Below are 144,179 nucleotides of genomic sequence, written 5' to 3' on the forward strand. Positions count from 1 at the left end.
CAATGTGAAGTGTGTGTGATATCCAATTTCTCCATAGTGGTGGCCCCGAAAGGAAAAAGGGGCTGAGGATCTAAAGCTCTGATACCATGAAAATCAACAAACAAATAAAAATGACAGACTACCATTTGTATTACAAGGTTCCACAAACCTTCTTTACTCAATTTAAATGAAAACAAGACTAAAAAAAAAATGATGAGAAATCATCCCAAATATAAAAACAACCCCCCTTTAACAGGGAGAAGAAATAAAATTTTAAAACAATAATAATAATGAGCCGCCCTACAAGAAGCATTCCAATCGCATTGGGTTTTGAAGGTTGAATCCCCTCTAAATTCAGGATTACACATGACACATCACTTAGGGAGCCAATACTTGGTATGATACAAAGGTGATTTAAAAAAAAATTATAAAATGATATTGCCAGAACAGTAAAAGTGTAACATGGTTCTTCACATCTCTACAGGCTCTAGAGGCATGTCGCATGGCCCAAAATTAGATTGGTCTATGCATTAGGTGGTATACAAGCATGAAAAGAAAACTGGTGGATAAAAATAAAATAAAATTACAATAGTTTGTATTTTCGTCCACCCCCCAATGGCAATAACTCATTAAAAAGGCTTTGAAAGGCTCTAAAACAAGCAGCAACTCATCAAAATTCAAATACTATCAATGGCACAAAAAAGGCTTTGAAAGGAACCTTAAACCTTGTACAACAAGGAAAAAGCTACAACTTTGCATAAATACGCAGATTTGAGGCCGAGGCAAACATGTCATCAGAGATCACTGCATAATATGTCTCTCTAACAACATCCAACCTAATAATTTGAAACAAATACCAGCATGCTAGCATACTAGGTGAAACCAAGTGACCATACTAAAATGCAGGCAGTTATAAAGAGTGTCCACCAGGCATGAAGTGTCCCATGCAGGGAAGCGGACAGTGATGTGCGGAGGCTGACAGGGAACCTGCACTCTCCAACTGAAGGATCAATAGTGGTGATCAGAACTAACCCACCAAAGTCACAGCTTTGCTCTGTAGATGGCTCATTAGGCCTTTCATGAAGGTCTGAGCAACAACAGATGAAGCATTCATTGCTCCATCTGTGGGCCATCCTATCTGCCCGACAATGATATCCATGTCAGCAAATCTAACCCTTGACAAAGCTACAATTAGGTGTCTGTAACGCCCTGAAATTCGGGGGTCGAGCATAACTCAGCTCTCGAGTTCCAAAACATCACTTATGCAACATATTTAATGATAGATGTATGTTGACTGTATTAGTGCATAAAACATGGAATAGATTAAGCCATAACACAGATATGATTCAGGGATAAGTGAATAAAGCAAGCGGAAGACTTATAGAAAAATATGTGTACAAGTGTAAATCCCTGAAGTACATATACAAGCCAGATCGTATGAAAATGTTATTTAACAAAATTATAAATATCAAGTTACATCATTTAAGTTCCCAAAAATAATCCCATGAACCCGCACATCAGACCGAGGCTCGCTAGAACCCGTTTGAAAACTGCATATAAGAGAAGGCAGCCTCATCATCATCCAGCTCCCGCTCTGCCTCAGAAGTCGCATTCACATCTGTAACATCAGAGCCTAAGACAGTCTGGTGGGTGTTTAACACCGCCCCAGAAACGCAGGAGTGAGTGATCAACTCAGTGGAACAATAAGGCACTAGTTAATATGTTGTCAGTTCAGTCAAACAGTAATGATAAAGCAGGACAATTAAATAAATCCTAAGTACTCTTGTTAATGCAAGGACGTATGAAATATGATGCGTGCCCTCACGCGTACACCCTCAGCGTCTTCATCTTACGTTACGCATGACATCGCCTCAAAGTGCGCCACAACTACAAAGCACATGCAAATGCGGTGCATGGATATGATTACCAAGTTGTTATTAGTCCATTTCACACAGCAGGATTGGGAAGCTAAGATACCTTCCTCATATCACCATCCAAACAGTGATCCATACTAGGGTCGTCAATCCTAGACATCTCATACGATCATATGTTTGAGGTCGTAGCAAAGGGCTCGTCACCAATCAATGCACGCCTTTCATGCCTTTACTACCACAGTTCGGCTCGTCACCTCCTTGCGGTATCCAGGTATGCTCGAGGTCACTACAAGGGGCTCGTCACCAATCAATGTAGGCCGACAGCACGAATATAGTGTCCCATACCACCATAATCGACTCACGAGTTTAGTTGCTCACTGGTCACTACGGGGAGGCTCGTCACCCCAGCGTAGGCCGACAGCTCGACCACGGTGTCCCATACCACCATGTCCGGCTCATGAGTCTTAGCGGATCAAGTACCATGGTTAATAGGATTTCACTGGTAAGTTCGGTACCCTAGATTCAAACAGTAGCGTCCATACATGGTGAACACACAATGGACAATCGGGTTACTTGACGAACTCGACTAGCACGAGCGCACGTTGAGTTGAGCGACATAGAGTGCGCAAACACTCCACGTGGCCAAACCACTGCCGACAACTCTAATACGGCTCAGGTTCGTCTAATACATCTTACATGGTAAAAGCAATCTCAACCATGAATATAGGGTCAATTACTGATTTCTTGGACTAATGCATAGTCCCACACACCTTACACTACAACAGATATTCATATGGAATGTAAAACAGTAATGGAACAACAACTTAAATCATGGTACATAAGCACTTGAGGAATATCAACTTAACATAAATGTAAGCATAGGTAATGCTTGAATTTAAATAACATGGAATGTAACTTGCATAAAGGAAATCATGCGCATCAATATGAGTGTTGAGAATCACTTCTCAACGCCCGCAATTAGTGTAATAAGTTACACTTAGATCATTCATGCATTTCTACAAACACTTAGCATACATGGAACAACATACATGACGTATGTTGAAATACATGCATTTAGACAATTCCTTTTTCCAAGGAGTTGTCATACATGCATCTAACATACATACATGACAAATAATCATGGCAAACACAAGTGCATATTTTATACGTATACGGTACTTTATACATACACATAGAATACACAAATCTCAATATAGCACATGCATATCAGGAAAGCAACATAAACACAACATTTGGCATGCAGAATCTCATCCATAACAAGAATAAATCACTAACTGGTGTTGAAAGCCTTGAAAACCATAACCTATACACTTAAAGTCCACACCTTAAGTAAAGAAAGAACCACAGAACTGATTTAGATGAGTTGTCTTCCTCAACGGCGATAGAATACCCTAAAACAAGGATAGAAATGAGATACAACAACACCAAGACTAATCTAAGCTCTAACACAGGTTAGGGTTAGGTTAACTTACCCCAAAAGAACTCAGAACTGTCAGAAGAACGATTCAAAGTGAAGGTTCAAAGATGAAGAAGAACAAAGAAGAATCCAAGATGATTCACCAACTTATCTCTCTCACTTTCTCTCTCTTTTCCACTCTCTTTCCAAGCTAGGGTTAGAGAAAATTCGTATGGAAAAGAGGGCTAGGGTTTAAGGACTATAAATAGGCCTATTATTGATGAAAATAACCCCAGGGACAAGGCACACTTAGGTTATAACCAAAGCATGCCTTTCTCGATCCAACGAAGCACTTCTGGTGGGCCTATAACCACGAAAGGTCGGACTTAAGCTCATTGACCATGGATCTAGGTCAGGCTGAGTTTTCGTACTGACCGGCTCTTCAGATCAGCCGTGGCGGACCACACTCAATTCAACGGTCACGAGATCTCGATCAGGTCCACAAGCACTAGGATATGCCTGGGCCAACTATCCTGATCAGAGGGTGAAATTGGGTCAGAATCCAACGGTCAGATAGCTTAAATTCGTCGCGCAAGCGACGCGACTCAGATTTCATAAAAACTTATTAAATTCCAACCGTTCTCACACTCTTCACTCCGAGCTCAAACAAATCGACCCAGAACATTACATGGACTTGATTTTTGAGGTGAAGGTCAAGCCCAACTCGGTGACCGCAACAGCCTAAGATCATCGCTATCGGACTTTCGACGCGTGGTCCAGGTCCGATCCAGATCTTGTAAAAATTCCCCAGAACAACTGGATTTAGCGATGGATCCCAGATTTCAGAGTAACGTAGCGCTAACTAATCTACAAGTTTAGAGCCATGCAGATACAATTTAAAGTGATTGATGCGAATTTCACAAGCAATCGAGTATAACGCTAATTACCCCAAAAACAACTACTAAGGAAAGATTAGCACAAAAATTCCAAGGTCGTTACAGTGTCAATGCTTGCGTCAAAGCTATTTTTGTTTTGTGTTATGACCATCTGTCAGTGGATGTGCAGTAGGGCGGAAGAGGGCTGGAGAAGTTCTTATTACAGTGAAGACTCAAGAAAGGATAAATATTGATAACGAAAGGGGATCCGTGCTTGCTGAGGAATGAGAGGAGCAGGGTCATGGTTTTATTGAGATCGGGCTTGAAGTGCCCTTTCAATGGCAGGGTAGAATTTGAAAGGTAAATGTCGAAATTGCAAGGGATGACCACTTTCACCTTGTTTGATAATTTGGCTCCAATCAAAGCCAACTGGATATTTGTTGCTGTGCCAACGATAAAGGGCTTGAACTGTTCCTCATAGCTTTGGAGTAATGGTTCATCTCCAATGGCAATATACCTGTAAATTGTCCTGTTAGTAGAAGATACATATATTTCAAAATATAATAGCTATTATCATTTATTAACATGGAAAATGAATCGAACATTAGCATCCATTTCTTGTGTGAAGGAAAAGAAAAACTATGTATCGAAGAGATAGTCTAAAGTCCAAACAGTTGGACAATAAGTTATGGTTCACCCAGAGGGGATAACTTTAGCCTTTCATGTGTGTGAGACATCCAACCTGTTCAATAGGTTGGACTTATAATGAAGAAGCCATATCAACTAACTAAGTGGACCACTTTGCATGATGCTATTTATCATGGCCAGGCATTGTTTTCTATGGTGTGGCCCATCTGATGGATAGGACTAATTTTTTCAGGTGATCCTTCTGGTGACAGGTTGGAATTCACATTCGCTTTTATTATTATTATTATTATTATTATTATTATTATTATTTAAGGATGACAATTTATTTCACATGCACTTAATGTTGGAAGTTATCTAGTGGGTGGACCATTCCTTGTGGTCCAACCAGTTCAACTTGACGACTATATCTAATACAATTGAGTGATTCCTTCTTCTACTTTCAAGGAATAATCAAGCTCTGATGCATCAGGACATGTATAATGTTCTCAAGAGATCAACCAAAATGCCATAAAAGTGGGGCTTGGGGTTCATTTATTCAAACAATTGATATGATGAGGCCCACCACTATAGGCGGATACCCCAAAATATCTCTCACATTGGAAGCTAACCCTTCGATCAATTTGTGTCCTAAAGTTGACAGTTAAGAAAAGTAAAAATAAACCAAGTGCGAAAAACAAAAAAACAAAAGAGAGTTTTGGGTAATCTCCTGTTCATAGCGGTCCATCAGGTCAATGCATTGGATCACCTAACAACTGGCCCCACTAGTATGAATAATACTGATGTGTCAGGGATCTGTAACTTCTATCTGGTTTTTAGTTATGTCCTTAATTCAAGCTTATTCCATAACCAATACATCTAACTTGATGAAAATATAATAACAGAAAGAGATGCCTGACGTGTTGAGTCTATGGTTTGGTGATCAGACCATCGACAGACCCCATCATGAATGGGCGATGCACAAGCACCACCTTGATTGGAGGATCCTAGCCTCTATCCCTGTAGCCTATGAATAGAAAGCAAAGAAACAATACAGTAACAATCCACATCCACTGGAGAAAAGGCCAAAGATTGATGGGATAGGAACTTCCAATCTAGTAATTTTTTTGGGGGATCCCCAATCCAAGGTGGGTCCATCATATCAATGTTCTCATTGCCAAACTAAGGGCTCAACATGTTTGAAATTGGGCGCCTCGGCAAATTGTAAATTAGATAATGTTCAGGACCTAACAATTTCTCTGAATGGAAAGGGATATCACAGCTTCCAACCACACAATGTCTGGCTGGACTGGGAGAAAAGGCCAAAGATTGAAGGGATAGGAACTTCCAATCTAGTATTTATTTATTTATTTATTTATTTTATTATTTTTTTGGGGGATCCCCAATCCAAGGTGGGTTCATCAGATCAATGTTCTCATCGCCAAACTATGGGTTCAACATGTTTGAAATTGGGAACCTTAGCAAACTATAAATTAGATACTGTTTAAGACCCTATGATTACTTTGAATGGAAATGGATATCACAACTACCAACCACACAATGTTTGGCTAGACTAGGGGAAAAAGCAGGGTTCCACTTCGCATGTGGTTGTATGCGCATGTGTTGCATGCAAGAATGCAACCCATGTTATATGTCCATTTTCTGTTAGTTCCATCCATTTTATGTTAGTTTTGTCACTTAAGGGTTAGGATTCATACAAATAGTGTCACGCCCTGAAATTTGGTACCCGAGTTGGCCAGACTTAACTTCAAATTTTAGGTCATGATTAAATTTCAATCATTTACAATCATAATTTAATAAAAATTTCACTACAAACCAAACATTCATTTAACACAAAGTTTAATTACAACAATCTGAACTTACTTATGAGTTTTCCACTATACATTTTTTCCATTGGGTACAAATAAAAAGGTAACTAAAGCTAGAGGGACGACTAGATCTTCGCTCCACCACCCTTGCCTAAACTCTGAGCCCGGAAACACTATTAATGTAGGTGTGAGCATAACAGCTCGTGAGATCATATTTAACCCAAATATGAGATTCTAGAATTATATTAAATGTGCAAATGATGAAAATACTTTGTTTAAAGTTGAAACTATGAATTAAAATATTGTATGTTAAAGATGACATGAATGCAATGTTGGAATTGTAAAGATGCTCTGAATGTCAAACTTTCCATTAATTTCATAAATAACAAAATTAAATAACCAACATGTCTTATAAAAACATATCGAAGTAGGTAGTCACGGTGCATTAATGCCCTCACACCGATACCTCACGATGAGGGGATTTATACGTTAGCTGGTTAGACTACTGCTCTAGTTGTACCCCCTGACGTTTGTCCACAATTATACTCATACAGCATATACAAAGGAGACTTCGAAGGATTCGATGAGTTCTAGGATATTTCACTTAAGGGACACAATTTCCATATAATAATGCAGGTTCTATACAAAATTTGAAGAAATTCACTGTGGTTAAAATTCAATTCATGAAATTTGCTAAAATATCAAGTTGTTTTCCGTAATAGTGCTGGAGCTTTTCATAGAAACTCTTTGACAGTACTGAAATACCATTCTTGTCCCAAAAATCTGATTTTTAAATTTATTTAATTATTCATGGATATAAATTGATTATTTTATTCTAAATTCCAATTTCCATTTAATAATTTATAGAAAATGCTTTTCTTCACTTTATCTTTAACTAATTTTATTTATTTATTTTTACTAGAGTTGCATTAGTGTAAAATTTAAATGTTTTAATTTAATATCATATTTAAAATTCCAATCTAAATACTTTAATTAACTTCTAAATCAAAGTTTATACTAATCATTAAGCCAGCAAGTAGGCAATCGTGTCCATTGGATGAAAGACTCTAAAACCCGTTAGATCCTTTGAAGTCTTCTTTGTGTATGGCGTATGAGTATAATCGTATCTGCGGACATACCTCATGGATTCAACAAGAGCAGTAGTTTGACCAACTAACGTATAAATGGGTACCTCACAATGAGGTACCGGTGCATGGGCGTTAATGCAACGTGGCCATCCATTTACGTACAGTGTTGTAAGAGACGATGGTTATTTAATTTTGTTATTTATGAAATTCATGGAATTTTAACATGTTGGGGGCCTTGTACAAAACCTTAGGTTCTAGCCTCCTGAGACAAACCAAAATTATGGAATAATAAAGCAATGAAATAAATCAAAGCATAAACCACACCACACAAGAGATTTTTATGTGGAAAACCCTCAAAGAGGTAAAAACCACGGGACCTCGTCCAGATCAACAATCCACTATGAAGTAGAACATTACAACCTTCTTCACTCACGCAGGAGTGGATAAACAATGAGAGAATAAAAGAAAAATAGGGAGATCTCACCGATTACGAGGACGTAAAAGCGCTGAGATATAAGTTGCACAGTAGATAGCCTCCACGAGCATAATCTCCCTTCTACAAGCTTCCTCTCTCTCTTTCTCTCTTTCTCTCACACCTTTAATAGCCCTCTTGTGTTTTTCATATATCTAAGAAAACCCTGGGGATCCCTATTTATAGTTTTAGGAAACTCCCTTCCGCATCCTTGTTGCGAAAGGACTCAAAATTCACTATCCGCACAAAATTGTGGAACGAATCTGCGTAACCACGACCGGTCGAGACGAAGCCACTACCGTTTGAGCGTCATCCACGATCGGTCGAGCGCCACCCTTGATCGGTCGAGCACCCCTAGAAAAATAGTCCAAAGTCACTGCACTTTGAGTCTAGTCAGGACTCAACTCCACGATTGGTCATGCACTAGCCCTCGACCGGTCGTGTAATGCTCACGATCGGTCGAGCACAGGGAAAAAATCCCATCAAATCTCTCCCTTTTTGACCTAGGAGGGATTTATCTTCTTCAAGACAGCTTGGTTTCTGCAAACCTGAAACTTGCCCTTGAGCAAATCCTTGGTCATCATGTTTAACCCATTATCGTCCGTGTGGACCTTCTCAAGCTGTAACTTCTTCTGTTCCAAAGTATCCCTGATCCAGTGATACCAAATCTCTATGTGCTTTGACTTAGAATGCTACCTGGATTCTTACTCAAGTGTATAGCACTCTGACTATTGCAATAGACCACGTCCTCCTCCTGCTTCAGGCTAAGTTCCTGTAAGAACCTCTTCATCCAAAGCATCTCTTTACATGCTTCTGTGACTACAATATACTCGGCCTCTGTCGTCGACAATGCTACGACCTTTTGTAGCTTTCTCTGCCAAGAAACCGCTCCCCCTGTAAACGTGAACATGAACCCCGATGTAGACTTCTTAATGTCGCCTGCCATATCTGCATTTGTGTAGCCCTCTAACATAGGTTTACCGTCACCATAGCATAGGCTCAACCTGGATAAGCCTCTTAGATACAATGGTATCTATTTCACTGCTGCCCAATGCTCTTTACCAGGATTGGTAAGATATCGGCTGACAACACCAACCGCATCTGCTATGTCTGGGCATGTACAGACCATAACATATATCAAACTTCCTACAGCTGACGCATAGGGTATCTTCTGCATCTCTTCCACCTCTGCCTTTATCTTAGGACACTGCCTGTCCCTCAATTTGAAGTGACATCTAGTGGAGTACTGACTGGCTTTGCTGCATTCTTATTGAACTGCTTTAGGACTTTCTCAATATATCGCTCTTGTGACAGCCAAAGCTTCCTGTTGCTTCTGTCACGAGTTATCTCCATTCCTAGATCTGTTTAGCTGGGCCCAAATCTTTCATCATAAAAGACTTGCCCAACTCTTGTTTCAGCCTGTTGATCTTCTTGATGTCTTTTTCCATGATGAGCATATCATCAACGTATAACAGTAGAACTAAGAAATCACCATCTGAGAACTTGCGCGTGAACACACAGTGGTCTGACTCCGTTTTGTCATACCCATGTTATAACATGAACAAGTCAAACTTCTTATACCATTGCTGTGGAGCTTATTTCAGCTCATACAAGCTCTTCCTCAGCTTACACACCATATGCTCTTTGCCCTTGACTTCGAACCCCTCTGGTTGGTGCATGTAGATCTCTTCTTTCAGGTCACCATGGAGGAAGACAGTTTTAACATCTAACTGCTCTATCTCCAAATCTATGCTAGCCACCAACCCAAGCAACACCCGTATGAATGTCATCTTCACCACTGGTGAGAATATCTCCTCAAAGTTTATGCCTTTCCTCTAACCAAACCCTTTCACTACAAGTCTGGCCTTGAACCTCTTTGTGAATTCTTCTGCTCAACCTTCTTTCTGAACACCCCCTTATTGCTCAAAGCTTTCTTACCCTTGGACAATTTCACCATGTCATAGGTGTGGTTCTTATGCAAGGATTCCATCTCCTCTTACATAGCTTTCAACCACTCCCTCTTATGCTTGTCGGTTAGGGCCTCAGAATAATCTTCTGGCTCTCCCCCATTAGTCAACATAATATACTCATGTGGTGAGTACCTCTTGGACGGTTGTCTGTCCCTAGATAACCTCCTCACCTGTGGCTCAATAGGTGGATCAAGTGGGGGCTGCTCCCTTGGTCCATCTTCTAAAGGAACTCTCTCATCCTCTGCACCTTGCTGTACTCCCCCGTCATCAGGCACCACGGGAGGAATAATCAGATCCATGTCTTCTAGCTCACTTGAACTAGGCTGGTTCTTATTTGGCTTACCAATGTCTTCTATACACTGATCTTCAAAGAAAACCACATCTCTGCTCCTGACGAGCTTCTTCTCGTTCGGATCCCATAATCTATAACCGAACTTTTCATCACCATACCCCAAGAACACACACTGCCTGATCTTCATATCTAGCTTGGACCTCTTGTCCTTTGGTACGTGAACGGATGCCCTGCATCCAAATACCCTGAGATGACTGTATGATGGATACTGTCTAGTCCACACCTTCTCAGACACTTCTCCATTCAACGGGGCTGATGGAGACTTGTTTATCAAATACACCACCGTGTGATTGCTTCTTCCCAAAATGTCTTAGGCAACTTCGCATGGATAACATGCATCTGATTCTCTCAACAATGGTGCGATTCATTGCTCAGCTACACCATTATGCTGGGGGGTCTTGGGAACCGTCTATTCATGCCGTATACCCAGGGACTTACAGTACTCATGAAAGTCGTCAATGTATTCACCACCATTATCAGTACGGATGCGCTTTAATGATCTACCTGTCTCTTTCTCAACCATATCATGAAATAATTTAAACACACCAAAGACTTTGTCCTTGGATTTCAAAGCATAAACCCAAACCTTCCTAGATGTATCATCTATAAAAGTGATAAAATACAATGCCCCACTCAAGGTTTTTGTCCTCAAAGGACCACAGACATCAGAATAAACCAAATCAAATGCATGCACTTTATTAACATGAGAAGCAGATTTAATAAATGAAACTCTATGTTGTTTCCTTGATAAACAATCAAGACAGGTTTTGAGAGGTGTACTTGTCACGTCTGGAAGGAGCTGCTTCCTTGCTAGTAGGTGAAGCCCTTTTTCACTTATGTGGCCTAGACGCCTGTGCCATATGTCAATAGCTGAATCTTGCGTTGCGTTCAACCCACCCTTGCATATACTGACACTTGTCTTGTAAAGGGTGCAACACTTCTTTCCTCTGGCCACGATCAATGAACCCTTGATGAACTTTCAACGCCCACCAACAAATCAGCTTTCATAGCCATCATCATCCAACCTTCCCGTCGACATCAAGTTGAGGCGAAAGTCTAGGATATGCCTCACATCCCTGTGAACCAATGTGCAGCCCACATCGGTCTTCACACAAATATCACCGACCCCTACGATCTTTGATACGCCAGAATTTTTCATCTTCACGGTCCCATAGTCACCAGACTTGTAGCTTGTGAAGAAGTCCCTGCGTGGAGTTGCATGAAAAGAAGCTCCTGAGTCAATCACCCAGTCGGTGTCCTGACTCGTAGCCATGAGATATACATCATGATCTGCTGAAAGAATAACTACAACGTCGCCATCTAAAACGACCGCAGTGGAATCTGTTTCATCTTCTTTTTCCTTTCCTTTTCCTTTCTTGTCGTTCTTCTTACCACGACATTCATGCTTGTAGTGGCCCTTCTTGTCACAATTCTAGCAATTAACATCCTTTCTGTTACTTGACTTGCCTCCTGGTTTATCTTGGGCTTTTCCACCCTTCCTCTTCTTTCCTCTTCCCCGTTCTTGTGTCACAAGGGCATCTTACTAAGTATACCCTTGAGACTTCCTCATTGTCTCCTCATTGAAGAGACAACTAGTAACCTGTTCCATGGAAATCTTTTCGTCTGGTGCGGAGTTACTTAGAGACACCACCAATGTCTCCTAATTGTCAGGCAATGAACTAAGTAATAACAAAGCCTACAATTCATCATCTAAGACCATCTTCATAGAGGAGAGTTGGTTCACTATATTACTGACCTCATTCATGTGCTCAGCCACAGAACCACCATCCTTGAACTTGAGATTCACAAGTCACCTTATCAGAAAATTTTTACTACCGACTGTCTTCCTCTCATACAGCCCTTCCAATTTTTGCTATAGGCTAGCGGCTGAGGTCTCCATAGACACATGGTGGAATACAGAATCGTCCAACCATTGTCTAATAAACCCCATCGCCTTTCGATCCATCTTCTTCCAATCATCATCAGACATATCCTTGGATTTTGCTGATATGCCTAAAATTGGAGAATATAGGTTCTTGCAATAAAGCAAGTCCTCCATCTTAGCCTTCCATATGGTCTAGTTAGAACCATTGAGGCTGATAATCCTTGATGAGCCACCTTCCATAATTCAAAAAACCGATCCTACCCATTCAATAAACCTGGCTTTGATACCACTTTATTGGGGGCCTTGCATAAAAACTTAGGATCTAGCCTCCCGAAACAAACCAGAATTATGGAATAATAAAGCAATGAAATAAATCAAAGCATAAACCACACCACACAAGAGATTTTTACGTGAAAAACCCTCAAAGAGGTAAAAAACCACAGGACCTCGTCTAGATCAACAATCCACTATGAAGTAGAACGTTACAACCTTCTTCACTCATGCAAGAGTGGATAAATAATGAGAGAATAAAAGAAAAATGGAGAGATCTCACCAATTACGAGGACGTAGAAGCGCTGAAATATAAGTTGCACAGTAGATAACCTCCACGAGTATAATCTCCCTTCTACAAGCTTCCTCTTTCTCTTTCTCTCTTTCTCTCACACCTTTAATAGCCCTCTTGTGTTTTTCATATATCCTAGAAAATCCTAGGGACCCCTATTTATAGTTTTAGGAAACTCCCTTCCGCATCCTTGTTGTGAAAGGACTCAAAATCTGCAATCCGCACAAAATCGCGGAACGAATCTGCGTAACCACGACCGATCAAGACGAAGCCATGACCGGTCGAGGGCCATCCACGACTGGTCGAGCACCACCCTCGACCGGTCTAGCACCCCCAGAAAAAATAGTCCAATGTCGCTGGACTTTGAGTCGAGTCAGGACTCGACTCCATGATTGGTCGTGCACCAGCCCTCGACCGGTTGTGTAAGGCTCATGACCGGTCGAGCACGAGGAAAAAACCACATCATAACATTCAGAGCATCTTTACGATTCTAGCATTACATTAATGTGATCTTTAAGATACGGTATTTTAATTCGTATTCTGAGCTTTAAACAAAGTATTTTCATCCTAGATTACTATTCAATATTTAAGACCCTGTGGTAGGAGCATGGGTCACTAGTGTGTGCCATCATTTCCAATGCATCCTTACTTGATGCAAGAAATGAAAGGAAGGAAAGAAGTAAAATGTATGGCACACGTATAAATATGGTAACAAAATACAATAACCAACATGTACACAAATTATGTGTCCTTTTCCCACACACGACACACCAAACTGCAAACAAAGCACCACACCGTTGATGTAAAAGCGCAATGTATGAATAAGTGATCCACAGACCCACCATTCTTTAAACACATGCATCAACCATTTATAATGATTTTCTCTGTTATGGGGTGATTGAGGGATGGAGCTTATCTCATCCGGTGGGCACAAACCTTACATGCTCTCCTTTCTTTCCCTCCTTCCTAAATCATAAAATGATTTGACAAAGAAGCTTTTGGTTCCTTCAAGATGCTCTAATAGGTCAATCTAGTTTGTTGTATCTTACTCTCTTAGGCTCCTTTTTTTTTAAACAAAATTTTATTAAAAGAACCCACCAAAGCAAAAGTTAGGCGGGGAAAGAATACAACCCAAAGAAAGACAAAAGATTCCAAGCATCCACAGCCTTCAAGCTGGACACCCATCAGGATGTCCCATATCTGTTATGATACGGCCGTATCGGCCGATATGTAACGGTAACGGCCGACACCGTTATGCGATACAGGGTCGAAACGGGCACCCCCCCAATTCTGTGATCGTAACGGCCGTTACGTCCCCATAACGACTGTTACGGGCCTAAAGAAAATAGGAAAAAAAGAAAAAAGGAAAAAAATACCCTTTTCTTCTTCTTCTTCTTCTTCTTCTTCTCGGGCTGCTGCGACTGTGGCCCTGCTGCGGGCATGCGGCCCTTCTTCTTCTCCTCTCTCTCTCTCTCTCTCTCTCCTTTCCCTCTTTTCTTTTTGGTTTCCCTTTCTCTTTCTTTTCATTTCGTTCTTGAAAAATGAATGGACTGCATGGCTGCATTTCAAATTTCTTTTTAAAATGTACCTGCAGTGCACGCTGCACAGTGCACTTGCGAAAATCGGATTGTGCCCATAGTGAATGTATGTGGTTTATCCACACCGTCCATTGGCTTTTTCAGCTCATTTTAGGGGTTGAGTCCAAAATTGAAGCTTATCCAAAGCTCAAGTGGACCATACCACATGAAATAGTGGAAATAATGATTTCCACAGTTGAAACCTTGTTAGGCCCCACAGTGATGTTTATTTGTCATCCAACCTTCTCATAAGATCATACAAACATGGATGAATGGAAAATATAAATATAAGCTTGATCCAAAACTTCTATGGCCCCTAAGAAATTTTCAACGGTAGACATTTAATTCACACTGTTTCCTGTGGTGTGGTCCATTTTAGCTTTTTATAAGCTTCATTTTTTAGATAGGGCCCTAAAATCATCTGGTAAAATGTATGGACGGATCGGATAAAATACATAAATTATAGTGGACCCCACAGAGTTTACTCATTACGCTTAGCGTACTGAGTTACTCAGTACGCAATCTGCCTCTACACTTGCCATTGTATTGTTAAGTGGCCCCACCTTGATTTATGTGTAGAATATCCATGCAGTCCACTATAATGTTTATTTTCCATTGAACCTGTTCATAAGGTCACATAGCCTAATCCACTAGTGGTCCACCTGAGATCTGGATTTACCTTATTTTTTTCCAGTGCCCTTAAATGAGTTGACAAAATGGATGGATGACATGGATATATAATACATAATCGAGTGGACCCTAGTACATGGCCCTAAAAATTTATACATGATGTATATATTAACTCAAAATTAACCAATTAAAATTTGAGACCATTGTTGCTAAGTCACAATCCCAGAATTAAATAACTCATACAATTTTACCATTAGTTTGTATACACTTGTTTTTTAAAATAGGACCATTAGATATTTTTCATTTTTCACTGTCCAATAAATGTCCACCAATCCATTAGTGGCATAAGTGGCAATAGATTACATTAATTTGAGGCTAGTTTGGGGCATCAAATGGTCCCCAAACCAGCCCCGTATCGACAACACAATTTACCTCAATTTAATTTATTTTTTTAAAAGATTTATGTGGGAAAATGATATTAAATTATTAGGTATATGAATTACATAATATTCTTGACTTGAGAATGACACTTCATAGGACATGAATCACAGTCACAGCCATAGGTATGTTAAATTGTTAATAACTTAATATAGAATAAATTATGAAAAATAATTGTAAACACCTATACATGCAAGATATTTTCATATTACATTCATTCTAATATATCTATCATTGGTAGTAGATATTTAGAAAATTAAATATATGAGTTTTGCAGTCAAATCCAGGTTGTTTGATTCATAAATTCATTAGATAGTTTAATACAACTTCTCACCAAAGAGTGGACCGTTACACCACCATAAACATGTTCCAATTTATAAATGAATACATATTTAGAATGCTTAGAATATTCTAGATTTAATCCAGATTTTTTCATATATTTTGGCAAAAAAAATAAAAAATTGCACCGTTACGAGCCGTTATGCCCCCGTATCGCCGTTACACCCCGGTATCCGTATCAGTATTGGAGGGCACCATTACACCAACCGATACCGATATGGGATACCTTGACACCCATCCTACCTATTCCACCTTAACATTCCACACCACCTCTTTGACAGATCCACTTATATTATGAAAACAACAACTTTTCTGTTTCCCCCACATCACCCATAACACTGCCACTAAGACGAGCTGCCATATTGCCTTTCCTTCCTATCTCTCCACCATGCCAAGCCCAAAGGGACCCCATATTCTCACCTTCTTTCCCTCCTTCCTAAATATGAGATATGAACATAAAATGACTTGACAGAGAAGCTTCTACTTTTTTGCACATTTCTAAATCCTTTTATCATGCAACTCTTGGATAATATTGGTTCCTTCAAGATGCTCTAATAGGTCAATCTAGTCTACCATCTCTAATGCTCTTAGGCTCCCTTTTTTTGTGAAAGGTAATGAAATTTTATTAAAAGAACCTGCCAATGCATAGGCTAGTCGGGAAAAGAATACAATCCAAAGAAAGATAAAAGATTACAAACATCCATAACCTTCAAGCTGGATGCCCATCCTACCACTTTCACCTTAATCTTCTACACCACCTCTTCCACAGACTCCTATTATGAAAACAACAATTATTTTGTTCCCCACACATAACCCATAACACTGCAATTAAGACGAGCCGCCATATTGCCTTTCTTTCCTATCCCTCCACCATGCTAAGCCCAAAGGAGGACTTCGACATCACCCACAAAATGTTGAAGATTTCAAGGAAGCTTCCCACACCTTCTAAGCGAAAGCGCAATGGATGAAAACATGATTAATCTACTTAGCGTTGTTCATGCACGTAAGACAAATGTTGGGGAGGATCATGGATTTCTTTTGGAGGTTATCTATGGTCAACACCATTTTCCTACCCACCAACCAAACAAATGCTGCAACTTAATGGGGGCGTCATAGAACCATGAGTAGAAATGGTGATTCGATTTCGCTTCCAAAGGTACCTCTTGAGTCAAACTGTAGAAATATAGAACAACGAAATGACTCAAACTATGCATATGCCACACCAAGTCCTCACCCAAGGAGGGGTAATAACCCTGCAATTGGTCCAAAAGCCTAACAAAATTACCCACTTCCTCGTTTGGCAGATTCTTAGGGCAAGGTGGAGACCAAACCAAAGAACCTCTACAAGTGGAAAAATAATGAGATACTATAATGTTCCTCTTTGGGAAAAAGCAAGCCAACCTTAGAAACTCTTCTAATAGTGATCTACCTCCACACCACACATCCTCCCAAAAGCAAACATGCCTTCAATCTCTCAGCGAGAAGGAAACCCCCTCGCTGAACTTAGGGGATATCAATGTAATCACCTTCCACATACCTAAAGCCCGATATAGCAAAGGTTTCTTAACACCCAAACCCCTCCTAGATGTCATATTTGCTAGCTATGACCTTTCTCCACAATCTCCCCTCTCCTATACTAAATCTCCACAGCCATTTACTTGATAATGCTAGGTTCATGGATCCCAACACTCTAATGCCCACTCTATTTTCTGTAATAGGCTTGCAAACCTTTTTCCCACTTGATAAGATGAAACTTTTACTTTCCCCCTACCCCTCTCCACAAAATTCATGCCTCAGCATTTCTAGTCTATCCAGAATAGCTTGAGGGCACCTAAAAAGGGACAAAGTACAATGGTGTATTTGAGAAGGCAGGTTTGATTAGAGTTAAGTGCCCTTCCATTGAAAGATGTCAACATTTCCAGCTTAAGAGCTTCCCCTCGGTCCTCTCAATCACCTTATCCCATAAGTGCTTAGCTGACTTCCCAATACACAGAGAAAGCCAAGATAAGTTAAAGGAAAAGACCTAACACTGCACCTAAAAAACATCCGCTAACCTCAACACCTCATTCATGTCCATGAGAATACCCAGCATCTTACTTTTAGTCATTGTTTTCACGTGCGATCGCATATGCCATTCATTTCAGAAGGAGGCATATGCGATTCAGGATAGCGTGCGATGGCATACTTTTTTGTGCGATAAGTACGCGATTGCATATGCGAGTATACCATACTATGGCATACTTTTTTACGCGATAAGTATGCGATCGCGTATGGAGTATGCCATATGCAAGTATGCAATGGCATACTCCATATGCAATCGCATATAGGTCCAATGGTTAAAAAAATGATTGTCGAATTCTTGTATTCAAACATCATATATGTTTATAGTAGCCTATGTTGGTATGTTTATTATATATATATATATTAAATTTATAAGTCAATAAGTTGAAATTTGTAACTTCACAAGTTGTGTGTGTGTGTTTTCTTTTATTTATTATTTTTTTTGTAAATTATAAATTGTATTTGTAAATTAAGTTGTAACTTGCAACTTATAAGTTGTTCAAGTTATCAAGTTACCAATAAAAATTTTATGTTCGAAGTTTTTAATACCTAATTTTCACTTAATGTAACATGTTGTTTGTTTTGTTAAATTTCATGTAAATAATAATATAAGTAATTAAATATATAGCTTAATTTATAGAGGGTCTAATAGTCTCAAACAATCAAACTACAATAAAATAGGTAAAAGAACCCAATCCAATCACTTGTAATAATTAGTCATAGTTTTTCCTATTTTTTTTAAGAATTTTTTTTTTCAATTTTTCACCTTCTTTTTAACATATTTTTTAAATTTTTTCAAAAAAAAAAAAAAAGCTAGACCAATATGCGATAGCACATGTGAATATGTGATGGCATATGCAACAACAGCATATGCCAGTCGCATACAATGGCAATGTAATTTGACAACATTGCTTTTAGTAATATTTACCTTCAACCCTGATGCCACCTCAAAGCACCTTACCATCTTTTGCAAATTATCCAACCATAATTGTGTTGACATCACAAACTAGAATGGTATTGATGGCATATTAGAGATGAGTTACTGGCTATCCACATTTACCTCCTAAAAGCCATTAATTAAACCAACCTCTTAATGTTTGTGTAACATTTTGCTAAGGGTTTCCGCAACTACCATGAACAAGAAAGGAGATAGGGGTTGCTTTGCTTAACACCCCTTGATGCCATAAAGAATCCATTCAGTGACCCGTTGACCAAGACAAAAGAAGCAGTCGATCAAACACATTCTTGAATCCAACCCCTCCATTTATACGTACACCCCATCTCATCGTAGAAATCCACAACCTTTACCTTAGGCTCTTTTTATACGTTGGAGTCCACAGAATTTAATCACCAATTATGTCATAGCAATCTGCAACCTTCACCTTAGGCCGAGATGCCAAATTGTGGAGAAGGCAAACCTTCTCTAAACCACTCATCTTCCTAAAATCTAATGACTGACTCATTGCCGCCTTCTATAGGTCAATCAAGTCTACCATCTCCTACTCTCTTAAGCTCCTTTTATACATAGAATCCTATGGAATTTGGTCACCAATTTCATAATAACAATCTACAACCTTTGCTTGAGGCCGAGATGCCAAACTATGGAGGAGCCAAAATTCTTTAATGAGGACCTTCTCCAAACCACTCATCTTCCTCACATTCTTTCCTTCTTTCCCTCCTTACTAAGTATGAGATATGAACGTAAAATGATTTGACAGAGAAGCTTCAACTCTTTGTCCATTTCCAGATCTTTCTATCTTGTAACTCTTAAACAATATTGTTCCCTCAAGATGCTCTAATAGGTCGATCAAGTCTACCATCTACTCTCTTAGGCTACTTTTATTGGTCACTACTTCCATCATGCCTTTAAAACCTTTGCTTGAAGTCGAGATGCAAAATGGTAGAGGTAAACCTTCTCTAAAGAGGGCCTTGTCCAAACCACTCATCTTCCCAAAATCCAAGGTATTCAAAATCGGATACATAATGGCTGTTATGTAACGGTAATGGTCATAACTATTACGCGTTATGGGGTCGAAACCGCTGTAACGACCATTATAGAAAAAACAGGCCGTAACGGTCCTGTAACAATTTTTTTAGAAAAATAAAAAAGGGTCATAATGGCCTGTATCATAACGGTAATGGTGGTGACCGTTTTGGAACACCTTGCTCTCATCTCCTACTCTCTTAGGCTCCTTTTATACATAGGAGTCCACGGAATTTAGTCACCAATTCCATCATAGCAATCTAGAACCTTTGCTTGGAGCTGAGATGCCAAACAAATAGAGGAGGCAAACCTTTTCTACAAAGGGCCTTCTCTAAACCACCCATCTTCACAAAATCTAAGGACTTTCTCATCACCACCTTCTATAAGTCACAATCAAGCATGCCATCTCCTACTCTCTTCGGCTCCTTTTATATATAGGAGTCCACAAAATTTGGTCATAATTCCCTCATAGCAATCTACAACCTTTACCTAAGGTCAACATGCAAAATTTTAAAGGAGGCAAACCTTATCTAAAGAGAGGGCCTTCTCCAAACCACTCATCTTCCCAATCTAATGATTTGTTTGTTACCACTTTCGAAACTCACTCCCTTCAAGAAGGATGGCTCCATATCCAACATAACATTCTAGATCCCCAAGCTTCTATAACCGGAAGATGAATTTGTACACCAACCATTATCTCGCAAACCATATTGCACCCCAATCACCCTTCTCCATCAAGAATATTCTTCATGCCCAAATCACTAAAGCTATCTTCCAAGTAAAGCTCAATTCATCAACCTAAGGGATTTTAACTTCTTTCTAATTCCATAAGGAGGTATTTCCAATTCTCTTCTAAAATGTGCCAACGAAAGTCTCTTTTCAACCTCTCCAATTCGTCAAGCATTGCATAATACCTCAAAAGAAGAAAAAACACATTCAGTCTGATGAATGCTAATTGCACTCACCTTGCGCACATGCAAGATCAGGGATGCTGCTCATGCAACAATCCCCAGCAGGTAGACGCCATGTCTAACAAACCAGGATGACTTGATTATAAAGTGGTCCATACGTATACGAAATAAACAAATGCTATTGAGAGAAACTACACTTACCAAATAAAATAATAGGGTTAGGTGTCCTATGGATGTGTCTTTTTACTTAAGTTTGAAAGGTTGCATCCTTTTATATTTTATTTTGAAAAGTTGTGTCTTTTGAAGCCTAAGGGTCGCACCAATTGGGTTTAAACCCAATAGTCACAACCCTTTTTGAAAGGGTGTCTCCACACCCTTAAGGGTGTCTTCACAAAGGCTATAAATAGACTTCTGATTTTAAGTTTTGGAATGGATTAGAAAATCAAGTTTCTTCTTAAAAATGTGTTTAAGTATTTTCTAGTTCGGGTTAAGACTACAAGTGGTTTGAGCCCGTGTACAGTGAGTGCACCGCTGAGACCGGGTCATAGTCATTGTATCTTGGAGGTTGATTGCTCTGGAAACCTGTTGTACTTGGGACGCTGTCCAAGGGGAGTAAATTCGATTTCAAGCCAAGTGACTCACATCACGCCTCGACTTCTATAAACCGATAAGTTTTCTATTTTCTCAATTTAAATTTATTTTATTTAAATAGCTTTTCAAACTCCATATCCCAACAATCTTGAAATCGAATATGTTTGAAAAACTATTTAAGAATTATGGTTGTATCTATCTGGTTGGAATAGCCCAAAATGAAACCACATGAACCCAATTTGTGAGCCATGGCCCATATAATCTAGAGTTGTCATATCCCACCGAATGGTTAAGTTCTTGTAGATACTTGTTATGTAAGTTTTTTGGACCACATGTACAAAAGTGAACATATGCACCGACTGAGAATGGTTAGAGTACTTTAGATCTTGATATCTATAAATGAGAATGGTTAGACTATAATCAAACATATGAGGGGCTTGGATTCCTGAACAATTGGCCGGGTTCGTTGTAACCCTCGTTAGCACAAAGTATGATCCTCAAGTTGTCAGATGGGTCGGGCTAAGGCTATCTTGGGTACTAGAGCTATAACTTACATATGGTCTTTATGTCCCAAACACATGTCATTCTATCACACACGTAAAATTTAAAAAATCTATAGTGCGTACCTCTTGGATAATGTCAGGCCCTGTTCACTCATAAGAAAGCTTGCATTTAGTAGATTTTCTCAAAATCATGATATGACATTAATAAGCCTTTTTTTTAGATGTCAAAATTGTAATTTATTTTTTCATAGCTTGAGCTAAACGTAACCTTCACATAAAAATAAATCAAACTGTTAAACCATACTGAGTAGGATATACACTAATCTCAACATCCATTTACAATAAAGATCAACCCAAAATGCATTTTAAAATGAGATTTTATGTTGAGATTCCCACTATATTAGGAATTCTTTTTTGTAAACCACCATGCATGGTTAAAAAGAAAACTTTGAAAAGAAAAATGTGAAAGAAACTCGAGAATGCAAGATTTTAAAGTATCTTCCAAAATGGGCCTGATAGGTCTCCCATAAGCCTACTAGTTGCTCACATGCGGATAGGTAATATTCCTTATACAGTCAACCGAATGAAGGATCTAAATCCGTCATGTATGTGCCAAAAATAGAATTCTTGGTATTAGGAATCGTAGTTGTTAATTAGGTGTCTTCCCATCATTTTCAAGTTGGTGCAACCCTTAAGAAGAGTTCTAACAAGGACTATCTGGTGGTTATAACCATTCTATCTGAACTTGATATGTTGCATGTGAGCAAACAGCATTCCAATGGCCCTTGATCTAGTCCATTGATTTGATGGACCTCACATGGAAACAAAATTGCCAAATATGGAGGAGTTGAATGTCCCAATAACGAGATTTCTTAGACAATTTCATTAAATAAATAAATAAATAAGGTGGAGATGGCTCAAATCCAAAGCGGTGTAAATGAAAAAAAAAGTAATAATGAACCGATAATCTAACCACTTGTTTAGTGGGAATGAAGTGGATAGTTAGAATCATCTATCCTAATTACTCGTGGGTTTATTCTCTTGTGAGTTTGCTCTCCCAGGCAACCTTTTAATACTTTAACAGAGCACCATGGTTCATATACATGCAATCTATAATTCTATATGATATATGTCTTTGGATAATCTAATCTGGCCCAATTTTGATGATCAAGACTATTCAACTAATATGCCAGACCATGTATAATGTGTGTCACCAAAATATTCTTCCATTAGACAAGCTTACATGTCCAACTTATGAACTACAAGTGGATGATTTACTGTTTACTTTAAGATGAGAGATTTTAGAAAGATATTTGATGGCGACTAACTGTGAGTGGTACAAAAGTGCATGGTCTAAATCGTGAAAAGATGGGGCCTATATATTATTGGTGCTAGAACAAATATAACATGTTATTTTGATCAAGTGCATGTTAAGGAGTTGATTTTTGTGTGATTGATGTGCATAGAATGAATAGTTATATTGATGTTAATCTTTAGAAATGTGGTAGAATGCACGGTTATACACTAAAGCGTCACTGCACACATTTTGTAACACGAGTAGTTCATTAGTGGGTCCTTCTTTGTATTTATAGTGACCTAAAAATTAAGTTATAATGTAGACCAACCATTGGTATGAATGACCTTTATGATAATGAGTGCACACAATGAATAAATGAGTATGCTATATTTAACTTGATCAAATTAATGGCCACCATGAGCTCACTTATCATTGTGTATCTATATATAACACACATTATTCCTTTTGTATCATTGCATGTATTTTATGGCCTTTGATCCATCCTATGTGGATTTATGATTGATATGTTTGAATCTTGTATCCATGCATCACATGTAGAAAATATAGTCTTGCTATTGTACAATGAAATATTAGAAAATGTATGACACTTGATACGTAAATACTTAGAAATTGTATATATGTGGAAAATATCCCATTTATAAAGATTTGAAATTATGGGGGTTATGTATTTAGATGCACTACAATGTTCTAAAGTTATAAATCCATACAAATATTATATTGGCCCATATGGAATGACTGGGCTAGTGTATTTTTAAAATATTACCTTTTATAGGTTCAATAGATGACAGGTCTAGATCTTACATGTGTATTACTTTTATGAATATTAAGTACTTGATAACTCACATTATATGAATGCTTGTCTCTCTGGAGTTTCACTTACCATGAAGCAAATGGTGACTTGAGTTTCTCAAGTGGATTAGTAGTGAATGTGCTTTAATTCAATATTAATTCTAACTTACATTTTATTATGTAGAAAGTGATATTATAGAATATTGGGTCCAATGAAAGACAGACCATCGACACATATCACTTAACTGTTTAACACACTTATCGTTGCTTTTCTATAAACGGTTCATATTATTGATCTTAAACATATAGTTGTTGATAGGTGACAAGTACGCATGCCTAATTTATGAGATAAGTTATATTAACTTTTGACATCGTTCACAATACTTTCTAGACAATATTACCTGCTTAGAAAGGTGGAGGAAATATTATTTTCATCCGATCAGGTGCTAGAACACTTATTAGATCCATCATATGATAGTTCCTACGAAAGATTTTTCTAAACTCTTGGTTAATTAATAGATTTATCAGGTGAGCCATAGATATATCAAGGCTAAATTTGAAATTATGGGGGTGCTCTCAGATACCTAAATCACTTAACACATGGAATCCAAATTTAGTTAATATGTATTTGATAAATGGGTTGACATATATATAATTGAAGATTTGCACTAAAGAAATTATATGTTGAATGTTATGGATCAATATGCACATGTTTTATGTTTATATGTATATCTTTGAGATAAGGTGTCTGGAATTAAATATATTGCATGTTTTAATAATCAAATTAGTAGCCATCAAATGAATGGTTAGAAAGAATATTGTTAGCAGTCTGAATTCATAAGATGATTGTTGGATCAATGAGATTTTTATGCTATAAGCTATTCTCATTGGAGGCTAGATTTGAACATTTGAGATTGATATTCATATGAGACTAAGTTTATGTAATAAGCTGTGTTGTTTTATCATCAACAAATGTATCTAATGGGCAAACTTATGCACCTATAGAGCCCATTGCTCAATCTGTCGATCAAGATATTTGATTATGAACTTGGACATTTCTTCTCTATATTCAGTTGTCAAATATCCTATGATTGTATTGAATTCTAATCACTAATTGATAAATTAGTCAACCTTTCATGTGTTAGGAAACATGTGATAACATGATAATGTTACAATATGATTACATGAAAGTTATACTCTATTTTAGTTGTCATATGTCTATGCATGACAGATTACTATAGCCTCTTTGTATGTAGATACAATAAGTTCAATTGAATTTATCACCAGTTGGTTGAATGGTGGGCTAGTAAAGTTAGTTGAATAGTAAGAGCACATTCAAGGATAAGAAAGTTGGTTGTATTCAGAGCCGGTGATACGACAATTATTATAATAAAAGTGATGCTCAGTATCTGTTACTTGATGGGGTCATAATTATTGACTCTGTGAGGTTAGAAATGAGTTTGGTATGTGTTGGCTTGATATATGAATAGTCAAAGAGGATGCGGCTGACTGCTGAAGATTTGACTAAGGAGCAAAAGGAGGAATCTGCCTAAATAGAGACTCATTTTTGCGTAGCTAGTTGGTGAAGCAATAACTTATCAAGGTGATGATCCGTAGCTAGTCCGAAAGGATGATCAGCCACATTGGGAGTAAGACATGGCTTAACTCCTATGGAAGGTAATAATAGTTAATTTTCTATAATAAGTGAAAGCCTGATGAATAAATGACGGGTGGAGGTAAAAGGCCTACGGGTCATAAATCCTCTGACCAAATGACTATCTAAAAAATTAGTCAATGATACATCGAAGAGAATGGGGCTGAGCCTAATATATGAGCTACCAGTGTTGACAACCCAACCTATATGAGTAGAGATCCTATTGGATAAGTTTAATGGGTAAACAATAAGACATGAGGTAGGCGATTACACTGACATAAATGAGCCCCTTCTATGGTATACAGTGCAAGCAGCAATGAAGAAGGATGAGTTTTTGAACTCTTAATGAACCTATTGCCATATATTTGATGGTGTACCCAATTGCTGCATACACTTGATGGAATTCACTTATATGGGTGTGGAGGTAGAGGCTGCTTCGTATGAGAATATAGGCGAATTCTCTAAAGCACTCATGAAATTCAGGTAATGGTGTATGGCAGAAATGCACCGAACCGCAGAATCACTTGTAGCGGAAAAGTTGTGTGAGTGGCATGTACTTGCGATCTACATCAAAAGGAATCCGGTTCAAGACTATGGTGTCACCTGGTTCCTTTAGACCCGTCATGCTTACTCTAATGTCAGTTCAAGTCTATGATGACACCGGCACTATTGAACAACTCTTCCATCTTTACCTGAAATGTCAAAAATTTTGAAACATGTGGGGGATTGTTGTATTTTAAATTATTTAAAAATAATTTAGTGTTTCAAAATATCCATTGGGACGGGCTATGACTATGGCCATAGGTGCCCTATGGATGTGTCTTTTCACTTAAGTCTGAAAGGTTGCATCCTTTTATATTTTATTTTGAAAAGTTACGTCTTTTGAAGCCTAAGGGTCGCACCAATTGGGTTTAAACTCAATAGTCACAACCCTTTTGGAAAGGGTGTCTCCACACCCTTAAGGGTGTCTTCACAAAGTCTATAAATAGACTTCTGATTTTAAGTTTTAGAATGGATTAGAAAATTAAGTTTCTTCTTAAAAATGTGTTCAAGTATTTTCTAGTTTGGGTTAAGACTACAAGTGGTTTGAGCCCGTGTACAGTGAGTGCACCGCTGGGATCGGGTCATAGTCGTTGTATCCTGGAGGTCGATTGCTCTGAAAACTTGTTGCACTTAGGACATTGTCCAAGGGGAGCAAATTCGATTTCAAGCTGAGTGACTCACGTCACGCTTCGACTTCTATAAATCGATAAGTTTTCTCTTTTCTTAATTTAAATTTATTTTATTTAAATAGTTTTTCAAACTCCATATCCCAACAGGGTTTACAAGAAATTAGTTAATGGTAACATGTGTGTCCCACCTGATGATAACACCAGCCTCGTTCGTAAGACATGGCATGCATATTGTTAGAATCTCCTAATGAGCGGCTCCGATCTCACTCACATGAGCCCCCATTGACACGTGAGAGCATAGAGCTCCTTCACCATTCCTCCATAGAACACCCCACAATCTAGTAATACAGCAAATGCAATGAAAATACAAAGCAAAAAGAAGCCGTTTAAAGAGGGAGAGCATACTCGATCCACACAGCTGCGCCACCACCATTCAAGAAGTAGTAAGAGATGTTGTCGTGGACCTTGCTCTCAGCGACCTTCTTGGAAGAACTTAAGGGCCTGAGCATTGTGTTGGGGATGCCAACGATGATGTTGATTCTGGAGCCAGAAAGGGACTCCAAAATGAGAGGATCGACGTCGAAGAGCTTGACTTTGGAAATGTTGTTAGATTGGAGGAGTGCCACGACCTTAGGTGGGGGAAGAGGGTAGGAAGATAAAGTCCCCCAGTTCACACCAATACCTCCACCCATCAATGTAGCGGGCAAGAAGAAGAAGAGTAAGGTTAGGAGATGGATTGTCGTTGCCATTTTTTTTTTTTGTATTCTTCTTCTTCTTCTTCTCATTCTCCTTCTCCTCGTTCATGCAATTCATCGAACAGGTGGAAGACATGAGAAAGAGAGAATGAGTGTGTGAAAATAGCTGGGTGAGGGAAGCGGATTGGCTGGTGTACCTCACACTAGCTATACAACTGATATAGGTATGTGTCATGCAAAGACGAGCACTTACGCTCCTCGAGCTCCGAGTTGTACGAACGGTTCAAAGGAGACCAAAGTTACATGGGCTCCACACTGATGTATTCATTATATCTACACTGTTCAGCTATTTTTAGAGTTCATTTTAGAGCATTATTTAAAAAATGAATCATATCGAAAGATTATCTGGACCAAACCATAAATAGCATCAGAGATTATGATTTTTACCGTTAAACAATTTTTAGGGCCCACCATAACGTTTATTTTACATCCAATTTGTTCATAACGTTAAAAATACCAGAATGAAGGGGAAAAAAAATTCAAATTTTTTTTCATATTAATCCAAAACTTTTGTGACCCCAATAAGGGTTTCAATGGTAGACGTTCAATCCTCCACTGGTTTTTTCTGTGTGGTCCACTTGATAGTTAGATCTGTCTTATTTTTCATCTTAAGCCTTAAGGGCCTGTTTGATTTTCCAGTGCACTGGTAAATACCAGGTAAAAGAGTAATAATTATTTCCCTGTATATTTACAAGGCACCTGATTTGACTACTTACTTTTTTGACATGGTAACTAAAAACATTACAAAATATATATGGGTCCCATTGTGATGCATTTTGCTTATCCAAACCATTCATCCATTATGCCTTTTAAATTTATCGTATGAGCAAAAAAATGAGATATATCCAAAAGTCAAGTGGACCACACCATACGAAAACAGGAATCGAATACTTACAGTTAAAAACTTTGTGAGGCCATTGTTTCTTTTGGTGTGGGCCACCTGAGTGTTGGATCATCTTCATTTTTTGGCTCATGCCTCAAAATATTGTGGTAAAACATATGGATAGAATTGATATATCATATACATTACCTTGAGGTTCAAAAATTTTAAATAGCTATTTGAACCGGTTACCAATGCAGAAGTTTCCCTGGATTTTTAAACGGATGAAATGGTAATAATTACCCATTTCTTAGGTATTTACCCAAGCTCTTGGAAATCAAACAAGCCCTAAGAAAATTTCAAAAAATGGAGGGATGGTTTGTATATAACACATGTCTCATTATCAGACCCCACAGAACTTTACAGCAGGTAGTGTACCTCACACCAGCTATATAGGCACGCGTCATGCAAAGACGGTCCCCGAGCTCCGAGTTGCACGAGATCAAAGTTACATGGGCTCACAATGATGTACTTATTATATTTACGCCGTTCATCTATTTTTAAAGTTCATTTTAGAGCATTATTCAAAAAATAATCCCATCGGAAGCTCATCTAGACCACACCATAAATAACAGCGGAGATAATGAATTTTACCGTTAAACAATTTTTAGGGCCCACCATAACATTTATTTTACATCCAATCTGTTCATAAGGTCAAAAATACTTGAATAAAGAGGAAAAAAATCATATTGATCCAAAAATTTTGTGACCCCAAAAAGGGTTTTAATGGTAGATATTTAATCCCCCACTGGTTTTTTCAGTGTGGTCTACTTGATAGTTAGATCTATCTTATTTTTCGTCTCAAGCCTTAAGACAATCTCGCAAAATGGATGGACAGTTTGGATATAACGCATATCTCATGATCAGACCCACATAACTTACTGATGTCAATACAACAACTATATAGCTAATGTGAGGTACATTGGCCAATCGGCTTCCCTAGTTGAGACCAGGGACTGGAATCCCGTCTAACACCTAAGAAATGGATAGGCTACTCTCCCTGCCACTGGACAATGGTGATGGTCGGTGCCCTGTGGGCCTCAACATGATGTATATTTTTCATCCATGCCGTCTATCTATTTTTCTAGATCATTTTATGGTATAAGACCAAAAATGAGGTATATCCCAATTTCAAGTAGACCACATTAAAGGAAACAATGTTGAATGAACGTTGACCATTAAAAACTTTTTGGGGGCTATAAAAGTTTTGGATCAATTTGATCTTTGTTTTTTCCCTTCATCTAGGCCTGTATGACCTAATTAACAGATTGGATGTCAAATAAACAATACAGTGGGCCTTAGGAGGATTTTAATGGTGGATATCCAATCACTACTGTTTTCTTATGGTATGGTCCACCTGAGATTTATATTCCTGTCAATTTTGGTATTAAGCTCTAAAATTATCTATAAAAATGTATGAACGGAATGGATGAAACACATACATCATGGTGGGGCCCACAGAGTGCCAACCACCAGCCACGAGATGGTGGCAGGGGGAGTAGCCAATCCGTTCTCTAGGGTAAAATAGACAAGACTGTGGATCCCACCATTTTGTATATGTTAAATCCACACCGTCTGTTAGGTTGACAGGCCTTAAGACCAAAAATCGTCCGGATCACGATTTGTATGGAAGCGGTTTGGCTGGTGACCCTGACACCAGCTAGCTAGGTGATGTCAAAGCTTTTGTGGGACCCACTATGATGCATGTGTTATATCTACACTGTCCGTACATTTTCTAGCCTATTTTATTGTGTGAACTAAAAAATGAGGTAGATCCAATCTTAAGTGGACTATATCCAACAAAAGAAATGGATTGAATGCCCACCATTGAAAACATCTTGGGGCACAAAAGTTTTGGATCAAGGGTGTTTTCCCTCCAGAAATGTTTGTGTATGTGACCTTATGAATTGGTTCAATGGCAAATTCATATTGTGCTATGCCCAAGAAGCTTTCAAGGGTAAGCATTCATTCTCGTTGTTTCCTTTGATGCTTATGTTTTAAAATTAGTTAGAAAAATGAATGGATAGCATAGATAAAATATATACACCATGGTGCAGCGCATGGAGCTTTGACACCACTTAGATGGCTGGTGGGTCACTAACCCAATCACACTGCTGTGATTGATATTCTATGGGGCCTACCATAATGCATGTGTTTCCACCTAAGTTGCCCATCGTCCTATGGCATGAGCCCAAAATGAGATAGGTCATTTTATGGAATGAGCCCAAGTGGAGTACTTAACCTGAAACAATGTTAATTGAATGCCCACCACCAAAATTTCTTGGGGCTACGAAAGTTTTAGATCAAGTTGATATTTGTTTTTTCCCTTCATCCAAGTTTGTACAACTTAATCAATAGGTTGTGTTGATGCAGAAATTTGGTTAGCCCTCCTTGGACTCGTGAACTTGCACAAAGAACAAATAAAGAAAATCTTAGCTCGTGCCGGGGACCCTCCGATGCCTAAGTCAAGAATCTGGGTCTAGTTGAGTGTCAAGGGTTTAGAACTAGAAATTGTGTGTACCTTTCACCATTAGAAATCATCCTATGTATAGGTGAGGAGAGGTGGTGTCGTAAAGGGCACATAGCCCTGTTTAGTAGGAACCAATTATAGTGGGATTCAGACTCCTTGTGCGGCGGATCTTTCTAGATACTTGGGTAGAATCTCGGAGTGGTCCATGTGGATGTCGGTTTTCCGTGATCTTCAGCCGAGAATGCAGACCGACCTAATTAAGGTCAGGTCAGTCCTCACAGAGGGTGGGTTTAGCTGATCTGAAGTAGTCCGGGCTTCGCCTAGGCCGACCTGAGATGAGTTCGCCTTGTATTGCTGTTTGATTAGTAAATGTTCCGACCTTGCGATCAGAGGTCGAGCTTGGCCTTCTTTCACGCTTGATTGAGGAGATCGAGCTTGGCCTTTCCCCATTTTTGGTCGAGGGCGTCGAGCTTGACCTCTCTCCATACTTGGCCAAGTAGATGGGGGTCTGGTCACTAGACCACACCAGTTGCTGTTTAAATTGTTGACCTGGTCTGTCGATGGGAGGTTGGCCTATTTTTCCCATAACAGGTTGGATGTTAAAGAAAAAATACAATGGGCTCTAGGAGGTTTTTAAGGTGACATTTAATCACTATTATTTTTATGTGATGTACCTATTTCCATGCCGTGTGGTACATGGGAGATTTAGATCTCCCTCAATTTCAGGATCAAACCCTTTATTTGTGACGAGTAGGAATTTCATATTTGATGCCGAAATGGCCAAGCTATAAGTCCTAGAAGGGGGGCAGGGGAGTGAATAGGACTATGCCAAATTAAAAATAAATACTGCGAAATATGAAACAAAGGAATAGATAGCACTATACATCAATCATAGTATAGGAATGGAAAGCAACCTAAAATAGAGAAATTGAAACAAAAATTGTTCTAAGGACAACCTTACACCAAAAACCAAAGTTTATGGTAAGACAACCTTATTTCTAGAACAAATAGAGAAACTGAAACTCAAACTAATAAACTAATAAATTGCAGAAATATAAATCTTAACTATTACAACATTCACCACTGAGCTTGAAATGAAATGATTACAACATTCACATTCACATATACATCCCACACATGAATAATTAAAGATATGAAATATAAACCACACAACCACAAAACACAAGGGATTATAGTGGTTCGCCTGTGTGTACACCAACTGTTCAACAACAGCCACACAACTACTCCACTCCTAATATCCTCACACAGGGGATATTAGCATTCACTATCAAAAATAGTTTTTCCCAAGTTTTCCTAAAAACCTTCACAATTGTGTCTTTTTCTGTGGGCTTATACAATTAAAAAAAACCCTTCCTTTGAGTTTTCCTGGCTCTCCTCAGATAACCAATACAATGAGATTTTTCTGGTAAATCTCAAAAGAAAACCAAATGAAAGTAAATTACACAAATGTAAAATACCTAAATTTCTCCTTCGTTGTAGCAGCCCAAAAGAATCAAGTTGGAGTAGAGATTTAAATATTCAAGATCAATGTCCAATACTCACTTTATAATGGTTCTAGTTTCTAATAGATTTTAAATTCAAACAGAAGGGTTAGCTTTAATTGATTTTGATTCCAGAAAAAGGAAAACAACAATTCCTCTTTTCAGATTAGATTGGAATGCAAGAAACAAAATCAATTAACAAAGCTAAAGGAAGAGAATACTAAATATGCGCACTTATCTTAAATGGAGCACAAACTTATCTCTCAGAAGGCCGAATTAAATTAACTTGAATTGCTTAATTTATTTTAAGATTCGTGCTATTTATAGGTGAGCAAATCACGACTTCGACTGGTCTAAGGACCTCTATGACTGGTCATAGAACCAACAGATATTTGAAAATTTGGGTGCGATAAGATTTGACAGTTTCACGACTGGTCGTAGGTCTCCTTCGACTGGTTGTAGGTCTCTCACGACTCGAATTTCAATGCTGGATTTTGAGTCGTAGGTCTACGACTGGTCGAAGAAGCAGTCAACACTGTTCCTACGACTAGTCGAACAGTCCCCAGGACTAGTCGTAGCCTAACAGAAAAATATCTGAATTTTGCAACAAACTTACGACTGATCCAGGAATTTCTTAGATAGGTCGAAGCAGTGCTAAGACTAGTCGAACAAAGTCCAGGACTAGTCTTAGAACTGTCCAAACTCACTTATATAAAACATATGAGTTATGTATCCAGAATGACCTACTCTAAAGGTCAACCTAAGGTCAGTCATACCTCAATAGTGAAGTAAGGAAATTGAACATAGGAGACAAGTGACCTTTGAAAGTAGTGAAGCTTGAAGTCTTGATGGAGCTCAAACTTGAAAGCTTCTTTAGATCTTGAGGTTGAACTTGAAAACTTCTTGAGATTTTTGACTTGTGAACAGTGCTTGTCAAATAAAGTTGATCTTGAGTAGAGCATTGTTCTTCACAGATGCAAGCTTCATAACAATGTCTTTGCAACAACAAATTTGACAACAAAAAGTGCTTTAAACTATAGCACTTACAATCTCCCCCTTTATCAAATTAGTGACAAAACACACTTCCAAGATATGTTACATAACATAGAATATTTGATTAAAGAATCATGCACCAGTTGTTATATCATGTACCAGTTGTTATCAACCAGCATACATGATCCTGCAAACCTGTAAATCTATATTCAACATAACATACATGATCTTGCAAACCTGTAAATCAATATTCAACATAACATAAATGATCCTACAGACCCATAACTCAATATTCAATACAGTCCACTTCTGTACATACTCCCCCTGAGTAACATATAATGCAACTCCCTCCTCATAATCATTCATTAGACAAACATCACATCCATATCCATTCTCCCCCTTTTTGTCACAATAGGACAAAGGAAGCATATAACAAATGGCTGAGGAGTAATAAGGAAAGAGATATATGAGTGAAAGCAAGATAAGATATGAATAACCACCATAAACAGCCCACATAATTCATATACAGAGCTAAGTCAAAAATAGCTACAGTCTCAGAACCAGATGAAGGTGCAGGGATGGAAGGATCAAGTTGATGCAAGCCCTTGTTCAAGCGCCTAAGATATTTGTGCATATACTTGAATTGTAAATCATGGGCAACAGACATGTTTTCCATCTTAACATTCATATTCTCAACTTTATCTTCCAATGCACGCAGACGTGCATCAAACTCAGAAGGCTCATAATCTGGATCATCTCTAGAATTAGATTCAAGTTCTTCAAATATATCATCCATGTTGATATCATCAAGAGGAAGATTACTAGCTTCTTCCTCATGTTTAGCTTCAGCATTGCCACCACCAACACCTTGACTAAGAAGGAAGTCAAGTTTCATCTTATTGATATTAGAATTGTTAAATATCAGATGATGGATAGCCAACACAGTCATCAAATAACCAAAAGGAATGTCACTTTGACCAGGATGGAGTTGAAACTGAATAATAGAGTAACAAATTAAGGATGGTAGACAAACATGAGCACCGCTAGCAACAACATGAAGAATACAGACCATGAATGAAGTCAATTCAGATTTATTACTCGAACGAGGATACAAGTTAGACACAAAGATTTTGTGAAGAACTCTGTATTTGGGTAACAAATATTTTGAAGGAAGCGTATTCCCTTTATGAGTCCATTGAACATCCAAATTGCATAAATCTTTAGTGAGCATACATTTTTCAGATATAGAGGGTTTTTCAGATAAGTTATGGATAGGAATGCCCTCATCATTCACAGGAATTTCCATAAGAGCTGAAATCAAATGACGATCAACGTCAAATGGTCCTTCTCTTGTGGCTATTTTAAAAGATAAATTTTTCAATAAAAAATCACATATGCAAGCAAACATGGACTGGGCAATGGACCGGTATGCTGGCCCACCCCAATATAATAAGTTATCCCAACCTACAACTTAGAGTAAAGGAAGGATCTCAAATGGAGCAACATGATTAATGTCAATAGGATGTTCAACAATAACATTACGTAATTTGATGTCTCGAACATAGGATGGATCATCCTCTGGAGCCCGAAGATGACGCTTAGTAATAGGGGCTGATCTAGAGGAAGAAGAAGGACCACGGGATGTTGTTTTTCTACCTCTAGAAGCTATTTGCAACAAGGATTTCAAGGAAATAGAGAGTTACAAAGGATTGAGAAGTGGGTTTTCTCGAATAAGATTTTACCCAAGAAAAACCCCAAATCTCAACGAAATTTGAAAATAGAAAACTTCAAGAGTCAAATAGAAGAAATCTAGACTCAAATCTACAAGAAAAATGCAAAAGGAGCACTAACCTTGAAGATTTTAAAGGATGGGTTCGACTGGTCGTGCGTCGGCCCGTTGGAGAGTGAAAAAGAAATGAAGAAGAAAAAGCATTTTCCTGAAATTATAAGAGATTCACGCGATTCACGACTGGTCATGGATGTACACGACCGGTCGTAGTACGACTGGTCATGTAGATTCACGACTGGTCGAGTACCGGCCAGAAAAACTGATTTCCAGCATTATATTCAAAAATTTGAAAACAAATCAAGTAATTATATACACTATGATACAAATAGACATAAATAATCACTTTAAAATGCACATGCCAAGATCAAATTTTATTTTGTTAAACCTCCTTTTGTCGAGCGGTTTAGTGAAAATATCAGCACGTTGATTCTCGATAGGAATATATTTCAAGGATAGAACTTTTTCTTCTACTAATTCCCAAATATAATGAAATCTAATGTCAATGTGCTTAGTACAAGAATGCTGAATTGGATTTTTTAAAATATTTATGGCACTGAAATTATCACAATATAATAACATAGAATCTTATTTAATTTCGTAATCACTTAGCATACGTTTCATCCAAACTAGCTGTGTACACGCATTACCAGCTACAATATATTCAGCTTCAGCTGTTGAAAGTGATATAGAACTTCGTTTCTTACTAAACCAAGAAACTAAACAGTTTCCAATATAGAAGCAACCACCACTGGCTGATTTTTTATCATCAAGATTACTAGCCCAGTCAGCATTCGAGTACCTAGTTAATTGAACACTAGTCTTATGAGGATACCAAAGACCGAAATTAACAGTACTTGTGACATATCGTATAATCCGCTTGACAACAGTCAAGTGCGATTCTTTAGGATCAAACTGATATCTAGCGCAAATATCAACACTTAGAGCGATATCAGGTCTATTAGCAGTTAAATACAGTAAACTACCAATCATACTACGATATAATTTTGGATCCACATTTTTACCTTTAGAATCTTTTGAGAGTTTCAAAGTTGTACTCATAGGAGTATCAAATTTCTTACCATTCTCAAATCCAAATCGCTTAATCAAATTCATAGCATATTTAAATTGAGGAATAAACATTCCGTCAGGTTTTTGCTTTACTTGCAACCCAAGGAAATAATTCAATTCCCCAACCATGCTCATTTCAAACTGAGATTTCATCAAATTTGTAAACTCAATAGTCATGTCAGTATAGGTAGATTCGTAAATGATATCATCAACATAGATTTGTACTAATAAGATGTGATCATTATTTTTTTTAATAAACAGAGTTTTATTAACACATCCCATTTGAAAATTATGGCTTAATAAAAACTTTGTTAGTTTCTCGTACCATGCCCTAGGAGCTTGTTTTAAGCCGTAAAGTACCTTTTTAGGGAGATAAACATGATCGGCATTCTTGGGGTCTTCAAAACCCATCGGTTGTTCAACATAGACTTCTTCATGCAGATCGCCATTTAAGAACGCACTTTTCACATCCATTTGGTAAATCTTAAACTTTCTGAAACACGCAATGGATATAAAGAGTCCAATTGATTCAAGACGCGCTACTGGTGCAAAGGTTTCATCATAGTCAATACCTTCAATTTGAGTGTAACCTTATATCTCTAGCCTAGCCTTGTTTCTAATTATATTGCCAAGTTCGTTAGACTTATTTTTAAAAATTCATTTGGTTCCAATGATGTGTTTATCTTTAGGTCTAGGTACGAGATACCAAACATCATTTCTCACAAATTAGTTAAGTTTTTCTTGCATCGCAACAATCTAGTTTTCATCAGCAAGAGCTTCTTTTACGTTAGATGGTTCTATCTGGGATGTAAAACATACATAATTACATATATTCTCAAGTTTTCTACGGGTACGAACTCCAGTGAGAGGGTTTCCAAGAATCTGTGTGGTTGGATGATCTTTAATAGTCCTTAGTTCAGAATCAATCTGATTAGATGAAGTATTGGTTTATCAATTACAAGAACTTCATCATTATCTGAACTTGAGACAAGTGTGTTTAAGTGATCATCAATGACCACATTGATGGACTCTTGAATCACACCGGTCCTTTTGTTCAGAACCCTATAAGCTCGACTGTTTAAAGAATATCCTAGAAAGATCCCTTCATCACTCTTCGTATCAAAATTTTCCATATTTTCACGATCTCGTAAAATATAGCACTTGCTGCCAAAAAACTTGAAAGTATTTGACAATAGGCTTTCTATCGAACCACATTTCATAAGCCATTTTATTATTACTTTTACTAGTGTGAACTCGGTTAATAATATAGCAAGCTGTATTGACTGCTTCAGCCCAAAGATTCTTAAAGAGCTTCATACTATTCAACATAACATTAGCCATTTCTTGAAGCACTCTATTTTTCCTTTCAACTATTCCATTTTGTTGTGGAGTTTTGGGTGATAAGAATTCATGTTAACATTCCCTGGTCGCTACAGAACTTCTCAAAACTGCTATTCTCAAATTCAGATCGATGATCACTACGAATCTTACTGACTTGAGAACCTTTTTCAGTTTGAATCCTTTTAAGAACCTTTTTCACTTCTTCAAAGGTTTCTGATTTGTCCCTTAAGAAGACTACCCAAGTATATCTGGTAAAGTCATCTACAATTACCATGATATATCTTTTACCACCTCGACTTTCTGTCCTGGTAGGTCCTACAAGATCCATATGGAGAAGCTTGAGTGGTCTTGATGTGGTATTGGAATTCACCTTTTTGTGTGAGTTCATTCAATCTGGCATTCACCACATATTTTATCTAATTTTTATAGTTTGGGTAAACCTCTTATAAGTTCCCGTTTGCTCAATCTATATAGATTTTGGTACTGTACATGTCCAAGATGTTTGTGCCATAAGTCAGTCTCGTCTGTATGGACCATGTAACACGATTGATTAGATGAGCTGGATTTGCTAACAATATAGCAGTTTTTAGACGTTCTATGTCCAGTTAGTATTACTGAACCCTTGTTATTTAGAATCTCACAGCTTTGATTAAAAAACCGTACACTATGGTTATTGTCGCATATTTGAGATATGCTAAGCAAGTAATGTTTTAGACCTTCAACATATAAAATATTTTTAAATAAAGGAAGGCTATAGAGTTGAATAGTACCTTGGCCCATAATCTTGTAGTTGCTACCATCATCAAATGTGACTGAACCATGAGTCATGTCTTTGAGATCGGTGAATAAACCTTTATCACCAGTCATATGCCTTGAGCATCCACTGTCTAGGTACCACTTTGAATGGCTTGTTGCTTTGAAAGGGGTGTGAGCAACCAAGCAGATAACTTTTGGAACCCATTTCAGAACTGTTTTGGGTTTAGGAGTATAGTTGGTCTTCTTCTGTCTGATGTTGTAAGAATGACCTACTGAGTTAGATTTTAAGAGATCCTTAAGTAAATCTACTATCTTTTCACCAAGAGGATTTCGGTTCTGATTTTTAAAGTTGACATGGCTGCTTTTAGGTTTTTGAAAAGTTTTTGTATTTTTAGAGAAACCTTGATAAGTACTTTTCCCTTTTGAGTTTGAGGACTCTCCTTTCACAAACTTGGGAGGAGTATACTTTTGTCTAGGAGGTATATTCTTATCATAGCCCAATCCGAATCGATCGCCACTTTTTCTTGATCCGGATAATAGTTTTTCTAACTTTGGATCGCCTTGGGCATACCTCCATGCATCCTTTAAACTCACAAGAGAAGATACTTCATTTTTAAGTATCTCATTTTCAGATTTTAGATTTCCAATCAGCGAGGTTTTGAATTTAAATCGCATTTTGATTTTTTAAAATAATCTAAAATTTGAGATTTTTCTAAAATAAGTGATTCAAAACATTCTTTGAGTTTAAAAAACTTTTCTTTTTGAAGTTTAAGTTTGACAAGAATTTTGCAACTTTCCTTATATAGGGCATTATAAGCATCTTGAAGATCATCTTCATTTTCATAATCACTATTTAGATTTTCTTCACTAGTTGAATCATCATGATTTGAAAAAGTGAATTTGGCTAGAGTCATAAGGGCTTTAATTTCATTACCCGTCTCAGTTTCAGAATTTTCTGATACAGAAGAAGCTTTAGAATCAGATGATTCATCCCATGTAGTCAACATACCCTTTCTTTTTGTTTTGTCCTTTTTAGGGCATTTGTTTGCTAAGTGCCCATACTCTTTGCAGTTGTAACATTGACTATCTTTCAAAGACTTCCAACTTTTAGATCTAGGTTTAGATCTTTTCTTATCATTTGATTTTTGAAAATCTACCCATTTCTTACTTTTGAAAATCTTGTAAATTTTTTTTTGTTAAAAGAGCCATATCATCTTCAGAATTTTATAAATCCGATTTTTCTTGAGAAATACCTTTAGAAGATTTGAGAGCAATGGATTTACTTTTAGGAGCTTTAAAGTTTAACTCATAGGTTTGTAAAGAGCCAACTAGTTCTTCTACCCTCATATTATCTGTATCACGAAGTTCCTAGATTGTGGTTACCTTAGAGTTGAACCGTTCAGGAAGTGAGCGTAGTATCTTTGCACACACTTTACTTTCTGGGATTTTATCGCCAAGACCCCACATTGAGTTCACAATGTCATTTAATCTAGTGTAAAAGTCCATACACATTTCATTTTCCTCCATATGAATTTCTTCAAAATTGGTTGTGAGGAGTTGGACTTTAGATTTTTTGATAATTGTAGTACCCTCCTGTGTCATTTCTAATATATCCCAGGCTTGCTTTGCAGTATCACAGGATATGATTCGTTTGAACTCATCTGGTGATAGTGCGCAAGTGATTGCATTTAGTGCTTTTGCATTGGCACTACTCTCATTTTTCTGAAGGGTGGTCCATGAGAAATATGGTGTTACTCTCATTGATTTTGAACCATCAATACCAGTCACTTCAGTGGTAGGTGGGTTCCATTTAGTCACTGCTTGCCACACACTCTCATCCATAGATTTGAGGAAGATCCTTATCCTGGCTTTCCAATAGGCATAGTTGGAGCCATCAAAGGGTGGAGGCCTAGTGACTGATAGGCTATCAAAATTTGACATCTTATATATAGCTTAGATCGTTAGCTCAGGAATTAAATCCAGATAAAAAGCAATAAGAGCGAGCTATTAGGCTTTGATACCACTTAAAATGGCCAAGCTATATGTCCTAGAGGGGGAGGGGGGTGAATAGGACTATGCCAAATTAAAAATAAATACTATGGAATATGAAATAAAGAATAGATAACACTATACACCAATCATAGTATAGGAATGGAAAGCAACCTAAAATAGAGAAATTGAAACAAAAATTGTTCTAAGGACAACTTTACACCAAAAACCAAAGTTTATGGTAGGACAACCTTATTTCTAGAACAAATAGAGGAACTGAAGCTCAAACTAATAAACTAATAAATTACAGAAATATAAATCTTAACTATTACAACATTCACCACTGAGCTTGAAATGAAATGATTATAACATTCACATTCATATATACATCCCACACATGAATAATTAAAGATATGAAATATAAACCACACAACCACAAAACACAAGGGATTATAGTGGTTCGCCTGTGTGTACACCAACTGTTCAACAATAGCCACATAGCTACTCCACTCCTAATATCCTCACACAGGGGATATTAGCGTTCACTATCAAAAATAGGTTTTCCCAGGTTCACCTAAAACCCTTCACAATTGTGTCTTTCTCTGTGGGCTTACACGATTAAAAAAATCCCTTCCTCTGAGTTTTCCTGGCTCTCCTCAGATAACCAATACAATGAGATTTTTTTGGCAAATCCCAAAAGAAAACCATACAAAAGTAAATTACACAAATGTAAAATACCCGAATTTCTCCTTCATTGTAGTACCCCAAAAGAACCAAGTTGGAGTAGAGATTTGAATGTTCAAGATCAATGTCCAATACTCACTTTATAATGGTTATAGTTTCTAATAGATTTTAAATTCAAATAGAAGGGCTAGCTTTAATTGATTTTGATTCCAAAAAAAAGAAAACAACAATTCCTCTTTTCAGATTAGATTGGAATGCAAGAAATAAAATCAATTAACAAAGCTAAAGAAAAAGAATACTAAATATGCACACTTAGCTTAAATGGAGCATAGACTTATCTCTCAGAAGGCCGAATTAAATTAACTTGAATTGCTTAATTTATTCTGAGATTTGTGCTCTATTTATAGGTGAGCAAATCATGTCTTCGACTGGTCTAAGGACCTCTACGACTGGTCGTAGAACCAACGGATATTTGAAAATTCAGGCACGATAAGATTTGGTAGTTTCACGACTGGTTGTAGGTCTCCTTCGACTGGTCGTAGGTCTCTCATGACTAGTCGAAGCTGGCCGAATTTCAACGCTGGACTTTGAGTCGTAGGTCTACGACTAGTTGAAGAAGTGGTCGATGCTGTTCCTACGATTAGTCGAACAGTCCCCAGGACTAGTCGTAGCCTAACAGAAAAATATCCAAACTTTGCAACAAACTTGTGACTGATTCAGGAATTTCTTAGACAGGTCAAATCAGTGTTAGGACTAGTTGAACAAAGTCCAAGACTAGTCTTAGAACTGTCCAAACTCACTTATATAAAACATATGAGTTATGTATCCAGAATGACCTACTCCAAAGGTTAACCTAAGGTCAGTCATACCTCAATAGTGAAGTAAGGACATTGAACATAGGAGACAAGTGACCTTTGAAAGTAGTGAAGCTTGAAGTCTTGATGGAGCTGAAACTTGAAAGCTTCTCGAGATCTTGAGGTTGAACTTGAAAACTTCTTGAGATTCTTGACTTGTGAACAGTGCTTGTCAAACAAAGTTGATCTTGAGTAGAGCATTGTTCTTCACAGATGCAAGCTTCACAACAATGTCTTTGGCACCACAAATTTGACAACAAAAGGGCTATAAACTATAGCACTTACAGATGCACTGTGTTTGGGCCACATCATCATTATCTACATTTAATGTAGCATACAGTGATCCATTTGTTGTAAACAATGGAGTTGAATTCAACCTTAAAATGATGGATGCATATTAGCTACAGGTTGATGTCATTAATTTCTTTCGGCCCCATTATGATGTATGTGTTGTATCCACACCGTTAATTCATTTGGAGAGATTATTTTAGGGCATGATATAAAGAATGAGGCAATCTAAAGCTCAAGTGAACCCCACCATAGAAAACAATATGGATTAAACGCCTACCCTTAAAAACATCTTAAAGCCACAAGAGTTTTTCATCAAGCTGATATTTGTGTTTTCCCTTATTCGATATGTGTGTTAACTTATAAATAGGTTGGATCTCAAATAAACATCATGGTGGGCGCTATGAAAGTTTCAATGGTGGGCGTCATTGTCCCCACTGTTTTTTATGGTAGGGTCCACTTGAGCTTTGGATCTACCTCATTCTTTATCTCATGCCCTAAAATGATCTCTCCAAATGGAGAAAGATATAACACATACATCATGGTGGGGCTCATACAACGTGGTGACATTACTTCGATAGTGAAACTCGCGACTATCGGGTTAAGTAGCTAATCCGTGTCCCAAAATGATATGGAAAATGGATAAACAGCATGGATAAAACACATGCATCATAATGGCCCACAGTGTACCAACGTAGTCACCTAGTCACTAGCGCATCTAACTTGAATGGTCGATGGACCCAGTTGATGGGCTTCCGGGCCTGACAAGTCCATGGGTTGGGTTTGGGCTTCAAGCAGAGTTGGGCTTAGACTTAACTAACCAAAAACCCATTAGCCTGGCTCAGCCCCACCTTTGACTATTTCAAAATTTAAAATTTAAATAAAACATTTTCTCTCTTTCCAAAATTTAAAAATTGAATTTTCCACCCTCTTTCCCCTGAAGAGGAAGGGTAGACCTACAGTGGATGAGATCTGTTGGGTGACTTCTTTTACCAATAGCAGAAACAAGAAAAAAAAAACTACCAAGTCTTCATTCTTTGTGATGCTGAGGTGGCTATCATCATCTTCTCCAAATAAAGTAAAAAATCTACAAGTTTTACAACGACTCCAAGTAAAGAAATTCCAAAAGGAAGAGAGGGTTGAGGCAGTTTCCTCTCTTTCTCTCTCTCTCTCTCTCTCTCTCTCTCTCTCTCTCTCTCCCCTTGCCGAGAATGATGGGTTCGGGCTCGGGCTAGGCACTACATGTGTGTTTTGGGCCGGGCTCGGGGTAGACTATTTTGCACTTGGCTAGGCTTGGGCATATGTGGAAGAAGACGGGCTGAGTTTGGGCTATCCATAACCCGGCCCGTTGACACCCGTGCTTGGATGAATAATACCAAATAGGGATGCAATGCCAGCCATAGGTTAGGGGTCATTTGGCATCTCAAGTTTATTTCCTTATTTCTAAATAATAAGTGTTTTTTTAATAGATTATTTGATGATAATATATTTTTACATCTACAAACTTTAAAGATAAGAAATTTACATAAGAAAAGTCTACTTTTTTTTTTTTTTAATTTTTTTTTTAAATTTTTATAATACTTATTATGTTAAAGTTAATGAATATTTTTGAGCTAAATTTGAAGCAAATTTGTCCACTTTTTAAGCAATTCCCATCTTAGTGGGCCCACATAATGAATTGTAGATATTGGAAATGAGTGACCCATATCAATATGGGCCCCACATAATGCACGGTTCATGTCAAAGGTGGGCCCCACATGGCAGATGACCTGCATAAGTGTGGCCACGGCATGATGGACGATGCACATCAAATAGGACACATCTGATGTATAGTCCACATCAAAGGTGGGACACATATAATGGATGATGGACAATGAGGGTGGGCCCACATAATGCACAACCCATGTTGAAGATGGGGTTCACATGATTGTGATGCACATCAAGATGGGCCCCAATATGCATGGTTTGCATCAAAGGTGGGCCCCACATGATGGAAGACCTGCGTAAAATTGTGGCCTCGTGTGACAGATGATCCAAATCAAGTGGGCCTCACAAGATGGATGGTCTACATCATAGGTAAGACCCACAAGATGGATGGTGGACATTAAAGGTGGGCCCACGTGATGGAAGGTTGTCATTAAAGGTGGGCAAGCCCACATGATGAACGACCCACATTGAATGTGAGACCCCACATGATGAATGGTCCACATCAAAGTGGGCCCATATAATGGACAGAGTGGGCTTCACATGATGGATGGTCAACATCAAAGCGCGGCCGAGTGATGGATTCACCCACATGCAAGATCTTGTATGATGGATGACCCACATCTACAGTGGCCCAACTTGATGGATGATGCATATGGAAGGTGCACCTAACGCAATAGATAGTGTACATCAAAAGTTGGCCCCACATGATAGATGGCCCACATCAATGGTAGGCCCCACATGATGGATGACCCGCATCAAAGTATGACCCCATATGATGGACGACCCACGTCAAGTGGGCCCCACTTAATAGATGACTCACCTCAAGGTGGGCACCACATAATAGACCGTCCACATCAAAGGTCAGCCTCTCATGATGAATGGCCCAAAGCCAAGGCGGGCCCTACATGACGGACAACCCACTTCTAAGGTGGGGCCCATACAATGGACATATCAAATGTGGGCTCCATATGATCGGTAGTGGACATTGAAGGGTTCTACATGAAGGACAATTAATATTAATGGTGTGCCCCACATGATGGATAACCTACATTGAGGCGGGCGACAATCCACATCAATGGTTGGCTCATAATGATGAATGCATCACATCCAAGGTGGGCCTTGCATGATGGACACCCCACTTTGAAGGTTTGGCCTATATGATGGATGATCCACATTAAGGGAAAGCTCATGATGGACGACCCACATCAAATGTTTGACCTGATTGATGACCCACATCCAAGGTGAGATGCATGAAGGGGAATGCTTGTTTGATATTGAGTTATTTCAATATTTAAAAATGACAATAACTACCCTTAAAAAATACTCTTATTTGTATGCTTTATCTCAAATATTTCTATCTTACAACAAAAAATATAAATAATGAAACATAAAGAGTATATCCAGTAATGACATAGTAGTCCTCTTGATAAGTAGGATTATTTATTACCATAATGAATAAATGTTCATCTTTATGCCTATAATTTATCATAATGATAATACATTATTTGGTCTATTCATCTAATTGTTATTATTACAAATATCAATAATACTTCTATTATTTTATGAAAAATGAAGACTAAGAGTGGAGCTTTTGTTGGAATATTTGGTTGAATTAAATAGACTATTAAAATTGAGAACCAAAAAAGAAAAAAAAATTTGAGAAAGAGGACTAATTGAATTGAATCGAGGCGTGACGTGAGTCACTCAGCTTGAAATCGAATTTGCTCCCCTTGGACAGCGTCTTAAGTACAACAGGTTTCTAGAGCAATCGACCTACAGGATACAATGACTATGACCTGGTCCCAGTGGTGCACTCACTGTACACTGGCTCGAACCACTTGTAGTTTAACCCAAAAGTGCTGAGTTGACTCAGCGACGAGCCCAGTAATCAAAATTCTTAAAATAGAATATCAGAAAGTGTTTTATAAGAGAGAAGGATTTTTGTATATTTGAAATGTGAATCGGAAGTCTTTATATAGACTTCGAACTGGTGTATAAGCAACATTTACAAAGGGTTAGGTCTGTTGGGTTTAAACCCAACAGATGCGACCAACCGGAATGGTCACACTTCTTTGGTTTAAAACAAAAAGGCACAAGTGCGAGTACACTCTCACAAATAAAGTCCCGCGAGTACCCCAACACACACACACACACACTCATGTGAGTACACTCACATTGCACCCGCACCCGCACTCGCACCCCCGCCCACACCCAGCCCGTCCCGTCCCGTCGCATTGTGTCGTGCACACGGACACGGACCAGACTTGGCTTGGCACGACACAGCTTGGCTCAATGTGTGCGCGTGTGGTCAATGACATAAATTAGAGCTATTGACATGGCCCCCTCCACCGGACCAAATTCACATGCCCCCTGAATGGGGCTCAAGCCTCAAGGCAAAAAGCCTATCTTACATATAAGAAGATTTTCTTTAGGAAATTTGATGTGGGATAAAACCCGCAACCTAAAAGCACCAAAAATTTCAAATGTGGAGGGAAACCAAAAAATTTAAAAACTAAAATTTTAATATTTATTTTGAAATAAAATACAACAATCCCCCACATGTTTCAAAATAAAAATCTTTCGGGTTAAAGCGTAATAGTTGTGCAATGGTGCCGGTGTCACCATAGATTTGAACTGACATTAGAGTAAGTAAGATAGGTCTACAGGAATCAGGTGACACCATAGTCTTGAACTTGAATCCTTTTAATGTAAATTGCAAGTACATGCCACTCGTACAACTCTTCCTCTGCAAGTGATCCTACGGTTCAGTGCATTTCAGCCATACACCATTACCTAGATTTCATGAGTTGTCTAGAGAATTTGCCTATATTCTCATAAGAAGTGGCCTCCACCTCCACACCTATATAGGTGAATTCCATCAAGTGTATGCAATAACTGTATATACCACCAAATATTTGACTATGGATTCATTAAGAGTTCAAAAAAACTCATCCTTTTGCGTTGCTGCTCGCATTATACACTATAGAAGGGGCTCATATAACTCAGTGCAATCGTCTACCTCGTGTCTTGTTGTTTATCCACACTACCAAAAAAATGACCAAAGGCTATGGACTATTCAGGTTTTTAGCTACGGTTATAAACCGTAACTAGTTTGCTACGGCTTAAAACCGTAGCTAATACTGTCCAAACCGTAGCTAAAGGCCAACTCTGTCATACCTACATACAACCTTGGATACCCCATAAGGGACTCTATAAGGCCCATTAAAATGTGTGTTCTCCATCTAATAGGTCTATCCGTTTTTTAAGAGTATTTTAGGGCAAGAACCCAAAAAAGGAAGTAGATCGAAGGCTCAAGTAGACCACACGGTAGGAAAGAGTGGAGATTAATCCATTGATCAATGGTGTGGTTCAATTAGACCTTCGATTTGCTTAGATGTTAGGTTCACTCCCTATAAAAAAATTACAAAATTAATGGACGGAGTGGATATATTGATTGCATCAAGATGGACCCCATAAAGCCCATGACAAGGCTGTCTGTCCAGATCCCGTGAAATGTGAATGGTGGAGTGGCTATTACGGATTGTACAATGGCTACGGTCATATGGGCTTTTAGCTACGGTTAAAAACCGTAGCAGAACCGTAGCAGGCGAAAATGCAAAAAACTGCGCTGCCTTTTTCTTTTCCCCCTCTCACGAAATGTACATTTCCCTCCACTCAACCCTATTCCCTCTCACGTCCGTCCCTCTCTCTCTCTCTCTCCATCTCCCTCGCTGCTCTTCTCTATCTCTCTCAATCTCAATCTCACACCCGTCAAAACCCCTTTCTCATTCCCTCACTCTTCCCCTCCCTTTCTCATTCCCTTGCTCTCCGGGTTTGCATGTGATGATTCCAATAGAGGAGGCAGTGGCAGAGGTTCAAGGGGGTTCTAATGGTGGACGCGGAAAGGATTTTAGGGGCTGTCAGATTTGGGCGATGACCTGACCTGATGGGTTTGTGGGGACTACAATGAGGGTGGATTCAGCCTGATTAGATTGCTATGGGCGACATCTATGGTCGAAGGTTGGATGAGGATAGAGGTTTTCAGCGATTGAGACTAAGGAGAGATGGGTTTTCAGTTTTCAATGAGGGGACGGTGGTGGGTTTCGATGAGCGGAGATGATAGGTCTGAGTTGATGCCGAATCTGTAACCCAGGCGGATCAGAGATGGTGACAGATTTGAGCAGATGTCGGATTTGGTGAGTGAAGGTGGAGAACTGAGCTCGAGCAGTGCCATTACTTCAGAAGGTGATGTCAGTGGCTATCAACATGCTGCTATATCTACATGGTATTTGGTCCATCAAGTTCGTCCATAGTTCCACAAGGCATTTGTCCACTGTGGGTACATGTCTTTCCTTCTTCTCTTAGTCTTTTGCCTGTGTGATTCCTAGAGATCATGCTTTTGTTAGATTCTTGCAAGAAGTTTTCATTTATTTGATGCTTTCTTAAATGTAGATGTCCTCCATTCAGGTGAGGATCTGCAGGTTTCTTTGCTATAAAAAGAGTTTTAGGGGACTTGCTCTTGAAGAGGACAGTTCATTTCATTTGTTGCGACCATGAAGAAAGTATTTGATCAGATTATTAGGGACCTGTTAGAAGTGCTCTTTGATCTTTGTTTATAAATTGTGTAATTTTCATTGGTTTGGTGATAAATTGTTCCTGAAGTGCTTAGGATGTTTTAGTACTTACATATTAGAATTAATCAAACCAATGAAGACTTTCTGGTTGCATCTGGTTGCAGCCTAGATAAAGGAGAGGGGTTGCATCTGGTTGGCAGCCGCCATCAAGCTTATGCCATTACTTCGATCATGAATCCTAACAATATGACATGCCAAACAAAATATTATAATAAGAATAACAACAATAACAACAACATTAACAACAAGTCCTGCTTATACTCCAGTCTAAATACAAAAACTCCAGTCCTGTTTAATACTCCAGTCTAAATATATAAAAGAAAACCAGGATTGAAATTGAGAAGAATATATAACTTGATATCCCCACTGAAACCCAGGTTAACGAATCTATTGTTGTCAGGTTTGCAGTTGGGAATGATGATGAGATTTTTTTTTCCCAGAAAGGAATATATAGACCATAAAGTTTATTTATGAGCACAACTCACTTTGTTTTTTTAAAAAAAGATGGTCAGAGTTCCTGTCTGCCTACAAATTTTGTTAATTTTCCTTGCTTTACTTTTAGCTTCTGACAGGTAAAATTTCAATGAATGAGTGATTTCGATCAAAATGAAGGCTTAAAACTATTGTACATTTGTAGTGGTTCAGATTTTGTCAGGTTGTGGTCAAATATGTAAATTGCTGAAACACACATACATGGATGTCTCATGAACCCGTAAAGCAACACTTTTGATTTTATGTATGTGTATTGTGTAGTGAGTATGTATGTGCATGCACATATGTATTAATGTAGGTTGTTTGTGGTTGATCTCAAACATTAGAAAGAAGCTTTGTATATGCATTTAAATGCTCCTTTTTGTAACCATATTTGTTAGTTGAATGTTAACCACTGTCCATTTGTGCTATAGAGGAAACTTCTTGTACTATATAGAACCACAACCCATTTTAAACATGTGTACAAGAAACCCCAACATGACCAATTTTGTTTGTTCCCAAACTGAGTTGGGTGTATTTTTCTCTTTTCTTTTTGCAGGATGCATTTGTGCTCTGTAAAATTTTTAAAAATAGTGGACCAGGCCCGAAAAATGGTGAACAGCATGGAGCACCATTTAGAGAAGAAGATTGGGATGATGATGCGGCAAACAATTATTCGTTATCTGTTCCTCTTGCTGGCTCTAGTTCTCCTTCACCTGGTCCGACAGATGGCCAAAATATGGTCATGACAAACTGCGCAACTGAGGCTGAGATAGGGTGTGATTCATTGTTGGAACCACATCCTTGACTGTGTCCTGTTGTTGGCGAGGAGGATCCTTCTTTACTTGAGTATTTTAATATCAACGAGCTACTGTTGAAATTGTCTGACAAGGACATTGAGGCTTCAGCTTCCCATGGAAGTCATACTACTGAGGTAACAACCTAGTCTTGTGGCTCTTTTGGCAGAATAATATTTTGCTATAGCACTACTCGGTGCATTTATACCAGGTTGTACTCATTAGCAATTTCCTACAAAGGTCTAAGCTTCTCATTTCCCAGTAGTTACACAGTAGTGCTTGATGCAACAGTAGTGCTTGTTTCATGTTAATTACACAGTAGTGCTTGATTCAACATATCTGGGTTGCCACTTTTGGGCTAGTGAATTGGAATTTCTGTTTCATCATTTCAATTTTTTTTTTCTTTTTAACCATTCTAATATCATGGCTCATGGATCTCTCTCCAGCACAACCTTTCATCTTTTGACTTCCACGTTGGTTTAACTATGCTTTTTTATGTCTTGAGAACTTATGGAATATTTTCATTGATGGAAATGAAGTTCCTATTAAAAGCTGCATTTTCATTGATGTTGGCACTCTGTTTTTGAAAATTCTGTTTGGTCATTTTAATGGTTTTGAGAAATCGAAACCCATGTAAATAGAATAAATATGAAATCTAATGTTCAACATGGTTTTTTAATAAGATACCACAAACTTTAAAGAGTGTTTGTTACTCAAAAGATTGCATTACAGCAAAGTCAAATGGTTGCAGAATTTTAGTGATGTTACCTCTAAAGATTGCTTATAGCAAAGTCAAGTGTTTGTAGAATTTTAGTACCTTTGTCCTTCCACCTTTACTGATACCTGCTGGACAGTCAGGGTTAGGAAGTCCATGGTCAGTTTTTGAAGACCAGGTCAGTGTGCTTTTCCTGACCAGGTTAAAATTGAAAATGCAGACTCCATACCAAATATGCATTCTATCATTTCTGCATCTAATGGGGTAATCAACTTAATCATTCCATTGCCAATCTTAAAAAATGCTGCTAAGTTCAACTTGTTGATTTATCTTTGCACATCTCTGAGACTTGAAATGTTTTGACACTGCTGTTTAGTTCAGCACATTGATTTAACTTCTTAACGGTTGAACCTCTTTATCATATTTTATAATTCTTAACTACTGTAGCTTGCATCTAATATGTCTCATTTCCTATTCTGCTTCCTTTTAAAGAGTCAACTTCAGCTCTCTTTATTGGCCAATACCCAAGTGTTGGCAAAATTTTCTTTATTTTCTCTGATAGCTAAGAGTCAACTTTCTTGAAATATACACAAATATTACACCCTTATCGACATATCTGTGGATCAAAATTCTTTACCTATCCAAAGATTGTGCATTCGATGGTACATTAATATCTGTTTGAGTCAATGTGTGCTGCATGTAGATTTTCGGAGTATGAAGCGTCATACGCACCCTGAGTATATCTCCTCAAAAGTGAAATAGAGAAATGATCCACTGCTATCAAAGCAAATTGTGCATTCGATGGTACATTAATATCTGTTAAAAGCATGGACTTTTTTCTCTCATTCGAAAGCATTATTCCCTTTGTCACCCAAAACCTTATTCCCTCTTTCGAAAGCTCTCTTTCGGTTCTCTCAATCCACACTGTGATTGAATACAAAATTTTAGAGAATCGAATGGCCCCATGAGAATATCTCTCAATCCAGCTTGAAGGATCTAACTTGTTCTTATCCAAGTATCCATCTTAAGCAACAAATTCTTCTACTTCTTTAACAGTGTATAAACTTCAAATTTTAGAAAATTTCAAAGAAATTCCCATTTCCTGACTTTAATTGCTAGTTTGCTACTGGTTTAAAGGAATTTCCATTTTCTGACTTTAATTGTTGCTGGTGCTCTCTTGTTTTCAGAATGGCGTAGTGCCAGTGTTTTCTGAAATCTCCATTTTCTGACTTTAGTTGCGACTGGTGCTCTCTTGTTTTCAGAATAGGGTAGTGCCAGTGTTTTGGAATTGTTTCTTCTGCTTTTCCTTTTGTTCTCTTTCTTTTTATGCTTTGGGGGATGTATGTTCCCTTGATGCTGCTCTTTATCCATGGATATACTCTCATCTTCCTTTTTTGGTAGGTTAGTTGGTTTAATATAAGTTCTGTTGCTTTTCAAAAGAAATAAAAAATAAAATCTAGAAGATTTGATACCATTCCAAGAATGACTTGCTGGAGAAAATGGAAGGAAAAGCCATCTCTACTTGCAGATTTGGTTTCAGAGAAAGGTAGAAAACCCTCCCCTATGCGTAAAGAGAGAATTCCATCCTGTTTTAATCCTTGTTGAATGGTTGAGGTGGATGGGGAGTGTTATTTACCTGAAATGCCCCTAAATGCATATGAAAGTTCTTGCTCTGAGAACGGGAATCAACCAAAAAAAGTCAACAGCAAAAATTTTTGTTGGTTCTAGCCAAAATGTTTGAAAATAATATTGGAATAGGAGCTTTTGAATTTTAGTTCCACTTTAGGTTCGGGCACAAAAAGTTTTGCTGGAACTGGCTGAAATAAAACAAAAACTATTATGTTAATTTAAAGTTTTAAATAACATTTTGGGTGCATCATCTGGGTTTTAAGTCTTCAAAGATCTCTTTTCATGGCAATGAAGGAACTTCTGCCTTGGGTAACTTGTTATGCTCGTATGGATGCTAATAGATGATCTTTTTTCATTGTGCATTGATAACAATAATGAACAATTTCTGACTAGCATTTTAGCTGAGTATTTCAAAACTCTTTGATGTTTTAGCTTCTTTGAAATCTCACTTATTTTTTTTTTATTTTTTTCTTCTCTCAAGTCACTACACTTTCTCTATTCTTTCTGTCCATACTCTATTCTTTCTCTTGAATTTACAATGCATTCAACTTTCCACTTGCAGTCACCTGATGTTTATATGGTTGCATGTAATCTGTTGAAGGTGAGCTTGTTTCTGGTGCCTGCATTTAGAAATTAGCATTTCACTCTTGAAATGTGTTGTTCTGGTATTGATGGTGAGCCTGTTGATGCTTATGTTATCTTTATAGGACCCAATTGAGAAAATTGGCATTGATAACTTCATGGTACAACAACTTGATGGAACAGTTAATGAGTGGGGATGGTGCAAGCAGAAGGTATCATGGTTGTTCCTCATTTATTTTTATTTTATAGGAGTTTATGATCCTTCCTGTTGGGGCATCCACTTTCAAGGAAGCCATGAAGATGGGTGTCGAAGTATATCACCATTTGAAGGCAAGCTTTTATTTTGCTTAACAACTTCAAAAATTGTCCATTTAGGTCTCAGCTACAAACTTTGATTCCCACTTCTCCTTCAGGCTGTGATTAAGAAAAAATATGGCCAAGATGCAATGAATGTTGGTGATGAAGGTGGCTTTGCACCTAATATTTAGGTTTGTTGCTAATTTAGCTTTTCCACCCCGAGAGAGCAAAAAGGAAAGACGAGAATCCTTGAACACTGTCATGATTTGCATCCATATACGTGTAATTACCAATATCATGACATGAGATTACCTTATAGGTGCATGTTGATGGGAAATGGATGATTGATGAGCTTTTAATTTTCCATTTATATATTTTTTAGATTTTTTTTTTTGTTTGGTAATTTAAGAAAATCAGAAATCTTACAATTGGTGTAGGGAAATTGGTGAAGCCAAGCATGTTATGTGTTGAACCAACAAACATTTGCTGGAACTCCAATCATATCATAATGCTTTCTTTGAGTCCCAACTGTAGTGATTGCAACATGGTTTGAGGAAATGCTCGTATCTTTCCCTTAAAAGACCCTTTTATTTTGTATTGATATAAAATGTTTCATTTTAAATTAATCCATTATACTTTATTTTCATCAAACAGAATGTAAGTATAGATTTGGGGCTTTGCAGGGGACCTGTATCCTGTTTGTTCTTGAATTTAGGGGTACATAATTAAGCATTCATGCACACTATGGCAGTGGAAGTACATGGTAGTATTTTGCTCGTGTCCCAAGACTAGAAATATAAAATACCCTTTATCCACACATTAGAAATCCTGAATCTGTTTGATTGGAGACCTTTTCCTCCTTCAAACCATCTCTATTGTATGCATTGGTAATCTCACTGCATGAATCATCTTTTTCCATTTGAGTTTTGAAGTTTCTTTCCTTTACTGTGATGTACACATTTTTATAGAGTTTGGGTTGTGGATCTCACACAGATTGGTTTGGTTGAAATGCAGGCCATCTCCTTAGAAGAAATCAAGGAATCTACGTCTAATATGTAGCCATTGTCCTCTGCGAATTCTCTCATGTAATCATGTCTACTTTATAATTGAATGTGTATAATGAGAGAAGCACTTGGTCGTTTGTGAAATTTTCATAAAGGATTGTTCCATTGTTCCATTGTTGTATAGCTGACAATCCTTTTGCCGAATGTTAGCTACCATAGTTCCTTCAAAAATCCTTTTCCACACAACAATGGTGTTAGATTTTCTATACATTAAATACCATTGAAAATCCTTTTGCAGATTTTCTAAGGAACAATGGAACAATGGAAGTTGCTGTTCCAAACTGACAGTTGTTGTTTAAATATATCTTAATGTTGTTGTTGTATAGAACAATGGTAGCAGATTTTTGAAGTGTGTGGAACAGTTGTTGGGGTATGAAGGGTTTAGTTGAGCAGTTGCTGTTGTATAGAACAGTTGGTGAAGGGTTTTGCACATTTTCAGAGAGGGTTACAAACTGACAGTATGAAGAAAATGTTTTGTCTAGCTTTATCTTGCTTAAAACCATCTTTCTTACTTTGCTGATTTTTTCCTTCTATTTTCTTCTTCTTTCTATTGAAACTTGACACCTATGGAGAGAACAATGTTTGCTAAGATTGTTTACACAATGAAGGTATTCTTGCTTCATCATGGAAAATAATGAATTTCTGGGTTCATCAAAGCAGGATTCCCCTAAAGAACTTTCATCTCTTTTCCAGAATAAGAACATCCCATTCAGTGCTCAGCTTCGATAATATTGGAAATAGTGGTGGCTTGAATTTTTCATATCAGCCAACTGTGACTCCAACAAACAATCCTTCACCCAATCATACATCGGTTAAAGTAAGCCAATTTTTTAAAGATTAATACAATTATCAGATCTTAAATGAATTTTATATGATAATGATACTATGTGGAAAAGGATATTGGTTCTTAAATTTGTTACTGTCTGCATAACATGTTGGCAGTAGTGCACATGCTTGTTTTGATGTGTTTGCTACCGATGCATGGCTAAGAATGACTTTGGTGTTAGGCTTATCTTTATTTAAATTTGTTGTTGTTCCTTTTGTTCTCATGTATTTATTTATTTATTTATGTCATTTACAACAGGTAACAGAAGCATCAGCCTATCCAAGCGGTGCATATTCATCAACGGACTCGGATTGGGGTTGGAATTGGAATTACATTACTATCAAGCATAATTCAAAAGCCTGTAAGCTCAACTTGACTTCATGATTTAATATTTAAGTTAGATAATTGGAAAATATTTGGGGTAACATGTGTAGATCCTGGTTGAAGGCATTACTCTCCCCACTAGAGGTGGGAGTTTTGAAGCGCCCTAACTTTTACTAATGGAAACCTTGACCACGTGAATGACTCTACCCAATTCATTGGCTGAGTTTAGCTGAAATGGTTGATCTATTCTGTTTTTTCATAGCTTTTTCATATGACTACATTGTTTGTATGATGAAATTGATTTTCAGCCATGTGTAGTAAGCTTTCGGATCAAAGCAAAGCTGAGAATAGGGTGTTAGTTGATGTCAAATTGATAACCAGTAGAGGCACATCCATGGAGTTTTTGCTTACGATTGTTGAGAAGCTATTTGGCTGCAAGAAGGCATTGGATCTTGTGGTTAATGAGAACTTTAAATAGACATATAACTATTATGTTGGCATTGTACTTTGTGAATGGATCGATTAAAATGAATGATTGTATTTGATTGAATGAGTGATTGTATATGATTGAATGAATGAATGATTTAGCCATGAAGTATTTATCTATATTAGCTTATATGAGTTGATCTATCAGGACATGTACTATAATGGTAAGAGATGCCATTATCAAATTTTATTTAATAGTTTTAAAAAATAGGCATTAGCTACAGCTATTAACCATAGCCCTTTTATGTGAAAACCGTAGCTATTGCTAATTTCAGCCTATTGTTACGATTTTCTCTCTACTTTTAACTACAGATATAATCCGTAGCTATAGATACTTTAAAGCTACGGAGGCTATGGCTATGGATTTAATCCGTATCTATTATTTTTATGGCTAGGAATGCAATCCGTAGCCATAGCTTTTAGACCTATGGCTACGGTACCAATGGCTACGGTCGTGCTACGGACTTGAACCGTAGCCATAGACCTTTAGCTACGGCTTTTATCCGTAGCCTTTATCCAGTTTTCTGGTAGTGCCATTATATCTATCTCATGGGATCTCCACTTGTATAGGTTGGGTTGCCGACATTGGAAGCTCATATATTAGGCTTAGCCCCATTTCTTTTGATGTATTATTGACTAACCTTTTAGATAGTCCTTTAGTCAGAGGATTTGCCTGATTCTTTTCTGACCTTACAAAGTTAATAGAAATGACTCCATCACACAACATGTGTTTCATTATGTTGTATCTGAGTCTAATATGCCTACTCTTTGCATTATATATTTTACTCTTTGCTTTTACTATAGCCGCTTGACAATCACAATGAATAGACACGACTGATATGGGCTTTGACCACAATAGTATACCAGCTAAGAGATTTCTAAGCTACTCAGATTCTGATCCAGCCTTTTCTAAGGTAATACACTCTGATTCCATAGTTGACCGAGCGATACATGTCTGCTTGGTAGACTTCTAAGAAACTGCTCCTCCACCCAAAGTGAAAATATATCCACTAGTGGATTTTGTCTTATCTAAATCACTGATCCAGTTAGCAACACTGTATCCTTCTAATACAGCAGGATAACTATTATAATGTAAACCATAAGCCATATTTTCTTTTAGGTGTCTCAGAATCCTAAACAAGACATTCCAATGTTCTTTTTTCAGGGTTATGTGTATATCTACTTAGCCTTCCCACTGCAAAAGCTATGTCTGATCTAGTGCAATTTGTTAGATACATGAGGCTACCAATTATTCTGGAATACTCTAATTGAGACATACTACTTTCTGTATTCTTCATGAGAGTCACACTGTAATCATAATGAGTATTGATAGGCAAACAATTAAAATGGTTAAACTTCCACAGTAACTTCTCAATGTAATATGATTGTGATAATACAATAACACCATCTTTCCTGGTTACTTTAATACACGAGATTACACTAGCCTCTCCTAATAATAACATAATCATTTCTAAAAATTTTACTATATACACATCTATCTATATCATTTATATGATAACCATTTGATTTTAAAAGACTATTAAATTTTTCATGCCATTATTTAGGAGCCTGTTTTGGACCATATAGTGATTTAATTAGTATATATACTTTATTTTCTTTACCTGATATCTTATAACCCTCAGTTTGCTCCATACATATTTCTTATTCTAAATTTCCATTTAGAAAAGCCGTCTTAACGTCCATTTGGTGTACCACCAGTTTATATATGAATGCTATTGCTATTAAAACCCTAATAGTTGTAATCTTAATTACAAGGGAATATGTATCAAAATAATCTATTCATTCCTTTTGTTTAAAGCCCTTCGCCACCAACTTATCCTTAAACTTACCAATAGTCCTATTTGGTTTTAGTTTCTTTCTAAACACCCATTTACAACTTATTGGTTTGTTTCTAGGTGGTAGGTCTACAAGTTCCCAAGTATTATTAGATATAATAGATTTCAACTCATCATTTATTGCATCATTTGAAAAGGTTGCATCTGAAGAGTTAATCACTTCTGTATAAGTTGTAGGATCGTCTTCTACTAAGAAGGTGAAAAAACCATCTCCTAGGTTAGTTTCTCTTCTAACCTTAGTACTTTTTCTTAGTTGTATATCTTCTACTACTTTCTTGTAAGAACTTTTACTTATAGACGCGATATCTGATTCATTAACTTCCTCTATTCTTATAGATTTAGATTTCATAGGGAATACGTTCTCAAAGAACTCTGCATACCTGATTTCTATAATTGTATTAGCATCTAGAATATTATCCTTAGTTTTTAAAACTAGAAACCTGTAAGCTGCACTGTTTTATGCATAACCTATAAATACACAGTCAGTCGTTTTAGGACCTAACTTTCTTTTCTTAGTTTTAGGTAATCCTACTTTAGCAAGATACCTCCACACTTTAATATATTTATAACTAAGAATATGATTCTTCCAAAGTTCATAAGGTGTTTGTTCAAAAGATTTAGAAAGAATCCTATTTAAGATATAACAAGCATATAAAATTGCTTCTCCTCACATATTTGAGGGTAAGCCTGAACTGTTTAACATAACATTTATCATCTCCTTAAGAGTTCTATTCTTACGTTTTTTTATTCCGTTTTATTCTGGTGTATAAGGACTTATAGTTTCATGAACTACTCTATTATTTTCACATAATTCTCTAAATCGAGAAGATTCATATTCACCTCCTCTATCTATTCTTAGTCTTTTAATTTTCATATTTAACTGATTTTCAACTTCAAATTTGTACTTAGAAAAAACATCTAAAGCTTCATCTTTGTTCCTTAACAGATATACTCTAGTAAACCTGGAGTAGTCATATACAAAAGTTATGTAATATCTTTTTTCATCTCTAGACATGTGATTTCTAAAATCACCTAAGTCACTGTGTATCAACTCTAATAAAGTAAAGAATCGTTCTATTCGTTTAAAATGTTTTCTAATGAATTTTGATTCTACACATGTTTCACATTTATCGAATTCCTCATTAGATATATTAGGTAATAAACCTAATCTTTTCATTTTCTTCAAAAATACTACATTCACATAACCTAATTTATTATGCTATAGATAAAAAGGTTCAACGATATAAACAGAATTGGATGTCTTATTATTGTTATCATTGGATACATTTACAATGAATAAATCATTACTATAATATCCCTTGTCAACAAAAGTTCCATTCTTAGTCATTACAAGCTTATTTGAATCAAATACCACTACAAGAAAAATAGGCATTACCGGCATCCAGAACCGCCCTTAAAAGTCCTAAAAACTGCTGGTATAAGAATTACCGGTGGTCGGACGCGTGCCGCTAAAGGGGGGCATCACCGTATCTTTTACTGGTGGTTGCCTTTTTTTACCGGCATTTTGATGGCCGCCGCTAAAATTTGAACTTTTACTGGCGCTTATTATCCTTTATCGGCTCTTCTGCAGGCTGCCAGTAAAAACTATAAAAGAGCCAATAAAGCTACAAAAGCGCCGCTAAAAATTGTATGAAACGCGGCTAAAAACTGTACGAAACGCTGGTAAAAACTTAAAAAAGCTGGTAAAACATATGAGAAACCTAATTAAAAGCTATGAGAAATGCTACTAAAAACTGTAAAAATGCCGGTAAAAAATATGAGAAATGCAGTTAAATTTTGTAACAAACGCCAGGAAAAAGTTACAACAAACGCTAGTAAAAGCTGTAACAAGTGCCACTGAGAGATTAAAAAATGCCGATAAAAGCTGTAAAAAACGTCGGCAAATCATTTATAGTGTAAAAGAAAAAATAAAAGAAACAATTAAAAATTCTGCTAGGTTGAATCTTCTAAATCAAAAGACCTTTACGGGCTTAAATTAACATTCAAACACAACCTGTAAATCGTTTACAACCAGCCTCATTTATAGGGGGCCTGAGAATGAAAGGTTACATAATGGACAGAAAATTTACAGATTGAGACACAAGGAATAGCAGGAGGAAAAAAAAAAGCAACTGATTTTGGCGACGCCTGAGGCGAGACTTCTCAAATGCACCCCAAGAACCAGAACTCATGCCATATAGAGGACTTTTGTCAGCAGCACCCTACCATGCATAGAGGTCAGCTAATAAAATAGTATGTACACTCATAATCTGAGTTACATTATCTAAAATTAAATTTTCAGTCATAAATATTTCCTTCAAAAACAACCATATCGAATGAAGTCCATAGCCATCCCCATATGAAGCGGTAAAGTCCCCCTCTGGGCTACCACGTTTCGCCCCAAATGCTCCACCTTCAGTTAGCAAAGATAAAAGCTTACAAAACAAAATAAAATAACCAAAAAACAAATTTGATATAAAATAAAAGGAACCAATAAATACCTGTAACTAGCAGATGGAGGAGAATAGCTATGGAATTTTTTTTTATAAATATGTGGAAAAATTTTTCTTTCCTTTTTCTTCGAGGATAAAACTGCATCGTAAGCATCATAGCATGCAACTCAATATAAGCCTTTTTTCAGAAGCATTAACTAGCATGTAACTATCAATGATTAAGTATGCCTATCAATGTACTGAATTTCGAGGTAGGGCCTTTGGGCGTTGAAAGGTCAGAGAGAGAGAGAGAGAGAGAGAGAGAGAGAGAGAGAGAGAGAGAGAGATTTCTCAATGTACTGAATTTCTTAGGAAAATCCATTACGATAGATGAAAAAAATGGTTCTTAGCTAATCAGAAGATCAGCTAACACCATCAAGGGTTGGGCCAATTATTAGATTACAAGGCCAGGCTCGAGCCTATCCATTTTGGCTGGTCACAGACCCAGGTCGGTCTTAGATTGACCTTGGTTCGGTTTAAATCTAATCATGGAGTAAATAGTAGTAAGTTCCTTCTATGTTGGGTTGAAGTGTTGAGAAAGATGTTACAACTTACAAGTGGGGCTAGTAGTTGTGAGACACAAACTTTTATTTGATAAGCTCTGCCATAGATGAAAGATGCTCTAAAAACCTTATAGAATGAAACTTCTAATCTGATGGTCAATGTCCTACAAAAGATAGGAAAAGAATATAAATATCACTTGTCTAAGAAAAAAGATGGCCCAAGATTTGATGGGAAGGAACTTATTAGATTTGGTTGGGTCATAACAAAAAGAGAACTCTTAAAATTGTAAAAATATGACAAACACAATCAAATTTAAGATTGGGATGTGAAATTACTAATCTCATCTGATATGGTTTTCAAAGCATGGATTGACTACAAGCAAATCCAAACATACTTGCTGCTAGCTAGAAGAGTTTCCTATTGATGACAAAAATTACATTACTGCGGTTAAGAGTTACACATTGTAAAGGAAAATATCATATACAAGGACCAAACAAATCAATACCACATTAAGTAAACATGAAACAGATGTTTGCTAAGCCTACATGCATATGGAGTTGTCCCCGTTCACTTGTAGCCGCACATGCCAATATGGAAGATGTGTATGAGGTCCCAGCATTCCATAATTACATTGGATGAAATTGATTGGATGTTCTTGCACAAAAATTAGGCAATTTTGGTGCTCAGGTTGGAGACAATATATAAAAGAAATGGATGGCTGATACAGGTTTATTCATAGACACTGAGGTAGACTGAGTGAATACAGGTTTATCCATAGACACCATGATCCATAGCTCAAGTGGTAGACTGAGTGAAAGAAACCTCGTTTCAGCATTGAGGTCTTGGTATCGATTCCCTATTGGGGGTGGCTAACAGTGATGTGTGATTTGACAGTGGGGTGTATTAACAAGCTAATAAGGAAAAAAAAGAAAAAAGAAAAAAAAATTAAAAAAAAAAACAGATGCAGGTTTATTCTAGACATCCATTTGTTTTACACACAATGGTCAATTTGATGGAAGGCTCTTACCTCACACCTGTATGCTATTTTGGTGCATGTGGTTGGCAAGGCTCCACAAATGTGTGATCTTCACGAATGTCACCCAATTTTATTTTATTTTATTTTTTAAAAAAGTTAACCTCACACAAAACTTATGCCTTGGATCCAAGAATCAAGTCAATCACAGATCTGGTGAGCCAAACATTTGCAGAAGAAATGGACAATCGACATTTAATATAAATGTTTGGCCCTTCAGATGAGTGGATGGACCTGAATTCAGCACAAGGAAAGCCATATAGTGGCTTGTACCTGATGAGCAGCTTTGATCATGCACCCATGTAAGCATTGTGGACCCCTGAGCCTACACTCTATATAGTTACTTCCACTTTGAATAAGCATCTTACAACCAAAGACAAATACATAATACAAGTCAAACATTATGGAAACCCTTCATTATATTGAAGCAATGAAGATTTGTAAGAAAAATAAAAAAATAATAAAAATTCAAGGGTGTGGGGCCCTTGCTTTTGGTGATCCTTACATGGAGTGGACTTGCCTGATTTTTGGACTGTGGCATCAAGAAGTGGGGAACTACCTGATGGAAAGCTTGGATATTACACATATTATATCTAGGCCTGTGTTGGATTGTAAGAGAGTTGGGTTGCACAAGCTTGAGGCTTTCTGACCTCAATGCATCTGTGTAAGCATTCGATATAAGGATAATTAGTGGTTGAGGTCCATTTCTTGGCTCAAGCAATTATGGACAAGCCAAGCACACATGATTTTAAATTTTGATGATCTGAAACATCCCTTTGATGGATCCTTATGTATCTGGACAGATTGAAAATTACTTTGGCAATTGCATTTTTATCATCGGAATGGTATACCTCAAACAGGGCTAAAAGTAAAAATGGTTAAAGTTCATCAACTCTATAAGGTGTAAAAACACATAATGATGAAAGAAAAGTTTAAATGGTCAGATCAGCTCCAATTTTATCCAAAGGGGCATCAATGTATAGTCTTCAACCATTGTAATGTCTCAGAAAAATCCGTACAAAGACCCGAGTACCACCTCAGGCAGAAATCACACAGGACTAAATCCTTTAGAAATTAGGTGGGAATTAAATAGTGCTTATCTGTGAAATTAGCACTAATCACTTTAAATGTGATCTGCAAGACCCAAACTATGCAAAATCATTACCGCCACATTACCTTAAAACTTAAGATCAATCTCAAGTCCCGATTGCTCTTGGGAGCGCTTTGAAACTCCGCATCAGACCTGGACCGCACGTTGAAAGTTCTATAACTACGAAACTATACGAATGTGACTGCCTTATTGGACTTGACAACCATCCCATAAATCAAGTCCTAATAGTATCCAGAAATGCACAACTGGAGCCTGGAGCAAAGTGTGTGAGAAACACAAATACCTTTAAGAAATAAATCCAAACTTAAGTAAACTGAGTCGTTCACTTGCAGGTCCAAATATAAGGATTCAGACCATCAGAATCTGACCCAATTACACCCTCGAATCAGGGAAAATGTCCAACACATGTCAGTGCACTGGTGACTCTGATCGAGTACCGGTGAGCGTCGAACTGAAACTGGTCCGCCACGATCGATCTGTAAATCCGATTGGATCAAAAACTCAGCTTGACCTAGATCCAATGTCAAGGAGCTTAAGTCTGAACGCACATAGAAAAGGGGCCTCCAGAAGTGCTCCGTTGGACTGAAACAGACACCCTTTGGATATAACCTAAGTATACCTTGGCCCTGGGGCCATTTCCATCAGACCTGGGCCTATATAAAGGCCTAAACCCACTTCTCTCTCACCACATACGAATTTGCAAACCCTAGGAAGAAAAGAGAGAGAAAAGAGAAGGAGAAAGTGAGGAGAAATGAATGAGAGTGGGAGTTAGTTGTCAAGATCTTTCCCTGACGCTCCACGTGCTTAACCATGATTTTTGTATCACTATTCCAACGAGTTTGACGCCGTTCATAGGTAAGAAAAACCTAACCCTAGCCTGTTTTAGGGTTTCAAATTGTGTAAGTGATGAAATATCTAACCTATTTCGTACTGTAGGTTGCCGTTGTGCCGTAGACAAAGACTTGGTATATAAACTGAGTTCGATACTTGTTTACCGGCGTAAGGTGCGGTCTATAAATGTTTAGGTTATGGTTTTCAAGGCTTTCAATGTTAGTAATGATTTATGACTGACTTGATTGCAATCTCATATGCTTAGATACGGTGTTTCCCGTATATTACACATATAAGTGAACTATGTTGATTGTAATGCATTCTAAGTGTTTGTTGAAATGACTGAATGAATATGGATTCATGATTTGTGCCTGCCATGTGTATGGAATATAAGAACATGATTGATGTGTATTAGACAACTCCTTGGTGAATGGATTTGTCCTAATATATGTTGTAACCGACATGCATCATGTATGTTAAAAGGTGTAATCTAAGTGTTTGATAAAAAAAATGTCTGAAGGAGTAAGCGTTTGTTGAATTGTATTTTTTATGGGTGTTGAGATGAGATTCTCAACTACTTTGGTTATATATATAAATTCCCTCATGTGACTAAAATCTGATTGCGTGATTTATGTATGAAATACATGCCTAGGATAACATGTGCAATATGTGTCCTTATAAATGCTCAAATGATTGTAGTATTTGAATTATTTGTTCATTACTATTTTGACTATCTCATGTGATTACTTGTTAGAATTGAGTGTGATTGGGACTATTATATAGTTTAGACAATCGGTAACAGGTCCTGAGTTGGTGGCTGAGGTTGTTTCGCCACACCGGACGTGTTTGATGAATCCGAGTCGTACTTGGGTTGTCGATAGTGGTTAGGCCACACGGAATGCTTACGCACTCCATGTCGATCAAGTCAACGTGCGCTCATACCAGTCGAGTTCGTCAAGTAACCCGATGGACTAGATGTATGTTCACCATGTATGGACGCTACTGCTTGAATTTAAGGTACCAAACTCACCAGTGAAAACCTCTTTAACCTTGGTACCTCGATCCGCTAAGACTCATGAGCCGGGTATGGTGGTATGGGACGCCGTGGTCAAGCTGTCGGCCTACGCTAGGGTGACGAGCATCCTCGTAGTGTCTAGTGAGTAACCCGGACTCGTGAGCCGAATACGGTGGTATGGGACACTATATTCGAGTTGTCGGCCTACGTCTAGGTGATGAGCCATTCTTAGTGACTCGAGCATACTCTAAGACTGCGCAGAGGCAGCGAGTCTTTCCGTAGAAACTAAAGTATAAACTAGGCCTACACTGATCAGGTGACGAGCCCTTTGTAGTGACCTAGAACCGTAACATCGTATGAGACTGGCTAGGACTGACGACCCTAGAATGGATCATCGTTTGGGAAATGATATAAGGGAGGTACCTTAGCTTCCCAATCCTGCTGTATGAAAAGGACTAATAATAACTTGGTAATCATGCTCATGCACCGCATTACGTGTGCGTTTGGCGTAGCAGGTCTAGCACTGAGGAAGTGTTTCATGCACGATCGTGAGATGAAGTCACTGAGGGAGCGTAGGTGAGGACATGCATCATTATTTCATATCATTCTTGCATTAACAAGAGTACTTAGGACCTGATTGTTGTATTGCGTTATCATTACTGCTTGACTGAATTGATAACATGTTAACCTTTGCTTTATTGTTCCACTGAGTTGATCACTCACTCTCACGTTATGGGATGATGTCTTAAACACCAACCAGACCTTTTTGTAGTTTCAGATGATGCTGCAGCCTATGAGGCAGAGCCAGACTTTGAGGATGATGAGGAGGCATTCTCATATATGCAGTATTCAGGCGGGTTTCTATAAACCGTTCTGATCGGCGGGGCTTCAGGGCTTATGCTTGTAGTTGACCATCACTTTTGATATTTTATATTTTGAAACAATACTTGTAACTAATTAACCTGGCAATGCGCTCATACTTTAGGGACCTATAATGATTTATATATTTTATACACTGATCACAGTCTTTCGCTTGCGTAAATTTAACTATCCCTGGAGTATGATTTGCTGATTTAGCTTAATCTCATTCATGTTTTATGCACTTGGATAACATCAAATCATCATTATTTATGTTGCATAAGTGATGCGTTGGAACTCAGGAGTTGGGTACCTACTCGACCCCCGATTTTCAGGGCGTTACAACCATACATCCATGTGTGCCCATTCATCGATAGAGAAAGATGGTCCCAAAAGTGTGATCCACACAAAACGTTCTTTATTGAGGTAATTCATCCAACAGTTAGTATGCATGATGTACAACATGCATTATACATTGTTTTGTCTGAAGGATTACAGAGTACTATTTCGATTTTCAGTTTGTACAAGTGAGCTCATTGGTCAGTGACCCAAAATGTCACTAGCAAGATTTGGTATAACAGACAAATTACCAACAAACAAAAAGGATAAAAAGGACAAAAGAAATTTGGACCATGCACGTGTGCCAACTCTACACATGTGGATGACCATGGATGCGAGTCCAATAGTAGCATTCCTTCAGATAAAGTTGTTTAACACCCCTAGTGAAGTACTCCCAAGTACAAAACCTACTACAAGCACATGCATACACTCATAAAGGTAAAGGATTTATAGAACTTCACCTAATCCACATCATGATATTTGTCAAAACCCCATACAAATAAATAAATTATTGCTTTGTATCTGTTCTTACGTTAACGCTTCTAGGTCTCTATAAGTAGACAATGGCTAAAGGACGAGCTGGACTTAAACTTCACTGATGATTCCTTGTTTCCTCCTGCTTCCCTGTCAGTTTTAGCCTGCATTTTCAAAACAATAGGTTTATGATGCATCTAATATCCAGTATACTTCTAAACAGTTGGAGTATCTAGCTTTGTGTGATGCCTAAAACTAAAAAGAAATAGGGAAAAAGAGAGAAAAAGAAAGAGAAGGAAAAGAAAAGATTCACACAACCTGCATGTATTCAATAACATGAACCCACATAACAAAAACCCTAATCATCAAACACCATTTCCATTTCATGTCAAACAAACACATTAGAACTTCATACATGGGTGGTTACACTTCTACATAAGTTTGTAGGAGGCAGGGTATATAACTGAAGGCGGTGGTTGTATAACCATTTGATGTGATCCCTGAGATGCAAAGACTTACATTTAATAAAAACATGTAAAGGCGCTTTTACAATTAGAAGGAAAAAAACATACATTGCATATAAACAAAGACACAGAAATTTAAAATACAAAGCACTAAATATAGATCAATCCCTATGGGCTAGCTTTGAGGACTTTTTACTGGGTCATGTCTATACTAATGCCTATGGGTGATATGAGATTTATATGGACTATTCGATGCATGATTGACTGGAACTGGAATTGCAATTTTTTTCATCAAACTTAGGACTAAAATAACTTAAAATTCCTATTTTAGTTTAAGCAATGTCTCCATTTTATTTTCACACATGCTTGGTATGTGCAGGTGGTAATGGGTTGGCCGTGCTGGTCATGGGCACATTAACTATCATATAAGTTGGTCATGGACAATGCTTTGGATATTTTTATGAACATGGACCAAGCTTGGGCTAGCTTTGAGGACTTTTTATTGGGATTTGGCAATATGAAGCCTGGTCCCTTGACAGCCTATCCAATAGATCACCACTAGGCCATTCCTTATAGCCCATAGTTCTAACTATGAATGCAAGTGGAAACACCAGCCCACCATGATGGATGGGTGGGAGCTGTAGGTCTGTAGTTTTCTTTCTAGCAATGGCAATGCAAATTTCTTTGTAAGCATATAATAAAGAGCAGTCCTAAAGCAGAAAATGCTGCTAAAGCTATATGCACCATTGCCCAAACCTCATTTACATATGAAAGATCCTAACCTCATTCTATCAACAAACAGACAGACTCGGATCTCCCTTTGTGAGTAGGAGGAACTATGTCTTGGGTTCTATCGTGCTAATTGTCACATCATTTATCGAGTTATCCATAGATGGATCAGCAGACGTTGGACTCTTCCAGGTCGAAAATGCAGGTTGCTTGGGTGATGGTGGTCTTGCACTTTTACCTAACATAAGAACAATAGAAGGCATGGTTGGCCGATCAGTTGGGTCCTCTTGGACACACAAGAGCCCCACATGGATGCATCTGTCTACTTCGTGGGCCACCTTCGAGTCACTTATTGACGGATCCATGATCTCCAATCCCCTACCTTCATTCCATAGTTTTCATGCCTACAAGAATCCAAAATCGGATGTCTTTCTCAAGAAAAATTAAAATTTACATGAAACGAAAAGATGGCCCGATTGCCCATTCATGATGAGAGGGAATCTATATGCACAACCAAAATGGAATTGGATAGAAGTCCCACTTTGAATTAGCATAGAGATTTGTGTTGAACATGAACGGATGGGTAGGGACTGTTGGTACATAATGTCGTGTGTAACAACAAGAAAATAGAAGTTGGGACTCAACTAAGGAAATATAAGTCTTGGATGGTACTTACACATCCTAGAAGATTTGACCACTGTTCGTTAGGCAAAAATCCAGTGTTCCGCTTCCCGCTTATGATTTCTAATAATAATAATACTCTAAAGCGAAATACATCAGATTTCTCTAAGAAAAGGCCCTGCACGGCGTACTCTGGTGACAAATAGCCCCTATAATCAATCATTCAATTGTAAAATAAAAATAAAGAATAAAAAAGCTAGCAGTGTTAGAAATTAGTTTCTTCGAACAAAAATTCATCCACATTGCTGTCCATAAATAGTACTTACAATTTCCCCACTACTCTAGCAGTGTTTCCTTGGGTTTGATTTCCACTGAAAATCCTCGCCAAACCAAAGTTTGATATTTTTGGGTTCATTTCACTGTCTAAAAGAATGTTGTTAGCCTTTAGATCTCTATGATTGACTCTTAATCTCCAGTACCGGTGAAGATAAAGAAGCCCTTGAGTGATCCCTTCAACAATGCGGAAGCGCTAACCCCAATCTAGTTGTGGTTGTCTACTTGGATCTGATGAATATTTTCACTAGAATATAAAAGAACATTAAAAAATGTAGATGGATGATGTATCAGCACAAAAATATTTTCCATGTCTAGAGAATTACAGAAATTTTTACGATGAGAGGGATAGGAGCAAACCAAATAGATGTTTATCTAGGCTATTGTTTGGCATGTACTCATATATCAATATCTTTTCTTCACTGTGGATGCACCAACCCAAAAGCTTCACAAGAGTCCTGTGTTGAAGCTTACTTCATTCTTGAACTCCTCTAGGCCTTGTCCTGAGCTTGAAAATTAGTCAAGTGACTTGAAAATTAGTCGAGTGACCTGAAGATTAACGTTGTATGTAAAATAAAATTGAAGAAAATGACACAACTCACCTTGATGCCCTTTTCCCTCCACCTTTGCCTGGGCTTGGGACCGGCAATGCAAGAAGTTGCATTGGCGGAGTTAAAAAAGAGCTTAAGCTCCATTTGGTTTGAGAAAAAAATTATATTCATAAAGATTGATGTGATGACCAAATGGAGCCTAAGACTTATATGCAAATTTACTAAAAGGTATGGTAGGAACTCTTACACTACAAATATGATGACCAAGTGACCACATGTAAAAAGAAAAGAAACAGAAGAGATTAAATTAAAGACATCCAAATGCAGAATTCAAATCACAAATCATAATCTTATAAAACTAAGATTAAATTAAAGAGATTAGATGAGTTTAGATGTGCCCTCTATAATTAACCTAAGATAAAAATAAACTGTTTAGATGTGTCTAACTTAATCCAAAAGTCTGAAACCACGGATCCCTACTACCCCCACTTACAAAAGATGTTTATAGTTCCAAATACTTAATAAAAACTTCTCCATGTAGTCATCATCCATTTTTGCCTACAACCTATAAAAAATAACAAAAATAAATCAATTACTATTCACAATCTCATATAATAAGTTCCATTACTTAATTTTTTTTTTTTTACCATACATAAAGTTGTGGGCCAAGCAATACTCGTTCCAATTGCATCCCCAATCATTTTATATCATCCATGGGTCCTTATCAAATCCTCATCACATACCATTGCCACTTGAACAGATACTTCCCAGAAACTAACTCCAAGCTTTTGCCCCTTACTTTTGTCAATGGATCCGTGCTCAAAACGGTTCCTTTATGTAAGGCCTGTGTTATAGCCCATACCATTCCGTAGGCTTCCGCGGTCCTCTCGGTCGAATTCCAGCAACCCTCAACTGTATTTGACGTTTACGTGCGATCCTAAGCTGAGTCCTATATATCAGAATCGACTCGACTCGAGACTTGTACCAGTGTGATCGCGCCATTGCAGTGGTTCCAACGCCGCATCTCACGCGTCGAGGTGATACTCGGGCCAGGAGTTATGGGCCCACGTTCATTCTGAAGAAACGTTGCACGTTGCGAATTTCGAGAGAATCTCTACGACTCGTCACATCAATCAAGTCAATTACACCCTCCATACCCCAATACCACCTCACCCTATCCCAAGTACATGCATCCATTCCTTCTTTTTCCCAAGTCAACACACTCTCTCCCCACCCATTCCACCTTTACACTAAATTCAAGCCAACCTATACTTCCCATTCCCATTTTCTTACAACACCCACTCCATCCATCCATCACTCCTCTCTCTCTCTCTCTCATTTCAAACTCCATCTCCCAAGCAACCAAGGGAGAGTGGATGTCCATGACTTCCAAGGAGATGAGAGCCTAATATGGCTCACCTTCCTACCTCACATCACCACCCTCCAAGCCTCATCTTAATCGTTGGATCACATTCTTTGGAGCTATAAAACGCGTTAATGGAAGAAGGAAGAAGGGATCTTGAGGTGAGAGTTCATAGCATTAAATTTCTTTGATTTTGATGATTTGAGGGCCCACATGGTGGGACACATTTCGATGTATGATTGTATCAAGAGGGACCCATAGTGGTGGGGTCCCTCCGCTATTTTGATCTCTCTCTCTCTCTCTCTCTCTCCCTATTTATCTCTCCCTCTCTATCCTTTGGTGATAGAATGTGGCCCACCTATCAAGTATGTATCATATCCATGTCGTCCATGCGTGGACCACAACGTGGGACCCACCATGTGGAAGCTAATTAGCTGGAGTCTTTACAGTAGCTATATTGCTGTTGTATTGACGTTACCAAGTTCTGTAGGTTTGACCGAGGTATGTGTTATTCAACACCGTCCATCCATTTTGCTTGAAGCGGGACCCCACCTAGATGTATGTTATATCTCCACCGTCCACCCTACTTCCCAGCTCATTTTAGGTGTTGAGCCGAAAAATGAAGTTAATCCAAAACTCTGGTAGGCTACACCATCTAAATTATTATTTTAATAGTGAAAGTTATTAGGGCCTACTACGATGTTTTCTATGCATCAAAACATATCCAATATTGGGCTTCTTAGACCCGTCACGAGCCCAGGAACCCAGCTGACAGAATGGATCCTCTTGATGTGGGCCCCACCTATGAAAAACTTTAGATAAATAAAAAATAAAAAATATATAAACAGCAGACGCTATTGCTGTCAGCGTCAACAGGACGCTGTAGCAAGCAGCGTCTGCTACTTAGGTTAGGGCAGGGTCAGTGGGCCCCACCTCAGGCCCCACTATGATGTGAGTTGAACATCAATACCGTGCATATGATGGGTCCCCTTTAGGCATGGGAAGACCCCAAAAATCTGCCCTTCATGGCACTCTAGCAGTCTACACCACTAGTAGTAGGAGATTGAACGCTTACCATTGAAACCCTTTTTGGGTCAGAGGAGTTTTGGATCTATATGAAATTTGTTTTGCATCTTAATCCAGGTCTTTGTGACCTTATTAATAGATGAGATGGAAAATAAACGTTATGGTGGGCCCCACGTGGGACCCACCTGCTATAGTGGATTGGCTGGTCCACCATGCACCAACTATATAGCTAATTGACGACAGCAAGTTCCATAGAGCCCACGGACCCCACCCTAATATACGTGCTCTATCCTGCTATGGGGCCGACTGTGATATATTTGTCATCCAATCTGTCTGTCCATTTTGTTCAGGACGTGGGACCCACTCCACACGTGTTGCACGTGTGGAGGTGGGGCCACCTTGATGCATGCATTCTATATTCACACCATCCAACAACTATTGGACGGTGGGGCCCTCCTTATTATGTGTTTTATAAGCATACCGTCCTTATGCAGTGTGGGCCAGTATGATATATTTATTTATCCACACCGTCCATCTCTGGACATGGGATGTGGAGCCCGTATGATGTATGTATTTCATTCCATGCCATCCATCTGTGTAGGGCCCACCTTGATGTATCTGTTGTACACATGGACCTCACGTGATGTATATGTTTTATATCCGTACTGTCCAACTATCTAAACGGGATACACCATGATGTATTTTTATCCACGTCGTCCAGGGCAGGCAGCCCATTGAGATGTATTCAGAGCCCATGGGTTGAGGCCCATTGAGGTGTATTTGGGGCCCATGGGTAGAGGCCCATTGTGATATGAATTAGGTCCGTTGGCGTGGCCCATTTGATGCATATGAGACCCATGTGTAGGGCCCACATGTTATGTATTTGAGGCCCATCTGCAGGGCCCACCTGTTGTGTAAATGAGGCCCATTAGTGCGGCCTATTGATATGGCCCACTTGATGTGTATGAGGCCTATTAGTATGGCTCATTAATGCAGCCCACTTGATGTGTATGCGGCCTATTGATACAACCCACTTGATGTGTATGAGGCCCATTAGTGTGGCCCATTGATGCAGCCCACTTGATGTGTATGCAGCCCATTGATGCAGCCCACTTGATGTGTATGTGGCCCATTGATGTAGCCCACTTGATGTGTATGAGTCTCATTGAGATGTATTTTCGGCCCATGACATGTGACCCATTGTGATGTATTCGAGGCCCATGTTATGCGGCCTGTGGTGATGTGTATTAAGCCCATGTCATGCGGGCCATTGTGACATATATTAGGCCCATGTGAGCGGCCCATAGTGATGTGTATTAGGCCCATGTGATGCGCACCGATGTGTTGTATATGAGGCCCACATGATAAGGCCTAATGTGTTATATTTGAGGCCCAGGCATGAAGCCCATTGAGATGTATTTGAGGCCCAGATATCAGGTCTAATGTGATGTTTATATGGCCCATGGGATGTCCATTGAGATTATATATGGCCCATCATGATGAGGCCCGTTGAGATTTTATGTGGCCCACTATGTTGTGTATGAGGCCCTTGTGTGAGGCCATGGGCCCACTATATGTTTGGTCCTATGAGAGCCACTCCTTGGGAGCAATGTTGGTTAAATGTCCACATTGATGGGTAATGATGGTTAAATATCTACATTGTGACCCTCCCTTAGTCCCTTTGATTGGCCAATTGTCGAGGTCGATTATCGAGGCTGATTCCGATTGTCGAGGTCAATTATTGAGGCCAATTCTGATTGTCGAGGCCAATTGTCGAGGCTGATTTTGATTGTTGAGGCCGATTTTGATTTCAATTGTCGAGGCTGATTCCAATTGTCGATACCAATTCTGATTATAGAGGTCGATTTCAATTGTCGAGGCCGATTGTTGAGGCTGATTTTGATTGTTGAGGCCAATTATCGATGCCGATTCTGATTGTCGAGGCCGATTATCGAGGTCAATTGTTGAGGCTGATTCTGATTCTGATTGTCAAGGCCGGATATCGAGGCCCAATGTGATGTATATGCGGCCTGTATTTGAGGCCCATTGTGATGTGCATTCGGCCTGTGTTTGAGGCTTAATGTGATGTATATGCGGCCCATATATGAGGCCCATTGTAATATGCATTCGGCCCGTTTTTAAGGCCCACTGTGATATATATGAGGCCTATGTAATGAGGTCCATTATGATGCAATTGAGGGCCAGGCGATGGAGCCCATTGTGATGTATATTAGGCCCATGTGAAAGGCCCATCATGATGTGTATTAAGCTCTTGGGTGAGGCCCATACTGTTGTATATTTGGCCCTTGTGTGAGGTCATGGGTCCACTATATGTTAGGCTCTATGTGGGTCATTCCTTGGGGGCAATGTTGGTTAAATTTTCCCATTGTCGAGGTCGATTGTCGATGTCAATTATTGATACCGATTATGAGTATGTGACAGCATAACATCATGATACATGCCCATATGCATCATCTGCATGTTTTTTATGAGAAGTGGTTGACTATTGCATATGTCATTGGGTAGGTTGTTATGAGACTCCCTGATAGGAGGAGGTTATCTCACATGAGCGCACGGTATGCACAAGATTGATGCATGAATGGATTGTATGACTCATGCATCTTACATTGTGTATTGTGATTACTGTACGCCCTAGCGACATATAGCCTCCATAGGCATATTATGGATGACCAGATGGGACACCAGAAATCTATTATTAGCATCAAGCTGCCATAGATGGCCCTGTGTGAAAATACCTAAAATTTTGAGGCCAGGATACGCCCCGACGTTGATATTGAGTGGATACATGAGTGTTCGAGTGCCGAATACTAGGAGACCACATCTCCCACTATGTTGTGGTCGGTTAAGAGGGGGTGTGGCTTACCCGTCCAAGGGTAAGGGGCATAGCTAGGCTGAGTTTGACCAGCTCGTGAATGGGTCTGCTATTGATGTGCCGGTTAGATATTGGTTGACTACTGGCCAGGTGGATAGTGAGGTCTCTTCCACTTGCATGGTCGCATATCAGTAGATGACGATTGCATGTAGAGTGTACTAGACCCTGGTGATGATCCCAGAGATGTATGGTCTTGATTTGTGGAGCAGAAGTTACGTACTCAACATTATATTCATTCATTCACTATCCACTTGGGTTGGTGGTGCAAAACTAATTGTTATGTGTACTTTCGTAATGACCAGGATTTTGGTTGGGGCGCACAACTAACCTGAGATTAGGAGCTTACCACACTGAGTCTATCTATCCAAATTTAGGTATGAGACTGGTTTGGATAGAAGTCCTTTGTGATAGACTTCATAGCCTATGATACCACATACTATCATCCTAACTTCACACTGTAGCTTGGTCATTTTATTCGCACCACATATTGCATATTGCATTACATCCTCGGCATATGGCATTTTGGGTTGCTATGTTTCTATATTTATATGACATAAATGAGGCCGATGATATTCGTAGCTCTTCCAAATTGCATATTGTATTGCATCCTCGATATCTGATATCTGGTTCATTATGTTTCCGCATTACATAGCCGATTTACATTACTTTCTTAATATATGACATTGGCTTGTGATGTCTTTTCATTGCATATCCTGGATGAGGTTGATGATATTTTTATGGACTTGTCAGTATTTTCACTTACTCTGATATCGTATGATTCATGATCTTACTAGTATTTTCGATATTGTATGATTATGGAATTGTATTGGATACTTAACACTTACCTTGTGCACACACTTACACCACCCTTTAAACCTTTTATAAGCTTATGCACGATAGATGTGTGCAGGTGATGTTAGGTTGCAGCAGCGTTGAGCTTGGAGAGTGCGACGGTCTTCTGGAGCTCTGATTTCGATATATGTATTTCCCTTTCAGTACTGTATTCAAATGTTTATGTTAGTGGATATGTGATGATAATGTTGCCTTTATGATTTGGGTAAACTTGTGGTTATGCTTCTTTGAGATAAATGTACGTTGGAAAATCCTCCTTGTAGGATCCCAGGATCGGAATCTAGCGTATGCATGCTTGGAGCCAAGAATAGGGTACTACAGAAGCTGTTGGTACCAGATTTGGTGATTGAAAATTTTGTGAGCCCGGTTTTCGAGTATGGGGTGTGACACTTTAGCTACAGTATCCCCAGGCCTTACAATACTCTTAAGAAGAACTTGAGTCACATTAGTGCAACTCGTAGAATTCTCTTATTCGCCAAGTCTCTCTATAAATGATAAATTAATGCCAATCATCATATACAGCTCGAACTATGTGTAATTGAAAATATATTACACGTAAAAATATACATGTATATATTATAATTACCCAAGGGGTTGGAACCAAGTGGCTTGATGATGAGGAGGGTTGGTTCAAGTTGGGATTAGCTGAAACACCTAATAATGTAGCTAGATTAATGCTTGGATTCGTTATGGCAGCCATAAATGTTGTCATAGTTTCTCTTAGTGAAGATATTTGAGCATCTCTATCAGCCATAGTTTCTCTTAGGGAAGATATTTCAGCATGCAATCCCTTATATTGTTCATCTCTCTTCTGAGCATTGGAGGCCATCCCTTGGGACTGGATACTGTGAGATGTTGTGCCCCATATATCAGAAGGAGAGGGACCTAACCCGTAAGTATGGACACGACCATGTTGTTCGTCACCCATGACTTTCGAGTATATCTTTCCTCGCAGTGCTGTTCTGTGAAGCCTCTGGTTGCTGCAAAGTTCGTTAATTTAATTGTTCCTACAATTAAAAATCACCAATTTAGATTGTATAATGCTAAAAGATTAAACAAAATAAGAAGATACATATACATACCATTGCTCTTGATGAGGCCTCATCCACAGGCATCCCATTCTTGCGTATATGTGTCAACAAGAACATATCTACTCGGGTCAAATCCTCCCCACTGGTCCACTTCTTTCGCTATCATTATTTAAATAAGTTATATATCAGAAATATATTGACCTCAAATTATCAGGTGATTAATAAAAAATTACCTCTTCATCATGTATTCGCGCAAAGCTCTTCGTGCTTGCAGCGTGGTCGATACGTTGTTTTCTCCGATTTCTCGTATTTATCTTATTACGGGCCTAAAATATGACACATCAACAGAGTAATTTATGAAATTTCAATAAAAGACAGTTGTGTAATTTCATAACGTGAAGGATTTAGTAGCTACTCATCACATATCTTTCCCTCTTCAGAGTTCCAAAACTCAATGAGGACCTTCCACTAATCCATATGGACACTCTCATTGAGGTCTGCCAGCCGTGCCTCATCATTATCATGAGGTGAGTAATGGAATTTCTTCAGTTCGCACTTTCAATCCCTTCATTTTTTACCAATTGACATCAACACCTAAGATTTAATCTCTTTATCAAACTGAAACTTGGACTGCATCACATGAACAAAGTAGACAATCACATAATGAACAAAAAATAAATAATAAAATACATAAAACAAATCACCATTACCATTACAAATTCGTACATATCATCCTTCTTCTCATTTGGCATTGCCCTCCAATTAGAATATGTAAGGGGTGCGTAATCCCTATTACGTGCTATTGTCACCAAAAAGTTTGTCAGCTTGCTAACATTTTCATTAATGGGCTGCCCTAGATTGTTGGTGGTAATAAAAATGCGTTGCCCTTCACGCATGTTCCAAACTTGATGGCATCGTGTGAGGCCTTGACTCCTTCTCTTCGTGAATGTCAAATCTATTGAAAAAAATGCACATAAATAATATGCAGACTTGTATAGTTCATTAGCAAAAAATACATTAAAATTTTAAGGATATTATAACCAATGCATAACATACCACTGGAAGCATCCTCTAATGAATCAACTGCCTGGTGTGGATCTTGTGGCAAACTTTGGGAGGGACCCGCCATAGGCAGGGGAAGCTGGGGCTGGGAAGGACCCGCTGTAGACTCGGGCAACAAAGGCTAGACTGGACCCGATGTAGCCGGGGAAGGCTGATGCTGGGAGGGACCCGCTATAGGTTGGGGCAACTAAGGCTAGGAGGGACCCACATCAGTCTTGGGTAGCTGAGGCTGATTGATTCCACCAGTCATAAGGCTTATCGGTCGCCTAGCCGTCGCTTAGAACGAGCATGTTTCATATTTTAAGAAGAACCTGAGTTACATTAGTGAACAGATGCATGTTGATAAGACGATTCAATTTTGAATAAATAAATAACAGAACCATATCAAAAAAGACATTTTAATTTCTATTTCATACATTAGGAAAACATGGTACTTAAGAAATCAATTATTGTACAAAATGTCATCTCCAATGGGATCAGATAACTCAGTATCATCTATTTGTTCTTCTACCATTGGCTGGGTGGGTGGTAAATATGTGACGATTGTTGTACCATCGACATCTATCCTTTATCAGCTAACAGTGTCATCACTCGGGTCCTCCAAACATTGATCATCGGAGGGCGACATGCCTAAGAATGTATCATCATCATTTGTAGACTCTTGCCCATGCATCTCAAATAAGTCTCTAGGTTTCGTCCTCATTACAACATGCCAATCCTTCTTGATGAGGTCTTGTACGTAAAACACCTGCTTAGCTTGAGATGCGAACACAAATGGTTCATCAGACAATTGTTGACCTATATGGCATAATCGTTTCAAATTCACAAGCGTGAATCCCAAGCCATCCTTCTTAACACCCCTGCCTTAAGATAGAACATCAACCCAATCACACCTAAATAATACAACTTTCCGAGTACCACAATATTCCAGTTCCATGATGTCCGTCAATACACCATAGTATGTTACATCTCTTATAATAGGATTTCTATCATTGACACTTGCGAAGCTTGATGTCTTTGCAGTCACAACAACTCCACTATGTTGAGTTTCTTTTTTCTCATGATCTTTGGTGTGAAATCTGAAGCTGTTTATAATAAAACCCTTATATCTTCTTGCCATAATAGGACCCCGAGCTAGCCATCTAAGGTCTTCTGAAACCCACTCATTCCTTTCATGGCGCAACTGTTCAACCTATTTAGATACTGAAAATATTCATTTAAAAGCTCATGTTTGAATAATAAAAAATAAAAAAACATGCACATGTCCTTAAACTTATCAAATTGACTACTTACACGATCACTAAACCATTTATAAAATGTATCATTGTGAATATGTTCTATGTCCCTTGGCTATGCACGACGATTCATCTGCTTAACGACATTCATATGTTCTCTATAAAAGTCATTAGTTTTAGAAAAATAAAAAAATAAAAAATGAGTAAATTTATCTATGTATAAATTAAGTCCTATAGTTGGCTTACTCAAGAAATGGGTTAAGTTCATGGCAGTTAAATAGGACATCGATGTGCCTATGCAAATGTAACTTTATCTAGTACACAATCCTGAGACTTCCCTAATGCATGACTTACTCATGGGAAAATAGAGGATTATTCTTGTATAACAGTGTTACCATAGTCATCATTTCGTATTGGTCGATTAAACCTTATCTCTATACCATGCAAGTACCTTGAGCAGAATGTTAAGCATTCTTCCGCCAAGTACCCTTCCGTAATTGATCCCTCGGGCCGACTTCTATTACGCGCATATGACTTTAATGTGAGCAGATATCTGTGATCACCAATATTAAAAAGTTTAGAAATATATGGTCGATTAGCATGACTAGCATAACATGGCAAATAATTTTAATTTCTAAACATTAACACGCACCTCTCAATGGGGTACATCCATCGATATTGTACCGGTCCAGCTATTTTTGCCTCGCCTGCTAAATGAATGGTCAAATGCACCATAATATCAAAAAAAGCTGGTGGAAATATCTTTTCTAAATGATAAAGTGTTAACACAATTCAAGATTCCAATCGGTCAAAGTCTCTTACTCGACCAACTTTGGAACATAATTCTCTAAAGAAACCGCTCAATTCAAGTAAGACTGAGGCTATGCTCTTCGACAATGTTGTTCGTATTGCAATTGGAAGTAGTTGCTACATCATAATATGACAGTCGTGGCTCTTGAGTCTTGAAATTTTGTGCTCTTTGAGATGCACACAATGTGAAATATTGGCTTCATAACCATCTGGAACTTTCACCCGCTTTAAGATTTTGCAAAAATCATCATTCTCACTTGGTGACATAGTAAAGCATGCGGGTGGCAAATATGTCTTGTTAGATGAAAGCTACTTTGGGTGTAATGTTTGTCTTATACCCATATCTTGTAGGTCAAGACGTGCCTTTACACTATCCTTCATTTTCCCTGAATTATTCAACATCGTCCCAAGCACATTGTCACATACATTCTTTTCAATATGCATCACGTCCAGATTATGACGCAATAGATTATGCTCCCAATACGCCAAATCAAAGAAAATTCTCTTCTTTTTCCAGTTATATCTTTCTTTCTCATTGTCTTCTCGTTCTCTTATGCCCATGACTGCCTACAGTCTTCTTCCCAAAGGTGACATTAATTCCCTGCAACTGGGCCAACACATCAGAACCAAATAGTAGAGTTGGTGCCTCGCTAAATTCTTCCATGCCATCAAAGGATCTGCTATTAGTTCTAAACCTATGATCATATTCTAAAAATCAACGATGACCCATATAAAAAAACTTTCGACCATGTTTTAACCATTTAAACGAAGTGTCCTTATTACAACAAGGACAAGCGAGATGTCCTTTAGTGCTCCATCTAGACAAGTTTGCATATGCAGGGAAGTCATTGATAGTCCACAACAATGCTGGATGCAATCGAAACGTCTCATTGCTTGAGGCATCATAAGTGTTTGCGCCAACCTCCTACAATTCCTTCAACTCATCTATCAAAAGTTGCATATACACGTCAATGTCATTACCGGCTCCATAAGGGCCAGGAATAAGTAAGGACAACATGAGATTAGGTTGCTTCATACACATCCATGGTGGCAAGTTATATGGTATTAGAATAACAGGCCATGTGTTGTGAGCAATACTCATTGTCATGAATGGATTGAAACCGTCAGCTGCTAACCCAAGTCTAACATTACGACCATCCGAATAAAAGCTTGGGTGGTTGTGGTCAAAAGTTTTCCACGCTGGGGAATCAGTAAGATGCCTTAATATTCCATTGTCGGTGCATCCTACTTCATGCCATTTCATAGAGGAAGTTGTTTTTGATGACATAAACAACCTTTGAAGCCTTGGTTTCAAGGGAAAATGATGCAATATCTTAGCTGGAATTTTTCGATCCTTTGCAGATGAAGAAGATCCCTCATCATCTGACCAATGTTCAAGCATTTTCCATCTGGAAGTACCACATATAGCACATGATTGCTCATTGATGGCCTCCTTCCAGTACAACATACAATCATTGAGACATGCATCAATATTCTTATATTTAAGGCCCAACTCCCTAATGATCTTCTTGGTTTCATAGAAAGACTTTGGCAACATTTCACCTTCGGGAAGAGCCTCCTTCAACAATTTGAGTGACATGGTGAATGATTTATCACTCCATCCACCAAGGCACTTTATGTGATATAGTTTCACAATAAAAGAAAGCTTAGTTAATTTCTTGCAACCTGGGTACAATTCCAGATTAGCATCTTCTACCAATTTGAAAAATTGTTGTGCTTTAGTATTCTGCCCCTATGTAGGTTCGTATGGCATGTGGCCTGCATCACTCTCTTCACCATTTAGATTTGAAATACCTAACACATCATGTAACAATCCATGCATATCATCGTGTGGATCTGGATTATCACCTACGACATTTGTGGTGGCTGGCATGGAAGAAGACGTAACTTTCCCATGGAAACGCCAATAGGTGTAACCTGTATTAAATCCATCACACACGATATGATCATATGCTACTTCTTGAGACACCCGGAAGTTATTGTTACAGTTCTTACATGGACATCGGATCCTCCCTTTATTATTTGCATTTGTAAATGCAAAATCTGTGAATTTTGCAACTCCATTTAAGTATGCGTGGCTCACCCTAAATCATCTAATGAAATTGGAGGATATGTCAAAAGAATGCATCTTGACCACTAAGCCACAACAACTAAAATGAAAAGTTTCTAAATGGGTACCTTGGCAGATGAATCTAACCCTTATCCATAAGTATCATCCTTAGCCACTCGAACGGGTTAGTGAAAATACGCTTTAGGCCTGACAAAGCTTCCTAATATAATTTAAACAAGCCCCATTATCATCCGTTCATTTAGCAAAGGAAGCCAAGTTACATGACAATTTTTTTTTTCAACAGGATTCTCTGTGACAAACGAGATACCTACCTACATACTTATCACTAACAATCTATCCCCAAATGACAATGATTTAGGCATCTTAAAGAATCATTAATGGTATATCCAACTAACTGACTCAATCAGCCACCCATCTAAGACCAGATAGATTTTAATGCTTTCAAGTTCCCATTTAAATGCGCACACCGAAATTCTGGCAGCATCTCCCCATGTCTCTCCAAATACGTTGATCTTGCATTTGATTCCTATGCCAATTATCCACACATTGTGAGGATATTTGATATTATAAATAAATGTAAGAAACGTAACTAGAGAGAAATGGACAGATACAACCCAGAACAAGCATGTGTATTTAAATAATGGAACCGAAGCATTTTAATCTATCAACCTTGAACTGTCTATACATGGGACAATTTGAGAATTTCTATGCATCCAAAAGCACACTATATCTATGCTTGGCCACATAAAACTCTCAAATGGGCAACTGATTATCCTATTATTAAAAAATTCCAATTCCATAATCAATCACAACAAATATTCATCATTTACCTAACTAATAACAGAATGTGTTTAAACTGAAGAAATGAATTTCAAAATTTGCACATGTAGAATTGAAATAATTAACCTAGTACTATCTACTACATACTAGTAACATACAAGACTGGGGCACCATACCATAGGCTACAATAATAACATGTCCCCCTAAAAAATAAATCCTCCAGGGATAACATATATATATATATATATATATATATATATATATGTGTGTGTGTGTGTGTGTGTGTGTGTGTGTGTGTGTGTGTGTGTATTGTAAGTTGTTTATTTCTATTATCAATTACAAGTATATTCATCATCTAACACACTAGAAATGAAGCAATAAAAATATAATTAAGCAAGTTTAATTAACAATTATATTTTTAAACATGAATTCTTATTACTTAACAACTAAAAAAATTTAATTTTGAACTAAAGCCTATATGTAAAGCAATAAATAAATGTGGAAATAGAAACTGGAGATATTTGCTATAGTAGGGCCCCAAATCTCAATGATTCAGACACTATATGATGGGCCCCACTTCTACAAACTGAAAATAGTCTTGGCATTGCATGATAAATTGTATGATACATGAAGATGTAAGGGACGAAAAAAAAATCAGGCCATTCCAAAACTCTTGAGCCACAAAATGTTTTTATACCATCCAACACATTCATCGGGCACACACTACCAGGATGAAAGGACACAAAAAATCAGACCATTCCAATACTCAAGTAGGCCCACCACATGAATTTAGAGGTTTTAGGCATGATTTCATGTTGTTCCCACCATGACTTGCTTAAGATTTCAAAGAAGTATTTTGGTTTGATGATGATAACCATTCGATATGTGTGTGTATGCATGTCCATCATCGATGTGTCCAAGTTAAATAGGCTTTGTCTCTTTCATATCTGCTCCTCATTCCATCTTTTTTCCAACAATAACAATATTGAAAAATTTAAGGTGCCAAGACTTCGGATAAATGCTAGAGAAAAAATAAATCAGGAAGCATAAATCAAGTGTAAAAGAAGATAGAAAGGCATGTAAAGGAATATGAACCTAAAATCAATTGTGGTGCCTGAGAAAATTACCTCCTGCTGAAGCTTTTCTTTTAAAATTTTAAGATCTTCTGGTTTTATTCCTCGCGAACTGCATGAATCAGTATTCATTTTGGTGGTAACATTAGTAGCAGGAAGTGACCATGAGTAGAGAGCTTGTGATGGCAATAGGCTGGCTTTCCATTTTAGGAGAGCCTCTCCTGCCGTTGCAGATGATATTGTTGCATGGGAAGAAAGAAAGGGTAGGAAAAAGAGGATAAAAGCAAGGGAGAGAGATTTACGTATGGCCATGGTTGTTGTTGCTTATGGTTTGTTACAAACTCACGATGAATATGGGTATTTATAGTAAACGGTTGATGCTGCTAGATCAATTACTATGTCCATATTGTATTTGACACACATGCAAGCACACCATATTGACTGCCTCAATTTCTGGACCCTAACTTAGATAAGGAGTAATAGGTAAAATCAGATCCGTTGGATCTATCTGGCCTCTGTATGATGGGTATTTGTTCGTTGTATGCAGCTCCTTTACACTTTGTAGAACACATGCATGCCACACCATCTAGACTGTCCCAGTTTTTGTAAGGATAGGCATATTTTAGACATTGATATGATGGACCATCCACAGTTTCTATCATTATTTTAATGGTTTGGATCACAACTATGTCCAGTTGCACAGAGGATTAAGGTCTGACCGAGGAATCCGGCATGACCCATGACACAAATGAAAAAGTAATATTAGTTTTTTGCCTACAGTAGTGTCCACGTTGACTACACTAGCACATAATTCTTTAGTAAAGTAGTGTCCTTGTTAGAAGGTATCATATAATGCTCAGACGGATAGTTTCTATGGCGCGTTGGGGTTTTCAGTTTGTAAAAGTTGGGACCATGGTTCAATGATTGAAACTGTAGATATGAATGGTGGCCACGAACCAAAAATGCCCCAGAAAGGAAGATTCTAGCCATTGAGTCTTTGGCCTTCTGGGTTGAATGTGGACCATTGCTATATTTTCTTTCTTAACTGTCCATTTGCTGGCCATCAATTGGACTGGATCTTCCAATTTGGGAGCTGTGGTACATCCATGATGGCTCCCATCATATATCAACACTTTGGATGTTGTTCTCAATTCCATATTTTAATATCTTTTCCTTTTTTTTTTTTGCTGATTTTATGGGGAAATTTATTGCTTCATTAGTTGATGTTCATTCTATACGAAAGGTTCAGTTTTTTTAATTAAAAGAGGTAACTCCATGTTTCTAAATAGATCTGTTCTAAAGTGTGTAAGAATTTGGTTGCCACTACCATGAACAATGCTATTATATTGGACCTGAATCTCTGTGTCATTACTTATTGTGCTGACAAATTTTGCTTGTGTTTTAGACGTGGGATTTATATTTTGAAATATTTTCCCCTTTAGTTGGACAGTATGTAGTTAGAATTTATGTGTTGCTTGTCGAGTTGACATTGGTGAGAATTAGTTAATTGTTGAGTTGAACTAAGGTTTAGGACCAGTTATGGTGCAAAGGAAATATGTCTAACTCACTTTATAATTCTCAGTGCATAGGCTTTAAGGTTTATTTGGTGTATATTTCCTTCCATTGATTTAATATAGTGTGCTTTTTTGGACTAAGCACTTCCATGTTTCCAATTGTTTCATTTATTTATTTTTATTCAGGAGAACTTTTGTAAGGTGGCAGACAGCATAGAATAAAACAGAGGTTGTTTCTGTTTTACCTGAGATACGCCTTTCTATTGGGAAAAATGATGGTGGGACAGGCATTTGAACAGAAAATGTTCCTGTAGTTATAGCAGCTTCAGGAACAAGCTTAAGGGTAACAGAAGTGTTTTTCCTGGAAGTGCTCTCCACTGACATGCTTAGTGTAGCTGATAAGTCCAATTGTGCAGGGGAAATTGCTGGCATGAGAAGGCTATATGAGAGCATTGGTGGTTTCCAAGCAGTTAATTCACCATTTGGTTTTGGACTGGGTTCTGGCCTCCAAAGCTTGAATGCTGGACCATCTCCTCAGCAACCAAACCTTGAAAGCAATTCATTTGGTGAGATTCTTCTTATGAAATGCTAGATGAGCACCCAATGAGTCTTGTTCCTTTTTGGTCTACTCCCTCGAGATATTTTATCCCTAATTCACAAGATCTTGGAGGTACTTCTCATCTGAGTTTATAGCATATGAGCAAGCTGGTTTTCATCGTGTGCTTCTTAAAGAGCTGTCTTATCCTCTTAATTTTAGAAAACTGTGACCAGGGAATCAGTTGTTATTTCTGGTGAATGTTTGAGACTTATATTTTAGAAAGCTGGTTTAACTGGTTTTCTTTAAGAAACCTATGGTTACAGAGGTTTTCTCTTTAGCAATTCATCCTTATTTCAGTTTAATTTCAAGAACTCATTAAATTATATTAATCTCATTAACTGTTCAATTTTATAACGATGAATTGGAAGCATAGTTCTTGCCTCACAACCCAGGATTTGACTTTATTTTGAAGGGGACCAAATTTTAGAGATTTGTTTTTTTTCTGTGATATCTCGTATGAGTTGTGACCTTTGCATTTGATCCTGCCACTATGGATGCTCTTTGCAAATATAGCTGCAGCTTAGAAAATAATGAAGAACCATTGCAAAACCTCCAAATTCACTTGGTGGCCTCTACGATGGTTGGATCGGCTTGTTCTTTTGGGGTGTCCCATGTTTTTTGTGTGTGGAATGCTTCAAATGTAAATGCATACGAGTCTTTGGATGGGGGAAGAGTCTATTGACATTGACATGTTATTCTGTTTTGGGTAAAGATTGCTGGTTGAGCAATTGGAAAAAATTCAATACAATCAACTTGAGCAAGGATGAGAAGCTTACAATGCTCTGATCATGCATGTATGTTTCTCAATTTAGTTCTTATTTATGTGGATTTTAAAGGCAACTCACTATGAAGTATGGTGTGGTTTAGTGCCCCTCCATACAATTCTATAAATAGTTTTCTTTAGAGAATGGTGTGGTTTAGTGCCTGTCCTGTAATTATTAGTTCATATGCATGTGCTTTTGTAGATCTCAGTGGCATAATTGATGTATAAACTGTTTCACAGTTTTCTATGATTGAATTTGCGTTTAATCTAATCATCATTCTCGTTTTTTGGTTTTCTATCATCGCAGTGGTGCTTGTGTCACAGTAGTAATAGATAGCATATTCAATGAAGGGAAAAGACCCAATCCACCTACATATATTTGGCACATGTATTGATAATCTGAGCCATTCATTCATCTTAAGGTCCACCAATCGACCATTTACCAATCATCATCCTGATCAGATAATCCTAGCCACTAACTACAGTTTAGTGATTTTATACACTACTTTTTCACATGGTTAGAATTGTGTGGTCAGTGTAATTTTCAGCCTATGATCCATTCACATTTGTCTACAATAAACCAACAGTTCGGTTTATCAAACACATGCCATATATGCAGTAAAATGAAAGGAATGGACTGGATCTTCTTAAAAAATCAAGTAAAAAACAGACCCAAAAATCAAAATGGCAAGAACCCATTTCTCAAGACAGAAAATTCAAAGGACCCATCAAATAAATAAATAAATAAAAGAAGAAGAAGAAGAAATCCTATCCATATATTCCAAAGCATAGATACAGATCAAATGGTGGAAAAAAAACAGAGCAACGTATCGGTACTCTGTTGACAACTCCAATGGTTGAGATAGTAGCAGCTAAGGCTTCTCAAGCAATGGCTTCCGTGGATTAGGCGATGTAGAGAGAGAGAGAGGTGTATTACGACGAGGAGGGCACGGCCGAGAGATCAGCGTACTTCCTCTTGCGGGCCTTCTCGAACTGTGGTGTGTTCCGGCGAGAAGGACGGCAACAGCCGAGAGATCAACGTCTTCAACCAACAATGGAAATGGAAGCCAGATCAAGAGAGGCCGGAGTGGAAAATGGAGATCGAGAGACGTTGGAGAGAGAGAGAGAGAGAGAGAGAGAGAGAGAGAGAGAGAGAGAGAGAGAGACTTTCAGTAGGATATTGCAGGAAGGAGAGAAGAGGGGAGATGGGTTTTGGTAGAAAAGAGGTGAGAGAAGAAGAGGCACGATGGATTTGGGATAGGTGCATGTTTTGGATATTAGGGGATAGGGTGTCGCACGGGATAGGGCTTTAATTTGGATTTTATTTTATTTTATTTTATTTTTTATTTCAAAGCAGCGACGATGGCCCGTTTTGTACACGAGAGGCCACATAAAAACGCCCCTCATTTCATCTACAGTGGCAGTTTGTTGTGGCTACCTGTGCTAAAAATGCCCCTAATAGCTATATTTTTATAGTGTACTAACTTGACACTAGCCTTATTGAGGAGTGAACCAGGGACCAAGTTTCTTCTAATGTTAGGCATATGTAAGACATCATTCAATAACAGTCTTTCCAGAAGTGAGTTTCAGAAGTACTTTCCCTTTTCCTACAACTGGAGATGTTTTAGCATTACCCATGAACACCTGTTCATCATCTCTTGATACTTGGTAGGAGGTAAACATGCTACGATCCTTACACACGTGCCTAGTTGCACCAGTATCTAGTACCCTCTCTAAGTTGTTTATAAGGAAGACTTCTGACACCATAGCTACTACCATGTTGACTCATTGCCAGTTTCTTTAAGATTAGCCTGCGGCTTATCTTTATTTTTCTTAAGCCTGCAGGTTTTAATATGATGTCCAGGATTTCCATAGTTGTAGCAATTTCCATTTTTCTTGAATTGATTGTTTGCATTCTTCTTTTTGAACCTACATTCATTTGCATAATGTCCAAGTTTGCCATAGTTATGACATTTGCCATTTTTCTTATTGTTTTCCCGACTTGATCTACAAGATTCGCTTTTGAATCTATCTCATTTCCATTTTCTTTTTGGTCCTTGATTCTATTGGCCTCCTCTATTCGTATGTGTACGATAGTGGTTTCTAAAGAAATACTGTTCTTTTTTATGTTTCATTATATTCTTATATTCTTTCCAGGAAGGTGGTAGTTTTTCTATCAGTGCCCTTGACAGAAACACTTCATCTAACTTAATTCCTTCCGTCGATAGTTCATGAACTAGATTTTAAAAATCATGAATCTGATTAGTGACAGGTTTATCATCTATCATTTCATAATGAAGGAAATTAGTGATTGTATGTTTCTTAGCGCCTACATCTTCCAATATGTACTTCTTTTCTAAAACAGTCCACATGTCTTTAGCAAACTCGTAAGAAACATATACGTCATATAGTCTATTGGACAAAGAGTTTAAAATATAATTTTTATAATTATTTTCATTTGTTACTTCAGCTTGATTTGCTGGATCTATAGTAAATGATTCAGACAAAATGTATGAAACTTTAAGGGTGGTCAGTGCGAACATCAGTTTCTGTTTCTATCGTTTAAAGCATTGTCCAGCGAACGGTTAGATTATGGCTAACTCAGCAGAAGCATTTACTATTACTGTAGCCATAGTATATGTAATTCAACATTTCGATTTCAAGATTATTGGAATATTTGGTTGAATTAAATAGACTATTAAATCGAGAACCAAAAAAGAAAATAGAATTTGAGAAAGAGGACTTATTGAATTGAGCGAGGCGTGACGTGAGTCACTCGGCTTAAAATTGAATTTATTCCCCTTGGACAGTGTCTCAAGTGTAACAGGTTTCCAAAGCAATCGACCTACAGGATACAACGACTATGATCCGGTCCCAGCGATGCACTCACTGTACTTGGGCTCGAACCTCTTGCAGTTTAACCTGAAAGTACGTAGTCACTACCAAAAAATCGAGCAATGGCTATGGAGGTTGAAAGCTTTTAGCTACGGATTGAATCCGTAGCAATATAGCTACGGATTTAATCCGTAGCTATAGCCTAAGTGCCCATAGCTAAAGTGTACTTCTCACCAAAACATATTAAATATAGATGGTGCTTAAGGGGATCCATGAGGTCCATTGGAATATATGTGTTGGATCTAATCCGTCCAAAAATTCTGATATATAATTTTAGTGCATGAGCTTAAAAATTATGTACATTAAATGTTTAAGTGGACCACACCATAAGAAATAATATAAATTAAATTTCTACTGTTAGTATTTTGTGTGGTCTCCTTACAGATTCGATCTAACTCATTTTTTTCATCAGTAATTAAAATAATAATTTAAAATTAATGGACGGAGTGGATATATGAAATACATCATAGTGGACCCCACGGTCCTAAAACCATAAAATGTTCAGGAAGCCGTTCGTCATGCGCCCCTCCAAAACCCCAAACCCAAACCCTTGTCCGCCATTTTCTCCCGCTCGCTGACAACCCATCTCTCCATCTCTCTCTCTCTCTCTCTCTCTCTCTCTCTCTCTCTCGCACTCAGTCTCTCTCTTTCCCTTGCCCTGTCTCTCTTTTCCAAAAAACAATCACTTCTTCTAACAAACCTTTCCTAGAAGGAAAAAAAATCCCCATTCTTCCCGTGTCTCATCCACAGCTTCTCCTCCAAGAAAAGAGAATGCCTTCTTCGGAGTTACACCTCCAATCCCTCATCTCAGCAGCCCGCCCCTTCCTATGTGGCGAGCTCTCATCCGTCGATCCTAACCTCCCGACCCTCGTCTCCGTCCTCCGATCCGTGGGCGCCGGTGAGTGTTGGCACAAGCACGACAGCTTCCTATAACCCTGTCGGCATCTACGGCATCCTCAAGCTCTGGGGCGCACCGAATCCCGTAGCCCTCTGTAGCCATTAACCGTGAGGTATCTCTCTCTCTCTCTCTCTCTCAGTCTCTCTCAATCTCTCTCAATCTCAATACCGATTGAAACGATTTGGGGATTTAGGGATTTAGGGATTTGGGGATTTGGGGATTTGTTGTTTCAATCTCTCTTGTGAAACAAAGATGACGATATTTGAGGATTTTGCATCATAAATGCTTGACGTGTTTATGTTTTTTGGTTTTTAATTTCTCTCCATAAATATTTCGACATATGTTTATTACTTGAAACCCTTTTCATGTCCTTTTGTGTTGCATGATTTAGTGGTGTTCAATGACTAATTGCAGCTAAAAACCAGCTTGACTCTGATCGAACTTAGTTTCGAACAAAGCCGAATCGAGCTTTTCAAGCTGAGTCGAGCGAGTTGACCGAGCTAGCTCGGTTCGTGTACACCCCTACTAGTAGATGGTTCATGCATAAAATCATTAATGGATTTTGTTAGTTGATGTTGGAGCCATTATTTAAGAACAGTACATGGGGCTAGTTTTTGTGTCCTGCAACTAACAACACGTTGCTGACAGTTTTAGCTTCTAGATTATTTTTATTTTTTTAAATTCTGAATTCTTATTTGTTTTCCGAAAGAAAGAAGATTAGCATCTAATATTGCATAAGATAATGCATGGGGTTCCAGTTTCGCTCATTACTCATGAATTGATGTGGTTTCTATTATTTAGACAACATGGGAATAATGAAGTGTATACATCTTTGGAAAGATGTAAACCACTAACTGTAGTTTGTGTTCTTGTTATTTCTAGTTAGTTATAGTGCCCATGTTACTGACATCCTGTTTGGTTTGTCTACAGTGAGTTTCAGCTAATTCATGAATTGTGCTTATATGTACTATCTTCATCATAAAGGACAAAACTTATACGAGCAACACTGGCAACATTGCATGCTTTTCTATCATGGATTCCTCTAGGCTATATATTTGAATCCCTGCTGGTTTGTGCTTTAACAACTACGGATCTAAAGAGTTATTAGTGCTAAGTTACTTTTGGTTTCTATATTTTTCTTTAACATTTTCCTTTATCCGACTTTCTTATCTCCGATTAATCTTATGCATTTGCTAATGTTTTGTGGATGTGATAGCTAGAAACACTCCTAAAGTTCTTTCCCATGGCATTGTATAGGAATCTTATTCTCCTGTGTTTAACAGATGTAAGAATCCATTTCACAGTTCAATAGAAATCTATATTTTACCATTTTTCTCTGTTAAGTAGTGATTATTCTATGTTTCCTAATGTCATGATGTTCACAGGTTTCGTCCCTTCAATTTGAAGATTACTATGACATGCAATATGTTAAAATGTACACTATGTTCATGATGCAACTACCGGTATTGTTCTGTTATCATTGCATATTTGCATGTGTATTAGTTCTATATCCAAAATTGCTATTTGTTTCCTTGAGTGTGCTCAATGACACATCGTCTAATGTTCCATAGAGTATTCTCCCACTTGGAACGAATACTCCTAATTCTTATGCAAATGGGAAGAGTAGGTACTTCTTCATTGCATGGAATTGCTGCATGCATGTAAACTCATGATGCCTCTGCTGCATCTTCATACTGAGATTCTGATGTGCCATTGAGCATGTCTGATATGCTTCTTTTGGTCCATTCAGGCATTTATTCAAAATCTAGCCCTTTTCTTCACTTCATTTTACAAGGCAATTTCCTTGGCTGTATAGTGAATAGATAATATGAATGCCAAGATTTAAAAGGTGAAGAGTTCATGATGTATATGGAGCAATACCGATTGCACATGTCTTATTGAGTTTAGTCAAGTTTGGTTCAAACCGAATATACTGATAGTTCATACTTGTTTGTACAAGTTCCACTGTCGGCATGCTGTTATTCAGTCCATTTTTAATGTTCTTTGAGTGCTTGAGTAGTTTTATTAAAACCAAACTAAAAAGGGCTCCAGTTCCAGTTGAACCCGGTTGGATTGGATGGTCTGGTCTAGTTTTTAAAACGCTAGAGCTAACCTATAATTCCATTTGTATGCTTAGGGCTTGGTTTTCAATGAGATTAGTTTTTGAAAAAATTTCATACACTTTCAAATCTATCACCTCTCACTTGTAATCTTTTGTAGTGTTAAAGACAAATTGTAGCACATGTTACTTTGTCACTTAAGAACATGTGGTACCCTAGCACATGGGGCGGTTGAATATGGATTGTAGCTTACGGTGCCCCGTGGCATATCCGCATGTGGTGCACAAGCGGAGCTTGAAGATGGGCGAGGGACGTGGTGCATGGGCATGGCGTACGCTTGTACAATCATACATGCGGGAAACTTAAAGATGAAGGTGTACTATGCTAATATATGATAAATTGATATGTAGGCGTTTGATGGGCATTGACAATACTATAGCATATACATCGCTTTAAGATAAATGGTAGCACATCCATATACTCTGTCTAATCTCAAGTGTCCTATCACAGGTGCCAAATGTTTTAAGTTGTCTATGCACATCTAAATGGAGCAGGTGAGCTTCTTTTACTTTATTTTATTAAAAACATATCACCTCCATTCTTCGATTTGGAAACATGATGTCCCAAGTAATTTATTTGCACTATTCAACCATACCATCAGATTCTTCACCCCAGAAAACCACCAAGGACCCTAAAACAAAGGAAACGAGCTACGAGGGAATCTGGACCCTTTAATTTCAGTCACAAAATAGCTGGAATATTTACAATCAGCGTCCCTTTTTTGGTGGGTGGTCCATAACATTGGAGAACGCCCCTATGTTTTAAAGCTGTTATTACCCAAGAAGTATGTCTCTCCTCACCTCGGTTGTATTATCATAAATCACATCATTTTAGGGCATGAGACAACGAATGAGGCAGATCCAAAGCTCAAGTAGACCCCATCACAGAAAATAGTTGGGATTAAACACCTCCTATTAAAAAATTCTTTGGGCCACATAAGTTTTTGATTAAGCTAATATTTGTATTTTCCCTTATTATATGTCTTTGTTAACTTATAAATAATTTGGTTCTCAAATAAACATCATGGATGGCCTAGGAAGGTTTCAAAGGTGGCGTCACATTTCCAGATTTTATTAAATATCATAAAATTCTAAAACTCATCAAAACTCCAAATGAGATTGAAAACAGATATCTATAAACATACATGACTTTTCCATTAAAACCCATCAATGCCTCACGGTGTGTGTGTTTTTTTTAGTTGTCTTTTCTGCCAATAATACATACTTGTCTGGGTTGCCAGGTTCAAATATGCCCTGTACGCCGCAAGCAATTGATGTTCCGAGGAAGGCTAAAGTTCTGATTGTTCCAGAAAAGGCTGCCAGCGCTAGAGGGGTATGAATATTTTTAGACAACTAAAAATGAAAAATATCCTATGGGCCTTTTTCAATTAACCGTTAGCCTTTTATTTAATGGGCCTTCAGTCCTAAGTAAATATGTTGGAGAGACTGAAAAGAATGTAAGGGACCTGTTTGCTGATGCTGAGAATGACCAACGGACTCCCGGTGAGCAGCTTTGCTTAGAGAAATGTCATGTTTTATAGTGATGGCTATGCCATACATGCTTGTTTTGATAGTCTAATTTGTATTCCTTTCTTTCCTTATTTTAGGTGATCAAAGTAATCTGCATATTATCTTACTAAGTTTAATGAGTAAGTCTTCCATTTTCTTAGCTTTTCATGTTTCTCAATGTTTGTTTTGCTCACTAATTTCTTCTGCGTGTGTTTTTCTAGCTTCTTACACCCAGCTGATACTGATAACCAGATGTTGCATGTGGGAGGGTTGGAGCTGCATATTTCAGATTCAATCATCTGGTACGTCTCTTGTCAAGAATGCACATGTGTAGTTCATCAAACAATACATTATGTGATATCATGTGCATGATATCTATGTTGTAATTTCACTCATGTATTTTGCTTAAAATCCATGTTTATGCATGATTCTTATGCATTGACATGGATTTGAGCTAAAAAAGATCGAAATGGAAAATTTGAGAAAACATGAGAGATTTTCTTTTATAAAGTAAGTATTTGAGACCAAGTGGTTATGTATTTGCTCCATTAAATTTGCTCGAAATTAATGGAGCAGACCCGGATGTGCGTCGGAGCTATCCGGATGAGCGGGGGTCCCTGGAAGGTGGGAACCGCTGTTATGACCATGATGAAGCTGTCCATTTCCTATGGACAGCATTGGAGGGGCCTGGCCATTTGGACAGGCCGTGTTTATGTATTTGATCGAAATTAATGGAGCAGACCCGGATGTGCGTCGGAGTTATTCGGAAGAGCGGGGTTCCCTGGAAAGAGGGAACCGCTATTATGACCATGATGAAGCTGTCCATTTTTTATGGACAACATTGGAAGGGCTTGACATTTGTGTCGGATGGCCGTGTTTATTTCTGTATTTGCAGGGACCATACCCTTAACCTAAACCAAAACTTATGACCTAAAACCTTAACCTATAACCTAAACCTCAACCTTAACCTAAACCTAAACCTTAACTTAAAACCTAAAATCTAAACCTAAACCCAAAACCTAAACCTAAACCTTAACCTATTCTCAATTCCCTAAACCTATATCTTATAACCTAAACGTAAACCTAAACCTAAACCTTAACCTATACCTATAACCTTAACCTAAACCAAAACCTATGACCTAAAACCTTAACCTATAACCTAAACCTCAACATTAACTTAAACCTAAACCTCAACCTAAACATATAACCTTAACCTAAAACCTAAAACCTAAACCTAAACCTATAACCTAAATGTATTCTCAAATCCCTAAACCTAAACCTACACCAAAGCCTAATCTTAACTCCCTAACCTAAATCTATACCTAAACTTGAAAACCTAAACATAAACCCGATCCCGAACCCAAACCTGATTTCCTAAACCTAAACTTTAACCTATTCTCAATTCCCTAAACCTATATCTTATAACCTAAACCTAAACCTTAACCTAAACCTTAACTTATACCTATAACCTTAACCTAAACCAAAACCTATGACCTAAAACCTTAACCTATAACCTAAACCTCAACATTAACTTAAACCTAAACCTCAACCTAAACATATAACCTTAACCTAAAACCTAAAACCTAAACCTAAACCTATAACCTAAATGTATTCTCAAATCCCTAAACCTAAACCTACACCTAATCCTAATCTTAACTCCTTAACCTAAACCTATACCTAAACTTGAAAACCCAAACATAAACCCGATCCCGAACCCAAACCCGATTTCCTAAACCTAAACCTTAACCTATTCTCAATTCCCTCAACCTATATCTTATAACCTAAACTTAATCAAATCCCAAAACCTAAACCTTAACTTATACCTATAACCTATAACCTAAACCAAAACCCATGACCTAAAACCTTAACTTATAACCTAAACCTCAACCTTAACTTAAACCTAAACCTTAACCTAAAACCTAAAACCTAAACCTAAACCTATAACCTAAATGTATACTCAAATCCCTAAACTTAAACCTACACCTAATTCTAATCTTAACTTCCTAGCCTAAACTTATACCTAAACTTGAAAACCCAAACATAAACCCGATCCCGAACCCAAACCCGATTTCCTAAACCTAAACCTTAACCAATTCTCAATTCCCTAAACCTATATCTTATAACCTAAACCTAAACCTAAACCTAAACCTAAACCTTAACTTATACCTATAACCTATAACCTAAATCAAAACCCATGACCTAACACCTTAACCTATAACCTAAACCTCAACCTTAACTTAAACCTATAACCTAAACCTAACCTTTCCCTAAACCTATAACCTAAACTTATACCTAATCCTAATCTTAACTCCCTAACCTAAACCTAAACCTAAACTTGAAAACCCAAACTTAAACCTAATCCCGAACCTGAACCCGATTTCCTAAACCTAATCCTATAACATATAACATAAATCAAAACCTAAACCTAAACCTAAAACCTAAACCTATAACTTATAACCTAAATCAAAACCTATTACCTTTTCCTAAAACCTTAACCTAAACCTATAACCTATAACCTAAATCAAAACCACAACCAAAACCTAAAACCTAAACCTATAACCTATAACCTAAATCAAAACATATAACCTAAACCAAAACCAAAACCTATATCCTAAACCCGAACCCATTCTCAAATCCTATAACCTAAACGTAAACCTAAACCTAAAACCTATAACCTAAACCAAACCTATAACCCAAACCAAAGCCAAAACCTATAGCCTAAATCTAAACCCATTCTCAAATCCCAAAACCCAAACCGAAACCTAAACCTAAACCTAAACCTAAACCTAAACCTATAACCTAAACTCAATTCCCTAAACCTCAACCTAGACCTAAACCTAGACCTATAGCTTAAACTCAAATCCCTAAACCTTAACCTATAACCTAACCTAAACCTATACTTATGACCTAAAATTATTCCCAAATCCCAAAACCTATTACCTAAACCTAACCTCTCCCTAAACCTATAACCTAAACTCAATTCCCTAAACCTAAACCTAAACCGTAACCTAATCCTATAACCTAAACTCAAATCCCTAAACCTTAACCTATAACCTAACCTAAACCTATACTTATAACCTAAAACTATTCCCAAATCCCAAAACCTATTACCTAAACCTAACCACACACTAAACCTATAACCTAAACCCAATTCCCTAAACCTAAACCTACACTTAATCCTAATCTCAACTCCCTAACCTAAACCTAAACATAAACTTGAAAATCTAAACCTAAACCCAATCCCGAACCTGAACCCAATTTCCTAAACCTAAACCATAACCCATTCTCAAATCCAAAAACCTATAACCTAAACCTTAACATAAACCTATAACCTATAACCAATACATATAACCTAAACCCGAACCCATTCTCAAATCCCTAAACCTATAACCTAAACCTAAACCTAATCCTAAACCTTAACCTATAAGCAAAACCTATAACCTAAACCCGAACCCATTCTCAAATACCAAAACCTATAACCTAAGCCTGAACCCATTCTCAAATCCCAAAACCTATAACCAAAACCAAAACCAAAACCTATAACCTAAGCCCGAACCCATTCTCAAATCCTAAAACCTATTACCTAAACCAAAACCAAAACTTATAACCTAAGCCCGAACCCATTCTCAAATCCCAAAACCTATAACCTAAACCTAAACATATAACCTAAACCAAAACCTATAACCTAAACCCAAACCCATTCTCAAATCCCAAAACCCAAACCTAAACTTAAACCTAAACATAAAACCTAAACCTAAAACTATTCTCAAATCCCAAAACCTATAACCTAAACCTAACCTTTCCCTAAACCTATAACCTAAACTCAATTCCCTAAACCTAAACCTAGACCTAATCCTAAACCTATAGCCTAAACTCAAATCCCTAAACCTTAACCTATAACCTAACCTAAACATATACTTATAACCTAAAACTATTCCCAAATCCCAAAACCTATTACCTAAACCTAACCTTTCCCTAAACCTATAACCTAAACTCAATTCCCTAAACCTAAACCTAGACCTAATCCTAAACCTATAGCCTAAACTCAAATCCCTAAACCTTAACCTATAACCTAACCTAAACCTATACTTATAACCTAAAACTATTCCCAAATCCCAAAACCTATTACCTAAACCTAACCTTTCCCTAAACCTATAACCTAAACTCAATTTCCTAAAGCAAAACCTACACCTTATCCTAATCTTGACTTCCTAACCTAAACCTAAACCTAAACTTGAAAATTTAAACTTAAACCCAATCCCGAACCTGAACCCGATTTCCTAAACCTAAACCATAACCCATCCTCAAATTCAAAAACATATAACCTAAACCTAAACCAAAACCAAAACTTATAACCTAAACCCGAACCCATTCACAAATCCCAAAACCTATAACCTAAACCTAAACCTTAACCTAAACCGATAACCTATAACCTAAATCAAAACCTATAACCTAAACCAAAACCGAAACCTATAACCTAAGCCCGAACCCATTCTCAAATCCCAAAACCTATAACCAAAACCAAAACCTATAACCTAAATGTGAACTCATTCTCAAATACCAAAACTTTTAACCTAAACCTAAACCTTAACATAAACCTATAACCTATAACCTAAATCAAAACCTATAACCTAAACCAAAACCATAACCTATAACCTAAACTCGAACCCATTCTCAAATTCAAAAACCTATAACCTAAATCAAAACCTATAACCTAAATCAAAACCTATAACCAAAACCAAAACCAAAACCAAAACCTATAACCTAAACCCGAACCCATTTTCAAATCCCAAAACCTATAACCTAAACCTAAACCGTAACCTAATCCTATTACCTAAACTCAAATCCCTAAACCTTAACCTATAACCTAACCTAAACCTATACTTATAACCTAAAACTATTCCCAAATCCCAAAACCTATTACCTAAACCTAACCTCTCCCTAAACCTATAACCTAAACTCAATTTTCTAAACCTAAACCTACACCTAATCCTAATCTCAACTCCCTAACCTAAACCTAAACCTAAACCTAAACCCAACCCCGAACCTGAACCCAATTTCCTAAACCTAAACAATAATCCATTCTCAAATCCAAAAACCTATAACCTAAACCTATAACCTATAACCTTAACCTTAACTTAAACCTATAACCTATAACCAAAACATATAACCTAAACCCTAACCCATTCTCAAATCCCTAAACCTATAACCTAAACCTAAACCTAAACCTAAACCGTAACCTTTAAGCACAACCTATAACCCTGTCACGCCCCAGACTCGGTAACCGGATTTACAAGGAACCAGATGGCCGGTTCTGGCCGCAACAGCCTCCGTAGTACCCCATTCTCGGCTCCTAAAGCAGGTTCCGATCCTGGGATCCTACAAGGAGGATTTCCATAACAATATAACCATTTCCAATACGAGCATACCCAAGATCACAACAAGTAAATCTGAGAATAAAAAAGGCACTTATCACAAAATTCACTAAGAATTTGAACTTTTACAAGTTTACATGAGGTCCAAAAGGACATACATAAGATAATAGAAGAAAGAAAGGAAGGATGCAATACTGGGTCCTCAAGCTCAGCTCTAATCCAAACTCTGCCACTGCGACACTACCTAGAGTCTCCTGCACGCATCAATCGTGCATAAGCTTATAGAAGCTTAGAGGGTGGTGTAAGTGTGTGATAATAGTGCACAGAAGAATAATAGGAGATACAGGAAGGAGACATGCTCAATGAGAATATCACTAGCCTTACCAAGGCTTATCATGAATATGATGCAATGAGTACTGGACGCCATACCAAGGCAATGCATGAAGGGGCTTACATAACCAATACTAATGCGATGCAAGTAATGCTAGTGCTCATAACCAAACCATATGTCAAGTATATTTCCAATCATAAGGAAATCACGGGGTCCATTACACTGTTGATGCCGCTCTGCAGATCAAACGAGCGTAAGAGACCTCACTACCCGCTGTGGACAACCAATCACCAGCAAGGCCTGACGGTAGCGGACCCATTCACGAGCTGGTCAGACTCAGCCTAGCAATGCCCTCTTACATCAGGCGAGTAAGGCCACACTCTTATCCAACCGACTACACGATAGTGAGAGTCGCGGCCTAATGGTATAAGGCCCTCGTGCGCTCATATATTCCACCCGGTCACGGCGTTGGAGCAGATCCTTGGTACCATGGAAGTTTTGGGAATTTCACCCATGGGCATCCTATGCACCCGGTATGCTCAAGTAACATTTCCAGTGTCCAAACATAGCCATCCATGATGTAGCTGTGGAGGTTACAACCCTGATGAAGCAAGGGTGATAATGCTCATATATTATGTAATGCCAGATGCATGAATCACACAATCAACTATGCATCAATTCCAAGCATTCAACATGCTCAAGAGGGAATATTACGTCCCTCGGGAAGACAGCATGCAATGCCCAATGGCACAATCATAACCACACACACAGTGTCATCCAAGCATACAATGATGCACATGGGTCATGAAGATGGGTCTAGGCGCATCATGCGGCGATATACAAAGTAAATTACATTCCTCCTATCCAAGAAGGAACCAAGACTAGGTACTTAGACAATATCCATAAGGAATCCCACCTCTAGTGGGGGCCCATTTACCTGGGGTAGCCCACAAGACTAAGCATACAACTACGGGTCTAAGTAATATAGAAATGAGCTTAGCAACTGTCTAAGATAAGTATCCAATCACTTTTAAATACAACCGGACCTAGAGGGGTCCATAATGGGGACATTTAACCATCATTCCCCAAAAAGGCATATCTACCATGAACTATATGGATAAAAGGCCCAAGGCCTACATTTAAGATAAAAAATAAAAGTAACCACATACATATATTCCTCATAAAAGGCCATAAAAAGATATAATACCACTTTTAACAACATGGGCTCTAAGAGGAGAATTAAGGCCCAAGGCCCAATTCCCAATGGCCATAGAATCCATGCATTAAGTTGGACTTGGTGGGCAGCCCGCGTACACAATATACGGCCCAAAAATAGGTTTAAGTTTGGATGAAATGGGCCCCAGTACATCAGCCCAATAATTAGTAATTTAAGTAGGCAACCGAGGGCCCAATACTATCCTTACCTCAGCCCACAAGTCCATCAAAATGGTGGAAGTCGGCCCAATGTATGGTTGGGCCAAGCTGGGATGTCCCTGCCCAATCTGGGCTCACTAGATGTCCCAAAATTCTGATCTTAAGATGGGGTCTTCATAAGATCACTAAAAGTGACCTAAAAGAATGCACTGATTAAGCCCAAGGATTATAAGAAAGCATAAGCATGTAACACGTACACAAGTTCTCAATATGGTGAGCCCCACAGTTAAATAAAGTTGTAACCATAAAATTGTACATTGAAGGCCCTTTGATAAACTTTTGGCCCGTTTGACTTCCTGGGCCTGCAAGGTCCATAAATTAGTTGAGTATGTGGAAATAATCTCATGAAGGCCAACTATACTCACCGGGAAACCCCACCAGATGGAGAGTGTGTATATAACATGAAAAGATCAAGTGGGCCTGCTACTGGATTGTGCCAGCAACAACCCAAGGCAGAGAGTGCTTCCACAATCGGGCGATCCAAGGCTTGGACGGCCTGGACCAAACATGCATTAAGGTAGGTTCTACATACATGCATATTGAGCCTTAAATAAATAGCCTAAGGTCTATGGTGGGCCTTTAACCACCCATAGAGAAACCTATGAGCTTACCTTAGGATCACCAAGGAGGACATCCAACCTCAACTGGTTTCCAAGAGGTAGCTCACCACTACCCATATAATGAAAGATCTAAGGCCTAAGCAATGCGTGGACTAGTAGGCCATACACCAAGCCCAACTCATAAGCCATATAGTGGGCCCTCAAGTAATGTTTGGGCCCAACCACAAAGGTCATAATTCCACATATTGTGGTGGGCTTCATGGGCAGCCCAGTAATTCATTTACATGGGCAAGTTTCACATTTAACACAAGTGAGTTGGGCCTCACTTTTGGCCTAAGTACAGGGTCAGTTTAATGGGCAGCCAAGGGCCCGACTTCTTGTGTATCATTGCCCCTAAGCCCATCACAATAGATAGGAGAGTATAGGCTCAAGATCAGTGGGCCTATCCAAAAGAACTGAGTCCACAAGGCCTACTTGCTAACACAAACATGCATATACTATATCACATAATGGGCCCTAAAGAAATAGCCCAAAACAAAAGTCATCCAATTCATACATTATGGTGGGCTTGAGGGCAGCCCATAAACCCAATAATACACATAGGCAAGGCCTATACTGACAGTGTGGGCCTTGCCACATCAGCCCAAAGACTTAGCAAGGCCCTCCACACTATACATTTATGTGGGCCCCGCAAGTCAGCCCATAATTAAGCATTTCATGAGGGCATCACGGCTAATAAATACACACGGTCAGCCTGTAGACGGCTCGTTGGGCCCGTGAAACAATAAGGTCAGGCCCTACACGATCTTGGGCTCAAGAAATAGGTTTCCAGCCCATTGGGTCTATAAACTTTCAAAAATCTGGTTAAGGCTAACCCCCAACATCACCACAAAGGTGAGCCTTAAGAGCCACTAATTACGGCCAAAAATGTCTAAGGAAATAAGGCAAGGAGTGTGTGCAATACTCCCTTAAATCTGGTGGGCCACAACAACTCCAAAACAATCCACTATGGAGCAAATTTGGGCCCCTTACTGGAATTTCAGCCCACCCACTTCCTGGGCCTGCTGGAATCCAGAAATTTATGTAATTCAAATGGGTTACCAGCCCATGGTGACCCACACATATCATAGTGGGTCCCACCGGATGAGAGGGGAATGCACAACACATATTAGAAGTGGGCCATGCCGCTGGAATACAGGCCCAGCAACAGCCCAAGGTAGGGGCATCCCGTGATGGGTAGTCCTACGGGCCTGAGTATCTGGCCCAAAACTGACCCAAGTTTGCAAGCCACACCACGATCAGTACAGGGGCCCGATGGACATGAAAATTTACAAGATGGTCCTCCCATAGGTGGACCACGAATCCTCAAAATTTTGTGATTTTTGGACGATCAGAAGTATTTTAATTAATTTAAATAAATCAGACCATCAAGAAAATCTGGTGAATCAGGACACCTGGACGTGGTGAGCCATTCCAGCACTTGTCACGGTGTACACAGGGCTCCATTGGCCCCAAAAATTTGTAGGTGAGTCCCACCATGGGTGGACCACCTCTATATAAATTTTCATGATTTTAGGATACTCAGAAGTATTTAAATTAATTTAAAGAATGCAATCTATCCAGGGTGAAATATTGCTGGAATATAACTGTCCTGAATTTGAGCCATCCAATGGGTGGGTTCTGGGCCTCCAAAATTCCTGAAATTTGGACCCAAGGTCCCTCATCAAGCCTAAAACAAGTTGACATCCAGAAATATGGCCCACCTTCTTAGAAATTATTTTTTTAATATTATTTTTATGGGACTATGCTGCTGGACTGCACAGCAGAAATTTCTGGCAGTCCAGTATGTTGGCCCACCCTTTTGGATGCCCAAATAGGATTCCTTGGCCCTGAAATTTTGTGGATAGGTCCTAATATGGGTGGGACACCTCCCTACAAAAATTTAGGATTTTTGGGATAGTAAAAATATTTTATTTAACTCATGCAATTTATGGACAGCAAGGTCCAGATTTTTATTTTCCTGGTGCAGCAATGCTGCTGTCCCTGACTTTAGCACCCCATTTGAGTGGGCCCAGGTCTATGTAAATTTGGAAAAATACAAGGACAACCTTCCTATACAAGTATATAGTAAGGTGGGGTCCACAAAGGTGGCCCAGCATTTCAAAATCAGGCTGATATTTATGAGTTTCCAGCAAACAGTGTAGCTGGACAGTCCAGAAAAATCTGGACCATCCACCCTCCTTGGCCCACCCTTTTGGGTGATCAAATAGGGACATTTGAAGCTGAGGTTTAGCATACTTTTAGGTGGGGTCCATACCTCAAAGAGAAGTCTAAGAAATCAGGAAAAATGAGACCACAAACAAGGCCTACAACACATACATTACAGCATAAAAAAAATTCCAGCAATCTGGACAGCAACATGTTGCTGTCTAGATCAGCCCAAAAATTTAATAAATGGGAAATAAATCATAGATTCCATAAGGTGGGGTCCACCCTGATGTGTCACACAACTCCCAAGCCCAGAACCTCCCCAAGAAAATCCATAAAATCAGGCCCAAAGGCTTTCCAAATCAAGCAACAAAACTAGGCAGCACAGTTGGGCCTGGGTGTCTAACAACTTGGGCCTGGATGTCCCAAAATTTAAAAATTCTAGTTGCATGGCACATCAGGTGGGCCACATAATCATTACATCCAAACCATAGAAAGTGGAGAAGAGAGGAATAAAGGAAATCTCATCAAGATGGGGTCCATGGAGAATGGCCCCATCAAGATCACATGCATGCAAGAGATGGCTAAAAAGACCTTATCCAAGGAGTGGTGGACCTTCACCATTGATGTGGTGAGTCCTACACTCTCCATATGAAGCAACAAAAGATCTATGACAATAAGAATCATGCAATCTATCTTACATGCTCACCCACTTGTTGGATCTTCAAGATTCTTCAACTACCATGCTCCTTAAGCTTCAAGGAAAGAGGTTCAATGGTGATGATGGATCTTTGATGGTTAGATCTAGGGGAGAAGAAGAGGATAGAGGGCTGAAAAATTTCAGCAATGGAGGACATTTGCAAAGAGGAGAAGAGAGAAATGAAGAAAGAGAGAGGGAGATGAGAGAGTTTCTCAAGTTGAAATGATTGCTTTCTTAGAAAAAGATGAATTTTTGAAAAGAGAAATAATCATTGCTCATGGGATAAGGTGGCTCATCATTGCCTAGAGAAGCCAATCTCATCATGGTTTTCTTGAGAAAAGAAGCCATTATTGCTAGCCTAAAGGTGGCTTACATTGGGAATAGTGCACATGGGGAAATGTGCAATCAGGTGGGTCCCACCAAAAATGCAATCAACGGTCCAAATAATGCGCGGCCCATAACTTTTGATGGACATGCCGGATTTACGCATGAGACGCGGCACTGGAATCGCGGCGACGATGCGGTCACAATGGCATAGGTCTTGGGTTAATCCGAGTCGGGTCTACGTGATTAAACTTAAGGATGACCGCAATCACTATCCGAAGGTCGCGGGTCGCCGAAATTTAACCGGTAGGACCGCGGGACCAAAATACACGAGATGCATACTCACACACACACATGCAAACATGTGAACTCGGGTCAGGTCTCACAAACCTAAACCCGAACCCATTCTCAAATCCCAAAACCTATTACCTAAACCAAAACCAAAACCTATAACCTAAGCCCGAACCCATTCTCAAATCCCAAAACCTATAACCTAAACCTAAACATATAACCTAAACCAAAACCTATAACCTAAACCTGAACCCATTCTCAAATCTCAAAACCCAAACCTAAACCTAAACCTAAACATAAAACCCAAACCTAAAACTATTCTCAAATCCCAAAACCTATAACCTAAACCTAACCTTTCCCTAAACCTATAACCTAAACTCAATTCCCTAAACCTAAACCTAGACCTAATCCTAAACCTATAGCCTAAACTCAAATCCTTAAACCTTAACCTATAACCTAACCTAAACCTATACTTATAACCTAAAACTATTCCCAAATCCCAAAACCTATTACCTAAACCTAACCTTTCCCTAAACCTATAACCTAAACTCAATTCCCTAAAGCAAAACCTACACATAATCCTAATCTCAACTCCCTAACCTAAACCTAAACCTAAACTTGAAAACCCAAACTTAAACCCAATCCCGAACCTGAACCCGATTTCCTAAACCTAAACCATAACCCATCCTCAAATCCAAAAACATATAACGTAAACCTAAACCAAAATCAAAACTTATAACCTAAACCCGAGCCCATTCTCAAATCCCAAAACCTATAACCTTAGCTCGAACCCAATCTCAAATTCCAAAACTTATAACCTAAACCTAAACCTATAACCTATAACATAAATCAAAACCTAAACCTAAACTTAAAACCTAAACCTATAACCTATAATCTAAATCAAAACCTATTACCTTTCCCTAAAACCTTAACCTAAACCTATAACCTATAACCTAAATCAAAACCACAACCAAAACCTAAAACCTAAACCTATAACCTATAACCTAAATCAAAACATATAACCTATAACCTAAACCAAAACCTATAACCTAAACCTAAACCAAAACGAAAACCTATAGCCTAAACCTAAACATATAACCTAAACCAAAACCTATAACCTAAACCTAAACCTATAAGCCCGAACCCATTCTCAAATCCCAAAACCTATAACCTAAACCAAAACTAAAACCTATAACCTAAACGTGAACTCATTCTCAAATCCCAAAACCTTTAACCTAAACCTAAACCTTAACATAAACCTATAATCTATAACCTAAATCAAAACCTATAACTTAAACCAAAACCATAACCTATAACCTAAACTCGAACCCATTCTCAAATTCAAAAACCTATAACCTAAACTCAAACCCATTCTCAAATTCAAAAACCTATAACCTAAACCAAAACCTATAACCAAAACCAAAACCAAAACCAAAACCTATAACCTAAACCCGAACCCATTCTCAAATTCCAAAACCTATAACCTAAACCTAAACCGTAACCTAATCCTATAACCTAAACTCAAATCCCTAAACCTTAACCTATAACCTAACCTAAACCTATACTTATAACCTAAAACTATTCCCAAATCCCAAAACCTATTACCTAAACCTAACCTCTCCCTAAACCTATAACCTAAACTCAATTCCCTAAACCTAAACCTACACCTAATCCTAATCTCAACTCCCTAACCTAAACCTAAACCTAAACTTGAAAACCCAAACTTAAACCCAATCCCGAACCTGAACCCGATTTCCTAAACCTAAACCATAACCCATTCTCAAATCCAAAAACCTATAACCTAAACCTAAACCAAAACCAAAACTTATAACCTAAACCCGAACTCATTTTCAAATCCCAAAACCTATAACCTAAACCGAAACCAAAACCTATAACCTAAACCCAAACCCATTCTCAAATCTCAAAACCCAAACATAAACCTAAACCTAAACATAAAACCTAAACCTAAACCTATAACCTAAACTCAAATCCCTAAACCTAAACCTAAACCTAATCCTATAACCTAAACTCAAATTCCTAAACCTTAACCTATAACCCAACCTAAACCTATACTTATAACCTAGAACTATTCCCAAATCCCAAAACCTATTACCTAAACCTAATCTTTCCCTAAACCTATAACCTAAACTCAAATTTCTAAACCTAAACCTAAACCTATAGCCTAAACTCAAATCCCTAAACCTTAACCTATAACCTAACCTAAACCTATACTTATAACCTAAAACTATTCCCAAATCCCAAAACCTATTACCTAAACCTAACATTTCCCTAAACCATAACCCATTCTCAATTCCCTAAAGCTATAACCTATAACCCAAACCCAAACCTAAACCTAAACATAAACCTAACCTAAACTTATAACCTTTCCTAAAACCTTTAACTTAAACCTAAACTTCAAACTTAAATGTATTCTCAAATCCTTAAACCCAAACTTACACCTAATCCTAATCTCAACTCCCTAACCTAAACCTAAACTTGAAAACCCAAACCTAAACCCGATCCCGAACCCGAACCCGATTTCCTAAACCTAAACCATAACCTGTAATCAAGTTCTCAAAAGCTATAACCTATAACCTAAACCTTAACCTAAACCTAAACTAAAACCTATAACCTAAACCTTAACCTATAACCTAAACTTAATTATAACCTATAGCCTAACCAAAACCTAAACCTATAATCATATGGTGAGACCATTTCTTTTGTGTCAATTTCATTTCTCTTTGAGTTTTTTTTTTAATTCATTAAGAAAAAAAAAGTGGTTATACGTGATGCACTTCTTTCACTGTCTTTCTTTTCTCCAATGGGCATTCTAATTTATGAATGACATGACTGTTTGTAGGATGATGGAATATACGAAGCTGTTGAAATTTCAGGGTGAAGTCGAGCACATTTCTCTAATGAAGACAAAGATTTGTATTTTCAGCATTATTATAATTGTAACTGTAATTGATTGTAATTGTAATTAATTGAATGAAAGATTGTAATTGTAATTGAATGAATGGAGGATTGTAATTGTAATTGAATGAATGAATGATTGTAATTGAATGAATGAATGATTGTATTGGTGGTAATTGAATGAACAGGTGGTAATTGAATGAACAAATGATTTAATTTTTCAATGTACAAAATAGCTACGGATATTGACCGTAGCCACTGGTCAGACAGGTGTAGCCTTTTTAATTTTGGCATATTGCTACGGACTTTCAGCTATAAATAATATCCGTAGCTGTTTGAAGTTTTTGCTACAGATATAATTGCTATGGATTATATCTGTAGCTATTTAACATATAGCTACGAATTAAATCCGTAGCCAATAATCAGACAGGTGTAGCCTTTTAAATTTTGGCCTATTGCTACGGACTTTCAGCTACAAATAATATTCGTAGCTGTTTAAGTTTTTTGCTATAGATATAATTGCTACGGATTTAATCCGTAGCCATTGACTTATAGCTACGGATTTAATCCGTAGCTATAGGTTCCAGACCTATCGTTATGGCACTTACGACGACGGTCGTGTTACGGACTAGCTACGGACTGAATCCGTAGCCATAGGTCTATGGCTACGAATTTAATCCGTAGCCTTTGCCCCTTTTTTTGGTAGTGAGTTGACTTAGCGACGAACTCAATAATCAAAATTCTTAAAATAGAATATCAGAGAGTGTTTTATAAGAGAGAAGGATTTTCGTATGTTTGAAATGTGAATCAGAAGTCTTTATATAGACTCCGAAGTGGTGCATAAGCACCCTTTACAAAGGGTTAGGTCCATTGGGGTTTAAACCCAACAGATGCAACCAACTGGAACGGACATACACCACGAGTACCCATACACACACCCACGTGAGTACACTCGCACTGTACCCGCACTTGCACCCATGCTGTTGAGGGTCAAATATTCCATATTATCCCCCATTAATTTCTTGGTTTTACAAACAAAATATGGCTTAATGGTATATTTTACATGTATTTGTGTTGCAAGGTGAATTTAAGAGCTTGGATTGAAAAGAATGCTAAAAGCATAGATTTAATGCTCAAGAATCATCAAGCAAAGAATGGATCTTTGGAGACCAAGATGGAGATTTCAAGACCCTAAGATTCAAGAAAATCAAGTGAAAAAGGAAAGAAGTACAAAAATTAGTGCAGAAACCGATGCATAAATTTGCAGGATTTGAGCTTAGATGTCATCAAGGGAAGGCTGGTCGATGACATTAAAGAATTACAAAAAAAATTGAGTTGTTTGCTTGACATATTGGGTGCTCTTTTCAATTCATCAAAGATATGTTCGATGACATCGAAGGAAGGGGTTCGATGACATTGAGGGCTGCTCAATGGCATCGAATTTATTGAAGAATTTGGGGCAACTTGCTGGACTATTTTGGGTATATTTTCAATGACATCGAAGGCTGTTTGATGACATCGAAGCCAGTCCTCATGCCATCGAACCGGTTACGTAGAGTGCATAAATTTGACATGGTTTTGCAAATTTGCGGAACTTTGCCTATAAATAAGGGTTCCTAGGCACTTTTTGGGATATCGAGGGTTTGGAGGAGCAGAGCAAAAGGGTGAAGATGCTTCCCAAGAGTTTTTCTTCTCTTCTCTTTAGTTTTTAATGCCTTCTTCTAGGGTTTTTAATTCAAACATGTCTATGGTTGGCTAGATCCCTTAGCTAGGGCTAAGGGGTGAAGCTTGTAGCATGGTTGGGTTGTTTTCTTATTTGATTCTTGTTATTATTGAACTCCTTTGATTGTAGTTTGATATTTAAGGAATACTTTTAGTGTTTAATGGTTTGTTGTGACTGAAATTACAATCGATCTGCAATAGCTTGAAGTATCTTCTTTTCCTATTTGGAGTTTGTGAAAATAGGAAATCATGTTGTTCTCCATCGTCCCTTAGGCATGAATGAGTGGTGGAATCTCTTTTATTCTTCACAAATCTCCCATGATAGATGTTGGATCGGTATATCCTATTGTCTACCATTGTCTCCTGGGCATGGTCAGGTGATTGAATCACTTCCAATATTCACAACGTTTATCCGTTGAGAATTAGGTCAATGGAGATTCATACCTGATCTTATTGAATATCTTCCAATTGGATAGGATAGGACTCTGATTCCAATTGAGTGCCTTGAATTGAATAAGGAAGCATCCTAATAGCTGCAAGTGGATCCCTGTAATCCCTAGTTTCCCACCTTTAAATTCTCAAGTTTCTAAATTCATCATCTCACAATTACTCTCTACTTTCCTGATTTAAGTTAGATCTTTTCATGGTTTTGATTCTAACTCTCAGAATAAATACACAAGATTAGTCCCTGTGGATTCGACCTCGGTCTCACTGAAATTATTACTACATCGCGACCCTACACTTGGGGTTGTGAACAAGTTTTTGGCGCCTTTGCCGGGGATTAACGGTTGCATTTTTCTGAGATTAGCTAGTTTTGGAATTAGTTTAAGATTATGGTTTTTCTATTTTCTATTTTTAGGATTAGGGTTTTTTCTGAATTATTTTAGAAACTAACTTAGCTTTCTATTTCTAGGTTTAGGAACTTTCCTTTTCTCTTTTAAAAAACTTTCCTTTTTCATTTTTAGAAATTAGGTTGCTTTTTTAAAAACTTTCCTTATTTATTTTTAGAAACTTTTTATTTTCTATTTTTAGAAACTTTCCTTTATTTATTTATTTATTAAGAAACTAACTTAACTTTCCTTTTTTGTAGGATCCTAATATAGAAACTTCTACTTTGGTAATCTCTTTCTAATTTTTCTTTCTTTCTTCTTCTAGATTAGGATTTAGTTGCTGTATTTAGAAAATTTCTAATTTTAAGATTTTTTTTTTCTGTTTTTAGAAACTTACTAATTTTAGAATTTCTATTTTTAGAAACTGATTTCTTTTGTTTTGTTTTGTAGGATCTTAAGTCAGAAACTTCCAATTTGGTAACTTGTTTCTAATTCTCTTCCTTTCTTTTTCCAGAATTCTTATTTCGTTCTTTCCCTTTTAAGTTTAGGTGAGAATCTGAAATTGAGGGCTAAGAGTGTTTCATGCCCAAGTGGGTTTGTGACAACACTTGACGTCTTTTGATTGAAGGAGGATTAGTTGTAGGGTTATCTATCCATCATAGGATTAGACACCACTTAAGATCCTCAGAGTTAATTGAAGTAATGGTTGCCAATCAACCGGTTAATCAACCGAGAAGATGACCTCAACCTCAGGTTGAGGAAGTCCCGGATGAGAATGAGGTGCATCAAGCACCCCTGCTTGTACTTTACGAGACTATTTACAACCGGTGGGGGTGAGTACACCTTCATGCATGGTTTTTTCAGAAAATATGGGACACATGGATATCAAGCCAGGGGTGATCCAACTCCTTCTAAAATTTCATGGGCTTGAATCTGAAAATCCGTATCTACACTTAAAAGAGTTTGATGAAATCATATCCACTCTATATTTTCCTAACGTGTCAGACGACACGGTCAGGTTGAAACACTTTCATTTTTCTTTGAAAGAGAAAGCTAAGACATGGTTGCATTCATTACGTCCTCGATCTATTGGTAGATGGAATGACATGACAAGGGAGTTCATAAAGAAAATTTTCCTATGCCATAAGACGAACACCCTTAGAAAGTCGGTCATGAACTTCGCCCAAAAGGAAGATGAAACATTCTTTCAATGTTGGGAACGGTTTAAGGATCTTGTCAGTTCATGCTCACAACACGGTTTTGAAATGTGGCGCATCACAAATTTCTTCTTTGATGGACTGACGTCTTTCATGCGCCAATTGGTCGAGACAATGTGTAATGGGGAATTCATGAATAAAATTTCGTTGATGTGTGGGATTATTTTGACAAGCTTGCTGAAAATAAACAATCATGAGACATCTCCCCAAAATCAAGCACAACGTCTAGGCCGACTCAATCAAAGGAGAGGGGCGAAATGTATCTCTTAAAAGAGGGCGATGATATCAATGCTAAAGTGGCTAATCTCACTAGAAAAATCGAGACAAATTGTTTGCGGTATTTGTGCTTACAACATTCACACAACTGAAAATTGCCCAACAATATCTACTTTTCAAGAAGTACTGATAAGATAAAAGAAAATTCTTCACCGAGGTATGTAAATTCTTTTGCGATGATACATATTTGTTTAAATACTGCCCAGACTAAATTCTAAGGAGATGTGTGCTAGATAATGAACATCAAAGTGTAACGCCCTGAAATTCGGGGGTCAAGCATAACTCAGCTCCCGAGTTCTAAAACATCACTTATGCAACATATTTAATGATGGATGTATGTTGTCTATATTAGTGCATAAAACATGGAATAAATTAAGCCAAAGTGCAGATATAATTCAGGGATAAGTGAAGAAAGCAAGCGGAAGACTTAAAGAGATATATGTGTACATGTGTGAATCCCTGAAATACATACACATAGCAGGTCGTAATACAAGTGTTGCTATCAAAATTATAAGTATCAAATTACATCATTTAATTCCCAAAAGAAATCCCAGCATCCCTTGCATTAGAACAAGGCTCACTAGAACCCGTCTGAAAACTGCATAAAAGAGAAAGCAGCCTCATCATCCTCAATCTCCGGCTCTACCTCAAAGGTTGCATTAACATCTGCAACATCAAAAACTAAGACAGAGTCTGGTGGGTGTTTAACACCGCCTCAGAACGTAGGAGTGAGTGATCAACTCAGTGGAACAATAAAGTAAAGGTTAACATGTTATCAGTTCAATCAAGCAGTAATGATAAAGCAGAACAATTAAACATATCCTAAGTACTCTTATTAATGCAAGGATATATGCAGAATGATGCGTGCCCTCGTGCGTACACCCTCAGCGTCTTCATCTTACGTTACGCATGACATCGCCTCAAAGTGCGCCACGTCTACAAAGCACATGCAAATGCGGTGCATGAACATGATTGCCAAGTTGTTATTAGTCCTTTTCATACAGCAGGATTGGGAAGCTAAGGTACCTTCCTCATATCACTATCCAAACAGTGATCCATTCTAGGATCGTCAGTCCTAGACATCTCATACGATTATATGGTTTGAGGTCGTTGCAAAGGGCTTGTCACCAATCAATGCACGCCTATCATACCTTCGTTACTACACCAAGGCTCGTCACCTCAATGCGGTATCCATGCATGCTCGAGGTCACTACAAAGGGCTCGTCACCAATCAATGTAGGCCTACAGCGCGAATATAGTGTCCCATACCACCATAATCGGCTCATGAGTTTGGTTACTCACTGGTCACTACGGGGAGGCTCGTCACCCCAGCGTAGGCCGACAGCTTGACCACGATGTCCCATATCATCATGTCCGGCTCATGAGTCTTAGCGGATCAAGGTACCATGGTTAACAGGATTTCATCGGTAAGTTCAGTACCCTAGATTCAAACAATAGCGTCCATACATGGTGAACATACATCGGACAATCGGGTTACTTGACGAACTCGATTAGCACGAGCGCACGTTGAGTTGAACGACATAGAGTGCGCAAACACTCTGCGTGGCCAAACCACTGCCGACAACTCTAATACGACTCGGGTTCGTCTAATCACGTCCTTCGTGGCGAAAGCAATCTCAGCCACTAACTTAAGGCCGATTACCGATTTCCTGGACTATTCAGAGTCCCATACACATTACACTACAACAGATATTTGTATTGAATGTAGAACAGTAATGGAACAACAACTTCAACCATGTAGCATATGAGTACTTGAAGAATATCAACTTAACATGAATGTAAGCATAAGTAATGCTTGAACTTAAACAACAAGGAATGTAACTTGCATGAAGGAAATCATACACACTAGTGGGAGAGTTGAGAATCGCTTCTCAATGCCCATACTAGGTTGATATATCACACTTTAGATCATTCAGACATTTCTACAAACACTTAGAATACATAATACAACATACATGACGTATGTTGGAATACACACATTTGGACAATTCCTTTTGTCAAGGAGTTGTCGCACATAAAATTAGCATAAGTACACGACAAATAATCATGGCAAACACAGGTTCATATTTTATACGCATACGGTACTTTATACATACACATAGAATACACAAATCTCAGTATAACACATGCATATCAGGAACGCAAAATAAACATAACATTTGGCATGTGAAATCTCATCCATAACAAGAATAAACCATTCACTAGCATTGAAAGCCTTGAAAACCATAACCTATACGATTAAAGTCCGCACCTTAATCCAGGAAAGAACACCGAACTGATTTCAGACGATTTGTCTTTGTCAACGGGGACAAGATAACCTAAAGCAAGAATAGAAATGAGCTACAACAACACAATGACTATTCCAAGCTCTAACACTGATTAAGGTTAGGTTAACTTACCCAAAGATGAACTCAGAATCGCCGGAATAACGATTCAAAGTGAAGGTTCAAGGATGAAGAAGAACAGGAAAGAATCTAAGATGATTCACCAACTTCTCTCTCACTTTCTCTCTCTTTTCCACTCTCTTTCTTAGCTAGGGTTAGGAAATTCGTATGGAAAAGAGAGCTAGGGTTTTAAGGTCTATAAATAGGCTTAACATTGATGAAAATAACCCCAGGGCCAAGGTATACTTAAGGTATAACCAAAACAAGCCCCTCTCGATCCAAGGAAGCACTTTTGGTGGGCTTATAACCACGAAAGGTCGGACTTAAGCTCACTGACCATGGATCTAGGTCAAGCTGAGTTTTCGTACCGACCGGATCTTCAGATCAGCTGTGGCGGACCACACTCAAATCAATGATCACCGAAACTCGATCAGGTCCACAAGCACAAGAACATGCCTGGGCCACCTTCCCTGATCAGAGGGTGAAATTAGGTCAGAATCTAACGATCAGATTGCTTAAAATCGTCGCGCAAGCGACACGACTTAGATTTCATAAAATCTTATTAAATTTCCAACCGTTCTCACACTCTTCACTCCAGACTCAATCAAATCGACCTAGAACATCACATGGACTTGATTTTTGAGGTGATGACCAAGTCCAACATGGTGACCACGACTGCCTAAGATCATCGCTATGGGATTTACGACGCACGGTCCAGGTCCGATCCAGAACTTCCAAAAATTTCCAAGAACAACTGGATTTAGCGATGGATCCCAGATTTTAGAGTAACATAGCGCTAACTATTCTACAGATTTTGAGTCATGCAGATCAAATTTAAAGTGATTAATGTAAATTTCACAAGCAATCGAGTATAGCGCTAATTACCCCAAAAACAACTACTAAGGAAAAAATAGAGGTAGTACTCGGGTCTTGGCACAAAATTTCTCGGGTCATTACACAAAGTGTCATCTCCTTCTGTCAATCGCACGCTTGTGGCAGTCACTTTTCTGCTAAAAAGATTATGGCCAAAATTCTGCAGTGCGGCTTTTATTGGCCTACTATGTGTAAGGACACTCATGAGTTTTGCAAAGCTTATAAGCGTTGTCAGAAATTAGGTGAATTTTCCATCGAAATATGATGCCTTTGAATCCTATTCTCATCATTGAAGCATTTGATTGCTGGAGCATCGATTTCATGGGGCCATTCCCTTAATCCTTTAGGAATTTGTACATTTTGCTAGTAGTAAACTATGTCACTAAGTAGGTAGAAGCGATCTCGTGTCAGAACAATGACCGCCGTACAGTCATTCGATTTTTAAAAGAAAATATCATTTCCCAGTTCAGAACGCCTTAAGCCATTATTAGTGATGAAGGTTCACACTTCTGTAATAGGCCATTTGCGAACTTAATGAAGAAATATGACACTTTCATAAGGTGAGCACTCCATACCACTCGCAGACAAGTGGGCAAGTTGAATTTTTAATAGAAAAATTAAACACATTTTGGATAAAACGGTTAACTTTGATCGTAAGGATTGGTCAATTTGCTTGACCGATGCTTTATGGGCTTATCATACAACTTTTAAGAACCCCATTAGAATGTCTCCCTTTAGAATTATTTATGAGAATGCCTGCCACTTACCTGTGGAGTTGGAACATAAAGCCTACTAGGCCATCAAAAATTTAAATTTTAACCTGGACAACGCTGGCTCGCTGCGTAAACTTCAATTAAACCAACTGGAGGAAATCTGGAATGATGCATATGAGAACTCGAGAATTTACAAGGACAAAATAAAGGTGTTCCATGATAGGAGCATCCTTCGAAAATCATTCTTAACCGGTCAAAAAGTCCTCCTATACAATTCTCAGTTACATCTTTTTCTGGGTAAACTTCGATCTCGTTGGACCAGCCCTTTTATTGTTACTAATGTTTATCCTCATGGGGCCGTCGAGATAAAGAATCCAACAAATGACATTGTTTTCAAAGTGAATGAACATCGTTTAAAGCCATTTGTTGAGAAATTTTATTCAGAGGATATGTCCATACCTCTGCTTAATCTTGTATATTAGGATTGACCTCCTAGTCTGATAGAGGTGTAGTTGGATTTATTGCTTTCGTAGGATTTAAGATTAGGATAGTTTGCTTTCAGTTTATCTAGATTTTTTTTGTTGGCCCATCTTCATGTTGAGATCCTTAGCAAAGCCTCAAATTTTCTTCTCCAGGTACTAACTTTCCATCACTACTCCATTTCTTTTCATTACCTCATATGCATTGCATACTTATTTCTTTTACATTAAGGACAATGTAGATTTTAGGTGGGGGGTGTGGATTAGGTAAACTAATCAGTGTTTTCTTAGTCGTTGAACAAAAAGTCTGAAACTTTTCAATTTCTCAAAGTAAAAACCTATTTGAAGATTGATAGTTTGTGCTCTTAAGAATGTTTTGAGTATAATAATAAGATAGAGATTGAATTTTGAATTGTTGGAGTTTAATTAACTAAGTAGTTTATCACTTACAGTTCTTGCACTCAATTGATTAAGAGGAAGTTTGAATATCATGTTAATCTAATTTACAAGACACGTTCAAGCTACTTTTTGTGAGTTGTGCTAGAATTTCTAATTGTTAGCATGAGAATCATTAATAGATGTTGAAAATTAAGTTTGGAGAATTTTATCCACCTTAAAAAGATGAAAAGAACTAGTTAAAAAATGAAAGATCGATAAAAAGGTCATGAATAATGAAAAGACTAGACTAAAAAAGAATAAAAGTGAAAAAACGTATAGTTTGAAAAAGAATGAAAGAGACCATCGATATAAAATCAAAAATTAGAAAAAGAAGGAAAATGAGATAAGTTCAAAATCAGTACTTGAGTTTTCAACTAATCTTGATATGGTGAGCATGGCTAACATTGTGAAATGATAGTATTCTAATGAGAAGTAAATTAATTTTCACTGAGCATATTGAAAAAATTGATATATAAACTTATGCTCTGATTTAATTGATAAAGAACCTATTTAATGGATTTCTTATATGATTCGGCTCTAGGTTTTCAAAATCCCACTTTCTTGTCTTAATTTTACTCATCCGTACTTGACTGCACAAAGGATTGATTTTTGAAAAAGGGTTTGAACATTGAGAATTAAGAATTAGTTCACGTATGTTTTACTCGGGACTAGCAAAATGCTGGTTGGGAGTGTGTTCAGTGCCAAATATTGCACATTCTTCTCTATTTATATCTCGGTTTTATGAACATGATAATGCTTAATGCTATATTTTATACATATTTGTGTTGTAAGGTGAATCTGAGAGCTTGGATTGAAAAGAATTTTAAAAGCATGGATTTGATGCTCAAGAATCACCAAGGCAAAGGATACCAAAGATTCAAGGAAACCAAGTGAGGAATGAAAAGAATCGAAGATTTGAAGTGAAGAAAAGGAATTCGGGTGAAATTCGAGTAGCCTGAGTTCTAGTTTGAGTAGCCCGAGTTCTGGTTCGATTAGCTCGAGTTTTGGTTCGACTAGCCTGAGAAACTTCGGCTCGAACTCCAGCAACATTAAAATTTGAGTGAAATTCAACTAGTCGAAGATTGCTCTCAACTAGTTGAAGGTTACACATATTTTGTGCAGACTATATAAATTTGAGGCGATTTTCAGACTTTTCCAACTCGGTGAGAAAGTTGGAGTTCCCCAACTAGAAATAGGAGTTCCTAGGATGCTCCAAAGCATCTTCTAGGGTTTAAGGAGTGGGGAAAAAGGGTGGAGAGCTACCGCCAATAGTTTTTTTTTCTTCTTTCTTAGTTTGTTTTTATGCTTTCCTTAAGAGATTTTTGTTTAATCATGTTTATGGTTAACTAAACCTCTTAGCTAGGGCTAAGAGGTGAAGCTTGTAGCTTGATTGAGATGTGTACTTTGCTTTTTCATGTTTATATTGAATTTCATTGATTTCAAGTTGACTTTAAGGAATATTTTTAGTTTTCTATGGTTTGTTGTGACTCAAATTACAATAGACGCTGCGATAGCTTTGAATATCTTCTTTTCTTATTTAAGATTGTGGGATTGGTAAATTGTAACACCCCGGTTTCCAGAACCCGAGTATAAGACTCTTTCCCAAAAACTTGAGTGTTAATAAATTAGGTAACTGGCAAAATACCAAAATCAGAGTGCGATAGCATAACAAGCGAGGATAATATCATATAATCTAAATATCTGACCGACCTAGTACGAGGCCTTAAGTACAAAATTCATAAGTTTCAATTGTGCGAAAACAAACTAGAGAAAAGAAATGCTGTAATGTGGAGGGTCAAATATTGCATATTATTCCCCATTTATTTCTTGGTTTTTCAAACATAATATGGCTTAAAGGTATATTTTACATGTGTTTGTGTTGCAAGGTGAATTCAAGAGCTTGGATTGAAAAGAATGTAAAAAGCATGGATTTAATGCTCAAGAATCATCAAGCAAAGAATGAATCTTTGGAGACCAAGTTGGAAGATTTTAAGACCCCAACATTCAAGAAAATCAAGTGGAAAAAGGAGGAAGTGCAGAAATTGAAATTGCGGTAATGACCGCTTTAGCAGAAGTAGGAATAGGTCAAAGTGTCCTAGAGGGGGGTGAATAGGACTTTATAAAATTTTATACCGATTTAAAATCCTATTAACCTAATCTTGATATAATATGGAACTTATCAAGATATCTTCAACTTAACTCTAATGGCTTCCAAGCCAAATTGAGGATCCAATCATAAGATTATTTAATACTTAATCAATATCTATACTTAGTCTATGATGGATGCACTAAGTGACTGTGTGTGAGATGTAATATTTATCAGTTCTAAATAATCATGCATCATGTGATCATTCAAAGTAAACACAATAAGAGAATATGCAAATAAAAATCTTAAACACAATCATTTTATAGTGGTTCGGCTATATGCCTGCTCCACTCCTGGTGGACGCACTCAACCCTTGAGTGTACTGGATTTCACTAACAGAGGTTTCAAATCAGGTTTACCTCAAACCAGTACAACCCACTCAAGGCTGCCTCTAGGACCTACACAAGGTACCTAAACGTACCTATACAAGACACAAGTTTATGCCTTACATAAGAACAAATGTCAATATGAAACACCTAAGTTTTATGCCCTAATCAAGAGCAAAGGATCCATACAAGGAACCTCCGTTTTAGGCCACACAGGCCAAGAATCCACACAAGGAACCTCCGTTTTAGGCCACACAGGCCAAGGATCCACACAAGGAACTTTTGTTTTAGGCCACACAGGCCAACGATTCATACAAGGAACCTCTGTTTTAGGCCACACAAGCCAATGATCCACACAAGGAACCTAGAGTTTATGAAAAGGCTGAGCTAAGAGTTCTAGAGAAGGGGGGGAGGGGGGGGGGGGGGGGGTGAATAGGACTATGCCAAATTAAAAATTAAATGCAGAAATAAAAAAATATAAATAATGATAGCACTTAAAAAATCCCACAATTTAGAAATGTAAAACAACCTCAAATGTATAAGTATTGAGAAGTTGACACAGATGTTGTTCTAAGGACAACCTTACACCAAAAATCAATGGCTTATGGTCTGTGTATCAAAATCTCAAACCGATATAGAGGAATAAAGAAAAGAATAGCAAAGAAAGAAACTAAGCTATTACAACATTCCCAAAATTGCATAAAAAGGATTACAACATTCTCCACAAATGCATAAAAGAAAATTACAACATCCACACAATGAAATAATCAATCAATCACCACAAGACCAGAAGTTATAGTGGTTTGCTTGTGTGTACACTAACTGTTTAGGAAAACAGCCACAAAACTACTCTACTCCTAATATCCTCACACAATGGATATTAGCGTTCACTATGAAATAGGTTTTTCAAGGTTCACCTAAAAGCCTCACAATTGGGTCTTTCAAGTAGGCTTACACAATTCAAAAACCCCACACTCTGAGTTTACTAGATCACCTTAGACAAACCAAAAGAAAGAGATTTTTCCGGCACAATCTCAAAGAAACCAAAAGAATATATTTACAAACCTGTAAAATACTTATCTGGATATTATCCTTTGTTGCAGCCTGGTAGAACCAATTCAGAGTAGAAGTTCAACGAAGATGTTCAATGTTCACACTCACTTATGAAATGGTTTTAAGTTCTAAATGGATTTTAGATTAAATCACCTTGGGCTAGCTTGATTTGATTTTGATTCCAAGAAATGGAAAAATTTCAATCCCTTCTTCAAATAAGATTGGAATGTAGAATACAAAATCAAATGCAAAAAGCTAATTAAAGAGAATATAAAATGAGCACAAAATATCTTAAGAATATCACTAACTTATCTCTCAAAGCAGTGTCTTGATTTTGCTTGAATTGGATACAAAACTCTGAAAATCATGCTCTATTTATAAGTGCAGAAACTACTCACTTGACTAGTCCAGAGGTCAGCTCGACTGGTTGAAGGACCAACAAACTTTTAAAGTTTTGGGCACGATAAGATCAAGCCGTTCCATGACTGGTCGAAAGACCTACTTGACCAGTCAAGTGGCCTCCACGACCGGTCGAGTCCTGTCCTCGACTGGTCATATGGGACCCAATTTAGTTGCTGGACTTGTGAGTCGAGCCTGTTCGACTGGTCGAGCACTATTCACTCGACTAGTTGAGCAGTCTCCAAGACTGGTCAAGGCTTTAATAAAAAATTTCAAAAATTAGTAACAAACCTTGGACTAGTCGAGGAATTTCTTGGACTAGTTGAGTCAGTGCTAGGACTATTCAAACATAGTGTAAGACTAATCGAGAAAAAGCTTATACACTTATATAATGACCCAATTAAAGATGCAATCAACAATGACCTAACCTATGGTCAATCCATGGTCTTTCAAACCTTATAAGTGATGTTTGAACATTAAAACATCTTTTGGTTTGCTTGATTGTTGATCTTGCCGAACATGAAGCTTGTTATCTTAATGAACATGAAGCTTGAATTTGAAACATTTTGAAACTTCAACTTGAAGTACTTTGAAGCTTGAATTTGTAACCTTTTGAAGCTTGAACTTGAAATATCTTGAAGCTTGAGCTTGAGGTACTTGAGTTGTCTTTCACCTTGAGCTTTGAGTACCAAAATAATGACTATTCTTGACTTAGATGAAGCTTTGAAAACATGAACTATCAGTTGATGTTGTACTTGAATTCTTATACTTGTGATGCTTGAATCTAGAAATGAAACTCCTTGTAATGGATCATCTTGAACATGAAGACGAACTAAACAAGATACAAATTCCAAGAGGTTTTGACACTACTAAATTTGACAATCATAGGAGCTAGAGAACATAGCACTTAAAATCTCCCCCTTTGTCAAATTTGTGACAAAACACACTTCATTAAAATAAGATGAGCATAATCCGCACAATAAAGAATCATGCACCATAAAAAGGTTAAAGAAATACACATCAATACAATAATACTCCCCCTTACTCTCCCTTACAAAAAAACATAATGGCTACCTACCCACAACCACGTATTACAAGCATGATAAAAATTTTCCCCTTTTTGTCACAATATGCAAAGGAAGGAACCAATAAATGATAATGGAAGTAGATAAATAAGGAAGTAAAAGAAGAGCAATGAGGAATAAGAGAATAAATGCACAAGATAGTCAAGATAACTAAATCCATAAGCAAGCATTGTTCAAGCATGTCCAAGCTCATAAAACAAGAGAAATACAAGTATCTTAAAAGTTATTATAAACCACAAATTCGAATACTAATTTGAACCCGATGAAGGAGCAGGTATAGAAGGATCAATTTCATGAAGTTCCTTATTAATGCGCTTCAGATACTTGTGCATATATTTAAATTGCATTTCATGAGACACATTCATACTTTCAACCTTCTCCTCAAGAGAGCGCAAACGCTCATCAAAGTCAGATGGTTGATAGTCAGGATCAGCAGAAGAATCAGATTCGATTTCATCAAAAAGGTCATCCATATTCACATCATTTGGAGGTAAACCACCATTCTCTTCATTTGTAGCTGCAGCTCTACCAACACCCACATCAACTTGGCCTAGGGCCAACTTCAAATTCATCTTATTAATGTTAGTGTTATTGAAGGGTAGTTGAGTAATGGGAGCCTCTCTAACAGGCATATCCACTAAACTATGGGTGGCTAACACAGTTATAAGATAAGCGAAGGGAATGTCACTATGACCTAGATGGAGACAATTTAATGATGCTATGAAAAATTATAGAAGGAAGACATATAGAGACTCCAAAACTGATGGAATGAAGAAGACGAACCATAAACGTAGTAAGTTCGGTTTTGTTACTATAACGAGGATAGACATTCGAAATGAAAATCTTATGAAGGATTTTGTATATGGGTAATAAAAACTTTGAGGCAAGCACATTTTCAGAAGTATTCCATTCCGCATCTATATTGCATAAATCTCTAGTGAGCATTTGCTTCTCAGTTTTAGATGGTTTTGCCACTAGAGTGCTAATGGGAATACCTTTTTCATTGACAGGTATATCCATTAATTTAGAGATAAGATGACGGTCCACATCAATTGGACCTTCTCTGGTTGTAATAGTAAATGTCAGATTTTTAGTAGAAAAATCAGTAATGCAAGCATACATAGCCTACGCAATGGAGCAGTATGCTGGCCCACCCCAATGCAGTATGTTATCCCATCCTACAGACTTAAGGAGAGAAACAATATCAAATTGAGCCACATGAACAAGATTAACAGTCCGTTCTACTATCAACTGGCACAAATGAATATCCCACACATAATCGGGAACATCCTCAAGCAACCGAAGGTGGCGCACCGTGATAGGAGCCGAACGAGATATAGAGGGAGCATGAGATCCTTTCTTTTTAGTTCTATCCTCCAATTGCAATAAATAAATCAAGGAGTAAAGAGATTGCAAAAGAGGTAAAGTGGGTTTCTAGTAGATCAAATTTTTGAATAGAAAACCCTAAAAACCAACATAAAACATGAAATAAACTTCACAAATGAAGAAAATGAAGTGCAATGGACTTGAATCTATAAGAAAATTGAAAACAATGCACTAACACGGAGGAATCGAAGATGGGTTTGACCGATCGAGGTAGGTCTCATTGGAAAAGATAACCCAAATGAAGAAAAAGTGATTTTTTCACAAATAAAAGGCCAAACCCGCGGTTCACGACTGGCCGAGTATGTACTCGCTGGTCGTGCACAGCCTAAAATATGCAATTTTTCATAAAATTTAAAATTTAAAAATTTTAAAATAATAAATATATACATTATGATACAGAAAGACATGAATTATTAATTCATATTGCACATACCAAGATCAAATTTTAATTTAGCAAACCTACTTTTGTTGAGCGGTTTTGTAAATATGTCAGCTAGTTGATTCTCGGTCAGAATATAATCCAAGGAAATTGTCTTGTCTTCCACTAATTCATGAATGTAGTGATATCTAATGTCAAAATTCTTGGTTCGTGAATGCTGGATTGGATTTTTTGAGATATTAATTGCGCTTAAATTATCACAATATAAAACCATAGAATCTTGCGCAATTCCGTAATCGCTTAAGATTCTTTTCATCCAAACAAGCTGAGTGCATGCATTACTTGCAGTAATGTATTCAGCCTCATCTGTTGAGAGCAATACGGAACTTTGTTTCTTATTAGGCAAGAAACTAAACAGTTCCCTACATAGAAATAACCACCACTGGTTAATTTTCAATCATCAATATTACCAGCCCAATCAGCATCAGTGTAACCAGCTAATTGCACACTAGTATCATGTGGATACCAGAGACCAAGATTTGCTGAACTAGTGACATATCGCAAAATGCGCTTAACAGTAATTAGATGTGACTCTTTAGGGTCAGATTGATATCTAGCGCAAATTCTAACACTAAATGCAATATCAGGTCTACTCGTAGTAAAATAAAGCAAACTACCTATCATACTTCGATACAATTTAGGATCCACACTCTTATCTGTAGAGTCCTTTGAGAGTTTTAGAGTAGTACTCATTGGAGTATCAAAATTTTTCCCACTCTCAAACCTGAACTTTTTAACTAAGTTCAGAGTATATTTGGTTTGAGAGATAAAGAAACCATCAGGTTGCTGTTTAATTTGTAACCCTAGGAAATAATTCAATTCTCCAACCATGCTCATTTCAAACTTAGACTTCATAAGATCTGCAAACTCAACAGTTATGTTAGCACAGGTAGATCCATAGATAATATCATCAACATAGATTTACACTATTAAAATGTGATCATTATGTTTCTTTACAAACAATATCTTATCAACACTTCCCATTATAAAATTAGGACTTAGTAAAAACTTAGTCAACTTTTCGTACCATGCCCTGGGAGCTTATTTCAAACCATAAAGTGCCTTTTTTTAGGCAATAGACATGATTAACATGTTTAGGGTCTTGAAAACCCAAAGGTTGTTCAACATACACCTCTTCATGCAAGTTGCCGTTCAAGAATGAACTCTTTACATCCATTTGGTATATTTTAAACTTTCTAAAGCACACAATGGATATAAATAGTCTGATTGATTCAAGACGAGCTACTGGGGCAAAGGTTTCGTCATAATCGATCCCTTCAATTTAAGTGTACCCTTGTATAACGAGCGTAGCCTTGTTTTTAATAATATTACCAAGTTCATCAGACTTATTTTTGAAAATCCATTTTGTTCTGATAACGTGTTCATCTTTTGGTCTTGGAACTAAGTACCAAACATCATTTCTGACAAATTGATTGAGCTCTTCTTGTACTGCAACAATCCAGTTTTCGTCAATAAGAGCTTCTTTTACGTTAGCCGGTTTTATCTGAGATGTAAAGCACATGTAGTTACACATATCTTCAAGTTTTTTATGAGTACGCACATTAGTGAGAGGGTTTCCAAGAATTTGATTAGAAGGATGATCTTTAACTGTCCTCAGTTTAGTGTTATTTTGACTTGATGAAGAATTAGGTTTATCAATTAAAAGAACTTCGTCATTTTCTGAACTTGAGACAGGTGTATTCAAGTGATAGTTAATAACCACATTAATGGGCTCTTGGATTACACCGGTCCTCTTATTAAGAACCTGATACGCTCGACTATTCAGAGCATACCCTAAAAATATCTCTTCATCACTTTTGATGTCAAACTTACCCAGATTTTCTCGGTCACGTAAAATGTAGCATTTGCTGTTGAAAACTCTAAAGTATTTGATAGTTGGCTTCTTATCAAACCACATTTCATAAGCCATTTTACCATTTGATTTTCTAGTATAAATGCGGTTAATTATATAACAAGCAGTATTTATGGCTTCGGCCCAAAGATTTTTAGGGAGCTTCATACTATTTAACATTATATTTCCCATTTCTTGAAGCACTTTATTTTTTCTTTCTACTATACCATTTTGTTGTGGTGTTTTGGGTGCAGAGAATTCATGTGATATTCCCTGATCACTGCAAAACTTCTCAAAATCACTATTTTCAAAATTTGAACCATGATCACTACAGATCTTAGAAATTGTGATTCTTTTTTTGTTTGGATATGTTTCAAGTACCTTTTTTACTTCATCGAGAGTTTCTGATTTGTCCCCTAAGAAGACTACCCAAGTGTACCTGGTAAAGTCATCAACAATTATAAGTATGTACTTCTTGCCACCTCGACTTTCCATTCTGGTTGGTCCAATAAGATCCATGTGGAGAAGTTCGAGCGGTTTAGATGTGGCATTGGAGTTCACCTTTTTGTGAGTACTCCTGGTTTGTTTACCAATCTGGCATTCACCACATATTTTATTTACTTTTTGTATTTTGGGTAAACCTCTTACTAACTCTCTTTTGCTCAATCTATACAAGTTGCGGAGTGTACATGTCCGAGGCGCTTATGCCATAATTCAGTTTCATCAGTATGGACCATGTAGCACGATAGATTAGATGAACTTGAATCACTCACACTGTAGCAGTTTTCAGAAGTTCTGTGACCAGTTAATATTACAGAACCATTTTTATTTAAAAATTCACACCCTTGGTTAGTAAATTTTACACTATGATTATTATCCTAAATTTGAGAGATGTTTAATAGATTATGTTTTAACCCTTCTACATATAAGACATTCTCAAATAGAGGGAGGTTAAAGAGTTAAACCGTACCTTGGCCAACAATCCTACAGTTGCTACCATCACCGAATGTGATTGAACCATCAGTCAAGTCTTTAAGATTGGTGAACAGACCCTTGTCGTCTATCATATGTCTTGAGCATCCACTGTCTAGGTACCACTTTGAATGGCTGGAAGCTTTGAAAGCAGTGTGGACAACCAAGCAAGTAACCTTAGGAACCTATTTCATTAACAATCTTGGGTTTAGGAGTATAATTGGTCTTCTTATGTTTGTAGTTGTTATAAGACCGACCCACTGAGTTAGATTTTAAGAGCTCCTTAAGTAAATCAATAATTTTCTCACCTAAAGGATTACGATTCTGATTTTTATAGTTGATATGATTGCTTTTAGGTTTTAAGGTTTGAAAAGTTTTAGCATTTTTAGAGTAGTTTTGTTTCAGACTTTTCCCTTTTGAGTTTGAAGACTCCCCTTTTACAAATTTTGGTGGAGTATTCTTATGTTTGAGAGGAATACTTTTGTTGTAGCCCAATCCAGATCGATTGCCACATTTTTTGGATCTAGATAAGAGTTTTTCTAACTTAGGATTACCTTGGGCATACCTCCAAGTATCTTTTAAACTCAAAAGTGAAGAGACTTCTAGTTTTAGCTTTTTATTTTCAGATTTTAGGTTTTCAACAAGGGAGGTTTTGAAATCTAAATCGCATTTAGTTTTTTTCAAAATAATCTGAAATGTGTGATTTTTCTAAGACTAAATTTTAAAAATTTTCTTAAAGTTTTGAAAACTTTTCTTTTTGAAGTTTTAGTTTTACAGCAATTTTGCAACTTTCCTTGTATAGGGCATTACAAGCATCTTGGAGATCTTCTTCATTTTCATGATCACTATTCAGATTTTCTTCACTAGTTGAATCATCATTATCTAAAAAAGTGAACTTGGCTAGAGTCATAAGGGCTTTAACTTCATTACCCGACTTGTTTTTAGAATCATCTGACTCAGAAGAGGCTTCAGAGCAGGAAGATTCATCCCAAGTAGCCAACATACCTTTCTTTTTCGATTTGTCCTTTTTAGGACACTTGTTCGCTAGATGCCCATATTCATGGCAGTTGTAACATTGACTGTCTTTTAAAGATTTTCATGTTTTATATTTAAATATTTTATTTTCATTAGGTTTTTGCAAATCAACCCTCTTTTTAATTTTGAAAATCTTATAAAACTTTTTAGCTAAAAGGGCCATATCATCTTCAGAATTTTCTCAATCAGAATTGTTATTTTCTTGAGAATTAAATTTAGAAGATTTAAGGGCGATGGATTTACCTTTAGGAGCTTTAAAGTTTAACTCATAGGTATGTAAGGAACCAACTAATTCTTCTACCCTAATATTATCCGTATCACAAAGTTCTTGGATTGCAATCACCTTTGAGTTGAATCGTTCAGGCAGTGAGCATAGTGTCTTTGCACAGACTTTACTTTTTGGGATTCTATCACTGAGACCCCACATAGAGTTGACAATGTCATTCAGTCTTGTATAGAAGTTCATGAAAGTTTTACTTTCTTCCATACGTATTTCCTTAAATTTGGATGTGAGGATTTGGACTTTAGATTTGTTGACAATTGTTGTTCCCTCGTGTATCATTTCCAAAACATCTAAGGCTTGCTTTGCAGTATCACATGATATAATTATCTTGAATTCATCCAGTGATAGTACGCAAGTAATAACATTTAGAGCCTTTGCATTGGCACTACTCTCACTTTTCTGAAGAGTGGTCCAAGAGAAATAAGGTGCGACTTTCATAGTTTTATATCTGTCGGTACTAGTTACTTAGTGGTAGGAGGGGTCCAATTGGTCACTGTGGCTTGCCACACGCTCTCATCCATGGATTTTAAGAAAATCCTCATTCTGGCTTTCCAATAGGCATAATTGGAGCTATCAAATGGTGAAGGCCTAGTGACTGAAAGGCTATCAAATTTTGACATCTTAAAAAGCTCAGATCGATTAGCTCAGGAAATAAACCCAAAGAAAATAATTAAAGCGAGCTATTAGGCTTTGATACCACTTGAAAAGGCTAAGCTAAGAGTCCTAAAGGGGGGGGGGGGTGAATAGGACTATGCCAAATTAAAAATTAAATGCGGAGATAAATAAATATAAATAATGATAGCACTTAAACAATCCAACAATGCAGAAATGTAAAACAACATCAAATGTACAAGTATTGAGAGGTTGATACAGATGTTATTCTAAGGACAACCTTACACCAAAAACCAATGGCTTATGGTAGGACAACCTAATTCTTAGAATAGTCTGTGTATCAAAATCTCAAACAGATACGGAGGAATAAAAAAAAGAATAGCAAAGAAAGAAACTAAGCTATTACAACATTCCCACACTTGCATAAAAAGGATTACAACATTCTCCACAAATGTATAAAAGAAAATTACAACATCCACACAATGAAATAATCAATCAATCAATCACCACAAGACTAGAAGTTATAGTGGTTTGTTTGTGTGTACACCAACTGTTTAGAAAAACAGCCACACAACTACTCCACTCCTAATATCCTCACACAGTGGATATTAGCGTTCATTATGAAATAGGTTTTTCAAGGTTCACCTAAAATCCTCATAATTGTGTCTTTCAAGTAGGCTTACACAATTCAAAAACCTCACACTCTGAGTTTTATAGATCACCTCAGGCAAACCAAAAGAAAGATTTTTCTGGCACAATCTCAAAGAAACCAAAATAATAGATTTACAAGACTGTAAAATACTTATATGGATATTCTCCTTTGTTGCAGCCCGGTAGAACCAATTCGGAGTAGAAGTTCAATGCAAATGTTCAATGTTCACACTCACTTATGAAATGGTTCTAAGTTCTAAATGGATTTTAAATTAAATCACCTTGGGCTAGCTTGATTTGATTTTGATTCCAAGAATGGAAAAATTTCAATCCATTGTTCAAATAAGGTTGGAATGTAGGATACAAAATCAAATGTAAAAAGCTAATTAAAGAGAATATAAAATGAACACTAAATAACTTAAGAATATCACTAACTTATCTCTCAGAATGGTGTCTTGATTTTTCTTGAATTAGATATAAAACTCTAAAAATCATGCTCTATTTATAAGTGCAGAAATTGCTCACTCAACTGGCCCAGAGGTCAGCTCAACTGGTCCAAGGACCAACAAACTTTTAAAATTTTGGGCACGATAAGATCAGGCCGCTCCACAACTGGTCGAAGGACTTGCTCGACCGGTCGAGTCCTGTCCACGACTAGTCATGTGGGACCCAATTTAGTTACTAGACTTTGAGTCGAGTCTGCTCGGCTGGTCGAGCAGTCTCCTGGACTGGTCGAGACTTTAACAAAAAATTTCAAAAATTAGTAACAAACCTTGGACTGGTTAAGGAATTTCTTGGACTGGTCAAGCCAGTGCTAGTACTAGTCGAACATAGTCTAAGACTAGTCGAGAAAAAGCTTATACACTTATATAATGGCCCAATTAAAGTATGAAATCAATAATGACCTAACTTATGGTCATTCTAGGGTCTTTCATACCTTATAAGCGATGTTTGAACATTAAAACATCTTTTGCTTTGCTTGATTGTTGATCTTGACGAACATGAAGCTTGTTATCTTGATGAACATGAAGCTTGAATTTGAAACATTTTGAAGCTTCAACTTGAAGTACTTTGAAGATTGAATTTGTAACCTTTTGAAGCTTGAACTTAAAATATCTTGAAGCTAGAGTTGGAGGTACTTGAGTTGTATTTCACCTTGAGCTTTGAGTACCAAAATAATGACTATTGTCTTGACTTAGATGAAGCTTTGAAAATATGAACTATTAGTTGATGTTGTACTTGAATTCTTATACTTGTGATGCTTGAATCTTGAAATGAAACTCCTTGTAATGGATTATCGTGAACATGAAGATGAACTAAACAAGATACAAATTCCAAGAGGTTTTGGCACTACTAAATTTGATAATCATAGGAGGTAAAGAACATAACACTTACAGTGTATGCCCTACATAAGAGCAAGGGTCAACACACAGCACCCACATGTACTCTCCCGTCGGAGGCCTCTATGAGGACTTGAAAGGGGTAAGAAGCACCTGTGACACAAACCTACATAAGGAATGATCAACAGGGTCTGTGGACTCTAATGACTTACAGATAAGTAGGTGAGTCCCATTAAGCATGTTGATGAAGATCTCCTCCTTTATGTTAAAGATTCTTCAGCTCCCTTGATCTGCAACACTTGATGTTGTTCCAATAAAGGCGACGGGTTGAGTCAAGGTTATGTTGGAATCCTACTCTATTAAATGTTTTCCTATTTAAGAGGAGTGATTCCAAGCATTTAAGCATTCAAGGTATACCAACTCAATGATTTAAGGTAGCAGCTGGATGATCTTTGAATGGGGAAGTTCATTCCTCAATCAACTCTATTGAATATCAATGATGAGGATGGATTAAAGGATGAACTTCCATGAGAAAAAGAGCATACGGTAAATAGCATGCAAAACTCTCTCAAGACTCTCTCTATTTTTCTCACTACAACAACCAAGAGCAAGCTTAATATATATAGCCAAAAAGTCCCAACGGTAATAAATATATTAAGTCTGATTGAGTTCGATCTCATCGGTCTTAACTTGATGTTATCGAACGTATACTTTCAATTCGATCAAGTCAGGGTTCGATGATGCGAACTTAACTGAAGCACATACCCAGAACTTTTTGACTGAAGATAGATGAAATCGAACATTCATTAAGGTTATCAAAATTTAAATTCCGATATCATCAATAGTGGTTTTGATTCATCGATCTTTTCAATGAATCTTTGAAGAAAGATTGCTAGACACTTTTTGACCTAATTCGATAATATCGATCCTAAATCGATTTCATCGATTTTTGAATTACGATCATATCGAGACAATATCGATTCCTCGATCATTTACATAAGATTTTCCTTTTTAAGTTTGCTGGAACAGTTTTGTCTTGATTCGATCGTTTCAAGTCTATATCGATATCATTGTGATTTGAATTTCGATGATATCGATGTGGGTTTCGATTCCTTGAACATTTAGATGTTTTTCTTTTAAGAACTCACTGGACACAACTTGTCCCATTTCAATGTCATCGATATGGTGTCGATATTATTGAGATTTGAATTTCGATGATATCGATTGTCCTTCGATTCCTTGAGCAATATCAAGAATATTTACTAAGCCTTTACTGGATAGAGCTCTAAGACTTTTTGATATCATCGATTATCCTTCCATATCATCGATATTTGAAATTTGATGTTATCGAAGGTACTTTCGATTTATCAAATATTTTGTCCAAAATACTTTGTGGTTGCTGGACATAAAGAGGACTCAATTTGATGTTATCGATACCAGTTCGATATCATCGAGACCGAGTGTTCGATTGTATCGACCAAGAGTCGATGATACCGAACTTAGCTGAAAACATAGAGAATTTTCCATTTTGAAACTAGGTTTTCAGACTTTCAACACCTATGTTATTCTAAGTTTTTCTTAAGGCTTTTGTTTACCTAGGTGTTTTGGGATTTGGTATGTGAGGCTAAGTTTACCTATGATGAGCTCTAAACACACATCCGATTGAGGCAATGTCTTGAACAATCTTCGTATGGGGCCCACTTACTCATTAACTCAACACTCATGCTAATTGACAAACTAGGTTACTTTCAATCTCCCCCTTTGTCAATTACGTGACAAAACACCTAAAACACACCTAAAACAACATCCTATATTGTGTGTACATGAACTTCACACAATTTTACAAAGATTCTATGCAGTTTACACACAATCTTGATTCAGGCAGCTGCTCCCCCTATCTTCTTGCAGTTACTCCCCCTATCACCTGCATCACCATGCTCAAAACCATATACCAAGAAGTGTTCTCATGTTGGGCTTTGTTCTCCCCTTTTTTGTCAGTCATTGACAAAGGTTAATATACCAATAAAAGATCGAATGACTGAAGTTGACATTAAAGAAATTGGGAGAATTAGGGCAATAGGGTATTGATAATTCCCACGTAAGCATATAATCAGAGAAATACTTCAATACAGATATGCAGTAAACCATAAAGCACAGAATCATTACGTTATAACAGAATTAACCACTTCTATAAGCATAATGATAGTGATAAACCAATCACTATCCCATAATCAGCATTCATCTAAATGAGCATATGACAAGTAAATTCAGTATCAGACAAACATGAGCCATTCTCATAGGTAATTTTATATTTCAAGCATAGAAATATTATCATTCATTCCATAAACATTCAACGCATGATCATATATCTCCAAAAGATCATCATAAATTAACAGGAGTAATTAAAAGAAACTGCCCAAGCTTGGCAGGATATAAGCATCCAAAAAAATATATCATCCAGCCCATCCAAGGGCATACATAATATTCAAAAAAATTACCATTTTTCTTAATCAGGGACATACTAAAAGAAATTTCACTTAGTACATAGTGAAAATTTGCTGCATAGGCACAACTATGGTGCCCGAGTCTCACAGTCTATCAGTAGTTCGACAATTTGCTGTGTAGTATGCTGTACTACCTTGAGAATCTCCTCAACTCCGGTTAAGCGAGCCTCACATTGGCGAAGGCGATCTTCAATATCGGCTTATCCTCTCAGCAAGTATCGCCCCATTTTGTTCTGATTGTGCCTCTGGTGATTGAATGATGCTGGACTATTGAGAGGTGTGAGATTCGAACCCCATGGAGTAGGACGCTAACTGTTGCCAACGTCATGAATTGGCAGAGGAGGACTAACTAATTGAGAGGAGGTGGTTAGAAGTAATAGCTAAAGAGTATCATCATTGAAACAAACCTCCTGTTGTATTGCATCGAATGTGGATGGAAGTCCCAAAATTTATGTTGGTTTACAAATGAGGGATGGAAAAGGCAGTGTGGCAGGGCCTTCTCCTCTGACAATGCGAATTAGTTGTCCTAAAATGAGGGTAGGTAGGCACACGGGAATCTCTAGATAGACGTCATACAAGACATTTAACATGAAAGGAGAGGGATTTTTTCCTGAGATGTCACATGGATACACATTGGTACCAAAAATGTAGTGCATGATTGTATAGGTGATCTCAAGATGGTTAGCATAGAGAAGGTTTCCCTCAATTCTAGGAATAGTGAGACCATTACATAGAGCACATGTTATCTCTCTCCACACCCCTAAAGCATTAGATTGAGTTCCGTGACCAGCACCCGTGTGACTTTAACATCCAATACAAGTCCGAGTAGCACTAGATGGATAATTTTGGTCAGATTTCCAACTTGAAAGCTCGGTGGATCTTCACAAACATAATGACAACATTGAAAGAACTGGTGGATAAGTTCATATTGGTAGGTTCCACCCATTTTTAGTATTTTCTCCCATTCGATGACTTCTAGCATCAGGTCTATACCATATGGTTCAATACAGCTGGGAAGGATAACACGGTCAACAATAGTAGCCATCCCCCACTCAAGGCATTTGGGAGGAGATCCATGAGCTACCGTCTTGCCCTTCCTCAATTTTCTGCCTTTTAAAGAGTCATCAAGGAGTTCCTTACCTTTTCCTTTCACCATCCTTCCTCTTTTGAGATAGATTCTCCCTTTTGAGATGGAAGATCTTGAGATAGGGGAAGGAAGATAACAAAACAATCCAGGGAGGATTTGGATTTTCTGCACGTCAGTGGGTTTTTATACAGAGTCCATCGATGACATCGACTCTGGTTCGATGTCATTGATCAAGAACTCATAATGTCATTGAATTTTGGTTTGACGACCGTTGGGAGAGACCAAAGGTCTTTCCAACATTTCAACTTCCCAATGATTTCGATGCGATCGAGGCTTACTCGATGACATCGATCATGTTAAAAAGAAAATTTAAAAAATCTGTTTGTTCATTGTATTTGACATATATATGAAAAAAATATACCTATCTAGCATATGTATATGCTGCCCAAGTAACATTTCCTTCATGTCCCTCTTCAAAGGGGAGGACCATAGTCCTTAGATTTGCCAATCTAGTCCATTTTATTATGTTTGTGTACCTCATCAGATTGCACATATGCTAATTGATTTTTGAAGATCACAAATCTATTTGCATCAAGTGGCTTTGTTAGGATATCCACAAGTTGTCTATCTGTTGACACATGATCCACCACAATGGTCTTGTCTTTAACAAGCACTCGAATAAAGTGGTGTCGGATGTTAATATGCTTGGTCCTAGAATGTTGAACTGGATTTTTTGAGATGTTGATTGCACTAGTGTTGTCACAAAAGAGAGTCATCATGGGTTGCTCAATCCCATAATCCAGTAACAACTACCTGCAACGATGTATTTGGCCTTGGCAGTGGATAAGGATATCGAATTTTGTTTCTTGCTTTGCCAAGATACCAAACAATTTTCGATATAGAAAAAGCCACCACTGGTTGATTTGCAATCATCTATGTTTCCAGCCCAATTGGTGTCTGAATATCCGGCAATGATGGTAGATGTTTCGAATGGGTACCATAGTCCGAAAGTGATTGTTCCAGCCACATATTTGATGATTCTTTTAATTGTCGTTAGGTGTGATTCCTTAGGATCTTCCAAATATTATGCACATGCTCCCACACTAAATGATATATCTGGATGACTCGCTATGAGATATAGTAGGATTCCTATCATGCTTCGGTACAGGCGTTAATCCACACTCTTGCCATTTATAACTTTGGAGAGTTTGAGTGTGGTGCTTATGGGAGTATGATAAGTACGGCCAGATTAAAGTCTAAATCTTTTTACTAATTCCTTTGCATACTTGGTTTGACACACAAAAATCCCATTATGCAATTGCTTCATATGTAGACCTAAAAAGAAGTTCAACTCACTGACCAGACTCATTTCAAATTCAGATTTCATAAGATTGGTGAAGCTATGGGCAGTATTTTCACATGTAGAACCAAAGACTATGTCATCCACATAAATCTGGGCAATGAGTAATGAATTCTCTGTCTTTTATGTGAATAGTGTTTTATATACACTACCCCTACAAAATTGAGTCCAAAAGAAATTGCGTTAAACGTTTATACCAAGTACATGTTGCTTGTTTGAGACCATAAAGTGATTTGCTCAACTGAAAGACATGTTAAGGATACATGGGGTTAGAAAATACCTTAGGTTGTTCTACATAAACTTCTTTATCAAGTACCCAATTGAGAAATGCACTTTTGACATCCATTTGAAACAATTTGAATTTTAGCACACATGCAACAGACAAGAAAATCCTGATTGACTCGAGGCGAGCCACAGGGGCAAAAGTCTCATCAAAATCAATGCCTTCTATTTGTGAGTGGCCTTGTGCTACTAATCTTGCCTTATTTCTAATAACATTCCCAGGCTCATCGGATTTGTTCTTGAAGATCGATTTGGTTCTAATGATATTTATATCATCTGACCTAGGAACCAACTGCCATACTTCATTTCTTGTAAATTGTTGAAGTTCTTCTTGCATAGCATTTATCCAATATTCATCTAGAAGAGCTTCCACAATATTCTTGGGCTCAATCTTTGAGGTGAAGCAAAAATGACTATAAATGTCTCTATCTGACATCGAGTTCTCACACCATCATTAGGATCTCCAATGATTTGATTTAGAGGGTGATCCTTGATGATGGGTATGTTAGACGATATCTGATTTACCCAGAATGTATGAATCCACATCATCTTCTAATTCATTCAAAGGACTTTCTTCTTCATGAGGTTGGTCATCAACCACCACATTAACTGATTCTTGAATGGTGAGAGTCCTTAGATTGTATACCCTATAAGCCGACTATTTAAGGAATACCTCAGAAAGATCCCTTTGTCACTTTTGGACTCAAAATTTCCTAGGTGTTCTCTATATTTCATGATGTAACATTTGTAAATGCTATTGTGAAAATCTAGCACCCGTAGTATTGTCGAATTTTATTGTGCCAAACCATTTAGTATTTGCATCATGCTTTGAGTTGAAGTGATCAGGTTCATGCATTTTAAAGTTGTCTGTATCTTCATCGAACTTGCCTACATCCTCAAGTTGAAGTGAAGCATGTTGAAGTTCATATTTTCAAGATCAAATTCAAGAACTCAAGTTCAAGTTTGAAGTTCAACTACCATACTGTAACGCCCCGGTTTTCAGAACCTGAGTACTTAACTCGTATTCCAAAAACCCCAGGAGTTAGCTATTGATAACAATGATCAACCAATGAATCAAAGTGCAATATAGTGGAAATGAAAACATAACATAAATATGATCCAAAGCTAGAAACAATATGCAGGCCCACTCAGCTGGGGGCCACTTACATAACCTTAAGTCTCTCAAATTTTAAAAGTACTGGAATAAAAATAAAGGGGTTGATCTACTGGTTCAACCCAAAATAGGCGGCCGCCTCCTGCTGCGGCTCTTCGTCGTATAGCTCCTCATCGACGCCCACCGCCTCCAAGTTTGCCGCATAATTATCGGCTTCTGTACTTGCGTCCTCTGTATGGTTAAACATTCATAAATGAGTGGCCAGCTCAGTGTGATCTCCCCTCAAGATTACACACCGCCGCCCTAGACAAGAGGTAGCATAAAACAACATAGCATACAAAACAATACAGGGATGAGATCTTAACAAATGCATAGATGTACACATCAACTGGGGATGCTCATCCAGTTGGCTTTTGGGCAAAACCCATGCAATGTGGTCGGTTACCAGCGAAAGTACGTAGTACATGCGTAGTGCTAAACTCGCTAAATGTGGGTCAATAGTCAATGGTCTGGGAGCAACCAAAACGATACCCCAACTAAATCCTATTGGGCACATGGTACAACATCCAGAATTAGCCATCCGTTGTATGCATGATTAGCCAACCCATTATTAGTCTGATTACAATCAACCAATTTAAGTAAGCTCACGGTCACTACGGGGAGTACATGGCCCAGCGTAGGCTAATGGTTCGGGCATAGTATCCCATGACTATCATCCCTGGCTTAAGAGGCTTCAGCCTTAGGGTGTGTGTAGAACCCACCAACATGCGGCCAATCAGTTCCACTGCAAAGGGTCACTACCATATACTGACTTGGAGTGGATTATCAAGTCTGTTAAGTACGATGATTAAAACATGATGGCATGTATGATTAAAAGACGAGTAAACCGCGGTAATTGTAAATATTGCAAGGCTCATTCCATAGTCAGATAGGAGGAACCACATATGGATAGTGACCCCAAAGTCAATCTACAACCTCCATGTTAGGGGTCTATTCATGTCACAGCTAGTCTAGTTACACCCCAAGCTCGGACTCTCCTTACTTAGAGTTTTCTATGGAGATATTTTAATGCTGTGTGTCACAAACAATAGCATGGAATCCGCTCATAGATAAGAAGTAGAGAGCAATGCATGTACACCTACGAATCACCTGATCATGAGTTTTATAATCCAAAATATGTATTAAGTAAAATGATGCATTACGCAGATGATTTAGATGGTTTAATTCACATGTACAAATACGCTAATCAAGTATGAGTATGACCCTATAGCATGCTTTCAAGCTCAACCAGTAAATGTACTAACTGGTCCTCACTAGGTAGGTTAATTATCTCTAAGTTATGGAGATCATTATTCTAAACAAGTATTTAAATCATCCTTTGAAACAGTTAAAATACCTACACATTCTAGATCATTAAAATGACTACTCTTAGTCTAGTTGGGGGTGGAAAGCCCAAGGGGAAAAAGAATCATCACTAGACAAAGCGTAGAGTGCTCCTAGATGTAAGTTTTCTTGAGGAGATAGTGGCTTTACACTACTCACATAACTCTCTGTACAAATTAATTCACATTAGACAATGGGTCACAAGTTTAATACATGAGAGTTAGTGGAGGGTTAGAAGGCCCTAAATCTCGATTGTTTGGGCTGCAACCAAGGGCGATCAAGCCCACTAAACGTGTTCCCCCCATTTCAGTGTAAACTAGGCCTAATCAGGGCCCACTTTTGTTATGCCCAAAGGGCTTCAAGGGTAGCAGTCCCATCCCCCATCATTTTTTGCAGTGCGGTCCACCTGTCGGTAGGTTGGATGCAACAATGTATACATCCAGGCGGGCCCCATATGATCGGACCATTAGGTCTTGCTACATATGAGCATATGGACGGTTTGGATGCACACATATGTCACATGGCCCCCACAGAACTTACTGACTAATACAGCAGCTACATAGCTGGGGAGATTACTGCCCACTGTCTTGATGTTGGATGGTGGCGTATAACGTACGCATCATGGTTGGGTCTCCACGAGTGGCCCACCAACTAAACGGATGGACGGTCTGGGTCAGCAGACCCTAGCCAAGCTAAATGCAGGTGAGTCCCACATGGGGCCCACCATATACATATATACATGTATGTAATATATTATGTATATATAAAATAATATAATATACTATTAGGTGGGAGTCCAGCGTCTAGACAAATGGTGTGGATTTAAAGTGCACCCCTCCACCTGCACGTGTAACATGTTCCAGGTGGTTCCCACATCTTTTGTCGAGATGGATGGATGGTCGGATATAACTCATGCCACGGTGGGGCCCACCTGGAATCATTGTGAGGCCCGCTAATTGTGATATGGCCCAACTGTTCTGATTTACAAGGTGTGGCCCACAGAAGCTATCGTGTGGCCCACCTGGAATCTTGCTTTGGGCCCAGGTCTCACTCGTTTGACAGGTTAGCTAACGCAACAGACACATTGGGTTTTAGTTCAGCTTCCGGGCTGATTTCCAGACCACAACAGGGGTCAGTTTCGGCCCGCTGCTCTGCATGGTGTGGCCCATTTGCAGCCAGCATGCAGTCCACCATCTGCAGCCCAATTTTCGGCCCCGATGATGAACGTCGACAGCTCCATGAAACCTCACATTGTAGCACTCGCTTGACCAGATTTTGGACCCCACATACGACCTTTGTTTGGCAAATCAGAGTTTTGCTACTTAGCACAAAACAGGGCCTGTTACAGCTGAGTTTGAGGGCTGATCTAGGGCTCATCTACGTCCTATCTACGTTCCAGATTGGGCCCGTTTCAAAGCTCTACTGAGAGCTCAACCCAGGCCCCTTCTAGGTGTCTACTCTCAGCCAAAAACATGGCCTAATGGAGGGCGGTTTCAGCCCAACTGGAACTGATTCCCACTGCCTTATCTAAGCCCGATTTGTGCCTGAAACAAGGTGCCTCAAGGTCCCCATTCTGGACTGAATAAAACTACAAAAATGGTTACATTCCAGCCCCCTAGAATGCTATTTCTTTTGCTCTACTTCAGGTCTGAAATATAGCCATGGATTGGCCTGTTCTCAACCCGAGCTACAACCATTGTTCAGACCTGTTATCTACCCGAACCCGACCAATGTTTGGCCGGCTCCCAGCCTGATGCAGCCATTGTTTTGGCTTGTTCCCCGAGTCTGTTTCAAAGCTCTATTGAGAGCTTAAAACAGAGTCCAACTGATGCCTCAACCCAGCCCGTTTTCAGCCTGGGTTGCTTCAGCAATCTGTCTAACTCGTGGCCTGAAGCAGTACCGTTGGATAGTGTCACCGCCTAAAGTGGAACCATTGTCTAGCTCGACTCCAGTGCCCAAACACCACCGTTGCTTCCTCCTGGCTGAAACGGAAAGAAAGAAATGGTCACCTGATCTTCGGCTATGGAAGATGGCTCGACCGACCCAGTTTTCACTCTTTCTCCGCCCTCCCTACTGGTGTGAATCCAGAGGCCACAGTGCCCCTCTTTATATCCTAGGGAGAGAAGGCTTCAACGGTTGGGATTTTCTTTCACTGTGGATGGCCAAGATTTGCACCGTCCAGGCTTTCCTAAAGAGGAAAGCCTCTCCTCTACATTTCACATGCAGGCCGTTGCTTGGCCGATTTTGGAAAGAAGGGAGCACCGCCTTAGCTGAGAAACGGACGGTTGAGACTGCACAATCGGACCGATCGTGAACCATCCATTTGATCCCATCATGGCCCCACCTCTCGAACGCCTTCCTCGTGAAATGCATTGGACGGTGGTAGCCCATCTCCTCCGTCTGTTTACAAGGGGTCGAATGGCTATACAGTTTGGCTAAGTTGGACCCCACGGAGAATTTGAACAGATCATATGGCTCGGAAAGTGGCCATGGTGGGCACTTAGAGGTCCGAACTTCATCTGTTTAAACAGGGAGAAAGGCAGGAGAAATGTCATTTTTAATTTTTGAGAGGTGCTCGGTCAAAGCTAGTTTGACTGAGCCCCTAGTTCCGGCATACCTTGTGAACATGCCTATGGGGTGCACACGCGCACCATGTGGGGCCCATCATGATGTTTGTGATAAATCCAGCCCATCCGTACTTCTTAGGGTCCTCATGCAGGGGTCTTGGCTCGGGTCCAGTGGGGCCAAGGCCCAAGTGGGCCATATCACACACTTTAGGCCCTATTTGGCCTAATTTATGCTGATCCAATGGTTGAATCGATTTAAGGACGGGTTTCAAAGGTTAAATGGGGCTTTGCAGTGCAATGATGGCTTGGTTGGTTGCTACTTAACCTTTAAGGGTCATTAATGGATGTGTAGCCCCTAACATGACTTAGATAGAATGATATATAAGTTCAACTTGAGGTGTTCATTTGATCTTACCTCACTATCTGGTATCGGGTTAAGCTTAGCTCCTATTGACTCTGATAAATGGCCTCAATGTTAGCTGGAAGTCCCATTCTGCACATGTCAAAATTTTAAGTCGCCTAGTATCTTAGGCCTGGCTGATGCAGGTTTTAAGATAAGGTAGCACCCATGTACCAGAGGTACGGGGTGTTACAGTCTACTCCCCTAAAAGAAAATTTTGTCCTCGAAATTATATGCGGTATGCCACTGAACAGGTGAGGGTACTTGTCGCTAACCTCTGCTTCTCGCTCCCATGTCGGTTCTTCTTCCCCGTGATATGACTAAAGAACCTTGGCTAGAGGTATAGTCTTTGTCCGCAAGACTTGCTTCAAGTGGTCTAAGATACTAATAGGTTCCTCGGTGTAAGAGGCATTATCTGTCAGCTTGATTTGCTCCCAGCTGATGATGTGCGACTCGTCTGGTGTATACTTTTTTAGGATGGACACGTGAAAGACGTTGTGAATACTGGCCAGTGCAGTAGGTAGTGCAAGGCGGTATGCCACGACTCCCACATGATCCAAAACCTCGAAAGGTCCGATGAAACGTGGTGCTAGTTTTCCTTTCTGTTCGAACCTCATCAGACCCTTCATGGGTGACACCTTCAGGAATACATGGTTGCCAGCTGCAAATTCTAGGTCGCGACGTCGATTGTCCGCATTGCTCTTCTGTCTGCTCTGGGTGGTACATAGATGTTTTCTGACCACGTCAATGACCTGAGTAGTAGCCTGAAATAGCTCGGGACCTAACAAGCTTCTTTCTCCTATTTCTGCCCAACACTGAGGGGCTCGGCAAGGGCGACCATAGAGAGCCTCATATGGTGCCATGCCAATGCTGGACTGGAAACTGTTATTTTACGTGAATTTTGCCATTGCCATGTGATCGTTCCATTTGCCCTAAAAGTCCAGGACGCATGCTCTCAACATATCTTCCAAAATTTAATTTATCCTTTTAGTCTGTCTGTCTGTCTGAGGGTGGAACGCCATATTGACCTTGTGTTCCATGCCCAATTCTTCCTGCAACCTCTTCCAGAAGGCATAAGTAAATCTGGAGTCTTGATCTGATATAATTTCTCGCGGAACTCCGTAGGATTGCACGACTTCTCAGATGTATAACTTTGCCAAATTATCGGTAGAATCTGTTGTGTGGATCGGGAGGAATTAGGAAGCTTTTGTCAACCTATTGACAATGACCCAGATTGAATCGTGTTTCTTTTGCGTTCTAGGAAGACCAGATATGAAGTCCATAGAAATGCTGTCCCAATTCCACTCGGCTAAGGGTAGTAGCTGAAGGAGGCCATTAGGCTTGCGATACTCGGCCTTGATCTTCTAGCACACCATGCATTTTGCCACAAAGTTGGTGATGTCCCTCTTCATATTGCTCTATTAGTATTACCTTTTAACATCGTTGTACATCTTAGTGCTTCATGGGTGGATGGCTAACTTGGAATGGTGGGCTTCTATCATTACTTCCTTCCTTATTTCGGTGTCATTTGGAACACACACAGGCCCCTGATACCGAAGGCTGTCATCATCGCCAACCCTCCAGTCAAGCATCTCTTCATTCTTACGCCTTTCTTTCATCTTGACAAGCTACTCATCCTGGTCCTATGCGGAGATCACGTGTCAGACCAGGGTTGGCTTTGTAGTCAATAGAGCCACATAGGCATCAGGTTCATCGAGGGTGAGCTAGATATTGAAGTCCTGTATGAATTCCATCATCTCCCACTCCTTGATCATCAGAGTGGCTACCAAGTCATACTTTTTCTTTCGACTCAGAGCATCGGCTATAGAGTTTGCCTTGGCAGGGTGATATGAGATATCAAAGTGGAAATCTTTAAGAGTCTCCATCTAACGACACAGGCGCATGTTCAAGTCCTTCTGTGTAAATATGTACTTTAGGCTCTTGTGATCGCAGAATAACTGAAAATATTCTCCGTACAAGTAATGCCTCCATATCTTTAAGGCAAATACCACAATTGCCAATTCCAGGTCGTGAGTCGGGTAATTCTCCTCGTTCTTCTTCAATTGGCGAGAGGCGTAAGCAATCACTTTGTCATTCTACATCAGAAAGCAGCCGAGGCCCATCTTCTAGGCACCGCTATAAACTACAACTTCTCCCCTTTTTGTGGGAGAGTGAACATCAACGTAGAGGTTAATCTCATCTTCAACTCTTGGAACGCTGCTTCTGCATTCTCATCCCATGTGAATCAGGTGTTCTTCTTTGTCAGTTGAGTGAGCGGTCGCGTGATTCTGGAGAATTCCTTAATAAAGCGTTAGTAATACCCAGCCATGCCTAGGAAACTTTGAACTTCGGTCATTATAGTGGGCTGCTCCCACTTAGATATCACTTCCACCTTAGCTGGATCGACCGCTATTTCCTCCGCCTTTACTACGTGCCCCAAGAATTTCACTTCCTACTCCTAAAACTCGCATTTGGATAGTTTAGCGTATAGTTGGTTATCTTTTAGCATGCTTAGGATCGTACGCGGCTATTGTTCATGCTCCTCTTGGCTTTTGGAGTAGACCAAGATGTCATCGATGAATATGATTACGAACCGGTCTAGGTAAGGCATGAAAACTCGGTTCATAAGGTCCATAAATACTACTGGAGCATTCATAAGACCGAAGGACATTACCAGGAACTCATAGTGCCCATAAGGAGTCTTGAAGGTCATCTTCGGGATGTCCTCATCCCGGATCCTCAACTGGTGATATCCTGAACACGGGTCTATTTTGGAGAAGTACTTGGCGTCTTTCAAGTGATCAAATAGATCGTCAATACGCAGTGGGGGATATCTATTCTTGATTGTTACATCGTTCAGTCTCCTGTAGTCTATATAGAGACGCATCAACCTGTCCTTCTTCTTAACAAAGAGGACCGGCGCTCTCCCAGGAGAAACACTAGGACGGATAAAGCCCTGAGCTAGCAGCTCATCAATCTGACTCCTCAAATCCTCCATCCTGCAAGGAGGCATACGAAACAGAGGGAGTGATATAGGAGCAGTCCTTGGCTTGAGGTCAATGCAGAAGTCTATCGCTCTTCTACGGGGTAGCCTGGTATTTCTTGAAATACTTCAGAGAAATCTCGGACTACTGGTATCCGCCTGGTGGTGACTTCCACTGACTCAGCTTCCTCTAGAGCTTGCAAGATCCCGAATTCTGAGCTTCTGCATCTCCCTTTCAAAGTGAAAGAGGCCTGCCCTAGGATGGATATAGTCACTATTTTGTCGTGACAATCCATGACCGCACGCACC

The 144,179-nt window shown here is 38.2% G+C and overlaps 1 protein-coding gene, 2 long non-coding RNA genes, 1 other non-coding gene and 1 pseudogene across 5 annotated transcripts; 2 read left to right on the top strand and 3 right to left on the bottom strand.

Annotated features, from left to right (window-relative positions):
- Nucleotides 1–1,006: 1,006 nt before the first annotated feature.
- LOC131232403 (glucan endo-1,3-beta-glucosidase 9-like) lies at nt 1,007–27,753 on the bottom strand (annotated as a pseudogene).
- Nucleotides 27,754–47,842: 20,089 nt separating this feature from the next.
- Nucleotides 47,843–86,072, top strand: LOC131233446 (uncharacterized). Its single transcript, XR_009165247.1, has 3 exons — nt 47,843–48,093; nt 48,145–48,215; nt 86,048–86,072. It is a non-coding gene; the product is annotated as an uncharacterized LOC131233446 (long non-coding RNA).
- On the top strand, nt 48,090–49,921 carry LOC131233444 (uncharacterized). Of its 2 annotated transcripts, none has more exons than XM_058230154.1 (2): nt 48,090–48,309; nt 49,635–49,921. In XM_058230154.1, exons 1-2 carry the CDS (start codon nt 48,253–48,255, stop codon nt 49,881–49,883), a joined length of 306 nt encoding a protein of 101 aa, XP_058086137.1. In that variant the 5' UTR covers nt 48,090–48,252; the 3' UTR covers nt 49,884–49,921. The 2 variants fall into 2 exon arrangements, with proteins under 2 accessions (XP_058086137.1, XP_058086136.1); XM_058230153.1 differs by having other exon boundaries at nt 48,090–48,305; nt 49,635–49,907.
- Nucleotides 59,617–68,144, bottom strand: LOC131233445 (uncharacterized). The gene is made up of 3 exons (XR_009165246.1): nt 66,296–68,144; nt 60,303–60,810; nt 59,617–59,913 (listed from the first exon to the last, which is right to left on the bottom strand). It is a non-coding gene; the product is annotated as an uncharacterized LOC131233445 (long non-coding RNA).
- Nucleotides 86,073–111,364: 25,292 nt separating the features above from the next.
- LOC131234208 (small nucleolar RNA R71) lies at nt 111,365–111,471 on the bottom strand. The gene has a single exon (XR_009165615.1). It is a non-coding gene; the product is annotated as a small nucleolar RNA R71 (small nucleolar RNA).
- Between the last annotated feature and the right edge of the window lie 32,708 nt (nt 111,472–144,179).

Source organism: Magnolia sinica, chromosome 18 (assembly GCF_029962835.1).
Source record: "Magnolia sinica isolate HGM2019 chromosome 18, MsV1, whole genome shotgun sequence".
Classification (NCBI taxonomy): Eukaryota; Viridiplantae; Streptophyta; class Magnoliopsida; order Magnoliales; family Magnoliaceae; genus Magnolia; species Magnolia sinica.

Bases quoted from the DNA above. Each gene is read 5' to 3' on its own strand.
- LOC131233444 (XM_058230153.1), top strand. From the start codon at position 48,219: ATGTCAGTGGCTATCAACATGCTGCTATATCTACATGGTATTTGGTCC. The intron at 48,306-49,634 runs GTGGGTACATGT...TTCTTTTTGCAG, and splicing joins CCACAAGGCATTTGTCCACT to GATGCATTTGTGCTCTGTAA.